Source organism: Bubalus bubalis, chromosome 24 (genome assembly GCF_019923935.1).
Source record: "Bubalus bubalis isolate 160015118507 breed Murrah chromosome 24, NDDB_SH_1, whole genome shotgun sequence".
In the NCBI taxonomy this organism is placed as follows: Eukaryota; Metazoa; Chordata; class Mammalia; order Artiodactyla; family Bovidae; genus Bubalus; species Bubalus bubalis.
Genome location: NC_059180.1, coordinates 14,864,861 through 14,979,878, shown reverse-complemented (window position 1 = coordinate 14,979,878; position 115,018 = coordinate 14,864,861). Strand labels below are relative to the sequence as shown.

At 45.1% G+C, this 115,018-nt stretch overlaps 2 protein-coding genes and 1 non-coding gene across 4 annotated transcripts; all 3 read left to right on the top strand.

The window, feature by feature from the left end:
* Positions 1-27,832: 27,832 nt before the first annotated feature.
* On the top strand, positions 27,833-65,043 carry LOC102396526 (integrin alpha-M). The gene is made up of 30 exons (XM_006070383.4): positions 27,833-27,986; positions 30,473-30,578; positions 33,623-33,726; positions 34,238-34,308; positions 34,449-34,566; positions 35,236-35,366; positions 35,787-35,932; positions 36,917-37,070; positions 38,083-38,233; positions 39,666-39,739; positions 41,849-41,978; positions 42,504-42,646; positions 49,760-49,900; positions 49,993-50,202; positions 53,879-54,009; positions 54,092-54,255; positions 56,793-56,947; positions 57,034-57,165; positions 57,393-57,466; positions 57,680-57,821; positions 57,917-58,039; positions 59,450-59,529; positions 60,619-60,702; positions 61,029-61,104; positions 62,130-62,237; positions 62,420-62,503; positions 62,658-62,771; positions 62,860-62,961; positions 63,188-63,298; positions 63,932-65,043. Exons 1-30 carry the CDS (start codon positions 27,959-27,961, stop codon positions 64,001-64,003), a joined length of 3,459 nt encoding a protein of 1,152 aa, XP_006070445.4. The 5' UTR covers positions 27,833-27,958; the 3' UTR covers positions 64,004-65,043.
* On the top strand, positions 55,891-55,962 carry TRNAG-UCC. Its single transcript has one exon. It is a non-coding gene; the product is annotated as a tRNA-Gly (tRNA).
* Positions 65,044-80,567: 15,524 nt separating the features above from the next.
* ITGAX (integrin subunit alpha X) lies at positions 80,568-101,504 on the top strand. 2 transcript variants are annotated; one of them, XM_006070380.4, is made up of 30 exons: positions 80,568-80,813; positions 81,396-81,498; positions 81,996-82,099; positions 82,389-82,459; positions 82,604-82,718; positions 85,079-85,209; positions 85,337-85,482; positions 85,711-85,861; positions 86,166-86,316; positions 86,762-86,835; positions 86,989-87,118; positions 87,244-87,386; positions 87,544-87,684; positions 87,777-87,986; positions 91,194-91,324; positions 91,439-91,596; positions 91,740-91,894; positions 92,602-92,733; positions 92,823-92,896; positions 93,113-93,254; positions 95,735-95,851; positions 95,941-96,020; positions 96,111-96,194; positions 97,486-97,564; positions 97,674-97,781; positions 98,130-98,213; positions 98,418-98,531; positions 98,682-98,783; positions 99,056-99,166; positions 99,912-101,504. In XM_006070380.4, the coding sequence occupies exons 1-30, from the start codon at positions 80,753-80,755 to the stop codon at positions 100,008-100,010; spliced, it is 3,501 nt and encodes a 1,166-aa protein (XP_006070442.3). In that variant the 5' UTR covers positions 80,568-80,752; the 3' UTR covers positions 100,011-101,504. The 2 variants fall into 2 exon arrangements, with proteins under 2 accessions (XP_006070442.3, XP_044792216.2); XM_044936281.2 differs by lacking the exon at positions 87,544-87,684.
* The last annotated feature ends 13,514 nt before the right edge of the window (positions 101,505-115,018 follow it).

The window sequence follows — 115,018 nt, the reverse complement described above, 5'->3', positions numbered from 1 at the left end:
CCAGGATGACTGGGTTTCTGGGAGGAGAAGAGAGACTGAGGGGCAGATGCTGGGTGTGGGGACATGGGGAACAGGCTTGTCACTGGTGATCCAAGAGTGAGGACGCAGGAAAGAGTGGAGGCCAGACCCAGGGTCCTAGAAAGAGGGTGGGTGGGAATCAGGAGGTGGGACCCTGGGGGAGGGTGTTATAGGAGGAGGTTTTTCCACTACTGGGGGGCACTGGAAACTTATTGCTGGAGACACCTGTTGTACTTTTGCTTCTCTGTCCAGTATTCAGTCTCTGTTTTTTTCTTTCATTCTTTTTTTTTTTTGGCTGCAGAGCATGTGGGATCTTAGTTCCCCGACCAGGGATCAAACCTGCAGTCCTTTAAGTTGGAAGTACAGTCTTAACCACTGGACTGCCAGGGAAGTCCCAACTTTCCTTCCTTAACAGGCACTTCAGGAATGATTCGGCCAAATTGCTAATTTTATGGGTGAGGAAATTGAGTCAGCTCCCAGGAATTAGCCACAGGAATTAGAAGAACAAATGAACAAAAAAGACTGGGAAATCTTTTTCCCAATTCCCACTTCAGAAATCTTTTTGAGATATCACTTATACTTTTGCAGGTATAAGATCTCCAGCACAGAAACCATATATTTAATTAAATTATTTATTTTGGACACACATTTTATACATAGTAGTTTATATTTCTTAATCCTATACCCCTATCTTGCTTCTTTGCCCTTCCCTCTCCCTGTTGGTAACCTCTAGTTTGGTCTCTGTATTTGTGAGTCCCATATACTGTTTTTAAACCTCAGGTGCACAAAATTGGATTATGCACAATACTTTACTAGTCCACTATCATCAAATGGTATATGTATACCCCTCTTGTCTCATGTTACATACTTATTAAAAAATCTGAGCACTGGAACTTTCCTGGTGGCCCAGTGGTTGAGAGGCTATCTGCCAATGCAGGTTCGATCCCTGGTCTGGGAAGATCTCACATGCCCAGGGGCAGCTAAGCCACAAGTACTGAAGCTGGTGCCTAGACCTGTGCTCTGCAACCAGAGAAGCAACTGTGATGAGAAATCCTTCAGTTCAGTCAGTTCAGTTCAGTCACACAGTCGTGTCTTACTCTTTGCAACCCCATGGACAGCAGCACGCCAGGCCTCCCTGTCCATCACCAACTCCTCAAACTCATGTCCATTGAGTTGATGATGCCATCCAACCATCTTATTCTCTGTTGTCCCCATCTCCTCCTGCCCTCAATTTTTCCCAGAATCAGGGCCTTTTCAAATGAGTCAGCTCACTGAATCAGGTGGCCAAAGTATTGGAGTTTCAGCTTCAGCATCAGTCCTTCCAATGAATATTCAGGACTGATCTCCTTTAGGATGGACTGGTTGGATCTCCTTGCAGTCCAAGGGACTCTCAAGAGTCTTCTCCAACACCACAGTTCAAAAGCATCAATTCTTCAGTGCTCAGCTTTCTTTATAGTCCCACTCTCACATCCATACATGACTACTGGAAAAATCATACCTTTGACTAGACGGACCTTTGTTGGCAAAGTAATGTCTCTGCTTTTTAATATGCTGTCTAGGTTGGTCATAACTTTTCTTCCAAGGAGCAAGCGTCTTTTAATTTCATGGCTGCAGTCACCATCTGCAGTGATTTTGGAGCGCAAAAAAAAAAAAAAAAAAAAGTCTGTCATTGTTTCCACTGTTTCCCCATCTATTTGCCATGAAGTGATGGGACCAGATGCCATGACATTCATTTTTCTGAATGTTGAATTTTAACCCAACTTTTTCACTCTCCTCTTTCACTTTCATCAAGGGGCTCTTTAGTTCTTCTTTGCTTTCTGCCATAAGGGTGGTGTCATCTGTGTATCTGAGATTATTGATATTTCTCCCAGCAATCTTGATTCCAGCTTGTGCTTCCTCCAGCCCAGCGTTTCTCATGATGTACTCTGCATATACGTTAAATAAGCAGGGTGACAATATACAGCCTTGATGTACTTCTTTCCCTATTTGGAACCAGTCTGTTGTTCCATGTTCAGTTCTAACTGTTGCTTCTTGACTTGCATACAGATTTCTCAAGAGGCAGGTCAGGTGGTCTGGTATTCCCATCTCTTTCAGAATTTTCCACAGTTGATTGTGAGCCACACAGTTAAAGGCTTTGGCATAGTCAATAAAGCAGAAATAGATGTTTTTTCTGGAACTCTCTTGCTTTTTCTGTGATCCAGTGGATGTTGGCAATTTGATCTCTGGTTCCTCTGCCTTTTCTAAATCCAGCTTGAGCTTTAAATTCATGGTTCACATACTATTGGAGCCTGGCTTGGAGAATTTTGAGCATTACTTAACATGTGTGAGATGAGTGCAATTGCACGGTAGTTTGAGCATTCTTTGGCATTGCCTTTCTTTGGGATTGAAATGAAAACTTACGTTTTCCAGTCCTGTGGCCACTGCTGAATTTTTCAAATTTGCTGGCATATTGAGTGCAGTACTTTCACAGCATCATCTTTTAGGATTTGAAATAGCTCAACTGGAATTCCATCACCTCCACTAGCTTTGTTCGTAGTGATGCTTTCTAAGTCTCACTTGACTTCACATTCCAGGATGTCTGTCTCTAGGTGAGTGATCACACCATTGTGGTTATCTGGGTCATGAAGATCTTTTCTGTTTAGTTCTTCTGTGTATTCTTGCCACCTCTTCTTAATACTGTTGGCTTCTCATAGGTCCATACCATTTCTGTCCTTTATTGTGCCCATCTTTGCATGAAATATTCCCTTGGTATCTCTAATTTTCTTGAAGAGATATCTAGTCTTTTCCATTCTCTTGTTTTCCTATATTTCTTTGCATTGATCCCTGAGGAAGGCTTTCTTATCTCTCCTTGCTATTCTTTGGAGCTCTGCATTCAAATGAGTATATCTTTCCTTTTCTCATTTGCTTTTGGCTTCTCTTCTTTTCACAGCTATTTATTTGTAAGGCCTCCTCAGACAGCCATTTTGCTTTTTTGCATTTCTTTTTCTTGGGGATAGTCTTGATCCCTGCCTCCTGTACAATGTCATGAACCTCCAGCCATAGTTCATCAGGCACTTTGTCTATCAGATCTAATCCCTTGAATCTATTTCTCACTTCTACTGTATAATTGTAAAGGATTTGATTTAGGTCACACCTGAATGGTCTAGTGGTTTTCCCTACTTTCTTCAATTTAAGTCTGAATTTGGCAATAAGGAGTTCTTGATCTGAGCCGCACTCAGCTCCCGGTCTTGTTTTTACTGACTGTAAAGAGCTTTTCCATCTTTGGCTCCAAAGAATATAATCAATCTGATTTCAGTATTGACCATCTGGTGATGTCCATGTGTAGAGTCTTCTCTTGTGTTGTTGGAAGAGGGTGTTTGCTATGACCAGTGCATTCTCTTGGCAAAACTCAATTAGCCTTTGCCCTGCCTCATTCTGTACTCCAAGGCCAAATTTGCCTGTTACTCCAGGTATCTCTTGACTTCCTACTTTTGCTTTCCAGTCCCCTATAATGAAAAGGACATCTTTTTTGGGTGTTAGTTCTAGAAGGTCTTGTAGGTCTTCGTAGAACCATTCAGCTTCTTCAGCATTACTGTTCAGGGCATAGACTTGAAGTACTGTGATACTGAATGGTTTGCCTTTGAAACAAACAGAGATCATTCTGTCGTTTTTGAGACTGTATCCAAGTACTGCATTTCGGACTCTTTTGTTGACTATGATGTCCTTGCACCACGGCAAAGAGCAGCCCCGCTTGCTGCAACTAGAGAAAGTCCACACGCAGCAGCAAAGACCCAGTCAGCCAAAAATAAATAAATTAAACATTTTTTAAAAGTTGAGCACCTGTGAAACTGGCGTCTAACCCAACAGAGCTTATTTCTAAGAACTTCCTCACAGAGGCTTCTCCCCTGTCCTAGCCCCTGTCTGCCTCTCAGAGGGGACCATTAGCCTGGATTTGTGTTTTCATTTTCCTTGCTCTTTTTTTCTTTTAATGATCACAGATGTCTTTGGTTTCATTTTCCTGGGCTTCTGAAATGTATAAAAGAAGCATGAAAATATTTTGTTTTCTGAGAGTGGCTTGTTTATTAAAAATTTCATTGTTACAGAAATTTCAAACCCACAAAACAGAGTGAAGTAAAATAACACGGATCTCTATGTACCCATCAACCACCTTCAGCCATTAACAAGATTCTGCCACAGTTGCTTCATCTATCATGCTTTTCTTTCTCTTTTCCTGTGAATCTTAGTCATCTTATCATTTCATCAAAGCCCTTCCTACTGCTGATATAAATTTGCAGAGCATGTGTTAAAGAGCCGCCTTGTCATATTAGGAGACATAAATTTGTAAATGTAACTCGAATAAAGACTACAATTCAGATGTCAAAAAATTTTACATTTAATTACTTGTACATACTTTAATACTCATTTCTAAAAGCTGTTGAGATTTCCTGCTGCTGCAGCTACGTCGCTTCAGTCGTGTCCGACTCTGTGCGACCCCATGGACTGCAGCCTACCAGGCTCCTCCGTCCGTGGGATTTTCCAGGCAAGAGTACTGGAGTGGGCTGCCGTTGCCTTCTCCTGACATTTCCTAGCGTAACCATATTACCATTATCACACCTAACAAAATCAACAAGCATTCCTTAGCACCATGTAATACCAGTGACCTGCTAATCCGACTTAACATTTTTTACTAGGATTCATCTAGGGCGTTGCACTGATTGTGAAATGTTCTGTTTACCCGTTCTCCTATTGTTGGGCATTGGCTCACTTCCAGTTTTCAGTCCTTATGAACAGAATGGATGTGAATATTTTAGCATGTGTCTCTTGGCACAAATGTGCTAAATGTGTTTTGCCAAATACCTAAAAGTGAAATTGCTGGGGAAGTTATGCTGTGTTTAAAACCTGGGTTCTCCGGTTTTCATGCTAACCAGTAGTATATTAGAGATTCCATGGATCTACAACCTCTCTAGTACCTGAGTGTCTGTACTGGGTTGTACAGTAAAATTCGTTTTTTTTTTTTTACTGTGGTGACATTCAGAAAAGTTTGAAGAACTTTGGGCTAAAGAGTCAAACAGGTATATTTTGTTACAAAAAACCTGTCATTCCTCATTTTCCTCCCCTTCCCCTGGCTTGCATTCGCTTCTATTAATCTTGGTACTTATCTTCATAACTCTAAGTAATATGCTTATAATGCCACTTCTTAATTTTTGTGTGCTTAGTCACTCAGTCGTGTCTGACTCTTTGTGACCCCATGGACTGTAACCCATCAGGCTCCTCTGTCCATGGGGAGTCTCCACAAGAACACTGGAGTGGGTTGCCATGCCCTCCTCCAGGAGATCTTCCCAACCCGGGGATCAAACCCAGGTCTCTCACATTGCAGGCAGATTCTTTACCCTCTGAGCCATTAGGGAAGCCCATGAATACTGGAGTGGGTAGCCTATCCCTTCCCAGGGGATCTTCCAGACCCCGGAATCAAACTGGGGTCTCCTGAATTGCAGACAGATTCTTAATTTTTAGGCAATATTTATTAGGTCTTTCTGGGGCTTCCCTGATGGCTCAGATGGTAAAGAACCTGCCTGCAATGCAGGAGACGTGGGTACAATCCCTGAGTTGGGAAGATCCCCTGGAGAAGGGCATGGCAACCCATTCCAGTATTCTTGCCTGGAGAATCCCATGGACAGAGGAGCCTGGTGGGCTACAGTCCATGGGGTTGCAAAGAGTCGTACATGACTGAGCAACTCACACTTTAACTTTCATTAGGTCTATTCTACAGTGGGAGATGATTTTTTCATCACTTTCTCTTTCTTACATCTTCATGATACATGTGTACTCAGTCACTCAGTTTTGTCCGCTGCCAGGCTCCTCCGTCCATGAAATTCTCCAGGCAAGAATACTGGAGTGGGTAGCTATTCCTTTCTCCAGAGGATCTTCCTGACCCAGGGATAGAACCCGAGTCTCCTGTATCATAGGTGGATTCTTTACCTCTGTGCCACCTGGGAAACCTTCCCAATATAGTTAAATCTTTATTTTTAAAATTTTGTTTATCTATTTGGTTGCCCTGTGCTGGCATGTGGGATCTTAGTTCCGCAACCTGGGATGAAACCTGGGCCTGCTGCATTGGGAGAAACCACTGGACCACCAGGGAAATCCCATTAAGTCTTTAGTTTTTGATTAAATCAATATTCTGGCTTTATATTATGATGACTATGTATATGCTATTCATGGCCGAGTTATCTAATGTATTTTGGTTTCTTTTTCTCTCTTGTATAGCTTTTTGTTTTCTCGATAATAAATACTTTTCTTTTTTTTGGTTCTCTTAGAGGTTATCCCTAATCCAATCACCAGCCTCTGCCAGGTGTCTAAAAATCTCCTCTAGGTACATACAGACACTCTAGGGGTTCCAACCAGTGTGTATCTGTCCATCTTATCTCCTATCATTCTGTCTTCTGTGGCCCCACTTCCCAAGGCCATCACCCCGCCCTCTCCCTGGTGTGGCAACCACACCAATTTCTTTGTTTTTCAGTTTTGAGCTTACTCTTCAAGCTGCAGCAGTTTGGTTCTCACACGCCCCATGCCTCTGCGATGGCCTTCTCATCTTTGTGTTGCTACATCCAATGGACATACTTCTGTTTCCATCACTATGTCTCAGCAGCAATTCACGTGGTGGACAGCTGGCTTCCCTGAAGCAGTTTCCTCATTCTTGCTTAACAGCTGCCTCTCCCGTGGCTTTTGTTCTCCCTGAAGCAGATCCTGAGACAAGGACTTCAAATATAAGGAGGGAGGTACAGGGATCACTGATAGAAGGGTGGGGAGGAAAGGTGGCCAATAAAGAGTGTATTCAAAATTTTAATTTAATTTTACCTTACTTTTAATTTTATTTTTAATTTCTATTTTTGTTTTGTTCACACTCTGAGCAGAATCTTAGTTCCCCAACCTGGGATGGAACCCTGGCCCCCTTCAGTGAAAGTATGGAGTTCTAACCAGTGGACCACCAGAGAATTTCCATTTTATTTTGATTAACTTCATTTTCTTTATTGATGTACATTTGATTTACAATATTTTATTCATTTCAGACGTACAACATAGAGATTCAACATTTTTATAGATTATACTCCATTTATAGTCATTATAAAATATTATTTTATTGGCTATTTTCCCTGTGCTGTACAATATGTCCTTGTAGTTTTTTTACTTTATACATAGTAGTTTATATAATTTATACTGCTTTCTGCCCTATCCCCTACTTTGCCCCTTCCCCCTTTCCTCTCCCCAGTGGTAACCACTAGTTTATTCTCCATATCTGTTCTTGTAGAATCTGGAGTTGCAAAACACTCCTTAGAGGACACTCAAGACAGTGGAGCTAGCAGGTCCAAGGGGAATTGGTTCCCAGCAGGACCCTGATGATTTTGGAGGCCTTGGTTTTTTATACCCTCTGCCACATGACTGGTTACATGTTGGTAATTAGTTTTACAACATGCAGGTGTGGAAGAATTAACGATTACAACATTCAGGTGCAGGCGATATCGTTAGTCTAACTGACTGAGACAACCTGACCTGTACTTCCAATCTTTGTATGCCATCTGTGAGGAGGGGGGTTTCCTGGTTTTTTCTTTAATGATGGTTAACAGGGTTCAGGCGGAGTTCACATTCTTTGTTAAAGGGTTCATGATGGAACCCCTCTTGCCTTCCTCCCAGAGGCTCCAACACTGTGAGTCTGTTTCTATTTTTTTCCATGATTTTGTTTTATTTTTTAGATTCCAGAAAGGGTGTGTTTTTTTCATTTACCCCCAGTTTTATTGAGGTATAATTGATAAATAAAAATTGTATATGTTTATATGTATATGTGATATTTTGATATATGTATACACTTGATGAAAGTGAAAGAGGAGAGTGAAAAAGTTGGCTTAAAGCTCAATATTCAGAAAATGAAGATCATGGCATCCGGTCCCATCACTTCATGGGAAATAGATGGGGAAACAGTGGAAACAGTGTCAGACTTTATTTTTGGGGGCTCCAAAATCACTGCAGATGGTGACTGCAGCCATGAAATTAAAAGACGCTTACTTTTTGGAAGAAAAGTTATGACCAACCTAGACAGCATATTCAAAAGCAGAGACATTACTTTGCCAACAAAGGTCCGTCTAGTCAAGGCTATGGTTTTTCCTGTGGTCATGTATGGATGTGAGAGTTGGACTGTGAAGAAAGCTGAGCGCCAAAGAATTGATGGGTAGGGGGAGAATGGTCACGCATATTTGTATGGCTGAGCCCCTTCGCTGTTCACCTGAAACTATCACAACACTGTTAATCGTCTGTACCCCAACACAAAATGCTTTTGATGTTAAAAAATATTTTTTCTTTTTATTTTAATTGGAGGCTAATTACTTTACAATATTGTAGTGGTTTTTGCCATACATAAAAAAGATTTTTTTTTAAAGTAAAAAAAAAAAAAGAAATGACACAAAATCGCTGGATCCTTAATAATGCCACTAAGCTGCTGCATACCTGGCTTTGGAGACCCCCTCTGCTCTTGTTCTGTGTGGCAACTCACTCCAGTATTCTTGCCTGAAAAATATCCTTTGGAGAGAGGAGACTGGTGGGCTGCAGTTCACGGGGTCTCAAAGAGTTGGACACAACTGAGTGACTGTGCTGAATACGTTGACTATTGCTTGAGTTAGAATCTCTCTTAATTTGTACCCCAAAGCATTCTAACGGATATAAGCTCTGCTGTAAAAACTTGGTACCTAACTTCTGGGTGTCTCAGTTTCTTCATCTGCAGGATGGGGATAATAATATCTTCTTCATAGGATTTCTATTAAGACTGGATAGTTAACACATCCAAAGTACTTAAAACTGTGCCTGGCACAGAGTAAATACTCACATGATGTCAATTGCTGTTACTTATTATTATTACTTTAAAATATAATATGTTATTATATTGTGTGTTTACTATCTGTTCTAAGTTTTTCCATTTTTCAGTTTTCAAAATTAGGCATTTTTTAGTTATTTTTAAAAATATTTTCTACTTTTTACCTTGATGTAGCATGATCAGAGAATATGGTGGTATTTCACTTCTGCCTTTTATTTTTTTGCCATGCTGCACAGCTTGTAGGATCTTAGTTCTCTAACTAGGGATTGAAGCTAGGCTGGGGCAATAAAAACACTGAGTCTTAACCATTGACTGGATCACCAGGGAATTCCCCATTTCTGCCCTTGTGTGGCATAAAATTGGAATGGTTTTTTTCAAAATGTGCTTTAGTGCTTAATAAAACTATATCCTATTTCTGAAAGTTAATCCTCCACATACATCTATTATTGCTACCTTATTAGTTGTCTTGTTTCATATTAATCACTTAAATCTTATATTTAGACCTCAATCTGAGTTTGTTTTCCATTTCTACTTTCTAAATGTTGTCAAGATCCGCCTTTCCATCCTATGTTCTAACTGGACATGATTCCAACATTTTCTCAAATTCCAGTTTGCTTCTAGACTCAGTGTTTTACTTCTGAGATGTTTCTACCTCCCAAATAGCTTCATTATCCAAGATTCTGGAAAAAGACCCCCAGCCCCTGGCTTTTCTATCCCCACTGGTGGGCCCCTCTTCTAATCCCACTTCCTCTTGCTCTGTCTGTGAGCAGGAAGTGTCTGAAACCAGATGTTCCTCTTTTGTAGATGCTATCAAGATCCAGCCTCCTTCCCTCCTGTGACCATGGCCCGGACACTCAACTTTTGACCATGCGATTGCTCCAGTTTTCTGTTGCAATGGTTCTTACACTATTCTATCTGCAGAGTAATTATTTAAGAATAAAAACCACTATGGAACCACCTGCTATAGTTTATCCAGGCTTCTTTGGCACATTTATGACCAGGAAAAGCAGTTTGCAGTGTGAACTAAGGTGCTAGGAGCTAGACCCATCCTGCAATAATATCTTCGGTTCGTCTCTCCACTATTTCCTTCTTTCTACCCCTTTGTTACCCCAGACCAGTGGAAGTCTTGCCCGGAGCTGAAGTTTCTGTTACTTAGTTATTCTATCTGATTTGCTAAACTCTTTTAATGTGGCACATACCATGCTCAGTCCTGGAAATATACATTTGTATAATTCAAGATTGTTGCCTTCACAGGTTCATAGATCTAGGGGACAAACCAGTGGTTACTGGTGGGAGGAGGAGAGGGGCAATATAGGGGTAGGAGAGTGCGAGGTGCAAAGTACTGTGTGTAAGATAGGCTACAGAGATGGATTGTACAACATGGTGAATCAAGCCAATATTTTATTATGGCTGTAAATGGAGTGTAACCTTTAAAATTTTTATAAAAAATAAAAAGTTAAAAAAATGCCTTCAATAAACAATAGTGGGAGAAATAACGTCTTAAACACTTAATGAGATCCCAGAGTGAGAACTTTTTTTTTTTTTTAATTTCTGGATGTCTATATTCTTTTTAAAAAAATTATTTATGTATTCATGGCTGCACTGGGTCTTCCGTGCTGTGTGCAGGCTTTCTCTAGTTGCAGCGAGTAGCGGTTACTCCCTGGATACAGTGCTCAGGCTTCTTACTGCGGTGGCTTCTCACGTCGCAGAGCCTCTAGGGCCCGTGGGCTCAGTAGTTGTGGCACACTGGCTTAGCTTCCCATGGCATGTGAAATCTTCCTGGACCAGGGAGCGAACCTGTGTCCCCTGCACTGGCAGGTGGGTTCTGAACCACTGGACCACCAGGGAAGCCTGAGAACTGTTAACAGAGCTGTGTAAGAGAGTCTGGGTCTGAGTGAAAAATCAGGGTGGGCTTCTCAGAAGCAGTGACAGCTCCAGTTGGCTCTTGGAGAGCAAATAGGAGTTCCTAAGGATGACAAAAAGCAGAAGAAAGGCATTCTAGACATGTTCAGGGGTAGGTTGAACTAGTTATATAAAGCAGCATAACAAATGACCCTAGACTCAGTGGCTTAAAATAACAATAATCATTGCTGATGGAAATGCCAAATGGTGCAGTAACTTTTTAAGACAGTTTGGTGATTTCTTACAAAACTAAGCATACTCTTACTGAATGAATCCAGCAATCTTGCTCCTTGGTATTCACCCAAAGGAGTTGAAAACTTATGTCAACAGAAAACCCTGCACATGGATATTTATAGTAGTTTTATTCATAATTGCCAAAATCTGGATGCAACCAAGATATTTTTCAGGAGATGGATGGATAAACTGTACATCCAGACAATGGGATATTATTCAGGGCTGAAAGAAACGAGTTATCAAATCGTGAAAATACATGAAGAAGCCTTGAATTCATATGTCTCAGGGAAAGAAATCAATCTGAAAGGACTACATACATATGATTCCAACTTTATGACTTTTTGGAAGAGGTAAAACTATAGAGACAGTAAAAATATCACTGGTAGAGCTGGTTGATGATGGGGGAGGCTTTGCAAACATAGGGCTAGGAGATGTATGGGAAATCTTCATATCTTTCTCTGAATTTTGCTGTAAACTTAAAACTGCTCTAAAAAAATAAAAGACTTGGAAATTCCCTGGCAGTCCAGTACTTATGACTCAGAGCTTTCACCATGGTGGCCCAGGTAAATCCCTGATAGGGGAACTAAGGTCCTGCAAGCTATGTGGTGTGACCAAAATAAAAAAAAACAAAACATCCAAACTTTATTAACCTCCACTCCCCCCACCGCCTGCAAACCAACACTAATTATTCCTTATCTCCCCTGATTTCTGTGGATCAGGAAATTAGGGATGGCGTGAGCAGTTCCGACTCAGTCTCTCTCATGAGGTTTCGGTCTGATGATGTCAACCAGGGCTGTAGTCCTTTGAAGGCTTGACTGGTGTTGGAGGACCTGCTTCCAAAGTCACTCACTCACTCTGAGGGTGAGTCAGTCCTGGCTGTTGATGGATGGCCCTAGTTTCTCTCCATCAGGGTCTCTCTACAGTATAATCTGAGTGTCCTCACAGCCTGGTGGATGGCTTCCTCCAGCCTCCACAGAGACAGTCATTCAAGGGAGCAAGAATGAAGCTGAAATGCCTTGAGGATCACATACATTCAGTTCCGCTGTATTCTGTTGGTCACCCAGGTCAGCCATGATTCTACACGGAAGGAGGACTACTAAAGGGTATGAGTATTAGGATAGAAAGATTGTTAGCAGCCATCTTGCGTGTTGGCTACCATATAGGGCACACTAAGAGTAATGGATATATTGTGCTTGGGTTATAAATGATTAGAAATGGATCCGAAAGTTATTTATGGACTATGGGTCTATGACTTTGGCTTTAACTGTTGGTAGGAGGAACTATTGAAAGGTTTTTAAGAAGGCACCAAGAGGGTTGGACTGTCTCTTCTTAGCCATATTGGACTGCAGGAGCTCTCCAATATGCCCAAAAAAGCCCCCTGATGTTCTCTGCTTTTTTGCTTGGGCTGTTTTATACCTCATGTAGATCTACACACACTCTGTCTTTCAGTTTTGTCTTGGACTGCCTTGTAGAAACTGTGTCATATATCTGCTTGGATATGCTTCCACTTTGTAAAACTTAAAAATCTCTGTATCAGTAAGGGTACTTTTGGTTGCAAATGAAAAATTCAACTCAAGGTGACTGAACAAAAAGAGTTCATTGACTCATGCAACTGAAAAGTCCAGAGGTAGAGAGGATTTCAGGTGAGGTTTAATCCAGAGTTTCACATTTTCAAGAGGGATCTGGCTCCAATTCTGTGATGTGTTGATTCATCCCCGGGTGGGTTTTTTTTTTTTAATAATAGTAAAAATGGCTGCAGTGGTTCCAAGTTTTACATTATGCTGGAAAGAACAAAAACACCTTTCTCCTCAGATCCACTTTGATTGATCTGGCTTAGATCACATTCCCATACTTAAGACGATCATTGATGTCAAGGGCCTGGAATACTCAAATTCTTAGTTTAGTTCACATGCTTCGCCTTTGGACGTTGGGATAAAGTCAGTTGTCCCCAAATAACACAGTCCTTCAAACAGGAATTAAAACTTACTGAGAAGAGGGAAATAGGACACCAGGGAGGAAACCACAAGTGTTCAACACAAAATCAAATTGTGATGTCATTCATCCAAACATGATTTACTAAGCCCCAGTCAAAGGTAATACTGGGCCCTGGGACAGAGCCATGAATTGGACACAATCCCAACCATGTGTATCTTCAGAACTTGGCATAGCATTTGGCACATACTAGACATCAAGAGGGGGAGAAGGCAATGACACCCCACTCCAGTACTCTTGCCTGGAAAATCCCATGGACAGAAGAGCCTGGTGGGCTGCAGTCCATGGGGTCGCTCAGAGTCGAACATGACTGAGCGACTTCACTTTCACTTTTCACTTTCATGCATTGGAGAAGGAAATGGCAACCCACTCCAGTGTTCTTGCCTTGAGAATCCCAGGGACGGGGGAGCCTGGTGGGCTGCCATCTCAGGGGTCGCACAGAGTCGGACACAACTGAAGTGACTTAGCAGCAGCAGCAGACATCAAGAGGAGAAGGAGACAACAGAGGATGAGATGGTCGGGTAGCATCACCGACTCAATGGACATGAGTTTGAGCAAGATCTGGGAGTTGGTGATGGACTGCATGCTGCAGTCCATGGGGTTGCAAAGAGTCAGACACGACTGAGTGACTAAACTGAACTGAACTATTTGTTAAATGAATAGTATAGGGGAAAGATAGATGTGTATGTAATTCATCATCTCCTGTAAGGTCTATTTCTTGGTCTAGGGACTTTGAGAGGCTGGGGCTATGATCTATTCTCTTCTTTCTTCTATTTTTCCTTCTTCGGATTGTAGCTCCTCCACGGGGAGAGACTGGGAGGAAGAATTAGAGAGATGTCAGAGGGTTTCTCACGTGCCTGGCTGCTTATTTGTGGTTGGAGGTGCCCCTAATCTCACTCATGTGCAGGATGGGTTCATCTCTTGCTTATGGTCCTCAGGATCTGAGGTTCAAGGTATTCCTGGAGGTGATATTTAGCTTTACCATGGCCCCCTTCTCTGCTGAGGAGCCCCTTGGAGGCAGTAGTGTCTGTCTTGCTTGGCCTCTCCAGGCCTGTTTTCTAACCCTCGTGCTTCATTTGGAACCATGAAGTCCCCATTTCTTCCTGTTTCTTGATCGTATTTAAGCCACACAAAACTTTTCTAGAGGAAAGCTCTTATATTGATACATGCAACCTTTATTCAAACACCAAGGCTTATAAAGTGCTGAATAAGGGGGACCCTGAAGCTGGATGTGACAATAATGATACAGCATCAGGTCAAGGATCAGGCCAGAATTTGACGAACTGGAGATGTTTCATACAGAGGATGCTTAGTGTAATGGTAATGATAGTGTGGGTGACTCCGTGGTAAAGAATCAGTCTGCCCATGCAGGAGATGTGCATTCAACCCCTGGGTCGGGAAGATCCCCTGGAGAAGGAAATGACAACCCACTCCAGTATTCTTGCCTGGAGAACCCGATGGACAGAGGAGCCTGGTGGGCAACAGTCCATGGGGTCGCAAAAGAGTCGGACTTGACTTTGTGACTGACAACAACAGCGATAAAGTGGCAGAGAGAGCTAGTTTTCTCCTAGTATCTGTCTTTCTCTTTTTCCTTTACTAATTCAATTCCAGATTTTAGCCAAGCATGTGGCTAAATCACACAGAATGAAGACTATATTTCCCAATCTTCTTTGTCACTGTATATTGCCATGTGTCTGAGTTTTGGCCAATGAAATGGGAAGGGAAACGTCATGTGCAACTTTTGGGTCATACCCTTAAAGAGTCACACCACATTCCTTATTTTTCCTGCCAGCTGGAGGGAAGACATGGTGGTGGGCCATCTTCCATGGAGTGGATGAGGACAGTGGCTTGGGATAACACAGCAACTTGCTAGATGGAGCCTAAGTCTCCAACACTTTGGGGCCTCTCTATCTCCCTGGACTGTCAGCAGGACAGTCTGACTTAAGTCTCTGAGATTTTGGGTCTAATTACAGCAGTTGAGGGGCTTCCCTGGTGGCTCAGATGGTAAAGAATCAGCCTGCAATGCGGGAGACCTGGGTTTGATCCCTGGGTTGGGAAGATCCCCTGGAAGAGGGCATGGCAACTCACTTCAGTAATCTTGCCTGGCGAATGCCATCAACAGAGGAATCTGGTAGCTACAGTCCATGGGGTTGCAGAGTTGGACATGACTGAGTGACTAGGCACAGCATAGAGCAGTTGAACTTCACCCTCAGCTGATACAGTTACCATATATCAGTCACATCCTACCTGCCACGTACTGTGCGAAGCTTTTCACATACATTATTTAGCTTAATCTTACATTTTTTTTTTTTTTTTGGTTGTTGTTGTTAAGCAGTGCATCAGTTAGGGCATTTGGGGCAAAAATAACAGAAACAGACTTGGCTAACAATCAGAGACTGGAATTTCCTGCAAGGAAATAGAATGGCTTAAAGAATGTAAGAGTGGGCTGAAAGACAGACTTGGAGGACAGAAACCATGACTTTGGAAGTCCTGACAAGAGAGAAAGAAAGCAAATGTTAGTTTTCTACCCTTGCATCATTGTGCTCAGAATTCAAATTAAGAGTAGAGTCCCCTTGATCTAACTTTGGGCAAGAGGCTACCCATTTAGTTAAGGAAGGGTAAGGCACTCTGGGGGCTTCCCAGGTGGTTCTGACAGTAAAGAATCTGTCCACAGTGGGGGAGACCTGGGTTCGATACCTCAGTTGGGAAGATCCCCTGAAGAAGGGAATGGCAACCCATTCCAGTATTCTTGTCTGGAGAATCCCATGGATAGAGGAGCCTGGAGGGCTACAGTCCATGGGGTTGTAAAGAGTTGGACATACCTGAGCAACTAACACTTGGGAAGTTTCCGCAGGCCTAAGCCCATGTGTGAGTGCTCTGAGGCCCGCGAGTCACTACTACTGAGTCCCTAGGCAGCAACTACTGAAGCCCATGTGCCTAGAGCCCATGCTCCGCAACAAGAGAAGCCACTGCAGTGAGAAGCCCATGCATGGCAACTAGAGAGCAGCCCCTGTCTGCTGCAACTAGAGAAAACCGGCACACAGCAACAGAGACCCAATGCAACCAAAAATTTTTAAAAATTAATAAATAATTTTAAAAATGTCCTATAGAGCTTGGAATGAACATACACACAATACTATATGTAAGATAGGTAACCAATAAGGTGCTTCCCTTGTGGCTCAGCTGGTAAAGAATCCGCCTGCAATATGGGAGACCTGGGTTCAATCCCTGGGTTGGGAAGATCCCCTGGAGAAGGGAAAGGCTACCCACTCCAGTATTCTGGCCTGGAGAATTCCATGGCCTGTTTAGTCCATGGGATCGCAAAGAGTTGGACACAACTGAGCCACTTACTTTCACTTTCTTTCAACCAACAAGGACCTACTGTATAGCATAGCGAACTCTACTCTGCTCTGTGATAACCTATATGAGAAAAGAATCTAAAAATAATGAATATATGTACATGCTTACTGAATCACTTTGCTGTACATATGAAACTAACACAGCATTGTAAATCAACTATACTCTACTAAAATTTTAAAAATAAAGTCCTCTAAAGCTACATGAAATATTTGTGCTAAGATGTTATATGACAAAACCACAAAACATAACCAAACCTATCCTATCATGACAAACTTGTAACAGTATCTGTGCAGGAAAGCTGATATATTATGGTGCTGGGACTTTGTGTTTTTTTTCTCATTTTCTTTAATATTGTCACCATACTGTTTTCATAGTTCACACAACTTGGAGATGCAATTATAGTGGCTTCTTAGGTGTTGTTCTTTGGGTTGAGCAGTCAGGTATCTTGGGACATCGCTGATGTGATCATGCTACAGAAAAGACCTGTCCTGGAACTTCCCTTGGTGGTCCAGTGGTGAAGAATCCACCTTGCAATGGAGGGGATGCAAGTTTGATCCCTGGTCTGGGAATTAATATCCCATACGCCAGGGAGTAATTAAGCCAGCACATTGCAACTGAAGTGCCCTCGTGCCACAGCTAAAGATCCTGCATGATGCAAGGAAGATTCTTCTTGCCGCAATTAAGACCTGAGGCAGCCAAATAAATAAATATTAAAAAAAAAAAAAAAAGACCTGTCCTTTGGGGTTGGGGAGGTCTTTGCTCTCTGACATTTGCCTCCACTTCCCTGGAAGCCAAAGAAGCCTCATAAAAGAGTTTCTGGTTCTTCTGCAGTGACTGAAGCACAACTTCCTTTCTGACTGATTCCAAGAACTAGTAGTTTTCACCTCTGTTTGCTCAGGTCAGGTCCTGAGCCACTTCTGCTTTCAAGGATGGAGGGGGTGGAGGAAGAATTTCAGGGACTGTGGCAGTGAACATCTGTCTCTGCCCTGCTATTGACCTCCGGCCAACTATGCTGTCAGTGAGATTTTGGTGGAAATGCTCAAGACTCTCATCAAGCTTATGGTAAGAATTTTTCTCAGAATCTGCCAGACATTTGGCTTCCTGCTTGGACAACTGAGAGAGCAGGTGGAAAAGTCTAGAACTGGGCTTTGAACTGGGCAATAGGCAACTCTCAGGCCAATATACCCTTTATGTGTCATTGGGGCCATGACAGCTATATCATGATAAACCCAAGACCCAGCAGGTAGAATAATTACAGCTCATATTGACTAAATATTCACTAGGTGCACATTGATATCTATTATCGTATTTAATCATCACAACAACCCCTAGGAGTGAGCACCATTATTACCATCATTTTCTAGTTGAGTGAGGACAATGGGGTCCAGAGAAGAACTTGCTCAAGGTCGCAGGCTTATAGACCTAGAATTTAACTCCCCAGACTAGCCCCAGACATCAAAGGCTCAATCAACTTGTTGAAGATGATGTTCAAGTGGAACTTTCCTTGGCAATTCAGTGTAATGAAAAAACAATATTCTTTTTTTTTTTTAAACCTTTTTGTAATTCTCATCTCTCTGAGGTTTCCATCTATTCTTTTTTTAAAAATTTACATTTATTTATTTGGCTGCACTGGGTCTTAGTTGCAGCACACGGGATCTTCAGGTGCAGCATGCAAACTCTAGTTGTGGCATGTGGGATCTAGTTCCCTGACCAGCAATCGGACCTGGGCCCCAGTGGGAGCACAGGCTCTTAGCCGCTGGATGGATCTCCAGGAAAGCCCCCCCACCAAACACAATATTCTGTTGTTGGTTCTTGCCAGAACCTTCTTGGGAGGGTAGATCCTGTGAGGCCAGTTCCTTTGAACGTGGTATGTCAGGTAAATTGGAGGGGTTTTGACAGAGGTAAATTGTCTGAGTAGGTGAGGAGAGAGAGATTTGGAGAGACTAGTCTGAGAAGTTGTGTTGGGAAGGGAAGAGGCATGATCCTGGGTGCTTTGTGAGGCAACGGGAGACGGAGACCCTGCTATCTTCATTCTCTTGGGAGCAAAGCCAGAAAAGCTTGGGAGACAAAACATGGCAAAGAGGATTTGTAAAGTTGAGTATAGAGAGTCATGTGATACCAAACCCACTTGTTTGAAAGAGAATGGAGTGAGTCATGCGGATATCTGGGGGAAAAATTCTCCAATCAGAGGGAACAGCTAGTGTGTGGGTCTTGAGGTGGAAGTGTGTCCGGCGTGCTTGAAGAGCCGCAAGGAGGCTACTGTGGCTGCCGTGGAAGGAGCAAGGGGTCAATGAAAAGGAGAAGAGCTTAGAGTGGTAAGGGGGGATGCTGGGGCGACAGATGACTCAGGGCCGTGTTGGTAATGGGAAGGACTGGCTTGGACTACCAGCAAGGCGAGGAGCCTTTTTAAGCTTATGAGCAGAGGAATAATTTATGCTTTTTATATAATAATAATATATCCTTTTGAAAGGATCTCTCTAGCTTCGATGTTGAAAACTGATTTTGGGGTGTTGGGAGGAAGTAGAGAAGCAGTGGGGCAGAGACAAAGTCTAATGCTACAGTGCAGAGGGGATGGTGGTGGCTTCCACTGTTTTGGTAACAGTGAGCTGGTAAAAAAGGGTCATATTTTTGAACATGTTTGAAGGTAGACCTGTAGGATTTCCTTGTGATTTTCAATCTGAGCAACTGGAAGTGTTACTGAGTAGAGTTCTCAGTCTTCCCCAATCAACTGAAATTGAGAAGAGGCCAGTCAGGAAACTCAGGTGAAGCTTTACTAGGGCTCCTGTGGCCGCAGGAGGGATCGAAAACAAGGGACAGTTTTCCCTGCTCACTCCCTGAGGGAGCAGGTGAGCTGGTTTCTTATATGGGATGAGGGTAGGGGTGTGTCCAGGGATCAGGCCAGAGGGGTCAGGCTTAGGTGTTTTGCCCACCCCTCTGGTGGTGTTGAGTGCGGGGTGCATGCGCAGTACCCTACTTTCTTTTGCTCCCAACACTTCGTTTTTGCTTCTAGCTCTTCAGAAGTGGCAGTTGAGGTTTTTTTTTGTTGTTGTTTTTTTTAGTCTTTTGTTCAGAATTTGCCCCAGCCATGCAAGCAGTTATTTTTAGGCCCGTATAGATTCTTCGTATTTTGTTGCTCGAGGGGATGTTTGCACAGGTGCAAGCGTTGCAGCACTGCAGCAAAGGATGCCAGACCCCATCCTATCTAGAAGGACATTGCTGCTGTCAGTTGCTCCACCATGGTGCCCCAGCCACCTGGTACTACCACATGGGCCACACAGGCAAAGGCTTGAACTACAGCTCATCTGAGTTTCTGCAGGACGTCTGTGATCTTCCTGGAACAGAGGATAAGGAGCTGCTCTGCGGCCACATCTGCCTGCCTTCTTCCCACTCCTGGGCTCTCTCTCAAGCGTCATGACTCATGTCCCAAGTTGTGGCTACGTGTGGGCTTTCTGCCTCACCCACCACCCTCTGCCTGCCAAGAGACACCCAGATTAAAACTGCTTTGTCTGTTAGTCTAGGATATATAGCCTTCCTTGTGTTTGAAGTATCATCCTTTTTGATGTGTGGGACAACAACCATGGAGTGATTGGTTTTGCTGTCTGAAAGTGTTAGTTGCTCAGTCATGTCCGACTCTTTGCAACTTCATGGACTAAAGCCTGCTAGGCTCCTCTGTTCATGAGATTTTCCAGTCAAGAATACTGGAGTGGGTTGCCTTTCCCTTCTCCAGGGGATCTTCCTGACCCAGGATCAAATGCAGGTCTCCCGCACTGCAGGCAGATTCTTTACTGTCAGAGTCACCAGGGAAGCCCTATGTTTGCTGTCTTTGTAAGTAATAAACTGTCTGAATCTAACAGTGGCTCACTGTATCTTTATTGGTGGCCTTGGCCTGGCCTAGACTTGTCTTGTTTGCCGGAGGCTGAGATGGGCCCAGATGCAGAAGCATGATCAAGAGTGATCAGGAGTTCAGGTCTAGATGTACTTGTTTTACCGGACTTGTTAGACAAGGGTCAAGCAGTTGGCCACCTGAGTCTGGAGTTCAGGAGAGGTCTGGGATGGAGACAGAAACATAGGAACATCGGCATATGATGATATTTAGAGCCCTGAGCCCACTTAAGGACAGTGTGTGTTAGTCGCTCAGTGGTGTCTGACTCTTTTGTGACCCCATGGACTGTGGCCCCCAAGGTTCCTCTGTCCATGGGATTTCTCAGGCAAGAATACTGGAGTGGGTTGCCATTTCCATTTCCTCCTTCAGGGGATCTTCCCCACCCAGGGATCGAACCTGTGTCTCTTATGTCTTCTGCATTGGCAGGCAGCGTTTTTACCACTAGTGCCCCCTGGAAAGCCCCAGGGGATTCTTTACTGTCTGCGCCACCAGATGTGGCACTTAAGGACAGACTGTAGGTAAAAAAGAGGCCCAAGGACTGAGCTCTGGAATCCTTCTACAAGGTTGGGGAGAGAAGGAGGGACTGGTCAAAGAACCTGGGGGGAGCGATGGAGGGGCAGGAAGAACAGACAGGGCCCTGGAGGCCAATATGCAAATTAGTTCCTGGAAGGAGTGGTTGTTGTTCAGTCCCTCGACCGTGTCCGACTCTTTGTGACTTCATGGACTGCAGCACACCAGGCCTCCCTGTCCTTCACCATCTCCTAGAGCTTGCTCAAACCCATGTCCATTGAGTCAGTGATGCCAGCCAACCATCTCATCCTCTATCGTCCCCTTCTCTTCCTGCCTTCAGTCTTTCCCAGCATCAGGGTCTTTTCTAATGAGTCAGCTCTTTGCATCAGATGGCCAAAATATTGCAGCTTCAGCTTCAGCATCAATCCTTCCAATGAATATTCAGGACTGATTTCCTTTAGGATGTACTGGTTGGATCTCCTTGCTGTCCAAGGGACTCTAAAGAGTCTTCTCCAACACCCCAGTTCAAAAGCATCAATTCTTTGGCACTCAGCCTTCTTTTATGGTCCAGTTCTCACATTCATGGAGAAGGGAATGGCAAATCACTTCAGCATTCTTGCCTTAAGATCCCCATGAACAGTATGAAAAGGAAGGAGTGGGTGAAGCTCAAAAGCTGCTGTGGAATCCCTTAAGATGAAGATCGCAAACCCACTCCCTGAGTCAATCAGGTATCCTTGGTGTTGAAAACAGTTTTGGTGCAGTGAAAGATGGGGTGGAGCAACCGCTGGATTGGAACTGGTTCAAGGGTGAGTGGGAGGGGCAAACCCAGGCACAGCAAAAAAATACAGATACATGTTTTGGAACCTGTTTTGCAAAAGGGTAGCAAAAAAAAAAAACAAAAAAAAAAAACACTGGGGCAGTGGTTGGTGAGGAAAGTGGGATCATATAAAGTTTGTTTGCTTTTTTGTTGAGAAACACGGTAGCCTGATGGATATCAGATTTCTATATAAACACCCAATATTCATTCCATCAGTCTTACGTATTTTCTTCCAGAACCAACACCTTTAACTTTTGCTTATCTGATTTTAGGGTAGTACTGTGATACGGCATGTTTGGCTATGGAACAGAGTTATGTAAATAGGTTATGCTTCATAATTTTCTAGGCTATTCTTGTCTGTTTTCTCTTTGAGGTGAATTTTATTTATTAAAATTTTTATTTTAAAAAGGAATTTATTTATTTATTTGGCTGCATTGGGTCTTAGTGTTGGCACTCAGGATCTTTGTTGCTTCATGTGGAGTCTTTCATTGTGGCACGTGGACTCTAGTTATGGTGAGCAGGCTTAGTGGTTGTGGCTCGATGGCTTAGTTGCCTGGAGGCATGTGGGACCTAGTTCCCCAACCAGTGATTATACTGGCATCTCCTGCATTGCCAGGTGAATCCTTAGTCACTGGACCACCAGGGAAGTCCCTAGGTGAATTTTAGAATTAGTTCATTAATTGATAATAATTCTGTTGGGTGAGGTTACAGTGAATTGCTGAGTAATCTGATGGAGAACTGATATCTTTATAATGTTAAGCCTTATCACCCAGGGATATGGCATCTCTCTCTTTTCTTCTGTGTCTTTCAGGAAAGACTAACAGCTAAAAAAATACATATATGGTTTCACCTATTTTGCCTTACTCCTTGGAAGAAAAGTTATGACCAACCTAGATAGCATATTCAAAAGCAGAGACATTACTTTGCCAACAAAGGTCCGTCTAGTCAAGGCTATGGTTTTTCCAGTGGTCATGTATGGATGTGAGAGTTGGACTGTGAAGAAAGCTGAGCATCAAAGAATTGATGCTTTTGAACTGTGGTGTTGGAGAAGACTCTTGAGAGTCCCTTGGACTGCAAGGAGATCCAACCAGTCCATTCTAAAGGAGATCAGCCCTGGGATTTCTTTGGAAGGAATGATGCTAAAGCTGAAACTCCGGTACTTTGGCCACCTCATGTGAAGATTGGAAAAGACTCTGATGCTGGGAGGGATTGGGGGCAGGAGGAGTAGGGGACGACAGAGGAGGAGAAGGGGACGACAGAGGATGAGATGGCTGGATGGCATCACTGACTCGATGGATGTGGGTCTGAGTGAACTCCGGGAGTTGGTGATGGACAGGGAGGCCTGGCGTGCTGCAATTCATGGGGTCTCAGAGTCGGACACGACTGAGCGACTGAACTGAACTGATTTTGCCTTAGATTTATGCTTAGGTGTTTTATAGCTTTTTGGTGTTACAAATGGTGTCTTTCCTATTATCTTTTCTAATTAGATAATTAATCAGTCTTAGATGAATAAGAAATAAATAAGACTTTTATATATTGATTTTTCTCAATAAGATTAAGTTCAAATTATCAGTGAATGGTCCTGGGTTTTCATACTTACTGCACATTATGACTTTTTTGCCCATTGACTCTTCTTCCTCTTTAGTAGGAAATAGAATTTTGACTGGATGTTCCTCCTGCCAATCGTTTTTGCTCTTGGAGAGGCAAGAAAAGTTTTTTCTCTTTGAAATGGTTTCCACAGAGTTGGGCTGTGTGTTCTGGATACCTCAATTTACTCAGACTCACAGAGAAAATAATTGCATGGGGTTGATATATAATACTGGAATCTTGCATTATATTCACTTGAATAGAAAATAGATGAGCAGTAAAAGAAAAACTTGCCAAATATAGGAAATTCAGATTTCCTTCTAAAAGCTTATTTTAAGCTCTTTTCAATAAATGGAACTGGAGGGACATCTCTGGTGGTCCAGTGATCAGGAATCCACCTTCCAATGCAAGAGATGCAAATTCGATGGATTGCTGGTTAGGAAACTAAGATCCCACATGCTGTGGGGCAACTAAGCCCACAGGCAGCAATTATTGAGGCATCAAGCCACAACAAAGACCCAGCACCACCAAAAAAAAAAAAAAACCAAAAAAAGGAACTGGAAAATTATTTGTTCATATGGACAAAATGAAATTGGATTTCCTATTTCACCTAAGTAAAAAAAATTCAACTCTACACAAAGTAAGAAATTAAGTAACAGAAGTAAAAGAAGTATTTCAGAAGAATATATAGATTAAAAAAAGGAACTGGGAAATTTTTTGTTCATCTGGACAAAAATGAAATTAGGCTTCCTATTTCACACTGCACACAAAAAATTCAACTCTACATAAAGAGATTAAATGACAGAAGTAAAAGAAGTGTTTAAGAAGAATATATAGATAAAAAAGAGGAAACAAAATTATTACTATGGACAAAACTGAAATGGGTTTTCCTATTTCACACTGTCCACAAAAAATTCAACTCTACACAAAGTAAGAAATTAAATAACAGAAGAAGTATATGAGAAGAATATATTGATGAAAATAAGTTTTTCTAACTCTGGAGATTTCTTAAGCAAGTCACAGAAAAGGCTAATAATAAATTTGGTTGCATCAAACATAAGAATTTCTTCACAAGAGAAATGACAGTTATAATTAATAATAACTCATAGTTTGAATGTGAGTATCAGAAGAGATTATGTCTGTGAAAGTGACCTGTGAATCACCAGGCAAATGGTGGCTGTTTTTATTCTATCCCAACAAGGTGCCTTCTTTTCTCTTTAGATGGATTTGATGTTAGGAACATCCATTCACTCAAATTATTTCTAGTTTTGAAGCTTTGGTAATTAGAATTCCATGATAGGCGTTATCAATGGACAGGTTCTTAACATTCACCTTGGTTCCTAATAGTTGTACACAACCTACTCCTGGGAAGCTTGCAAAGGGCCTGAAGGGTTGTTGGTGAAGGGTTGATGGCTCAGACAGTAAAGAATCTGCCCGCAATGAGGGAGGCCTGGGTTTGATCCCTGGGTGGGAAAGAACCCCTGGAGAAGGGAATGGCAACCCATTCCAGTATTCTTGTCTGGAGAATCCCATGGACAGAGGAGCCTGGTGGACTATAGTCCATGGGTTTGCAAAGGGTTGGACACAACTGGTACAACTACACTTTGGTAGCTGCTACGGTGCTAAGAGCTGAAATACACCGAAGTGAAGCACAGGTCTTGGAATAGACTCTAGAGCTCCTAAATAGTTACATTAGCAAGATTCTGCTGGCACAATTGCTATCTCGATGGGGAGGAAGGATTCTTGGTGCTTCCTACTCTTCCCTCTTCCCAGAATTCTCTCCCTGGTCAAATCAATTTCCTAGGGGGAAGACCTCATACGAACCAGAGTGATTAGCAAGACACACAAGAATCTCTGCTCTCTGGAGCTTTTACATTCTAGCTGGGGAGTCAGAGAGTAGATAAAGTAAATAAATATTTAATTTAATATAATGATGAATGTTAATGAAAAAACATCTGAGTATCTGTAGCAGATGCTGCAATTGCTCCATTCACATCCCATCAGCGCTTATCATTCTCATGCAAGCTGCCCAGGTTTCTAGCTGCCGGCACCTGCCTGCTGACAGGCTCTCTGTGGCTCCTGGAGCCTTCTCTGTCTTGGGGCAGGGCAGGTTGGAGGCACTAGAGAAGTAAGGCTTTCCAAGACAGCAGTTCTCCACTAATAGCTGATGTGGGTTGTGGATAAGAATATGGTCCCCTCTCCTCTTAAAAAAAAAAATTGTCTTTTGGCTACATCTCAGGGCATGTGGGATCTTAGTTCCCCAACCAGGAAGGGAGCCTGAAACCCCTGCATTGAAAGTAAAATCTTAACCTCTGGATCACAAGGGAAGCCCTGCAATCGCCCCCTTCTCTCAAGTGGATAACTCTGAGGCATGTTCTACTCTGGATTTCAGATTTCCTCAGTATATTAAACTCTGATTGTTCACAGAGGGAACTTGTTTTGTCTCACCACTTTTATGAGTTCTTTTCCCATCCCCATTTCTTCACCAGTGTTTCCTAGATCACCTTTCAGATAAATTACTTGCACTCGAATCCTTGTCTCAGGGTCTGTTTACAGTGGAACCAAGCTAAGATTTTGTCAAGAGTAGGACTAGGGGATGGGTGGGAGGGAATGGATAAAAGCCTATGTCTCTAGAAGCCCACCTGTGATCACCTGGTCAGGTGCACATCTAGATGGTTCATTAAGAAAGGCTCTGGAAGTTGGACAATCTTTCTATGATTTTTCCATTGGCCTTTAAAGTGGTCCCTTGGCCACTGTTCTGGGAAAGGAGGGTCTGTGATGGCCGAGCAACTTCCTGTGGTAATCAGAGTATGAAAGCCTTTCACGAAAAATAAACCCAGCTTATTTATTAAACTATGTCCCCACACCCTTGCTGGTATTTTCTCATCCTGAGCGGATGGCCATATTTGTTTTTCCTCAGCTCCCTTTCCTGCTAAAAAGTTCAGGCATGGTGTCATTTATTTATTGGTGTTTTTCTTTCCTTTCTGATTTTAAACATCATTCTTTTTTTGGTATGAAAGTTTTAAGTACAAAAATATGTAGAGAAGAAAATGAAAATCACCCTGTGGCAGATTAAAAGTTGATCACAATTTCTTTAACACATTGAGAGGTGAGATCTGTGCTCCCTCTCTTGGAGGTTGAGGTCCATGACTGCTTGACTAATAGAATATGGTGGAAGTGATTCTGTGACAGTTTCCAGATCAACACCTTAAGAGATTGGAAACTTTCCATTTTTATCTCTTGGAATATTCACCCTTGAAGTCTAACCACTCTGCTGTGAGTAGCCCGAGCCACATAGAGAAGCCACATGGAGGTCCTACAGATGACAGCCCCGACCAAGCTCCGTGCCTGCAGCCAGCATCAACTTCCAGCCATGGGAGTGATCTATTTTGAAAGTCCAGCCCAGCTGAGCCTTCAAGGACTCCAGCCCCACTCACGATCTGACTGCAGCTATCTGAGATTCCCTAGTGGGAAATGCTGGGGCTAGACAATACACAGCCCCATGATACAATGAGGGGATGCTGTTTCAGACTTATGGTTGCCAATGGGGAGGGGGTAGAGGGAAGGAAATGGACTGGGAGCTTTGGGATTAGCAGATGCAAGGTATTCTATGTATGTAAAACTGAGTCACTTTGCTGTCCACCAGAAGCAAATACAACACTGTAAATCAACTATATTTCAATTAAACAAATTTAAAAAAGAGAAGTTGCTGTTTGAAGTTGCTAAGATTTGGAGTAGTTTGTTGTGTGGCAATAGAGAAGAACAGACTCATTGTCCTGTGATCAGGCAACAAATGCCGTTAATGTTTTGGTTTTCCTACACACATGAATCTAAAAATTTTTTTAATGGTTTAATTAATTAATTAATTTTTGGCTATGCTGGGTCTTTGTTGTTGTGTATGGGCTTTCTCTGGGCTTCCCTGATAGCTCAATTGGTAAAGAATCCTCCTGCAATGTGGGAGACCTGGGTTTGATCCCAGGGTTGGGAAGATCCCCTGGAGAAGGAAAAGGCTACCCACTCTAGTATTCTGGCCTGGAGAATTCCATGGACTGTATAGGAGTCCATAGGGTCACAAAAAGTTGGATACAACTGAGCAACTTTCACTTCAGGGGCTTTCTCTAGTTGTAGCACACAACTAGAGATTTATTTATTTGGCTGTGCCGGGTCTTACTTGCAGCACTCATTTCCTTAGTTGAGGCATGTGTGATCTAGTCCCCTTACCAGGGATCAAACCTGGTCCCTCTGCATCATTGGATGTGCAGAGTCATAGCCACTGGACCAGCATGAAAGTCCCAAGATAAATTTTTGGAAGTGAAAATTCCTGGGCAAAAGCGTTTGAGACTTTTTTTTTTAAAGCAAAATAATATTCAAATATCACCAAATGTCCCCGTACCTGAGTTGTCCTTATTGATGGCCACACCTGGAGACAGCTCCTTGGGCGGGAAGGAGGGACATTTTGCAAACTGTGCTTCAGGGAGACACGTTCTGGGAGGCAGGTCCTCAGTCTATTCTTTGTTTTTCATAATGTTTTGGCCAACTCTAGAAGCAGGTGGGCAAACAAAGATAACTTTGGGATATTGACCTTGATGGTTTGAGCCAGGGAGCTGGGTAGGGAAGCAGCCCAAGCTGTGTGAACACAGCCTGGAGAGGAAGGTCAGGCGGGACTGAGTGTTCACTGAGCCTCCACCCTCTTCCTTTGAGTCTGACAGACTTCTGCCTCCTACTTCTCTTTTTCTGTCCTTCCTAGCTTTGGTAGCTTCCTTGAAGTGGCTCAGTGGTGCTTGCAGCCTCACGGTTCCTGCTGCCTCCAGCTATGAATCACAGAATCCTTCTACTAACAGGTGTGCCTGGAGCCGGGGGTCCTCCAGGGAGGTGGAGGGGAGTTTTTGAGTTTGTGAGTGGAGACAAAGGGTCCAGAATACTTAGGAGTGAGACTAGGGAAAGCCAAAGGGGATTGGAGGAAGGTGAAGGGATTCACGAAGTAGAGCTAGAATGAAATGGGATAACCATAGAAGCTTGGATAAATGACTCAGTTCATAGAGTATGCCCTGGATTTGGTTGGTCCCGTCTTCATGGATGAGGAGACTGAGGTGTAGAGAGGTGAAAAGACATATTGAAGAGTACACAGTAGATCTTGGCTTCTCTTCTCAGAGTGATTTTTTTCTTGGATTCTACCTCACCTCCTATTTGTCTCCTCTTTTCCAAGGACCCAGATATAAATGTTTGTTGAATGACTGACTGACTGAAATGATTCAAGTTCGTTTTCCTTTCTTGTCTGTGTTTTGTGGCATGTGAGTCAAAGAGGGGAAAGAAATGCTTGTGAGTTGCACAGGGAGGAAATTACCTAATGGAGTCTTTAGGAATGTACTGTTGGGCAAATCAGTGGAGTGGGAACCTAGGGTGGGGCTCAGAGAGGGGCTGAATGTACCTGTTGATGGAAATAATCAATAAACAAGAAAAGAGTGTTTTTTTTTGGTTTGTTTTTTGAGTCAAACTGAGAACTATAGCCCAGGAGACAGCTTCCTGAGAACTTGGAGGAACTGTTCCAGAGAAGCAGGGTTTGGGGCATAGTTTTATATCTTGTCAGAAGAAACCACATCAGACAAGTCAGAGATGCATTCTTTCGAGGTTTCAAAAGACATGAAAGCCAAACAGATCATCAGGTACACAGAAAGCTGGTATGGCCTTGGCACCTGGGAAGGAAGTCTTACCATCAAAGCAGGAACAGCATTGGCGTCCCAGGAAAGGAGGCATTTCATCTTTGTTTTTTTATTTTAAAATTTTTTAGTTTTGGCTTTGCTGGGTCTTCACTGCTGCATGCAGACTTTCTCTAGTTGTGGCAAGCAGGGGCTACTCTTTAGTTGTGGTCCGAGAGCTTCTCATTGTGGTGGTTTCTCTTGAGGCAGAGAACTGGCTCTAGGCTTCTGTGGTTGCTTCTGTGGTTGCAGCACATGGGCTTAGTTGCCCTGCAGCATGTGGGATCTTTCTGGACCAGGGGTCAAATCTGTGTCTCCTGGATCGAACCTCCTACTGGAAGATCTCCTGGAGGAGGACATAGCAACCTACTCCAGTATCCTTGCGAGAATCCCATGGACATAGGAGCCCAGTGGGCTACAGTTCATGGGATCACAAAGAGTCCGACACGACTCAAGTGACTTTGCATGCACAGAAGCCAGAATGACTTCCCATAGCTCAAGATATCAAAATTTCTTCCGTTATACCTGATATTGGTGTTCTAAGGCCAGGAGTCAGCAAACCGTAGTCTGGGGCGTAATGTGAGGACTCATCATGTGTTTTTGTACATGGGTCCCAGATGACTGTTTGGAGCCATGAGATCTAGATGAATATTTATAACTGATGACAAGGAACACTAACTTTAAATCTTGCAAAATTCCATCTGTCTCATCAGCAAAATTGTATTAAAAGAACTTTTACTCAATTATTCTATTTTGAATTTCCTTCATGAAAAATGCATTTTTTCTTTTCTTGAAAGTGAAAGTGTAGTTGCTCAGTTGTGTCCAGCTCTTTGTGACCCCTTGGACTGTAGCCAGCCAGGCTCCTCTGTCCATGGAATTTTCCAAGCAAAAATACTGGAGTGGGTTGCCATTCCCTTCTCCAGGGGATCTTCCTGACCCAGGGATCAAACCAGGGTCTCCCACATTGTGGACAGATTCTTTACTGTCTGAGACACCAGGGAAGCCCCTTCTTTTCTTATATAAATATATGCATAATTAGATTCCATTTGCCTCTTGGTCCACAAAGCCTAAAATATTTACTATTGAGCCCTTTATAGAAGGCTTCCCAAGTGGCGCTAGTGGTAAAGAACTTGTTTGCCAGTACAAGGTCCCTGCTTCAGGAAGATCCCTTGAATAAGAACATGGCAACCCACTCCAGTATTCTAGCCTGGAGAATCCCATGGACAGAGGAGCCTGGTGGGCTATAGTCCATGGGGTTGCAAAGAACTGGACACAACTGAAGGGACTTAGCATGTACCCCTTTATAGAAAGAGTGTGGTGACCTCTGCTCCAGGCTGGGACCTGGGGGGGACCCATCTCCATGTAGGGTTAAGGTGAATCCTGACAGGAATATGCTTGGGGCAAGAGAGCAGGCTGCTTTCTTTTTTTAATCTTTCTTATTTTTAAATTTAATATTCTTTGGCCAAGCTCTGTGGCATGTGGGATCTTAGTTCTTCAACTGGGGATGGAACCTGTGCCCCTGCATTGGAAGCACAGAGTCTTAACCACTGGACCACTAGGGAAGTCCCAGGCTGCTTTCTTAACTGTTTCCATATCACCTCCTGACTTCAACCCCCTTGTTCTCCCTCCAGCCTTGGCCTTATGTCATGGGTTCAACCTGGACACAGAAAAAGCAGTCATCTTCCAAAACAACGCAAGGGGCTTCGGGCAGAGCGTGGTCCAGATTCAGGGATCCCGGTAAGAGCTGCAGGGGCACTCCCTGCCCACACGCTTTCCCTCCAAGATTTAACATACCTAGCTAGGACATGGAAGCAACCTAGATGTCCATTGACTGATGAATGGATAAAGAAGATGTGGTAAATGTATACAATGGAATATTACCTAGAGCCTATTATACAGAGTGAAGTAAGTGAGAGGAACACATATCTTATATTAACACATACATATATGGAATCTAGAGAGACAGTTACTGATGAACTTATTTGCAGGGCAGCAAAGGAGATGAAGACATAAAGAACGGACTTGCGGACACAGCGAGGGAAGGCTAGAGTGGGATGATTAAGAGAGTAATGCTGAAACATGTGCATTACCATATGTAAGATAGACAGTGGGGATTTGTTGTGTGACTCAGGGAACTCAGACGGGGGCTCTGTGACCACCTAGAGTGATGGGATGTGCTGAGAGGTGGCAGGGAGGTTAAAGAGGGAGGGGACATATGTATACCTATGGCGGATTCATGTTGATGTATGGCAGAAACCAACAAAATAATATAAAGTAATTATCCTTCAATTAAAAAAAAGCAACATACCTGAAAAAAATAGAAATTTCCTTGATTTGCTTTTTTTCTTAATTTATCAGAGTCATAAATTCAAAAGATATGAAAGAGTGTGATAGAAAACCTCTTCCTCCCTCTCAACCCCCAGTTCCCTCCCCAGCAGGGTCCCTGGTAAGTGGTTTCTTGTGTGTTCTTTCAGAGGTGTTATACACTGCATAGACCACATTTTTCTAACATTTTATTGACAATCGGCCACTCCACCCCCTACTTGCCATTTATTACTATTACTATTATTGTGATTATTATTTTCTAATACTTAAATTTTCTATTGGAGTATAGCTGATTTGCAATGTTGTGCTGGTTTCAGATGTACAGCAAAGTGGTTTGGTTATACATGTACATATATTCATTATTTTTGAGATTCTTTTCCCATATAGGTTATTACAGAAAATTGAGTAGAGTTCATTGTACTATATACCATAGGTCCCTGTTTTGGTTATCTAATTTATATACAGCAGTGTATGTGTATTAATAGTAAATTCCTAATTTATCTCTCCCGCTTACATTTCCCCTTTGGTAACATAAGTTTGTTTTTGAAATCAGTGAGTCTGTGTCTGTTTTGTAAGTTCATTTTTATACCTTTTTTTTTCTTAACTGGATTCCACATATGAGTGATATTGTATTTTTTTTTTCCTGACTTACTTCACTTAGTAAGACAATCTGTAGTCATTTATTATTTATGGCAGCTCTGGAGCACAGTAGCAGAACAGGGAGGCTGGGATACAGACACTAGAGCCTGCAAAGCCTAAAATATTTACTTTTACAAAAATAATATTTATGGAAATGATGTCATTTTTCGAGAGAAAATTTGCCAGCTTCTGCTCTAAACTGTCTTCTGCAATTTTTTTTTAAAAATTAGCAGAGCTTGCTGATTTTACTGAGTAAGTATATGAAGAGCTTCCTTGTTCTTTTTTATGCTGACATCATATTCTATTTTTATTATTATCTATTATTTGGAAATACTGTACTTTACTCTTTTGTTACCTTTAAATCTCTTCTGAGCAGACATTGGATTGTTTCCAAACTTTTGCTCTATAAACAATGCTGGCATTTTGTACATGAGCAAGTATATTTCGGAAGTAAATTCCTAAAACTAGGATCGCTGGATCCAAGGGTACATGTGCATATGTAATTTTAATAGATTTTTCCAGATTACCTTCTATGATGGTGGCAACACGTTGCACTCACACCAGAAATTTGTGCAAACACTTACTTCCCCACCAATTAGCCAACCCAAAGTGTTAGCAAACTTAACGATCTTTGTAAATCAAATAGGGAAGAAATGATACCTCAATTTAGTTTTAAATTGCATTTCTTCTTTTAAGAGAGATTTATTTCCTTTTCTGTGAACACCTTTTTTCCTCCTTATCTGTGGCCCATTTTTCTCTTTTTTTTTTTCCCTTCTTGATTTGTGGGAGATATAACTACTGAGGAAATAGTCTGGGTGTTCATCTCCGTCCCCCAGTTTATCATTTATTTTTTGACTTTGTTTTTGGTAGTAGATCACATACAGAAATTTATTTTAAATGACTGTTGGGGGGACTTCCCTGGCAGTCCAGTGGTTAGGACCCTGAGCTTCTGTGGCAGGGGACACGGGTTTGACCCTTGGCTGGTGAACTAGGATCTCAAATGCCTTGTGGCATGATCAAAAATAAAAACAAAAAAACTTGTGGGGTTGACTGTATTCATTTAAAAATGACTTCTGGATATATTATGTCCTCCTTAGAGGGACTCTTCTCACTCCAAGATTAAACATTTTCCTATTTAAAAAAATTGGAAAAAAAGTTTTGGCTGTGCCATATTGTAGGCAGAATCTTAGTTCCCTGACCAGGAATTGAAGCCATGCCCTCTACAGTGGAAGTGCAGAATTTTAACCACTGCGCTGCCAGGGAAGTCCCCAGACATTTTCCTGTTTGGGAACTGTACATGGACTAACTCATTTAATCATGATAACTTTGAGGTAGGTACTACTGTTCTCTGTATTTTAGAGGTGAGAACATTGAAGAATAATAAGGTAATTAAATCAGTCCTTCAAGGTCACACAGGAAGTAAGGGTGGGACTAAATTTTTATTTTAGACAGTAAAACTCCAAGGCCTCTATTCCTTTCCACTCTGCAATATTGCATTCTTGCCTGACACAGGAAGAGGGAAATGCTTTCAAGTTAGGAAAGTAGACTGTCTACCTTCACAATTTAGAAATTCTTGAACTTACTGAAGTGACCCTTGGGACCATAAATTCAAATGACTGGATTACGAGAATATTCACAATAAACAAACAATGGGTAAAAAATAAATTCCTCATTTTTTCTTTGCTGAGTCTTCTTCCTGTTGGGGAGAGGTGGGGAATCCCTGTGAGGGTGGCTCCCCACTTATCCTGAGTGGCAGAACTTCCATCATTGGTCTCCTCCCCAGTTGTCATTGTGTCCTCTTATCTGTTTCCCTCCAGGCTGGTGGTTGGAGCCCCCCAGGAGGTAAAGGCTGCTAATCAAACAGGCGGCCTCTACCAGTGTGACTACAGCACGGGCAGGTGTGAGGCCATCCCCCTGCAGGGTGAGTCATCGCTGCCCCGGCCCGGCCCAGGGCTAGGACTCCACCTCTGCACACACCTGGACTTGTCAGGCCTTTGTCCTGGGGTCTGTGGCGGGGGGCTCAGGGGGGCAGCTCCTCGGCCTCTGAGCTGTATGCAATCACTCTCAGGCTCCCCTCTCCTTGTCCCTTTCTATGACCTACGTACCTCTTTGGATCTGTCAGACCTCCAAATCTCCCAGGTTGAGGTGACCCCTGTCCAACTCTTGTTTAGTCGCTAAGTCATGTCCAACTCTGGAGACCCCATGGACTGTAGCCTGCCAGGCTCCTCTGTCCATGGAATTTCCCAAGCAGGCATACTGGAGTGTGTTGCCATTTAGTCCTCCAGGGGATCTTCCTGATCCAGGGATCAAACCCCGGTCTCCAGCATTGGCAGGCAGACTCTTTACCACTGAGCCGCCAGGAAAGCCCAAGCAGCTCTTACAGAGCCCCTTCCATCCCCCAAGGCTGACCATGTGTATATCTGTCCTCTCAGTTCCCCCAGAGGCTGTGAACATGTCCCTGGGCTTGTCTCTTGCATTTGCTGCCAACCCTTTCCGGCTGCTGGTGAGTTGCCTTGGGTCATGGGAGTGTTCTGAGGGAAGGAGTTGAGGGCCCAAGGCTGCTGAGCCTGGGGTCTTGATGGGTGGAGAGGCTGGGTTGAAAGGACAGGGAGCAGAGACAGCCCCTGTTTCCCTGCCCCCTAGGCCTGTGGCCCCACAATGCACCAAATTTGCAAGGAGAACACCTATGCAAATGGCTTTTGCTTCTTGTTTGGATCCAATCTACTCCAGCAACCCAGGAGGATCCCAGAGGCCCTCAGAGGTGGGTACAGAGAAGCAGTATGAGACTGGAGGGCCCTGGGCAGGACTGGGCTGAGGGACTCATAGTCTGGGGGATTATTTACAAATCTTGGTGCAGAAGGGTGAGGAAACTGGGTTCCAGTGTTTCTCTTCAATTTTCACTCTTAAATATTCCAGAAGAAAATTATTTATTTTTGGCTGTGCTGGGTCTTCATTGCTGGTCGGGGGGTTTTTCCTAGCTGCAGTGAGTGAGGGCTAGTCTCTAGTTGTGGGGCTCAGGCTTCTCATTCTAGCAGCTTCTCTGTTTCGGAGTATGGGCTCTAGCACACGTGGGCTTAGTAGTCGTGGCGTATGGGCTTGCTTGCCCCGCGGCATGTGGAAACTTCCTGCCCCAGGGTTCGAACCCATGTCCCACTGGGAGGTCGGATTCTTAACCACTGGACCACCAGGGAAGACTGCAAATTATTTCTTATTCTTCTATGAGGTAGCTGTGATAACTCTACTTTCCCTGCCTTGAGCAGAATGAACTAAAGTTTCCCACGCCACTTTGTCCCATGTTTTTCTTTAGCTAGGCGCATGGTTTTCATCTTGTCTACCTTTCATTCTCATTGCTCAGCAGACAGCTGATTTAAAAAAAAAAAAAATGAACCCGAGTCTCTTGTGCTTACAGTTTCTTTTCCTTTTCCCCCAGGGTGCCCTGAGCAAGACAGTGACATTGCCTTTTTGATTGACGGCTCTGGTAGCATCGACCCAATAGACTTTGAGCGGATGAAGAGGTTTGTCTCAACTGTGATGAGTCAATTCCAAAAGTCCAAAACCTTGGTGAGTGCAAATGGGTAGGTTAGGGAACAGCCTTGCCTATGGCGGGTCCTGTCCTACTTCCTGTCCAGATGGTGCCAAATTGCCAGTTGATCAGCATTTTCTTTCATGATTTGCTGTCTTGCTCTGACTGGATGCAGCTTCAGCCTTCTTCCAGCCCTCTGTAAAGTAGGCACAGTAATTGATAGGGGTTGGCGTGGGACATGAAACCCATATGTCATCTCTGGCTAAGTTCTAGTGCTGAGAAGTGGGAGCTGATGGCCAATCACTGTCCTCCTGGTGAGGCAGAAGGGCTGGGATGGGGCAGAATTTGGAGGAATTTGGAGCCTGGAGTATTTCAGGATTTATGGAGAGCTTTCTGGGAGATAGCTAAGTGGGAGGAGGGGTGCCTGCTCCAGTCTAACACCAGGTGCCTGTTCCCAGTTCTCTCTGATGCAGTACTCGGACGACTTCCAGACTCACTTCACCTTCAATGATTTCAAGAGAAACCCTGTCCCGGAATTACTGGTGAGGCCAATAAGACAGCTGTTTGGGAGGACGCACACGGCCACGGGGATCCGCAAAGTAGTGTAAGCTCTTCCCTCTTTGCTTAGGATGAAAGGAGGAGTTTTTTTTTGGTTTTTTTTTTTTGGCTGAGCTTTGCAGGATAAAGGGGTATTGTTCAGAAAGGGCTGGGGTAGAGGGTATTTCCAGTGGATGGGGCGGTTTGAGTTAGGTGTGGAGAAGGGACTGTGCCTGGTATGTTCATGACATACAAATTGTGAGTAAAGGTGAGAGTAAGGGCTTCTCTGGTGGCTCAGTGGTAAAGAACCCGCCTGCCAATGCAGGAGGCATGGGTTCCATCCCTGGGTCAGGAAGATCTCCTAGAGAAGGAAATGGCAACCCAGTCCAGTGTTCTTGCCTAGGAAATCCCTGGACAGAGGAGCCTGGAGGGCTATAGTCCATGGGGTTGCAAAGAGCTGGACACGACTGAGCGACTAAGCAACAACAACAAAGCAGGGGTTAGGGGGAGAGAGGGCAAGGCTGGAGGGAGTGTAGAAAGATCAGATGAGGCCAGGTTAGCAAGGCAACTGAAAAGCCAATGGATCCATTGACGTTTTCAGCAGTGGGGAGATGTACCCATATCTTGTTTTGGAAAGTTCCCTCTGATCTGTATATATGTGTGTGTGTGTGTGTGTGTGTGTTTAGAGGCAAGGGTAGGGGTTGAGACAAAAGTGCAGGAAGATGAGCTGGAGAGCCAGCAGGAGAGGTGTGATGAAGGCATAAATAAGCTATGAACTTTTTAATTTAGAAGGAATAATACTCAATTTAAAAAATCAGCCTATGCCAAAGAATATAAAAGCAATGAAGGCTTCTTTTCCTTCCACTTTCCTGTTCTTCTGCTGCCCTTCCAGATCTTGGGGCATCTACAGCTCAGGGTTTGTCCCAGGGGAGCCCAAGCACCTTCTAGACAGAGTCCAGTTGCATCTGTAACTGCTGATGTTCCTTCCCTGGTATTAGGCGCATCTCTCTGTCTGCTCAAATTTGACTTTTCTCTCCTTTACCCTGGATAGAAGAGAACTGTTTCACAGCAGCAGTGGAGCCCGGAATCATGCCATTAAGATCATGATTGTCATCACAGATGGGGAAAAATATCTCGATCCTTTGGAGTATAGTGATGTCATCCCTGAAGCTGATAGAAAAAAGATCATTCGCTACGTCATTGGGGTAGGAAATGTGGCTCTCTGACTTGATACTTGTGTGGGTTTCTACTCAAACACATCCTCCGTTGAACTTGGAAGCATCAATAAAGTCAAAATGAGGCCAGGGTAATCTCTGCTAGCACAGATGCACCTGTCTCAGCGAACTGCTGTTACAATGATGCTGTATAACAAATGATCCCAACATTCAGTGGCTTAAAACTGTAAGTGAGTCTGTCAGTCAGGCTGGGCAGTTTTTCTGGTCCCAGCTGGACTCACTCACGGGTCTGTAGTCAGCGGCAGGCTGGTTGGTGGCTCTGCTGATCTTGACTGGGCTCTCTCCATGTCTGAGGGTTGCCATGTGTGTCTCCTGGGGCTGGGGTAACTTGATGCTTCTGTTGCATGTGTCTCTTCCTCCAGTGGGCTAGCCTGGGCATGTTCTCACGGTGAAAGCAGAGGGAAAAAAGAGCAAGTAGGAATGTTGCAAGCATTTTTTCAAGCTTCTGTTTGTATCACATGGGATAACATCCAAGAGCTAAAGCAATACAAGTGGCAGAGCCCAGAGACGATGAATGGAGCAGAATACTCTTTCAGGAGGAGGAGGGCACAGCAAAGCTTTGAGGAAAGGGCTTGGATACAGGAAGGGGTAAAGGGCTGGGAGCATCAGTGTCATCAAACTACTACAGTATCTTGTATGACATAGAAAGATGTATTATCTGGGGTCCCTGGCTTGGCAAGTGGGAAACAACTTCATATGAAGGAGAAAGCTCCCTGCCCTCTAAAGAGAGGTCAGTTCCATGCCAGGAGGCATGGCACAGCAAATGGGCCAAAGGCTGAATTTCAGCCCCAATTTCCCCCTTGACAGAATGTACAGTGTACAACCTGCTCCACCGTACCTGGCAGCCCTGTCCCGGGGGCCTTCTGGTACATTCCTTCCTTGGACAGATATTTTCAAATTCTTTTCCTGTAGAATTTTCTTTGCTGGTGGAGAGTGCTACTTCCAGAAATTGTCTGATTCGACCTCTGTTTTTTGGTAACAGGTGGGAGATGCTTTTAGGAGTAGGAAATCTCTAAAGGAGCTCGATACTATTGCATCTAAGCCCCCTGCTGACCACGTGTTCCAGGTGAATAACTTCGAAGCTCTGAAGACCATTCAGAACCAGCTTCAGGAAAAGATCTTTGCGATTGAGGGTAAGCTAAGGTTTTGTAGTCCTAGAGCAGCCCCAAAGGCAGCCCCTTACCCCCAAACACGTATTTCCCTCTAGAAACAAGGACCTCCTAGCCCTTGGCATTCTGACCCTCATCATCAACTCTCTTCTTCCTCCAGTTCTCAACAACTCTGGCCTCTCGCTCCATTTCTTTGAAAGATCTAATTTTGCAAGTCTTGCCTACAGGCTGCAAAATTAGAGGGTGGGGGAGACAAATCCCATATGGTATTTTCCCCAACTTTGGATGTGTTGCCAACATTTGTCTGTTTGGTTCACTGCTGTATCTCCAGTGCTTAGAATAATGTCTGGTGCATAAAGCATGTTCAATAAATGTTTGTTGAAGGAAAGAATTTAAAAATTGGGGGAATGTTCACATACAGTCCGAATTTATGGTTTCTCTTGAAAATTTGGAAGATTAGACACCTTGAACACTGTATACCCACTGGACAAAAAATAGTTGGAACCAAATAGCCACCATCCCTTTAAAAGGGGCATATGCGGCCTTCCTTGGTGGTCTAGTGGTTAAGACTCCATGTTCCCAATCTTGGGAGCCAGGGTTTGATCCCTGGTCAGGGAACTGGATCCTGCATCCATATCTAAGACCCAGTGCAGCTGAATAAATAAAAATAAATATTAAAAAGGGGCCACATGCCAACAACGGTCCATATAGTCAAAGCTATGGTTTTTCTAGTAATCGTGTGAGAGTTGGATCATAAAGAAGGCTGACCACCAAAGAATTGATGCTTTTGAATTGTGGTGCTAGAGAAGACTCTTGGGAGTCCCTTAGACAGCAAGGAGATCACACCAGTCAATCCTAGAGGGAATCAACTCTGAAAATTCACTGAAGGATTGATACTGAAGCTGAAACTCTAATACTTTGACCACCTGATGCGAAGAGCTGACTCATTGGAAAGACCCTGATGCTGGGGAAGATTGAGGGCAGGAGAAAGGAGTGACAGAGGATAAGATGGTTGGAGGGCATCACAGACTCAACGGACATGAATTTGAGCAAACTCCAGGAGATAGTGAAGGACAGGGAAACCATAAATTGTGGTGCAATTTATGGGGGTGCAAAGATTTGGACACAACTTAGTGACTGAACAACAGCAATATGGCTAGATAAGCAACAAAGATATAAATTATAGCTATTATCTTGTAATAACCTATAAAGGAGTATAATCCACGAAAATACTGAATCACTATGCTGTTCACCTGAAACTGACATTAATATTGTAGATTAACTGTAACTTAAATGAAAAACAAAAGCATAACAGAGGAAATGTAAAAATAAGGGGAGTGGGTTGTATGGCTCTCATCTGAGGCTCCTTTTGTCTGGTTGCTATAGCATTTGAGTTTCCAGCCCCTGTTCTCGGTTCTTCTGCTTTCTTTAATGTAGAGTGTTCTTTTCCTCACAGGCACGCAGACAGGAAGCACCAGTTCCTTTGAGCATGAGATGTCTCAGGAAGGTTTCAGTGCTGCCTTCACCTCCGTAAGTGGCCTTTTGTTTAATTGGAGTTGAGGGCTGAGACAAAGCAGAAGTGGTGCAAAGGTTTGGGGGCTATTCTCTGTGATGGGTACCTGTTGGGAGGTACATCTTTTTTTCTTTTTTTAAAATTGAAGTATGGTTAATTTACAGTGTTGTAGTAATTTCTGGTCTACCGCAAAGTGATTCAGTTCGCTCTCTCATATATATATATATATATATATATATATATTTATATTTATATTCTTTTTCATATTCTTTCCCATTATAGGCTATAATAAGATATTGAATACAGTTCCCTGTGCTATACAGTAGGACCTTGTTGTTCATCTGTTTTATATATAGTAGTGTGTATCTGTAAATCCCAATTTCCTAATTTATCCCTTCTCCCTCTTTCCTCTTTGGTAATCATAAATTTGTTTTCTATGTCTGTGAGTCTGTTTCTGCTTTGGAAACAAGTTCAGTGGCATCAGTTAAAAGCTAATTTCTTTATGTTTGATTGTGCTGGGTCTTCATTGCTGCACAAGGGCTTTCTCTACTTGTGGTGAGCGGGGGCTACTCTGAGAGCAGGGGCTACTCTCTAGTTGCAGCGCACAGGCTTCTCATGGCAGTGGCTTCTCTCGTTGCAGAGCATGGGCTCTAGGCGCATGGGCTTCAGTACTTGCGGTGCACGGGCTTAGTTGCTCTACAGTATGAGGGACTTTTCCAGACCAGGGATTGAACTTGTGTCCCCTACATTGGCAGGAGGATTCTTAACCACTGAACCACCAGGGAAGTCCCAGATACCTTTTCAAGTTAGTATTTTCATTTCTTTTGGATATTTACCCAGAAGTATGATAGCTGGGATCATAGTAGTTTTAACTTAAAAATTTTGAGGAGCCTCCTTACTCTTTTCCGTAGTGGCTGTACCAATTACTTTTCCACCAACTGTGTATAAGTTTTCCTTTTTCTTCACACCCTCAGCAACACGTATTTCTTCTGTTTGTGATGACAGCCATCCCAGCAGGTGTGAAGTGATAGCTCATTGTGATTTTGGTTTGCATTTCCTTGATGATTAGTGATGTTGAGCATTTTTTTTCATGTACGTCTTAGCCATCTGTATGTCTTCCTTGGAAAAATGTCTTTTCAGATCTTCTGCTCATTTTAAAGTCAAGTTTTAAAACAAACTTTTGAGTTGTATGAGTTCTTTATATATTTCGGTATTAACCCAAATATGGATATATGATATATGATTTGAAAATATTTTCTCCTGCTCTATAGGTTACCTTTTAATTTTGTTGTTGGTTTCCTTTGCTATGCAGAAGCTTTTTAGTTAATATAGTCTCACTGCTTATTTTGTTTTTGGTGTTAAGTTCAAACAATCATCACCAAGACTGATGTCAAGGAGATTACTACCTATGTTTTCTTCTTGGCGTTTTATGATTTCTGACCTTATGTTCAAGTCTTTTATCCATTTTGAATTGATCTTTATGAATAGTGTAAAATAGTGGTCCAGGTTCATTCTTTTGCATGTGGCTGTCTAATTTTCCCAAAACCATTTATTGAAGAGACTATCCTTTTCCCTCTGTATATTATTCTCTCCTTTGTTGTAAATTCACTAAGTCATGCCCAACTCTTTTGTGACCCCATGGACTTTAGCCTACCAGGCTCCTCTGTCCATGAGATTTCCCATATAAGAATACTGGAGTGGATTCCCATTTCCTTCTCTAGAGGATCTTCCCAACTCAGGGATTGAACCCATGTCTCCTGCACTGCAGGCAGACTCTTTACCACTGAGCTGTCAGGGAAGCCCACAATACATAAGAACAACATATGTATGGGTTTATATACATACATATATAAACGGCTCTCTATTCTGTTCCATTGACTTATGTGTCTATTTTTATGACAATATTATACTGTTTTGATTACTATAGCTTTGCAATATAGTTTGAATCCAGAAAGTGTGATGCCTCTAACTTGTTCTTTTTCTCAAAATGCTTTGGTTATTTGGGATCTTTTGTGATTCCATACAAATTTTAGGATTGTTTGTTCTATTTCTGTGAAAAATGCCATTAGGATTTTGATGGCACTGAACCTCTAGATTTCTTAATCTTATTCTACCTTCTTTCCCAGGATGGTCCCTTGCTGGGTGCTGTGGGGAGCTTTGACTGGGCTGGTGGAGCCTTTCTGCATACATCAAAGGATAAAATCACTTTCATCAATACAACCAGGATAGATTCAGACATGAATGATGCTTATTTGGGTAAGTAGAGAGGGCAGAGTTATTTTAAGAAGGGGTCAGGATATGGCATAATTCAACCAGTGTAGATGTCCTTGGATCTTTCACAGGCTCTTGGGATAGGTTTAAAGACAGAAATATCAAAACCTCATTTTTAATTATGCTAACGAAGAGGAATGGGCTTCCCTGGTGACTTAGAGGTAAAGAATCTGCCAATGCAGGAGATTCGGGTCCAATCCCTGGGTTGGGAAGATCCCCTGGAGAAGGAAATGGCAACCCACTCCAGTATTCTTGCTTGGAGAATCCCATGGACAGAGGAGCCTGGTGGACTACAGTTCATGGAGTCAAAAACAGCTGGATATGACTTAGTGACTAAACAATAACACCACTACCAACAACAGCAAATGAAGAGGAATAGAATGCCGGGTTCAGTTACCCCAATCTCACAACCACGGGCAGCCCCATTGCCCCTACTCACGGGACAGTCCTGTTGGTGGGGGCAGGGTCTCTGAGGGAAAGCACTTTCTCCTCTTAATTCATCATCTTCAGGTTATGCTGTCGAAGTCACCTCGCGGAACCGGGTGCAAAACCTGTTTCTGGGAGCACCTCGATATCAGCACATTGGCCTGGTGGTGATATTCAGACAGAATGCAGGTGTTTGGCAGAAAAGCACTGAAATCAAGGGAAGCCAGGTGAGTGCTGAGTGTGTGGGGCACAGATGTACCAACAGAAGTACCCTGGGGACTGAGGGCTTCCAGGATGGGCATCACCAGGTGCCAATGGGGCAGAGTTTTGTTTTTTTTTTAAAAAACTTTTTATTTTGTATTGGAGTATAGCTGATTATCAATATTGTGATAGTTTCAGGTGGACAGCAAAGGGACTCAGCCATACATATAAGGTGTGGCAGAAGTTTGTAAAGCAGATTCCAGAGGACTTTAAGCTAGAGAGCAGTGGGACCAACTTTGGGACAAACTTGCATTTGAGAATATCGTGTCCTCACTTTTCTGATAATAGTAAATACCAACACTTGACCTGTCCAGAGCTCTCTACAAGTCTATCTGTACACAAAACTGGCATTTGACCAGTCCATAACCAGGATGAGCTTCCTTGATGGTTCAGATGGTAAAGAATCTGCCTGTAATGCAGGAGACCCAAGTTCGATCCTTGGGGTCGCAAAGAGTGGGACATGACTGATTAACACTTTCACTTTTTCTAACAAGTAAACCATATTAGTTATTAAAATATTGAAATAATTCTATATCTGTCAATAAATAGCTGCTTCATTGAGACGTCCTCCCCCTTCTCTCTCCCCACCCCCACCATGCACTCTGGTACCCTCACCCTGTACTCTTTGAACTTCGCCATAATCTAGCAACTATGACGTCAGATACGACCTGATTCAGAAGACTTCTAGGACCCACTTCAGCTAAGCCTGTGGTTGCTGCCTGAGCAGTCCTAGGAATTCAATATTTTGAATATCACCCCTGCAAAAACTGTTTTTAAGAAAGTGTTAGCAACTTGAATTCAGCAATCTATAAAAAGAATAATACATCATGACCAAGTGTGGTTTATCCCAGGAACACAGGGCTTGTTCAACAATGTTGCAGAAATGGGCCAACTGATTCTAAAGTTCATATGAAAATGCAAGAGACTCACAGTAGCCAAAATAATCTTGAAAAAGAAGAATTAAGTTGGAGGAGTCACAGTTTCCAATTTGAGGCTTACTTTAAAGTTACAGTAATCAAGACAGGATGGTACAGCTAAGGACAGACCTATAGATCAATGGAATAGAACTGAGAGTTGAGAAATAAGCCCATATAACTATGGCCAGTTGATTTTCAACAAAGGTATCAAGTTCATTCACTAAGGAAAAAAAGATTTTCAACAAAGATGGTGGGTTAACTGGATATCCACATGCAAATGGATAAATTTGGATCCTTACCTTACAATATACAAAAACTTAAAATGGATCAAAAACCTAAACTAATACAATTATGTAAAGTTTAAAAATAAAATAAAATTAAAAAAAAATAAAATAAAGAGAAAAAAAAAACCTAAATGTAAGAATAAAAGCTATAAACCTCTTAGAGGGATTCTTAGGTGAATTTCTGTAACCTTAGATTTGGCAATGAGTTTTTGAATATTCCACCATAAACACAAGCAAATATAAAATAGGTAAGCTGGACTTCATTAAATTAAAAACCTTTGAGCATCAAATTGCACTGTAAAGAAAATGAAAAGAATGGGAGAAACTATTTATAAGTCATATATCTGATAAAGATCTGGTATTTAGAATATATAAAGAACTTTTACAATTCAACAATAAAAAGACAACCTCATTTAAAAATGGGCAAAGGATTCAGATAGATATTTCTTCAGATAAGATATACAAATGGCCAATAAAAACATGAAAAGATGCTTGACATTACTAGTCATTGGGGAAATGAAAGTCAAAACCACAATAGAGACAGCACTAGAAAGGCTATTTAAAAGAAAAAAAAAAACATGAAAAATAACATATGTTGGTGAGAATGTGGAGAGATTGAAACCTTCGTACTTTGCTGCTGGGAATGTAAAATAATACAGCTGCTATGGAACACAGTTTGGCAGTTTAAGTTAACTATAGATTTATCATTGCTGTTGTTTAGTTGCTCAGTCATGCCTGACTCTTTTGCGACCCCATGGACTGTAGCCTGCCAGGTTTCTCTGTCCATGGGATTTCCCAGGCAAGAACACTGGAGTGGGTTACCATCTCCTTCAGAGGTTCCTCTCAACACAGGGATTGAATCCCCATCTCCTGCATTGGCAGGTGGATTCTTTACCACCGAGCCACTGGGGAAGCCCCTAGATTTACAATATGACTCAGAAATTTTGCTCCTAGGTGTATACCCTTTCCCAGGATGAAAACAGTTGTTCAAACTAAAGCTTATACATGAATGTTCATAGCAGCATTATTCATAATAGTTAAAATGTGGAAGGAACCTAGATGTTCATCAACTCATGAATAGATAAACAAAATGGGGTGTATCACGTAGTGGAATACTATTTAGCCATAAAAAGTATGAAGTGTTGATACATGCTACAACATGGATAAACTTTGAAAATGTTATGCTAAATTTAAAAACCCAGCCACAAAAGACCACATATTGTATGATTTAATTCACCTGAAATGTCCAGAGTAGATAAATTCATTGAGCCAGAAAGTAGATTAGTGGTTGCCTGGATATAGAGGGAGGCGGGGCAGATTGGGAGTGACTTTTAACAGGTATAGGGCTTCTTCCTAGGGTGATGAAAATGTTTTGGAATTCATGGCAATGGTTACATAACATTGTGAATATACTAGAACCCACCAAATTTTATACTTTAAAATGATGAATTTTGTAATGTAAATTTTATCTCAATTTAAAAGAGCCATTCTGGAAAAAAAAATCAATGTAATTCACCATAACAACAGACTAGAGAAGAAAAATGTAATAATCTTAACAGATATGGAAAAGAATTTGACAAAATACATGCTTTCATGATGTTCCCAGCAAATTAGGAATTAAAAGGAACTTCCTTAACCTGAGAAAGAGCATTTAAAACAACAACAACAATAACAACCTACAGCTCGCATCATACTTAAAAGTAAAAGAGAATTTTTTTCCTAATTGGAAACAAGGCAAGAATATCCACTTTCAGCACTCCTATTCGATATCATACTGGAAGACACAGCAGTGCAACAAGGCAAGAAAAGAAAAGAAAAAAGGGCACGCAGAATGGAAGGGAAAAAATAAAGCTGTCTCTATTTACCAATGACGTGACTGTTTGCCTGGGAAGTCCCAAAAGATCTATTAAAAAAATTATGTAACTAATAAGTTATTTCAGTAATTTCTCAGGATACAAGATCAACATGTAAAAATCAGCTGTGTTTCTAGGCCTGCAATGAATATTTGGAAATTTAAATTAAAAAAACGGTATCATTTACAGTAGCACCAAAGACCATGAAATGCGTGCGTGCGTGCATGCTAAGTTGCTTCAGTCATGTCTAACTCTTTGCGACCCTATGGACTGTAGCCCACCAGGCTCCTCTGTCCATGGGATTCTCCAGGCAAGAATACTGGAGTGGGTTGCCATTTCCTTCTCCGCAGGATCTTCCCAACCCAGGGATTGAAACTGTGTCTCCTGAATCTCCTGCACTGGCAGGTGGGTTCTTTATTATTAGCACCACCTGGGAAGCCCAGACCATGAAATACTTAGGTATAAATCTAATAAAATGTGTACAATATCTTTATCCTGAAATGTACAAAACACTGATGAGAGAAATCAAAGACCTAAGTAAATGGAAAGATAAACTGTGTTCATGGATTGGAAGACTCAATATTGATAAGATGTTACTTCTCAAATTGATCTATAGATGCAACACAATGCCAATCAAAATTCTAATTTATTTGTAGAATTAATGAGCTGGTTCTAAGATTTATATGGAAAAATCAAAGAAAGTAAATATTCAAAACAGGTTTGAAAAAGATCTTAGGTAAATACTATTAGGTATTTAGTGGAAGATTCATAGACTACCTGAATTTTAAGACTTCCTGTAAAAGTTGCAGTAAGCAGAACAGTGTGGCAGGAATATCAGAGAAACAGAATAGGCCTCAAGTAAACTGATACATATATAGTCAATTGCTTGTCAATAAAGACACAAAGATAATTCAATGGAGAGTTCAATGGTGCTGAAACAATTGAACACCCATAGTAAGAAAACAAAGCAAAACCTTCTACACATGTCTTGTCAACTGATCCATGTTAAGATTAATTCAAAATAGATTATAGAGCTAAATGTAAAATCTGAAACTATTATACTTGTGAAAGAAAACATTAGGAGAAAATTTTTGTGACCTTGCATTAGTCGAAGAATTCTTAGATATAACACTGGAAACATGGCCCATAACTTAAAAAAAACGATAACTAAGAAAAGTTTTGCTCTGTTTATTAAGAGAATGAGCAGATAAACTACAGACTGGAAGAAAATATTTGCAAATTTTCCTTCCTTTTTAAAAATGACCTATTTGAAATAAAATAAAATTACATATCTGACAAAAGACTTATATCCAGAATACATAAAGGAGTCTCAAAACTCAACAAGAAGTCAAATAATTCAATTAAAAAATAAGCAGAATATTTGAGCAGACACTTAACCAAAGAAGATATATGAATGGCAAATAAGCACATGAAAGAATGTCCCATATCATTAAATCATCACAGAAATGCAAATTAAAACCATAGTGAGATACAATTGCACACCTATTAATATGATTAACATAAAAAAGAAATAAATTTGCAATATCAAGTACTGGCAAGGATGTGTGGCAACTAAAACACCCACACATTGCTGTCAGAATGGAAAAATGACTACTTTGGAAAAGTTCATCAGTATCTTATAAAGTTCAATATAACTCTTAGGTATTTATCCAGGAGAAATAAAAATAGACATTCACATGAAAACCTGTATTTAAATGTTTTTAGTGGCTTTATTCTGGAGAAGGCAATGGCACCCCACTCCAGTACTCTTGCCTGGAAAATCCCATGTATGGAAGAGCCTGGAAGGCTGCAGTCCATGGGGTCCCTGAGGGTCAGAGACAACTAAGTGACTTCACTTTCACTTTTCACTTTCATGCATTGGAGGAGGAAATGGCAACCCACTCCAGTGTTCTTGCCTGGAGAATCCCAGTGACGGGGGAGCCTGGTGGGCTGCTGTCTATGGGGTCGCACGGACACGATTGAAGTGACTTAGCAGCAGCAGCAGCAGGGGCTTTATTTATAAATGCCCCAAATTGGAATCAACCTGAATATCCCTCAACTGGGGAATGGATAAACAAACTGTGGTACATCTGCACAATGGAATACTTGTCAGAAATAAATCAGAACAAATTAATGATACATGCAACAACATAGATGAATCCCAAATGCTTACTCTAGTTGAAAGAAGCCAGATCTGAAAAGCTACCTACTGTGTAATTCCCTTTATATAACATTCTGGAAAAGGCAAAACTACAGGGACAGAAAACAGATCAGTGGTTGCCAGGGGCTGATGACTGAGGAAAGAGGTTGATTACGGCAAAAGGGAATATTTTGGGGGTGAGGAAACTGTCCTGAATCTTGACCATCGTGGTAATTACATGACTTTATGTGTTTGTCAAAACTCATAGAAACTAGTAAAAAGCTTGAATTTTATTATGTGGAAATTATACCCAATAAACTTGACCTAAAAGCAAAAAAAAATCCTATTGACTTTATGATGAAGCTTAAATGCCTTTATTGAACTATGGGGGAGGAGACGGGGGCGGGGGGCGGGGTGGGGGGGCTTCCCCGATGGCTCAGCAGTAAAGAATCCTCCTGCAGTGCAAGAAACACAGGAGACATGGGTTCGATCCCTGAGTGGAGAAGATCCCCTGGAGGAGGGCCTGGCAACCCACTCCAGTATTCTTGCCTGAGAAATCCAGGCAAGAATCTATTAAGATCTCCTGGGGAATTCAGGCAAGAGTCTCCTCTGTATGGAGAAAGGAGCGTGGCGAGCTGCAATCCATAGAGTCGCAAAGAGTCGGACACAATTGAAGCGACTTAGCACTCCAGTGTTCTTGCCTGGAGAATCCCAGGGACGGGGAAGCCTGGTGGGCTGCCGTCTATGGGGTTGCACAGAGTCGGACACGACTGAAGTGACTTAGCAGCAGCAGCATGCACATGTACAGAACGGACTATCAGGAGGCTTCCCTCAGAGGCGTGTGGGGCAGAAATCAGACAGTAGTGAGTCACTGTCTTGATGCCATCTGCACTTTTCCTTCCTTGAACTTGCCCCACAAATTAGAAATTTCCATATACATCTCCCTTTTATCTGGTACTGTTCTCCCTTCCAACCTCCTGAACTGAAAGCCTTGAAGGCACGGTCTCTACTACCCAGCCTCACACTCAGCAAAGAGCGACCCTTTGTTTGTTGAATGAATGAATGAATGACTAAAGGGGTGATTTCTATGGATGAAGTCTACCCATTTACAGAGAACATATCTTGATATTTTTTGAACATATTTTAAAATTCTTTTAAAACATAAACATTATTTCTCAATATCATGCCAAAAAATTCCTGTAACAATAGTTATTTTTCATCCAAGCCAGTTGATTCCTTATTAGCCAGACTGCCAACTTTGATTTACCCCCTAAAGACTTCCAACATATTGAAAGGATATCCCGTGTAGTCTTCCAGGCTTTTCTCTCGATATTTTTTTTCTTTTTAATTAAAAAAATTTTTTATTTTATTTTTGGCTGCTCTGGGGCTTAGTTGCAGTGCGTGGAATATTTCATAGCCGCTCGAGGACTCTTTGTCGCGGGTGCAGGCTTCTCTCTAGTTGTGGTGTGCAGTACTTATGGTACTCAGTAGTTATGGTACTCAGGCTCAGTTGTCCCGCAGCATGTGGGACCTTGGTTCCCCAGCTGAGGATGGAACCTGCTTTCTCTGCATTGGTAGGTGGATTCTTAACCACTGGACCACCAGGGAAGCCCCTGTCTGTATTTTCAAATCCAGCTTCTTTGCTACCTTAATCATCTCCCTGGAACACGGTTTAGGGTGAATCCTCACCACCGCCCATCAACTCTATAACAGGCTCTTCAGCTGGCAGTACATTCAAACAAGGATTGATCATGAAACAGGGAGAGGATCTCATCCACTCCAAAGGGCCTTCCTCAGCAGGTGTGATTTTACATCCCAGGGAGAAAACCCCCATGCCCTGTTTTAGGTGGGAAGAGGTATGTGATCTTGGCCTTATCTCTTTCAGATTGGCTCCTACTTTGGGGCCTCCCTCTGCTCCGTGGATGTCAACAGAGATGGCAGCTCCGACCTGGTCCTCATTGGGGCCCCCCATTTTTATGAGCAGATGCGAGGGGGCCAGGTGTCCCTGTGCCCCTTTCCCCGGGGGGTGAGTAGTGATGAGACCCAGGCTGGGTGGGGTCTGGCTGTGGGATGGAAGGGTCGCCTGGGGTGGGACCTGACACTGTTTTTGTTCTGCAGAGAGCTAAGTGGCAGTGTGATGCTGTCCTGCGAGGGGAGCCGGGCCACCCCTGGGGCCGCTTTGGGGCAGCCCTGACAGCGCTGGGGGATGTGAATGGGGACAGGCTGGTGGATGTGGCCATTGGGGCCCCGGGAGAGCAGGAGAACCAGGGTGCTGTCTACCTGTTCCATGGAACCTCAGAACTGGGCATCAGCCCCTCTCACAGCCAGGTGAGGCCGGATCATCTGTCCCTTTCTAAACCAACGTTCCCTCAGCTGCCAGGTCAGTTCTCCCAGAAGCCCTTTTCAGAACCTTCAAAAATAATACACACTTCACAGAAAAGATTCATTCTGACCACAACTAGAGGAGGTGCACAGGGCCAACATCACTGCTGCCACTTTACAGGAGGGAAGATGAAGGCTCAGAGGTAATGAATGGTGAGCCGGAAGTGTTAGGACGTAGACGTTCTTCTCCTCTGAATCTCAGTCTTCATAGGATGACCAATAGACCTGGTTTGCCCCACATCTGTCCTGGTTTGGGGCTTCCCTGTTGGCTCAAATGGTAAAGAATTTGTCTGCAATGCAGGAGACCCGACTTGGGAAGAGCCCCTGGAGGAGGAAATGGCAATCCACTCCAGTATTCTTGCTTAGAGAATTCCATGGACAGAGGAGCCTGGTGGGCTACAGTCCGTGGGGTTGCAAAGAGTCAGACACGACTGAAGCATGTATGGACAGAGCCCCAGGCATCAGTATAAAAATTTCCACTTTATTAAGAAAAAATTCAGTATATAGTGAACATCCATGTATTTATAAGCTAACATCTACTATGAATATTTTATTAGATTTACTTTTTCACATCTCCATCCTTGTATTCATTCTTTTCTACCTGTTCATCAGTTCATCACATTTTAAAATGCGTTTCAAAATAATTTGCAACACCAGTCCAACTTCACCCCTAAATGCCTCACCATGTATATCATTAACTAGAATTTAATATTTGCTTACCATTATTTTTAAAATAAAATGTATAGACAGGAAATGCACAGATCTTTGGCCAGTCGATGAATTTTGAAAAATATAACCCACAATCCTGGGAATTCTCTGGTGGTCCAGCAGTTATGACTCAGTGCTTTCACTGCCATGGCCTGGGTTCAATCCCTGATTGGGGAACTAAGACCCTGAAAGCTGTGTGGTGACCAGACAAACAAAAACCAAACAAACAACCCCCAATAATTCTATGAAGGTACATGCCTGTAAAATTCCATGGACAGAGGAGCCTGGCAGGCTACAGTCCATGGGGTTGCAAACAGTCAGACCCAACTGAGCAATTTCACTTACCGTACCGAACATCATGATCACTTTAGAAAGTTCCCACCTGTCCCCTCCCAGTCAATTTCTGACCCCACTCCATCCTAGAGGAAGCTACTGTTCCAATTATTTTCCACCATGGATCAATTTTGCCCGTTCTAGGGTATGGACTATGATGCTATGTCGGCCCTAGTATTTTTCACATACTCCTTTTAAAAAAATAATTCTACTTATTTATCTATGGCTGCACTGAATCTTCCTTGCTTTTCCGGTTTTTCTCTAGTTGTGGCCAGCAGGGGTTATTCTCTAGTTGCGATGCGTGGGCTTCTCACTGCAGTGGCTTCTCTTGTTGCAGAATACAGGCTTCTAGGGCTCGAGGTCTTCAGTAGTCACACGTTCTTTAGTTACAGCCCAGCACTCCTCACATTCTTCCCTCTGTGTCACGGAACCTCTTTCCACAATTTTGTGATTATAGTTAAGCCTTTTTCTCATTGGCATCTGTTGTTTCTTTGTGTAAATGGGATTTGAAGGCTCTGGTTTTACTCTATTTTTATTACAACACTTTACATGCTTGTATAAGTTAAAAGATCTAAAGTAAACAGCAAAAGCCCTAGCTCCTTCTGCCCTTTTATCTTTACCAGAACTTGCCCTGGAAAGGAAAACAAGGGTAAAGGGAGGGTCCACACATTCACCCACCCTCACCCACACCCCTGTACACCCATCCCCACCCATCCCCACACCCACTCACACCCACACTCAGACCCACCCATAGCCCCCATACACCCACATCCACTCACACCCATACACACACTCCCACTCCGCTCACATTCTCCTCTCCCACACCACAGACTTTGGAATTAAAAATAAATGCAAAAAGGATCATGCAAGCTTATTGTTTTACTGTTTGTAATTTTTACTTGTTCTTTTTCTATGACTGGAACTGTGGTGGTCAGTATTTCAACAAGCAAGTGTCCTATGGATTTCCCAACTACCATATTATATAATTTCAAAACAAAGCTTCCTCCCAATAGGATAAAATAATTTTTTCTCAAAAAAATTTGCAGTATAATATATGTTCAGTAAACACACAAATCTTAAGTGCTGAATTTTCACATCTGTGAACCCAAGTAAGCACCACCCAGATGAAGATATAGCACATTTCCAGTGTCCTGCACTTCCTCATTCTTCTTTCCAGTTGACAACTTCACTTAAAAAATGGCAGTAAAATATACATGACCTAAAACTCACCCCCTTAACCATTTTTAAGTGTACACAATTCAGTGGCATTAAGTATGTGACAAAGTCACTTTTAAAATTTCTTAATATATTTGGCTGTTATCCTTTCAGTTAGACTATTTTTGGGGGGGGGGCTCCAAAATCACTGCAGATGGTGACTGCAGCCATGGAATTAAAAGATGCTTGCTGCTTGAAAGAAAACCTATGACCAACCTAGACAGCATATTAAAAAGCAGAGACATTACTTCACCAACAAAGGTCTGTATAGCCAAAGCTATGATCTTTCCAGTAGTCACGCATGGATGTGAGAATTGGACTATAAAGAAGGCTGAGCACCAAAGAATTGATGCTTTTGAACTGTGATGTTGGAGAAGACTCTTGAGAGTCCCTTGGACTGGAGATCCAACCAGTCCATCCTAAAGGAAATCAGTCCTGAATATTCACTGGAAGGACTGATGCTGAAGCTGAAACTCCAATACTTTGGCTACCTGATGTGAAGAACTGACTCACTGGAAAAGACCCTGATGCTGAGAAAGATTGAAGGCAGGAGGAGAAGGGGGCAACAGAGGATGAGATAGTTGGATGGCATCACTGACTCTATGGATATGAGTTTGAGTAAGCTTCAGGAGTTGGTGATGGACAGGGGGGCCTGGTGTGTTGCAGTCCATGGGGTTGCAAAGAGTCGGACATGACTGAGTGACTGAACTGAACTGATCCTTTCAGTGTTAATTTTCCACATAGATTGAAGAGTCAAAATTGTTCCTAACAGCTTATTATGAAAAGTAACAATTTTCATACCCACACTGTGATTTCCTCTTTGTTTTTCCTCCTCTTGAGGAAACCACTTTCAGCTCTTTCAATGATTCTCCGTACTTGCCAAGGACACAATTATATTGCTGCTGCTTGATTTTTGTTTTTGCGTTGACTTCCTACTATGGAAGGTGAGGACTGAGCTCTCTTTGAGGCCTCTCTTTTCAGATATTCACATGCTTTGCATCCCACCCCCACATTAAATTTATATGATAAATTTGGTTAGGTCAATACAGAGTGTTTGCATTTTCCTGACCACGTAAGAGAGATCCAGCTGAATCAAGAGATTCAGCTGAGTCAAATAGTATACTGTCTCTTCTTTCCTGTGAAGCTTCTTATTTTCTCTGGAAAACCCAGCAATTATGGAAATTTTTTATATCATCTCAAGGTTGTGGTTTAAAGCTGAATAATTACCCTAATTTTTGAAGAAATTGTGGGAGGCGTGACTTGAGTGGAGCCCAGACAATCTCTCCTTGGGTCACCCTGGGAGACTGAGTGACTCTCTTCTCTGTTCTTTCCCACCTCTTTCTCACCTCCTCTTTTCCACGGTCAGCGGATCACAGGCTCACAGATCTCCCCCAGGCTTCAGTATTTTGGGCAGTCACTGAGCGGGGGCCAGGACCTCACAATGGATGGACTGGTAGACTTGGCTGTCGGGGCTCAGGGGCATGTGCTGCTGCTCAGGTGAGAGCATACCAGGTATCTTCTTTTTAAGGAGTGTGTTTGCTGTACGATGGCCCCTGATGGCCCTCTGGCTTCCCCCCAGGTCACAGCCTGTGCTGAAAGTTGAGGCGACGATGGAGTTCACACCCAAGGAAGTGAAGAGGAACGTGTATGAGTGTCGTGACCCAGTGGTAAAAGGCCAGATTGCTGGGCAGGTCAAAGTCTGCCTCCAAGTTCGCAAGAGCACATGGGACCGACTGGGAGAAGGTGAGGCTGGGTGGGTGAATTTCAAGAGGTTAAATGACTGGGGACATTGATGGGCTCTGATAGCCTTCTTCAAGCTTGGATGGAATAAGCAGATGGTTCCCCTGCTAGGGCATGGGTGGGGAGGCCCAGAAAACACCACCAAAGAAGTAAGTCTCTGGCACTTCTTTACAGTCTCAGTTCTCTATAGAATGAAGGGCCCCACCCTGTGAACTAACCAGATATATTTTTTTAACTGAGAGATGGGCGAGGAGCTTGGCAAGCTCCATAGTCCATGGGGTTGCAAAGAGTTGGACATGACTTAGCAACTAAGCAGCAACAATAATTTGTTCAAAGGGGAGACTGAGTTGATTAAGCTAAACACAAACTCACAAAGCATTCAGACATGTATTTTATCACAACTAACTTGACTCCCTCCCTCATCTCTATTCTGAGTGGCATTGTGCTTGGGGTGAGAAAGAGTAACGGTGGTTCTAGAGAGAAACAAGGGGAGGAGATAAAATTAGTTTTCTAGCAATAATCTTACTGGACTGAGGAGATAGCAGTCAGCGTTCGGGCAAACAACATGGCTAGAAATTGAGAGTGAAGTCTTGGAGAGTAGAGAATTACAGAGAAGATCCCCCAAAATCTACATGGAAATTCCATACAAAGTCATTGGCTGACTTCTAAGTCATGCATTTCCAGGTCAATACTTCCAGAAACTCAGTGGAAGACAGCAACTGGAGAGCTAATGAGTTGAAAAGAAATCCAGCTGCTGGGGAAGCAGAGATTTGAGTGGGACCTTGAAAAACACCTTGGTCCTTCTATTGGGAAAATGTCTATTGAGACCGGCAAGCAAGAGAAACAACAGACAATAGATATAGACCCACAGATGATTCAAATATTAGAATTATCAAATCAGAATTTAAAATATAACTAAAATTAATATCTTCAAGAATAAAGAGGAGAGGATGGAGAACTTCATTAAAAAAATCTGGATTTCCTAAAAGTTCAATGGAAACACTAGCACTGAAAAACAAATAGAATGGAATTGAGAATTCAATACATTTAATAGCAGATTAGGAGCAGAACAAACAGATATACATCACTATATATAAAATAGGTAAACAAGGATTTACTGTATGGCACAGATAATTATATTCAATCAATATCTTGTTTAACCTATAATGGAAAAGGAGCTGAAAAATATGTATATGTATAACTGAATCACTTTGCTGTATACTTGAAACTAAAACAACACTGTTAATCAGCTATACTTCAATATAAAATAGAATTTAAAAAAGAAATGGTGGTAAAGACTTTTCTAAAACTGGTGAAAGACATCAAGATTCTCTACCAAGTCAGAGCAAGATAAATATAAAAGGAACCATAAATTGGTACATTACACCAATGCCCACAACACTAGACACTGTACCATCCCAAGGTACAAACTGCTGAAGAACAAAGACAAAGAGAAAAAAGTGAAAAGCAATATACTTTAAAAATATACTTAATTTTCTAGCTTGTAATAGAATAGGTATTAATTACTGAGCATTTATTATGTGGCAGGCACTATGCTAAATGCCTCATAGGCACAATTTTATTTTCACTGTTGGAAAGAAACAATTATTATCTTCAATTTAAAAATAAGGAGGAACTTCCCTGGTTGTCCAGTGGTTAGGGCACTGCGCTTCCAATGCAGAGGCCAGGGTTCGATCCCTGGTCAGGGAATTAGATCCCGCATGCTGCAAAAAGACCCCATGTTGTTGTTCAGTCACTAAGTTGTATCTGACTCTTTGTGACCCCATGAACTGCAGCATGCCAAGCTTCCCTGTCTCTCACCATCTCCCGTAGTTTGCTTAAATTCATGTCCATTGAGTTGGTGATGCCCTCCGAACATCTTATCCTCTGTTGCCCCATTCTCCTCCTGTCCTCAATCTTTCCCAGCCTCAGGGTCTTTTCCAATGAGTTGGTTCTTTGCATCAGGTGGCCGAAGTGTGGGAGCTTCAGCTTCAGCATCAGTCCTTCCAATGAATATTCAGGGTTGATTTCCTTTTGGAATGACTGGTTTGATCTCCTTGCAGTCCAAGGGACTGTCAAGAGTCTTCTCCAGCACCACAGTTCAAAAGCATCAGTTCTTCAGTGCTCTGCTTTCTTTATGGTCTGAGTCTCACATCCATACATAACTACTGGAAAAATCATAGCTTTGGCTAGATGGACCTTTGTCAGAGAGTGATGTCTCTGCTTTTTAATATGCTTTCTAGGTTTCTTCCAAGGAGCAAGCATCTTTTAATTTCATGGCTGCAGTGATCGTGAAGCCCAGGAAAATAAAATTTGCCACTGTTTCCACAACTAAAAGATCCTGTGTGCTGCAATTAAGACCTGGCTCAGCCAAATCAATACAGAAATAATTTTTTAAAATAAGGAAATGAGAGACACAGGGAGGTCAGCTAATGTGGCCAAAGTTGGACAGTTGGGTAGCAGAGGAACAGGGCCGCCACCTCTTGCCAGTCTGACTCCAAAGCCTAGCTCCTTAACACCATTCTTCCCCACCCCTTCAGGAGATACCCAGAGCACTATCACCTATGACCTGGCTCTGGACCCAGGTCGCCCCCATTCCCTGGCCATCTTTGATGAGACACAGAACAGCACACGCAGACGTGTAGAGACGCTGAGGCTGAGTCAGAAATGCGAGACCCTGAAGCTCCGGTTACTGGTGAGCAGGGGGTGACCATCCTCCAAGCAGGGGGTGGGCTTGTGAAGCTGAGAAGCCTGGACCACCAACCCCTCACTGTCTCTCAGGATTGTGTGGAGGACTCAGTGACCCCCATTGCTCTGCGCCTCAACTTCTCTCTGGTGGGGGAGCCTGCACACAATTATGGGGGCCTCAGGCCAGTGCTGGCTGTGGACGCTCTGAGACTCTTCACAGCCTCGGTGAGTCGGGAAGATCCCCTGAAGCGGGAAAGGGCAACTCACTCCAGTATTCTTGCCTGGAGAATCCCACAGGCAAGAAGAGCCTGGCTGCAGTTCATGGGGTCCCAAAGAGTCCGACACGACTGAGCGACTAACACTTTCACTTTATTTCAAGATTTCACTTTGCTGTTTCATTTTATATCCTGTCCCGATTTCCTTTTGTTTTTCTCATATTCTGTGTTTGGCAGCTTCCCTTTGAGAAGAACTGTGGCAACGACACCGTCTGCCAGGATGACCTCAGCATCACCTTCAATTTTATGGAGTGAGTTCCCTGTCCTCTTTTTTACCCCCAAAACTGCACCATGACCTGGCGCTCTGTTCTCCTCCTGGCCCCCAAGGGAGCCTGGCACAGAGCAGCTGCTGCCGCCTCATCCACTATCTTCTCTCTCCCAGTGTCTGTGCCTCCTTCCCTCCAGAGCACATTCGCTGCAGGGAAGCCCCCAGCCTCTCATGGCCTGGCTTCTTCCTTCCACAGCCTGGACACCCTGGTGGTGGGTGGACCCCGGGACTTGAACGTGACGGTGACTGTGAGAAACGAGGGCGAGGACTCCTACAGAACTCAGGTCACCTTCTTTTACCCGTCTGGCTTGTCCTACCGGAGGGTGTCAAGCAGCCAGGTAGCCAAACCCTTCTCAGGCTCCGTCTGACTTTGCTTGCCCCGCCCCCGTGGCTGCCGGTTGACTTCACCAGCTCTGCCTCCCTTGCCTTCCAGAACCAGCGCTCACAACGATTCTGGCGCCTGAGCTGTGAGTCTGATGTCTCCACCGAAGGGTCTGGAATCTTGAAGAGAACCAGCTGTGGCATAAACCACCCCATTTTCCCAGACAACTCGGAGGTCAGACTGCTGGCTCCTCCTCCCTTTTTCTCCTTTGTTTTCTTCTGAATTTTTCCCTAGTTCTTCTCCTTCTTCCCACACTGCAGGGCTTGTGGGATTTTAGTTCCTGGACCAGGTATTGAACTCAGGCCCTTGGCAATGAAAATGTGAAATCTTAACCACTGGACCATCAGGGAATTCCCTTCTCCTTCTTCTTTTTAAAAGTAGATCTTTCTTTCTCTCTCTTTTTTTTTTTTGAAAAAAAGTTTTGCTGAGATAAAAATCCATCTACCATTACAATACACCCATTGGGCTTCCCTGGCAGCTCAGACAATAAAGAATCTGCTTGCAATGCAGGAGACCTGGGTTTGATTCCTGGGTTGGGAAGATTCCCTGGAGAAGGGAATGGCAACCCACTCCAGTATTCTTGCCTGGAGAATTCCATGGACAGAGGAGCCTAACAGGCTATATAGTCCATGGGGTCACAAAGAGTCAGACATGACTGAATGACTAACACAAACATTCAAAGTATGTGGTCCAGGGACTTCTCTGATGGTCAAGTGGTTGAGAATCTGACTTGGAATGTAGGGGACACGGGCTTGATCCTGGGTTAGGGAACTAAGATCCTATGCCACATGCCACTGGGCAATCTAAGCTCAAGTACCACAATCTAAGCTAGAGAGTCCACACACCCCAAGACCTCATGCAGTCAAAAATGAATAAATAAATAAACTGAGAAAAGTATACAATCCAATGGCTTTTGAAATGTTCACAGAGTTGTGCATTCATCAGTGTGATCAATTTTAGAGTATTATATTTTTAATTTAATGTTTAAAATATTACTTATTTGTTTGGCTGTACTGGGTCTTAGCTGTAGCATGTGGGGTCTTTGCTGCATCATGAAGGATCTTTCAATGCAGCTCATGAACTCTCTAGTTGTGGTCCACAGGCTCAGTAGTTGTAGCGCTTGGGGTTAGTTGCTCCAAGGCATGTGGGATCTTAGTTCCCCGACCAGGTATTGAATTCGAGTCCCCTGCATTGCAAGGCAGATTCTTAACCCCTGGACAGCCTGAGTCCTAGAGTATTTTATAAACCCCCGCCAAAACACCTTGCTCCCCTTGGCCATCAGCCCATGTCTTCCCATCTGTCCCAGTTCTAGGCAACCACTAATCTATTTTCTGTCTTGAGATTCACCTATTCTGGATATTTCATATAAATGGAATCATACAATATGATGGCTTCTTTGAGCATCACGCTTTCAAGGGTTACCCATGTTGCAAGATGTATTAATACTCTGATTCTTTTTATTGCTGAATAACACTCTGTTGTATGGATGTACCACATTTTATTTACCCATTCTTCAGCTGATGAATATCTGGGATGTTTCTTCTCTCTTCCTCTTGTCACTGTCTCTCCTTTCTCCAACTCCAGATCACCTTTAATGTCACATTTGACGTGAATCCTGACACTTACTTTGGAAACAAGCTACTTCTCAAGACCAATGTTACCAGGTGAGCTATGCCTGGCTTCCCACCACATATCAGTTTTGAGGTCCCAGCCCCATGCTGATGGTAGACCATTGCCCTCTCCCCACTGGTTCTCCCTTCAGCTCATTCATTCACTCAAGAAATGCCAACTGAGCACCCACCCCATGCCCGGCATGTTGCCCAGGGCTGATGGGATAGCAACAGACAAGATGGCTGTGGTTCCTGCCTCAAGGAGGTTATAATTTAGTGGCAAGGATGGACAGGAAAGTTGATGATTACCATACAGTATGAAATGAATGATGTCCAGTGTTGTTGAGAGCTTGGTGTTCAGAGAGGAAGATTCATTTGGGCTGTGAGTTAGCCGAAAAAAGTGAAAGAAATTGTTAGTCTTTCAGTCATGTCTGACTGTTTGTGACCCCATGGACTATAGCCCACCAGGCTCCTCTGTCCAGGGAATTCTCCAGCCAAGAATACTGGAGCGGGTAGCCATTCCCTTCTCCAGGGGATCTTCTCAACCCAGGGAACAAACCCGGGTCTCCTGCATTGCAGGCAGATTCTTTACCATTTGAGCCATGAGGGAAGCCCAGCAAAGGCACAAATTGAAGGTGGGCATGAATACAGAGAGAAGGAAGTGTGGACCAAGCCATGCCGGGATACGGCAAATGTCAGGCTAAGTTTGAGCTCAGGAGGCAGAGTTGAAGGACTAGATTAGATATGGCCCATTTCATGTAATGACCGACAGGTGCTATTAGGGAGTTTGCCATTGAACTTGGGAGGGACAGGATGTGATCACCTTTGCATGCTAGAAAGATCTCTCTCCAGGAGGGCAGGGGATTAGGGCAGGAGTGGTTTTGAGTTCAGGGGACCAGTGAGAAAAAGAAGGTGCTCCAGGCATCCATCCAGGTGAGTTGGGATGGGCCTGAACTCCACGGGGCAGCCCTGGGCTTCCCTACAATCTCTATTTCCTCTGTTAGATTTAAAGGACAGTGTTTAAGATGCTGAGAGGACAGGACTCAGTGGTTGGTTGGTGCTAGAGGGTAAAGGAGAAATAGGAGAAGGAAAGGCTGATTCTCAATTCTCAAGAGCTGGTCAGAGCTCTCTGTTTCCCTTCAGTGAGAACAACATGCCGGGGAACAACAAAACTCAATTCCAGCTGGAGCTGCCTGTGAAATATGCTGTGTATATGGTGGTCACCAGGTACTGGCTTCCGCGGCTTTTTGCTCTGCCTTCACCCCTGGGCTGGACATGGCGCATCGAGCATCTGTGCGCGAGTCTGTGCACGTGTGCTTGTGTGTGTCTGAAGTTATGTGTGCACACGTGTGCATTTGTGTGTGTGTGTTGGGGGCCAAACTGGCACACGATGCAGGTCCCCCGACATGGTCCTTGCACACCGTCGTGCTCTCGCTCTCTCAGTTGCGTTTCCTGTGTGCCTTTTTACCCCTTAACACCCTTAGCCCGAGACCCCCTCCCAGGACTCCCCTGATGTTCTGTCACTTCCTGCCCCTTCTTCTTTCTCCCATCAGCCTTGAGGCCTCCACCAAATATCTCAACTTCACAGCCTCAGAGAAGACCATACACGCTATGGAGCATCAGTATCAGGTGGGGAGTGGAGAAGGAGCCTGGGGAGGGAAACCAGGTTGACAGGAAAGAACAATGGGGAGGGACTTCCCTGGGGTCCAGTGGTTAAGACTCCGTGCTTTGACTGCATGGGACACAAGTTTGATCCCTAGTCAAGAAACTAAGGTCCCACATGCCTCAGGGCAAAAAACCCAAACGTAAATCAGAAGCAGTATTTTAACAGATTCAATAAAGACTTTTTAAAAAGTTCCACTCTTCCACTGCAGGGCACACGGGTTCGGTCCTTGTCAGGGAACAAAGATCTCACATGTTGTGTTGTCAAAAAAAAAAAAAAAAAGAATGATGGGAAACATGCATGAGGTGCCTGCTTTGGGCCAGGCTCTCTTCTAAGCTTGCTCTGACTCCTCACACACACACAAGCACGTGCATCACACATGCACACACACACGTATATACATGGAACTTCCTCGGTGGCTCCGCAGTAAAGAATCTGCCTGCAATGGAGGAGACCAGGTTCAATCCCTGGGTCAGAAAGATCTCCTGGAGGAGGGCACGGCAACCCCCTCCAGTATTCTTGCCTGGAGAATCCCCATGGATAGAAGAGCCTGGCAGGATACAGTCGATAGGGTCACAGAGAGACTGAAGTGACTGAGCATGCATGTGTATACACACATGTATGTAATTACTTTTTTCTTCATCTTCCTAATGACTCTGTGATGGAGGCATTGTCGTCTCCCCCAGTTTATAGATGAAGAAACTGGGGCTCAGAGAGGTTAACAGAACACGCCCCCCGGTGTCACCCTTAGTAAGTGGAAGAGCGGCTGCTTACGACAGCCTGTTTGGCTCAGGAGTGGTATTTAACCACTACACTCTCCTACCTCTCAGAAAGCATCAGAAGGCAGGGTGCTTGGGTCTGTGAGGCCTTATTCAGTCCTGGGCCCCTTCCCAGGACTCCCCTGATGTTTGGGAGTGGGAAACCTGATTCTAGTTGCTGGTGGGGGTGGACAAGCCAGAGCCCTGATACCCACCCTTCCCCCACCATGCAGTTCAACAACCTGGGCCGGAAGAAACTGCCCATCAGTGTGGTCTTCTGGATCCCCATCCAGCTGAACAAGGTGACCGTGTGGTCCCAGCCCCAGGTCACCTTCTCCCAGGTAAGCCCAGACGGCTCTGAGGAGTGGGCCCAGCTCCTCCCTCCACAGCCCCCTGGTCTTTCCTAAAATCGTTTCTGCTTCTTCTGTTGGATTGTGGAGCCATTCCTGACCCTCTCCTGACCTGGAGGGTGGACCCAGGAGCCTCACTTCAATCCCTTCCTCACCGTGTCCCTTTTCCTCAGGACGTGTCCAGTGGATGTAACACCACAGAGGTTGCCCCTCGTCACTCTGACTTCCTGGCGGAGCTTAAGAAGAGCCCAGTGCTGGTGAGACTAAGCCCCGGCCTCAGGGCTGCACGCAGACTCTGTGCCACCCCCTCACCGTACCCAGTACCACCTCTCAACTGAGCAGCCTGGGCTCACAGGGCAAGTCCTGCATCCAGCTTTCCTGCTCACCTATCTCTTCTCCTCCCTTCCCCAGAACTGCTCCGTTGCTGTCTGCCAGAGAATCCAGTGTGCCATCCCATCCTTTGGCATCCAGGAGGAGTTCAAGGTCACCCTCAAGAGCAACTTCTCATTTGACTGGTACATCAAGGTCTGTGGGGGCCCGAGGCTTGGCTGGGCATGAGTCATGATCCTTCAGGGCCTAGGGGTCCAGCTCCCATCCTCTCTCTCTCCCACAGACTTCACACAACCACCTTCAAGTTGTGAGCAAAGCGGAGATCTTATTTGATGAGTCAGAGTTCACCCTGCTTCCAGGGCAGGATGCATTTGTGGTGGCCCAGGTATGTGTCTGGGACACAGCGCGACCATTAGAGGCAGGAGAGGAGGCTGGGCTTGTTGGGGAGAAAGAAGAATGGGCAGGAGGAGTGAGCGCTGGGCCTGGAGGGGACAGGGGACAGGGAGGGGTTAGTCATGGCATTCAGGGAGCACACAAGGTCTGACTGGGGAACCCCCAGAAACCCAGAGTCTTTCTCCTCTGATGTACCCCTCCGCCTCTCCCTGCTCCAGACAGAGACCAAGGTGGAGTCCTACGAAGTACATAACCCTGTCCCGCTGATTGTGGGCAGCTCAGTAGGGGGGCTTGTGCTCCTGGCCCTCATCTCTGCTGGTCTGTACAAGGTAACTCCCCCGGGACCCTCTTCCTGCCTGCTCCCCTCCCCCACCCCACTGCTTCTCACTCAGCACTGTCAACTCCCACTTCTGCTGCCAGTTGGGTGACCTGGGGGGGGGTGTCACAGAACCTCAGTTTCTTCAGCTGTACAATGAGACTAAGTGTAAGTGAAAGTCACTGTCTTGTCTGATTCTTTGCCACCCCATGGATTGTAGCCCACCAGGCTTCTCTGTCCATGGAATTCTCCAGGCAAGAATACTGGAGTGGGTGGCCATTTCCTTCTCCTTCCTGACCCAGGGATTGAACCTGGGTCTCCTGTATTGCAGGCAGATTCTTTACCATCTGAGTCACTAGGGAAATACCCATTTTGTGGAGGTCATTGGCTTCATAACTCTAGAGAACTTAGAATGGTCTCTGGTACAATTGCTATATAAGGAGTAGTTCTTCTTATGCTTTCTATTTCTTTCCTTTCCCAGTAGCAATGCCCTTCCTGTTCCACTTTCCCCAGGGCTCTTCTACACCCTGCCGTGTTTTTTCTTTGCATCTCTTGGTCCCCCAGTCTCCCTGCCTGTCCTGCATGGCTTTCACCCACCCCCTTCCCCCAGCCGGGTGCCCTCACTCACTTGCTTCTGCCTCCACAGCTCGGCTTCTTCAAACGACAGTACAAGGACATGATGACTGAACCTGGTCCCGATGTGGATACCCTCCAGTAACAGCTCCTTCCCCACAAGTGGCCTCCCTTGCAGCAGACAGGACGTGATGGGACCAAAGAGCGGGTGCCCAGGCTGCTGGATGGACACCTCTGTTAGGAAATCGGGGCTGTGACGTTTCACTCAGGAGCGACCTGCTTGGGTTGCCATTCTCATCCGTGTGCACAGGCATGTGTGTGTGTATGTGTGTGTGTGTGCACATGCATGAGTGTGAGTTGTGTGTGTGGCTTAGATTGCTCTTGAACCAAGATAAGTGCCTTCAGCACAAGGTCTGGGGCCAAAGGGGGTTGCTTGGGCTTCCTTGTGTGGGGGTGAAGGTGCCACTGGTTCTTCCTTGGGGGCAGAGGTGATGGTAGCTCTTGCGGGTGAACACAGAGGGAAGGCCAACAGATCCTCCCGCGCTTTCCCCTGAAGGAAGTAGGACCTACTTTGGTGGGTGAGCCTGCAGGCTGGCAGGAGCCCAAGCAGCTGGGGCTGAGCCCGCCAGCAGGAGCCTGTCTGACCATTCCACACTAGAGCTGATATGTTCAGTGCACAAAGGTGTACCTCTCTTTGTGTATTCACTTATTTATTATTTTAATGGTACTTTTATTTTTTGAATAGATGAACCTGTCTGTAGTATCAAAGTCAAAAAATGTGTAAAGGTGTATGATGAAAAGGTTCTCCTTTCCACCCTGATCTCCCGGCCATTCAGGTCTCTTGTAAAGGGTAGTCCAGGTTATGTGTTTGGAGGTCTCCTTTGCTAAGATTCTTTTTTTTTTTTTTTAAATCTCTTTTTATACAATGATTCTAGGGATATGCAAACACATACACAAATTTTTTACACAAATGGCAGCATGCATTATTTATACTGTTCTACATCTTGCCTTTTTCATGAATATGGCTCTGACATTGTTTTTTTTATCAAGATGTAAAGTACGTTCTCATTCTTTTATATAGTGGCTCTGTATTCTACTATGTGGGTGGATCCTAAGCCTGGGAGGTACATTGTTTCCAATCTCACAGTGACAAAAATGGTGGATTAATAAATTGAATGTATGTGGTTTTTGCGTATGTGTAAGCTAATTTATAGGATACATTCGCAGAAATTTGAGTTCTCTGAGAGGCAATCCCAAGAGAAGAATTTGAGTGAAAGATGCTTATTTAAGAGAGACCCCAGGGAATACCAGTAGGGAAGGAACGTGAGCTGGGAGGGAAACGCAGGCAGTAAAGGGTGTATTACAGAGGTACCACTACGAGCTTGTCGAGTGTAACTCGGCTGGGGAGGTCTGGGAGATAAAGTAGAACCCCCACCTTGACGCTTCCTACCTGTGCAGAGAAGGTACACAGACAGATACACCATGTTGTTCAGTTGCTAAGTTGTGCCTGATTCTTTGCAACCTCATGGGTTGCAGCACACCAGGATTTTTCTGTCCTTCACTGTCTCCTGGAGTTTGCTCAAATTCATGTCCATTGAGTCAGTGATGCCGTCTAGCCGTCTCATCCTCTGTCATCCCCTTCTCTTCCTGCTTTCAATCTTTCCTGGCATCAGGGTCTTTTTCAATGGATATACCATGCCCCATAGTTATTGGCTGAGAGTTGCTCTTAGTGGAGAAGGAAGTGTTAATTCCCTGACACCTCCAGCCAGACCTGAATGGAGGCAGAGCGGGCTCTGGTGGCCAGAGAAAGGGCTGCAGATGCTGCCGGTTGGAAGTCCACCAAGGGAGCATAGCTGTGCCCTGGCACGGCCTGCAGGGATCGGGGCAGGGCACCAATAGCACTTGCTTTCCCGAGTGTGTACAGGTGAAGTTTTGTTGCCTGTTTCTAGGTAGCCTTCCCTCCTCTGGGGAGTTCTCCCGCTGCCCTTCTCCCAACCTTCACCAATGCAGCACCCACCACTCTGCCCTTAGTACCCGCCCTACTTGTCACACCAGTCCTGCTAAGTGGCCATATCTTGGTATTTACTTTGAATTTCACTTTCGAGGAAGCTGAGGCTTTGCAAGATTATCCTAATTGCTTGAGGTCATACGCTAAGTGGGGCTTCCCTGGTGGCTCAGATGGTAAAGAATCTGCATACCATGTAGAAGACCCAGGTTCAATCCCTGGTTCAGGAAGGTCCCCTGGAGAAGAGAATGGCTACCCACTCCAGCATTCCAGCCTGGAGAATCCCATGGACAGAGGAGCCTGGCAGGTTACAGTCCATGGGGTCACAAAGGGTCAGATGGGATTGAGCAACTAACACTTTCACTTTTCATACAGATAAGGAAGTGGTGGAGGTGGGATTCAAACCTGGCTCAGTCTGATTCCGTAGCTTTTCTCTTTTGCTGTCCTGACGGCGTCAAAGGAATGGCCTGCAGCAGGCATGAGGGAGGTTGATAAAAATGGCAAGTACATGCAGTTCATTGAGAGACAAGGAAGTTATGGCTTAGATGGACATCTGCTCCGGATGATTTAGGACGGAGGGCAGGTGAGGGAAGATTCCTGGGGAAGGCGATCCCTGACTCAAGTAGGGGCAGGAGCCTTCCAGTCAGAGGGCAGCAGAGTCGGGGCTGGAAGAGTGGGTGGGAGCCTGGGCATATGTGCTTTGTGAGCCAGAGTGAGGAGTTTCAGTTTTATTCAAAATGCAATAAGATGTCATCGAAGGGTGACCCATAAGACAATGGCCCTTTGTATCTTTGTTGCTATTCAGTTGTTAAATCATGTCTGACTCTTCGCAACCCCATGGACTATAGCTCTCCAGGCTCCTTTGTCCATAGGATTTCCCAGGCAAAAATACTGGAGTAGGTTGCCATTTCCTTCTTCAGGGAATCTTCCTGACCCAGGGATTGAACGCATGTCTCCTGTATTGACAGGCAAATTCTTCACCACTGAGCTACCAGGGAAGTCCACCTTGAAATGGTTCTACACAATTTCTTTTTCTGACTTTAGAACCCTTAAAATTACTTTCTTCTTCCTTAAATTGAAAGAAAAAGGACCTCAAGATCTCCAGAGTCCTTAACTGACCCAGGAAAGGAGAGGGCCTCTGTACCTCCAGGCAGCAGTCCTTGGACAAGCAATCAAGGCTCAAAGTCCACATAGCCTCTTTGCATTGGAAGCTTGTGTTGAATTTAGCCAGCTAGGAGCTTAATGGTGGGTTAAAAAGTAAATTATTTCTAGTGACAAATTACCCTAGCATGACCCCAAAGTTACTAATAAACAGGGCCATAAATCTCTGGTGAAGAAGCAGATAAACCTGGGAAAGTCTGTCCTTGGTTTTACTTTTGGGGATCCCTTGGTTCAAAATAAATCTCTGCAACCTCCAGCCTTCTTTTCTTACTTAGCTGTTGTTTAGTTGCTAAGTCTGACTTTTTGTGACCCCTGTAGTATGCCAGGAGAAGGCAATGGCACCCTACTCCAGTACTGTTGCTTGGAAAACCCCATGGACAGAGGAGCCTGGTAGGCTGCAGTCCATGGGGTCGCTCAGAGTCGGACGCGACTGAGCGACTTCACTTTCACTTTTCACTTTCATGCATTGGAGAAGGAAATGGCAACCCACTCCAGTGTTCTTGCCTGGAGAATCCCAGGGACGGGGGAGCCTGGTGGGCTGCAGCCTATGGGGTCGCACAGAGTCGGACACGACTGAAGCGACTTAGCAGCAGCAGCAGCAGCAGTAGTATGCCAGGCTCCTCCGTCCTCCAGGATCTCCCGGAGTTTGCTCAAATTCAAGTCCATTGAGTCGGTGATGGTATCTAACCATCTCATCTTTTGTTGCCCCCTTCTCCTCCTGCCCTCAGTCTTTCCCAACATCAAGGTCTTTTCGAACGAGTTGGCTCTCTGAATCAGGTGGCCACAATACGGGAGCTTCAGCTTTAGCATCAGTCCTTCCAAGGAAGGAATATTCAGGGTTGATTTCCTTGAGGATTGACTGATTTATCTCCTTGCAGTCCAAGGGACTCTCAAGAGTCTTCTCCAACACCACACTTCGAAAGCATCAATTCCTTGTTGCTTAGCCTTCTTTATGGTCCACCTCTCACATACATACACGGTTACTGGAAGAAACATAGCTTTGACTATGTGGACCTTTGTCAGCAGAGTGATGCCTCTTCTTTTTAACATGCCATCTAGGTTTGTCATAGCTTTCCTTCCAAGGAGCAAGTGTCTTTTAATTTCATGGCTGTAGTCACTGTCCATGATTTTGTGATTTTGCAGCCCAAGAAAATAAAATCTGTCTCTGCTTCTACATTTTCCCCATCCATTTGCCATGAAGTGATGGGACCAGATACCATGATCTTAGTTTTCTGGATGCTGAGTTTCAAACCAGGTTTTTTACTCTCCTCTTTCACCGTCATCAAAAGGGTATTCATCTTTAGTTCCTCTTCCCTTCCTGCCATTAGAGTAGTATCACCTGCATATCTGAGGTTGTAGATATTTCTCCTGGCAATCTTAATTCTAGCTTGTGATATTAATACTTACAGTTTAGAAAAGAGATTTCTAACTGACAATCCTTGGGGCAAATCCAGCCTTCAGGTTTTATTTAGCACTCCTGGTTTTGTTTACTTGCTTTTGATTAGTTCCTGACCTTTTAAAAGGGAGAGGTTTCTCAGAGAAATTCAGATTTATGGTTTCTCTTGAAAAATGGGAAATGTTTGACAAAACAAGGTGACAGCTTGGCAGAGTCACCCTGTAAGCAGGGCAGCTCACTCCATGGACCACTCGTGCCTCTGAGGCCCAGCCTGTTATATTTAAGGGGACCTCTGAGGCCCTGTGTGCACTGGCCTCTGCTTACCTCTATAGCTCATCTGCTCCTGCCCTCCCCTCTCAACCTCATGTGTCTCAAAGGCATCATAATTAGGCTGACCAACTAGGACCCTTTTGAAAGTGAAGTGTGTTAGTTGCTAAGTTATGTCTGACTCTTTGCAATCCCATGGATTATAGTCCAACAGGCTCCTCTGTCCATGGAATTCTCCAGGCAAGGATACTGGAGTGTGTTGTCATTCCCTTCTCCAGGGGATCTTTCCAAACCAGAGATCGAACTCAGGTCTCCTGCATTGCAGGCAGATTCTTTACTATCTGAGTCACCAGGCAAGACTTGAAAATGAAAGGGAATGTGATTAGTAATTACATTGGGATTGAGGCCTCAACATGATCTATTGGGACGGATCAGCATGTACCTGTGTTCCCCCATACTCTCTCTCAATCCCAGTCTTTGCCCACACGGCGCCAGACTCACTTCCTTAGGACAAGATCTGGAACCTGGAACAATTGCTAAATATATGTGTTAAGTAAATGAATGAATAGGCTTGGATTACCCAGTTTTCTGTTCTCAAGCTCTCTACCAGAAGACAGAGCTCTCAAAAAATCTGTTCCCCAGACTTTCCTGGTGGTCCAGTGGTTAAGTGGCCTGTCAACGCAGGGGACACGGGTTCCACCCCTGCTGCAGGAAGATTCCACATGCTGCAGGGCAACTAAACCTGTGTGCTACAACTGCTGAAGCCTGTGTGCCTTAGAGCTTGTGCTCTGCAACAAGAGAAGCCACAGAAATGAGAAGCCCCCGCACCACAACTAGGGAGTTGCCTCCGCTCACTGTAACCAGAGGAAGCCTGCATGCATCAATGAAGACACAAAGTAAGTAAAAAAGTAAGTAAGCCAAAAGTAAGTAAAACCTGTTTTCCTGCATTCTAATACATTTCTTCAGGCTCGAATAGTATCTAACTATATGTGGGTGCGCTTAGTCGCTCAGTCGTGTCCAACTCTTTGTGACCCAATGGGACTACAGCCCACCAGGCTCCTCTGTCCATGGGAATCTCCAGGCAAGAAAACTGGAGTGGGTTGCCATTCCCTTCTCCAGGTGATCTTCCCCAGCAAGGATCAAACTCAGTTGTCCTGCATTGCAGGCGGATTCTTGACCATCTGAGCCACCAGGGAAACCCTACTATATGTGACCACTTCACATTTGCTAAACAGAGAGACTGAATTCACAAATGGACAGTGGGTAGACACAGAACTCTGACCCCACAATCTGTAGCAACCAGCTCAAAAAACTCACCCATCATCTAGGGGAACCAGTTCAGGAAGCCAGCCTGCTACCTGTCCATCAGACTAGACAGTCATGCCGTCTCACCTCTGTGGGCTGCAGCCATGGCTGGGAACTGAGGGCTGACCGTGGAGCATCTAGATGGGAGTTGGAATGGTCTCTTGAAGAGAAATCCAGGAGATAAGGCTTATCACCAACACTTCAGACCCAACCCCTCTTACTCAAACCACCTCATTTCTGCTCTTTCTTGTTTCCCAGTGACAGGTTTTCTTTTCCCTTTTTTTCCCCACAGAATTTAGCTATAAATGAAATATGAAGATTTTGTTTTCATTCCAGCGAAATCTCTTGTCAGCTGTGAAAGTTTGAGCAAAGACAATCCTTTTGCTTTCTCTGTTTTTTTTTTTTTTTTCCCATGCTCGAGTGCCCAGCTTCTTCCTCTTTCTTCACTCATCCTTATCTTTCTGGCACTTTCCTCCTCCACCAGGTGTGTGTTTGCTGTGTCCCCTAACATCCTTCTATTCCTCCACTTAATTGCTGCAGCCTTAACTCAGCCTAAACATATTGCTGTTTTATCCCAAGTTTGCCCCCAAATTCAAGTTAGTCTGCTTCCTGGAAAGGCTGCTTCTGGCTTGTTCAGAGGCAGCTTTCTGATTTTTTCAATTACTGGGCGGGCCACAGGGGGATCTGGGCTGAGCACTCAGTCCATGAACTTCAAATCTGTGCAGATGCTCCTGGTGTGCACACACCCACCCATCCATCCATGGGCAAATTACCTGCCCTTCCATTACCCATCCATCCACATACCCAACAGTAGGGCCTCCTCCAGTTTTGATGCCCATCCTTGGTGAGACATGGAGAAAGAGCATCTTCTCTTAGTTCCCAGCCAGAGGGCATCACCTTTAATTCTCCACAAAGGAAGACAGACTGGGAACCCCCCTCCCCATCAGCTGATAGCAACTGCAGCATCAGAGGGAGGCAGTGCTATTTTCCTCCCACATGACTGAGCTGCAGCAGAGACTAGGATGAAAGTGAGAGAATGAGAGAAAGTCGCTGAGTCATGTCCGACTCTTTGCGACCCAATAGACTATACGGTCCATGGAATTCTCCAGGCCAGAATACTGGAGTGGGTAGCCTTTTCCTTCTCCAGGGGATCTTCCCAGCCCAGGGATCAAACCCAGGTCCCCTGAATTGCAGGCAGATTCTTTACCAGCTGAGCCACAAGGGAAGCTCAGAATGGGAACCGCTACAAATTATTTTCAAGGGAACACATTCGCTTTCCCTTGAAAGTGCTGAATCAGTACCCAGAATCAGTGCTGCCGTTTCCTCTTTTTAATGATTTTTTGATGTGGACCATTTTTAAAAAGTCTTTATTGAATTTGCTATAATATTGCTTCTGTTTTGGTTTTTTGGCTACCAAGCATGTGGGATCTTAGCCCCCTGGCCAGTGATCAGACCCGCACCCTCTGCACTGCAAGGTGAGGGCTTAATCGCTGGAACGCTGGGCAGGGCCCAGCACTGCCTTCCTTTAACTTCGTGCATGCATCAGATATTGATGGGGTACTTCCTGGAAGAGCACAATCCCTACATTGAAGAGGTCTAAAGTCCCCATTTCAGTCCCTGGCCCATCAAATTATTCCTTTTTTTGTTTGTTTTGGTCTAAGCTTCTTCTTCTGAGACCCACCAAAGCAGAACTAACCACTTTCTCCAGGTCACTCTGAGGTCTAGCAAAACTTCTATTTGAATGCATCAGACTATTGTCTCCCCTGTAGGGTATGATCTCTCTGAAGGCTAGCTCCCTTTCCTGTGTGTTTTGCTTCCCCAGCAGCCGACCTGCAGCCTGAATCACATGAGCAGCTCCTATGTATGGGATGAATGGTTGAGTGAAACAATGCTATCCAGGCTGGAGGTGGGGGAGAGAGAAGGGAAGTGACATTATCAGCAACGTGGGGAAACCTTCAGCATCTTGAAACCTGTCTTCACCTTGTACTAGCTGGGCAAACAGACGCAAATGACTCAGCTTCTCTCTGCCTCACTTCTGCATCTGTGAAATGGAATAATAGCAGCCCCGTTCCCCTAGGACTGCTGTGAAGATTCAATGAACTAATAGATGGAAAGTGCTCAGTGGTATAAATAACCCATTGGAAAACTGCACAGAAGACCTAAATAGACATTTTCCCAAAGAAGATATATAAATGGAATACCGGCATGTGGAAAGATAGTCAACATCACTAATAATCAGAAAATGCAAATCAAACCCACAGTGAGATTTCACTTTCCACTTGTCAGAATGGCTATTACTAAAAAGACAACAATTAAGTGGTGAGGAGGATGTGGAGAAAAGGGAAGCTTCATGCACTGTTTTTGCTGTTATTGTCGGTGGTGGCAATGTATATTGACATATGGAAAACAGTATGGAGGTTCCTCAGAAAAGTAAAAACAGAACCACTAGGTGATCCAGAAATTTCACTTCTGGGTATTTTTCTCAAGAAAACAAAAGCACTAATTAAAAAAAATATATGCATCCCTACGTTCATTGAAGCATTATCTACAATAGCCAAGATACGGAAACAATCTGTGTCCACCAACAGATCTATGGATAAAGAAGTGGCATATATATATAATGCCAATGGACTCCTACTTAGCCACAAAAATAATGAAATATTGTCATTTGTGATAACACCAATGGACCTAGAAGCTATTATGTTAAGTGAAATAAGTCAAAGACAAATACTTTGTGATTTCACTTGTATGTGGAATCTAAAAAACAAATGAACAAACATAACTAAACAGAAACAGAGTCCTAAATATAGAGGACAAACAGGTGGCTGGCAGAGGGGAAAGAAATGGGAAAGAGAGAAAAATAAGTGAGAAAGATTAAGAGATATGAGCTTCCAGTTGCAAACTAAAAGAGTCATGGGTATAAAATGTACAGTGTGGGCAATATAATCAATAACCTTGTAATATCCTCTTATGGTGACAGATGACAACTAGACTTATCATGGTGATTATTTTGATGTATAGAAATATCAAATCATTATGTTGTATACCAGGCAGGATAGTATTATAGGTCAATTACACTTCCAAAAACAAACAGATAAACTCAGAAAAAGAGATCAGATTTGTGGCTACTAGAGGCAGGGAGTAGGGGCTGGGGAATCAGATGAAGGTAGTCAAAAGGTACAAACTTTCACATAAGTATTATGGGATTTTGTTTTATGGTCCTGCGGCAGGGCATATGAGATCTTAGTTCCCCAAGCAGGGATTGAACCTGTGACGCCTGCATTGGAACTGTGGAGTCTTAACCACTGGACCCAGTCTTAGGGATGTAACGTACAATGTGATAAATATAATTAACACTGCTGTACGTTATAAATGAAAATTGTTGAGAGTAAATCTTAAGAGTTCTCATTACAAGGAAAACATTTTTTCTACATCTTTATTGATGTACGTACATGAGATGATAGATATTCATTAAGCCTCTAATAGAAAAAGGAGTATGTCAAGGCTGTATATTTAACTTATATGCAGAGTACATCATGAGAAACGCTGGACTGGAGGAAACACAAGCTGGAATCAAGATTGCCAAGAGAAATATCAATAACCTCAGATATGCAGATGACACCACCCTTATGGCAGAAGGTGAAGAGGAACTCAAAAGCCTCTTGATGAAAGTGAAAGTGGAGAGTGAAAAAGTTAGCTTAAAGCTCAACATTCAGAAAACGAAGATCATGGCATGCGGTCCCATCACTTCATGGGAAATAGATGGGGAAACAGTGGAAACAGTGTCAGACTTTATTTTTTTGGGCTCCAAAATCACTGCAGATGGTGACTGCAGCCATGAAATTAAACGACGCTTACTCCTTGGAAGGAAAGTTATGACCAACCTAGATAGCATATTCAAAAGCAGAGACATTACTTTGCCAACAAAGGTCTGTCTAGTCAAGGCTATGGTTTTTCCTGTGGTCATGTATGGATGTGAGAGTTGGACTATGAAGAAAGCTGAGCGCCAAAGAATTGATGCTTTTGAACTGTGGTGTTGGAGAAGGCTCTTGAGAGTCCCTTGGACTGCAAGGAGATCCAACCAGTCCATTCTGAAGGAGATCAGCCCTGGGATTTCTTTGGAAGGAATGATGCTAAAGCTGAAACTCCAGTACTTTGGCCACCTTATGCGAAGAGTTGACTCATTGGAAAAGACTCTGATGCTGGGAGGGATTGGGGGCAGGAGGAGAAGGGGACGACAGAGGATGAGATGGCTGGATGGCATCACTGACTCGATGGACATGAGTCTGGGTGAACTCCGGGAGTTGGTGATGGACAGGGAGGCCTGGCATGCTGCGATTCATGGGGTCGCAAAGAGTCGGACGCAACTGAGCGACTGAACTGAACTGAAGCCTCTAATAGTCATCATTTCATGAAGTACATTAGTCAAATCATTACACTGTATGTTTTAAACTCACACAGTGCTATAGGTCAATTATATATCAATAAAACTGGAAAAAAAAGTTCACACTGATAAAAATGTTAGGATTATCACAGTTCCTTTGTTCTGCCATCAAGATGTTATTACCTGGGACTTCCCTGGTGGCTCAGTGGTTAAGAATCCATCTGCCAATGCAGGGCACACGGGTTCTATCCCTGGTCTGGGAAGATTCTGCATGCCGTGGAGCAACTAAGCTTGTGCACCACAACTACTGAGTCCACGCTCTAGAGCCTGAGCTCCGCAACAAGAGAAGCCACACAATGAGAAGCCTGTGTGTACCACAAGGAAGAGTAAACCCCATTCACCGCAACTAGAGAAAGCCCAAGCATAGCAACAGAGACCCAGCGCAACCAAGATGTTACTACTCTATGCCTGCTTCTCTCTTCCATGTCCTATGCTTTGCAGGCATTGGGTAAAATCCTCTATCGATCCCAAATCACCCATCACACCAGAACTCCATGCCCAGGAATCCAGGAGTGTAGGGAGAACCAGAGGCTTTTGAAGAGAAGCATCTTCCTGATGGGGCTTCCCAGTTGGTGCTAGTGGTGAATCCGCCTGCCAATGTAGGAGACGTGGGTTTGATCCCTGGGTCGGAAAGTCCCCTAGAGTAGGAAGTGGCAACCCACTCCAGTATTCTTGCATGGAAAATTCCATGGACAGAGGAGCCTGGTGGGCTTATAGTCTATGGGGTCACAAAGAGTTGGACATGGCTGAGTGATTGAGCATATGCACACACAAATACACCTTCCTGAGTACCTACGTGCCCGCGTGTATTTCTACACTACAGAATTCAAATAAGTTCTGTTTTGAGAAAACTCAGAGGTGAGGTAGACAGGTGTTCCTTTGAAGACAGAGAAGTGAGATGGATTGTTTGCAGCAAGAGGAAGGGCTGAAACTATGGAAAATCCGGTAAAGCCCTGTGGGCAAGCAAAGGGTAGAAACACACGAGAAATCTGAGGGTTTCTGCCCACTAAATTTCTGTTCTCTTATTTCCATGGGGAAAAAAAAACTCACATGACAGACTGCAGATTATTCAGTTCCACTTAACTCGGGTAAACCAGACCTGAATTAAAACAGCTTTTGTCCTGGTTTCTCTAACCCACTCCCCACAACCACCTCCATCCCCTGCCCATACATGGTAGACCAAATGCAGCCCCTCCTACCCTACCATCCTTCTGGAATCTTCTTCAGCCCCTCTGAGCTCAGAGACAGAGCAGAAACTTATGGAGTCAGAAATGTCAGCAGTGGGAAGGCTGGCTGTTCTTCAAACCTCCCCAGACCACCCCTCTGCCCTTGACTGCTTGCCCCAAGTTTGACCAGGACTCTGAACACCCTAGGGGTGCCAAATAGACAAAGCTGGATGTGACTGACTGCACTGAGGAGATGAGTAACTGGGATGTCCGCCCCTTCCTTGCCTATATCATCCCCTTTACTGTCATCCTTTTTTTCTGGAAATGTCAAAGTCATGAATCACTGAAATGGGGCTTTGAGTTTTAGACACCCTAAGGTCTTTGCTGGAGCCTCATTGGCCTCATCTGTAAAATGGGTGGGTTGAATTAAGGACACATTCTGTTCTACAGTTTTATGATCCAAGTCTTCCTTACCAAAGGCGAGGTACCTTATCTTGACTTTTCTCTGAAGCATCATGGAAGTATGTGAGCAGAGTGAGAGAGGGGATGGAGTCTTACTGGTCCAGGATTCTTATCTTATCTGTCCTCACCCATCCAGGGTGAAATCCGTGTCTAAGGAAAGAGAGTGACGGTAAGGCCAGGTTCAAGGTTCTTTGAAGGCCGGTGGCCTCTGTCCATAACACTAGCCCCGAGTCTCCCAGACTTCTGGTTTAAGTTATTTCTGGTTGTCTTTTATCATCTTCAGGATCTGGGCCACTTCTCTTTTCTCTTTGCTGGGTTTTTCTGCCACCATTTCCTTCTTGGAATTGAACCCCTGCACCCTTGCTCACTTGCTCTCAAATTTCGTTCATGGCAAAAGATTCCAGAGGGCTTCCCTGGTGGCTCAGTGGTAAAGAATCCATGTGCCAATGCTGGAGACTCAGCTTCAGTCCCTAGGTAGGGAAGACCCCTTGGAGAAGGAAACGGCTACCCTCTCCAGTATTCTTGCCTGGGAAATCCCATGGACAGAGGAGCCTGGTGGGCTACAGTCCATGGGGTTGCAAGAGTCGGACACGACTGAGTGAATAAATGACAACAACCCTCATTCACTCACTCTCAAATTTTCTTCATCACCAAGAATTCCAGGGCCCTTCTCCAGCCATATTTTGTCTGAGGTCTCCTCAGGGCTGCTCCTCTCTCTGGGTGATATTGCTGCCCCAAGTCCCTCTCCCACTGCCCTGGGACCACTCACTCCAGGGTCACCAACAGCCTCTGTATCCAGATTCAGAGACTTCTCATTTCTTACCTCACTTGATGGCAGCCTGTGATGTTGTTCACATTCCTTCTCTCCAGGCTGCCTTTTCACTGTGTCCTTCTCGCTCTTTCTTTTTTTTCTGAAGATTTTGTTAACATGGACCATTTTAAAAGTCTTTGGAATTTAAGTGCATGTTAGTGACTTACAGACCCTTTTTAACAACAACAACAACAACAAAACCCCAAGAACTAATGTAGTAACAGTTCATAAAACAGAACTTACAAAACCACTAATGTACACAGATATTGCATTTTATTCTGATAAAATATCTTTCAACTACAAATTGTCACAGTAAAAGAGAATTTTATTCTTAAACAGGTAAAATGCTTATTTCATTATTTTTTTTACATTTTTCATAACAAACTGATATTTATTTAAAATGCTATACTTTAATCAAAAAATCTTATTCTTTCCCTTGACTTTAAAAAAATTATTTATTTTAATTGGAGGATAATTGCTTTGCAGTGTTGTGATGGTTTTTGTCATATGTGAGTATGAATCGAACATAGGTGTGTGTGTGTCCCCTCCATCCTGAAACCCCCTCTTACATCCCGCCCCACCCTATTCCTCCAGGTAAAAAAAATAAATAAATAAAATAAGAGTCTTCATTGAATTTCCTACAATATTATTTCTGTTTCATTTTGTAAGATTTGTTTATTTATTTATTTATTGGCTGTGCTTGGTCTTCGTTGCTGAGCGGGCTTTTCTCTAGTTGCGGTGCACGCACTTCTCGGGGTGGTGGCTTCTCTCTGGAGCATGTGCGCTCAGTAGCTCAGTAGTTGTGGCACATGGGCTTCAGTAGCTGTGGCCCAAGGGGCTCAGGTGCCCTGTGGCGTGATCTTCCCGGACCAGGGATCGAACCCATTGTCCCCTGCATTGGCAGGAGGATTCTTAAACACTGGACCACCAGAAAAGTCCTATTTCTGTTGTTCACATTCTGATCTTTTGGCTGCAAGGCATGTGGCATCTTAGCTCCCTGACCAGGGATTGAATCTGCACACCCTCCATTAAACACTGGACTTCCGGGGAAGTCCCTCTTCTCCTTTTTGGACACTTTCCTTCCCAACCTTCTTGAGCCCTTTGTGGCCATCATGGGTGTTTTCCTGTGACCCAGGCCAGGCCCATTTTTCTCCTTCATTTTCATACTCCCATCAGGATCTCACCCAGCACTTCTGCCGATGGTTCCAGAATTCGTTTCCAGCCCAGGCTTTTCTCCCAGATCCAGCCCCACACACCCTTCATGATGTGGCAGCTTCTCCACTTGAGAAGCCCACTTTCCTAACACAGTAATCATCATAGCATAGTAAGCTAAGGCTTCCCTGGGGGCGCTAGTGGTAAAGAACCCGCCTGTCAATGCAGGAGACAAAAGAGACGCAGGTTTGATCCCTGGATTGGGAAGATCCCCTGGAGGAGGGCATGGCAACCCACTCCAGTATTCTCACCTGGAGACTCCCCATGGACAGAGGAGCCTGGCAGGCTACAGTCCCTTGGGTTGCAAAGAGTCAGACACAACTGAAGTGACTTATCACTCATGCAACAGTAAGTTAACCATCAATAACAAAAGTTCACAAATACTCTTCTGAGCATTTTCACACTTACTAAGTCACCTGCCCCAACAATAATAGGAAGTGTGTATTTTTATTATCACCTCGTTTTGCAGAGGAGGAAATGGTCAGAGAGGTCAGAAGAGCCTAAACTTTTTTTAACTTTAAAAAATGTTATTTCTTTTAGTTTGTATTTTTATCAAAGTTATTCATAGGCACAGTCAAATTGTTTCACAAGCTTTGCTATGAAAAATAGCTGTCCTTTATCCTTCCCCTCCACACCTTCCTCTCTGGGAGCAGTCATTTTCAATGAAAGAGGCCAAGCTCTTATTTTTAAATTTTAATTTGTTTTTATGATTTTCAAAAATTTATTGGCAGGCGATGGTACCCCACTCCAGTACTCTTGCTTGGAAAATCCCATGGACAGAGGACCCTGGTAGGCTGCAGTCCATGGGGTCACTAAGAGTTGGACACGACTGAGCGACTTCACTTTCACTTTTCACCTTCATGCATTGGAGAAGTAAATGGCAACCCACTCCAGTGTTCTTGCCTGGAGAATCCCAGGGACAGGGGAGCCTGGTGGGCTGCCGTCTGTGGGGTCGCACAGAGTCGGACACGACTGAAGCGACTTAGCAGCAGTTGATTTACAGTGTTGTGTTAGTTTCTGCTGTACAGCAATGTGAATCAGTTATACATGTATCTACTCTTTTAAAAATTCTTTTCCCATATAGGTCATTACAGAGTATTGAGAAGAGTTCCCTGTGCTAAACAGTAGGCCTTATTAGGTATCTATTTTATACATGGCAGTGTGTATATGTCCATCCTAGACTCCCAGTTTATCCCTCCCCACCCCACCCCCTTTACCCTTGGTAACCCTGTTTGTTTTCTCCATCTGAGACTCTATTTCTGTTTTGCAATTAAGTTCCTTTGTACCATTTTTTTTTAGATTCCGCATTTGAGTGATAGCACATACTTGATTTCCTCTGACTTATTTCATTCAGTCTGACCTTCTCTAGGTCCATTCATGTTGCTGCAAATGACATTATTTCATTCTTTTTTATAAACCCAAACTCTTAGAACAACATATTTTGGTTCCCTTAACACGGAAGTTGGCCGCACCCCCCACCCCTCCCCACTCCTACCCTCCAGCTCGGGGACTGTCATCAGCGTTCATGCCTTAGGGATCAGTCAGCCTTCAGTTCGTCCCCATGGCCACCAGCTCACCCACTCATCACTTCTCTCCTGCCCAACCCGTCTTCAACCAGCTCCCAAGGAATCCATGCCCCACACAGCCCCCTTTTCTAGTTTTCTAAAACTCAAATTTGAAGATCTCAGTCTTTGTAATTTGCTTCTATGCCTCCCTCTGTCCTCAAGATAAAACTGACAGGTCTTAAGGGGGCTTTCCAGGCCTGAGGCCTGCTTCCGCTTCCCCTACCTCACCGACTGACCACATCTTTTGCCACTTCCCACCTCCCACTCTCTGGTTTCTACCACTGATGTCCTAAGAAGCCCTCTTATCTTGTGTCTCTTCTACATTTGGCCACTCCTTCTGAAATATGTTCCCCTTTGATCAGTTGCTTGCAAGACTCAAATCAAGTGTCACCTCTTCCAGGAAGTTTTCCTGAAACTTCACACCCTTCCAATCTTAGTGTGATACCCTCTGACCAGTAAGTATCTTCTCTCATAGCAATGTCTTGCTGTTTACATGTTTGCCTTCTCCACTGACACCAAAGCTGGGGCCTTGTGGTTTGTGTTTTCCTATCCTGCTGAGAGATGGCTTACACAATCAGCCCCAAATTAGATTTGTTGAATAAGTGATAAACAAATGATGAACAAATACCCACTCTGCCTTCCTCCTAGGGTCCAGAGGCTTGAATCTTGGGCCCGGAAGTTTCCAGGTCCAAAGTGGAAGATTCTTCCCAGAGTCTCTCTTAGGGGTCTGAAGACACCCTGGCATCTACCCTTTCCCATCCCCTGGTTCATTGACATTTCAAGGTCAGGGGGAAACTTTCTTCTGTACAATAAGGGAACATGGGAGAGGTGGGGTGGGGCAGGAGATTTGCATTCACCCCAGCCTAGGTTGCAGAGACAAGAGAAGCAAGTCATATCATCTCTGCTTAGAAAGACTCCTGGACACAGTGTTTGTGGGCTGCCTGCCCCTTTCTCTGCTTATTTCACTTGTATTCTCCACCCCCACCTCTGAGTCATGCTGACAACTTCCCTCCCTGCATCTGGCCTCTTGAGCTTCTCTCTGCTCACTGGCTTCCTTGGCATCTTGGTCCAGCTCTTCCCTTTGGGGCTCAAGTGCTCTGATGCCCACATCTGACCTTCTTGTCATGACCGGGACCCAGGTTTTTCTCTTCCTGTTGATGGGTAAGCCGAGGGTCACAGTGGGGAGGAGAGGATGGGGGTCGAGCTAGGGAGAGAGCCAAGAATGACTTTTCGAACTCAGACTTTAGGGGAGGGATCTGGAGTTATACCAGGTTGAGGATCTGGGGTTTGTGGAGGTCGAGAGGATACTGAATCAATTTTAGGGGTGTTCAAGAGAAAATGCTGGAAGAGAGGCCAGTTGCCTGGACAATGCAGAGGTGTCTCAAGTAGGCAGAAGAAGTCAATCGTGTACTGTCTGCCGCATCTGTTCGGCCCCAAGTTTTCCTGAATTCTCCTTCATGGGAGCCCTGAGGGAGGTATGGGGAAAGAGGTCTATTTGGGCGTTGCTCTGTGGCAATGGAGAAATGAAACTTGGTAGCAGACTAGTGGAGGAACAGCTATCTCTGGACCATCTGAAGGAGGCAAACAGGGCTGAGAGAGGCCTGAGGCTGGGGGTCCAGAAGCCCAGGAGATGCTGGGGCATTATGCCTGGAGGGGTAGTAGGGGGAGGCAGTCTGGGAGCAAGGAAGATGGAGGAGGTGGGAGACCCTTCCTCAAAGCTTGTCTCCTTACCTTCCTTCCCAGCCCCGGTGTCCTCTCTCTGCTTCAACTTGGACACGGAGCAACCGACAACCTTCCATGCAGACAGCCCTGGGTTTGGACACAGTGTGGTCCAGTATGCCCAATGGTGAGGACAGTGTGGTGTCTTTGGCTTTCATCAACTCCTTCCCTGCACAAGGCTGGTCTCTCCCGACATCCTTCCCTTATTCACAAACTCTCCTCTGTCTGCATGGAATCTCCCCTAAGGCTATGAAGAACTGGACTGAAGAAGGGCCATCTTGCGATGTCAATGACCACAGCTAACTTCATTTTTTTATTGAGCAATCACTAAGTGCCAGGCACCTTTGGATGGGCACTGATTTCATCCTCACAGCAACCATATAATGTAGGAAGCCACCACTCAACAAATGTTTACTGAGCATCTATTACTGTATGTCTCAGGAGCCAGACATATACTAGAGAATGAAAGAAACCAAAATCTCTCTCATGTGGACTTTAAATTGTTATGAATCTCCACTTTACAGATGAGGAAACTGAGGCTTAGAGAGGGAAAGCAAACTGGCCAAGTGGCAGTCTGGCTCCAGCATCCATGATCTTAGCTGCCGTGCTCTTTTCTCCCCCCAGGCTGGTGGTTGGAGCCCCCCAGGAGGTAAAGGCTGCCAATCAAACAGGCGGCCTCTACTGGTGCGACTACGGCAAGGGGAGGTGTGAGGCCATTCCCCTGCAGGGTGAGTGGCTGCCCGTGGCTGGCACCCAGGTTCAGGCTCCCATGCGCTGTGGGTCTGTGGGGAACACAGGAGACTCACTCCTTGGCTTCAGCTCTGTCTGCAGACCCTGAGCCTCAGACAGGCCTCCTGACCCTCCCACAGTCTCCCCTCCCATCCCACCCCTGCGGCCCCATAGCTCCATCAAGACCGAAAGCTCCCTTCACCTGTCAGACTGCCTCATCTCCTAGAGTTGAGGTGCCCCCTGCCTCCTCTGACCTGAAGGTGACCATGCATACATCTGTGCCCTCAGTGCCTCCAGAGGCTGTGAACATGTCCCTGGGCCTGTCCATGGCAGCCACCACCAACCCCTTTCAGCTGCTGGTGAGTTGCCCTGCGTCACGGGAGCATCCTGAGAGAATGCGTGGGGATCTAGGGCTCTGGTGCTGGGGGTCTCGTGGAGGGTGGGGGTGCTGGGACGGGAGGGTGCGACGGACAACCCTTCCCACCAAGCCCCTCTGTCCCCAGGCCTGTGGCCCCACCGTGCACCATGCATGCCGGGAGAACATGCACTTGACCGGGATCTGCTTCCTGCTGGCCTCCCCGTTCCGGCAGGTCAAGAGGATCCCGGCTGCCCTGCAGGGTGAGTGTTTGGGGCCACTGAGTCCTTTGAGGAATCTACACGCATCTGACAGGGGCTTGCCATGGGGCCAGGAACACTCTTACCAGAGTGGATAAACCAGAGGGATCCAGAAAAAAAAAATTTCGCTGGAGGGCACAGTGATTCCAAACGTGCCTGGAGAGGCCACCACCTGCTTTTACACCTGCCTCGTCACTATGCCAGTGCAGGGCCTTCCTAGGACCTCTCTCTCTCTGAGCTTCAATGCCCTCGTCTGTTTGATGGGAATAATAGCACACCCGACACTGTGAATAACATAGATGGTCCACGGCCAGGGTTCAGCTCAGTGCCTCAGTGGCGAGGGCTCGGTTTATGCCAGCTGCTACAATTTTTAGAGTGAAGGACATTTATTTTCGCCCATTGTACCCTGTGGTATATAACCAATTGATTTGTGCAGCAGGCTGGGAAAGGTGATGAGTATACAGGCAGTCTGAGCAGTGTGCGTGTATGTGTGTGTGTGTTTGCGTGTGTGTGTAAATGTGTACGTGTGTGTATGTATATGTATATGTATGTGTATGAGAGTGATATATATATATATTTATGTGTGTTTGTGTGTATGTTGTGCGTATGTGTGTGTTTGTGTGTATATAATGTATATGTATTTGTGTGTGTTGTATGTATGTTTATTCATCTGTGTGTATGTATATGTATGTGTGTGATGTTTACATGTATTTTGCATGTTGTGTGTATGTTTGCATGTGTGTTTGTGTGTGTATGTGTATGAGTGTGTGTATGTGTGATTGTGCATGTTGTATATGTTTTTGTGTGTTGATATGTATGTGTATGAGTGTGTATGTGTATGAGTGTGTATGTGTATATGTATTTGTGCATGTTGTATGTATGTTTGCATGTGTATGACGTATGTATATATGTGTTTGTGCATGTTGTGTATGTGTGTGTTGATATGTATGTGCATGAGTGTGTATGTGTATTTGTGTATGTTGTATGTATGTTTGTGTGTGGTATATGTGTATACGTACACGTGTGTGTGTGAGTACAGGTTGAGGACCCGGCTTCCCCTGTGCTGATGGGGATGGGGGATGAGGAGGTGAAACAGTAAGCTTCTCAGACCCCACCTGGGGCAGGCCAAGGCCCCTTCCTGGTTCCACATTCACATCCAGGCCCTTGGGGAGACTGACAACCGGGGCTTTGACTGGGGTGCCCCTCCCAGCACCTCCTAGGCCCCTGGGCTTCCACCAGGACACCCCTCTTTCTGCTGGGAAGCCTCAGGGGCAGAAGGGGGAAGCTAGGGGCTAGACAGGAATCTCCATCAGAGAGCAAAGTCAAGCGGGACTCCCTCTTCTTTTTTTAAAAAAAATATTGATTTAGTATTTATGTTATTTTTGTCTGCCCTGGGTCTGCTCAAGAACTTTCTCTAGTTGTGGTGGGCGGGGGCGTGGCAGCGGCGGGGAGGGTGGAGGCGTGGCCGGGGCCCGCGGAGGGTTGTGCTACTCTTTGCTGTAGTGTATAGGCTTTTATGGCACCCAACTCCAGTACTCTTGCCTGGAAAATCCCATGGATGGAGGAGCCTGGTGGGCTGCAGTTCATGGGGTCGCTGAGAGTTGGACACGACTGAGCAACTTCACTTTCACTTTTCACTTTCATGCATTGGGGAAGGAAAGGGCAACCCACTGCAGTGTTCTTGCCTGGAGAATCCCAGGGACGGGGGAGCCTGGTGGGCTGCCGTCTCTGGGGTCGCACAGAGTCGGACACGACTGAAGTGACTTAGCAGCATAGGCTTTTCAGTTTCGGTGGCTTCTCTTGTTGTGGATCACGGGCTCTAGGATGCACCGGCTTCAGTAACTGCGGTGCGCAGGCTTAGTTGCCCCCCAGCATGTGGGATCTTCCAGGTCCAGGGATCTAACCATGTCTCCTGTATTAGCAGGCAGATTCTTAACCACTGGTCCACCAGGGAAGTCCCCGAGCTGTCTCTTCTGAGGATGGATTTTGTTTAAATATTTAACAAAAGTAGTTTGGTGCTGACCCCGAGACAGGGGCTGGAGCAGTGTCCTGTTATTGCTGGACAGTGGGGACGGTGGGAGAGAAGGTGGAGAAAGGCCAGGGGGCGGGGCACGGACAGTCGAGGTAGAAGGAGGGGCCCCAGCCTCTCACCATCTGGACTGGACGAATTGTCACTTTTTAATCAACTAGGTGTGAGCAGCTGAATCACAGATGTGGCCTCTTTAGAGATTTTGGGAGACCGAGGGATCCTGTTCTAGGCAGGAGTCAGGGCAGCTCCTGGGAGGGAAACTCCTCGTCTTGTGCCCAGGAGACCCGGGCTTTGTGAGTGTCCCTCTGGGGACTGGTGCCATCTCCTCCCCTAGAGTGCCCAAGGCAGGATCAGGACATCGTCTTTCTGATCGACGGCTCAGGCAGCATCTTTTCCAGCGATTTTAACAAAATGTTGAACTTCGTGAAGGCCGTGATGAGCCAGTTCCAGCGTCCCAGCTCCCAGGTGTGCCCTCAAGGGCGGGAAGGCCGGGGTGTAGCCCCTCCCCGCCCCGCCCCGGGGGAGGCTTGTGGGAGGAGCCTCGAGGTGGCGTTGCCTCGGCCTGACCCCCAATGCTGCTTGGTTCTCCCAGTTCTCCCTGGTGCAGTTTTCCAGCACGCACAAGGTGCACTTCACTTTCAAAGACTTCGCTACCAGCTCAGACCCACTAAACCTCCTGAATTCCGTCCGGCAGCTGCAAGGGTGGACGTTCACGGCCTCAGCCATCCGATTTGTCACGTGAGTCCTGACTCCTCCCAGGTCCTCCCTTAAAGCATCTGAGTCTTCCTTCACGGCCCCATCTGTCTCGGTGCGGAAGGGAGGTGGGCACTGAAATTCAGGCTGTGGTCTCCTGACCAAGCCAGGGGCCTCCGGGTGGGACAGAGCATCCCCTCGTTCTCACAAAGGCATCAGGGGCCAAGCAGCGGCTCATTTCACTGGCCTCTGGACCTTCATCTTCTCTGACAGAGATCAACTGTTCAGTGCCGCCTATGGGGCCCGAAAAGATGCCTCCAAAATCCTCATCGTCGTCACTGATGGGGAGAAAACAGAAAACCTGGGTTACAAGGATGTCATTCCCCGGGCTGAGGCCGCCGGCATCATCCGATATGCAATTGGGGTAGGATGGGGGGATGCCCTTACTCTACCTCCTCCCCTCAAGTCCTCTTAAGGCACCTTCCCTTTCAAGGACAGAACCCCCCAGCTTTCTTAGTTTCTTCTGCCTTCAGGATGAAAACTTTGTCCAAGCCTGGAGGACCCTCATCTTTTCCTTAAACTCCTCCATACTGTCTGAGCCTCATTTTTCTTGCCTGTTCGCTGGCTGTAATTATATTAACCTTGCAGGGTTACTGGAGGAGCCCAGCATCCAGCAGGCATGTTATAGTTCGGATTATTTTCACTGAGTTGGTCTTTGCTGGGGACAGGTGGGATCAGCATTTCGATACAAAAAGTCCTTGCAAGAATTAATCGACATTGCCTCCACACCCTCTGAAGAGCATGTATTTCAAGTGGAGAACTTTGATGCTTTGCGAGACATTCAGAAACAACTGAAAGAGAAGATATTTGCCATTGAGGGTAAGTCAGAGATGGAACTACTCACTTCAGAAGCCCTCACCTATAAATCCTTTTTCTTCTAGAACATGGACTCCTTTGTCATGGGCCAGTTCCTGCCTTTGGGTATTTAGTCTCCAACATGAGATCCTCTTGGGCTTCCTCAGTGGCTCAGTGGTAAAGAATCCACCTGCAATGCAGGAGCCACAGAAGATGTGGGTTTGATCCCTGGGTCAAGAAGATCCCCTGGAGGAGGGCATGGCAACCCACTCCACTATTTTTATCTGGAGAATCCCATGCACAGAGGAGCCTGGCAGGCTACACTCCGTGGGGTCACGTAGCGTCGGACACAACTGAAGCAATCTAGCACATAGCACACACATGAGATCCTCTTAAAGCTGAGATTCTCCTTGAACCTGGCAAAGCTTGTCTTTCCCCCATAGAACCTAGGTGTCATACCTTTCCCCAGGTACACAGACCATAAGCAGTAGTTCCTTCGAACTGGAGATGTCTCAGGAGGGCTTCAGTGCTGTGTTCATGCCTGTAAGTGGGGCCCCTTTCAGCCCATTGATGTAGGGTTAGGCAGAGATGGAGGAGGGAAGGCAAGAGTGGGTATCTGATGAGTGGGTGGCAGGCATTTCTTCAGAATAGGCTGTCTTTTTCCCACCTGCTCACCCTGGAATCCTTTCCTTCCAGGATGGACCAGTTCTGGGGGCTGTGGGGAGCTTCAGCTGGTCTGGAGGTGCCTTCCTGTACCCCAAAAATAAGAACCCCACCTTCATCAACATGTCCCAGGAGCACGTGGACATGAGGGACTCGTATCTGGGTGAGACAAGGCTGCGGTTAGGGGCTGGGCAGGAGATGGGCTGCCTGGGAAGGACAGGGGCTCCGGGGGTGGGGGATGAGGGGATGGAGGTGGGGAAGCCTCGGTGCTGACCCTGGCCCCTTCAGGTTACTCCACAGAGCTGGCCCTTTGGAGGGGGGCACAGAGCCTGATCCTGGGGGCCCCCCGCCATCAGCACACCGGGAAGGTGGTCCTCTTCACCCAGGTGTCCATGCAATGGAGGCCGCAGGCTGAAGTCACAGGGACCCAGGTTGAGTGTGGAGGGGGTCTCCAGGGGTAGAGAAGGAGGAGAGGAAGGGGTGCAGGGCCTCTGGGGGAGGTGTTGGTGTCTGGGGAGAGGTGGGACTTGGCCCAGGGCATGACCCTGGCAGAGGGCAGACAGGATGACTCCCAACTCTGCCTTCCAGATCGGCTCCTACTTCGGGGCCTCCCTCTGCTCCGTGGATGTGAATGGAGATAGTAGCTCTGACCTGGTCCTCATTGGGGCCCCTCATTTCTACGAGCAGACCCAGGGGGGCCAGGTGTCCGTGTGCTCCTTTCCCCGGGGGGTGAGTAGTGATGAGACCCGGGCTGGGTGGGGTCTGGCTGTGGGATGGAGGGGTCGCCTGGGGTGGGACCTGACACTGTTTTTGTTCTGCAGAGAGCTAAGTGGCAGTGTGATGCTGTCCTGCGAGGGGAGCCGGGCCACCCCTGGGGCCGCTTTGGGGCAGCCCTGACAGTGCTGGGGGATGTGAATGGGGACAGGCTGGTGGATGTGGCCATTGGGGCCCCGGGAGAGCAGGAGAACCAGGGTGCTGTCTACCTGTTCCATGGAACCTCAGAACTGGGCATCAGCCCCTCCCACAGCCAGGTGAGGCTTGGTCACAATCCCTTTTGCCACAAACCTCCACCTGGCAGCTTCCTGTCTTTGACACTGCCACCTGGATAATTCTTCTTTCCCTCATCTTACCTCTTTTGCCTAGAACTGGGCACCTAGTAGGCATCAAGCAAAATCTGTGGAGCTTCCAAAATGGAAACATTGGTAATTCTTTAATTCGTATAGATGGATTCTTGGTGGCTCAGATGGTAAAGAATCTTCCTGCAATGCAAGAGACCTGGGTTTGATCCCTGGGTCGGGAAGATCCCCTGGAGAAGGGAAAGGCAACCCACTCCAGTACTCTTTCCTGGAGAATCCCATGGACAGAGGAGCCTGGTGGGCTACAGTCCACTGGGTCACAAAGAGTTGGACATGACTGAGCGACTAACATTACTTTGTATGGTGACTTGATACTTTCTCCACCCAAGTCTTTCAATCCCCTAGCAGTTTTACCCCATACACAGGCCAGGCATTAGCAAAGACAGTTTAAAGATGAAATCTGGGGCATGGAGAAGAGAAGTGCCGTGACCTGTCCAAGGTTTATAGTGGATCAAGAATCGTGGTGAGGGAGGTTCCAACCTCTTGTCTCTGACCGGGAGCTCCACCTCTATCTGGCTCGCTTTGCCAATCGGTTTAGTTCTGGGAGCCTCAGTCTGCCTGTCCACCTACCCCTTCATCTCCCTGGATGTCATGACTTTATTGTCTCCTGCCATCAGTAATCCTGCTGGATACCCGTAGGCAGGAGCCCTTCATTGGGTGGGGCAGGCTGAGAAGGGAGGGAAAAAGTTAAGGAAGTCTCAATTAAAAAAATAAGCAAAAGATCTGAAAAGACTTTTCTTCAAAGGTGATATACAAAGGATCAATTGGCACGTAAGAAGATGTTCAGCATCATTAGTTGTCAGTCATCAGGAAGTCAAAACCACAATGAGACATCAGTTCAGTTCAGTTCAGTTCAGTCGCTCAGTCGTGTCCAACTTTTTGTGACCCCATGAATCGCAGCATGCCAGGCCTCCCCGTCCATCACCAACTCCCGGAGTTCACCCAGACTCATGTCCATCGAGTCAGTGATGCCATCCAGCCATCTCATCCTCTGTCATCCCCTTCTCCTCCTGCCCCCAACCCCTCCCAGCATCAGAGTCTTTTCCAATGAGTCAGCTCTTCACATGAGGTGGCCAAAGTACTGGAGTTTCAACTCTAGCATCGTTCCCTCCAAAGAAATCCCAGGCTGATCTCCTTCAGAATGGACTGGTTGGATCTCCTTGCAGTCCAAGGGACTCTCAAGAGTCTTCTCCAACACCACAGTTCAAAGGCATCAATTCTTTGGCGCTCAGCCTTCTTCACAGTCCAACTCTCACATCCATACATGACCACAGGAAAAACCATAGCCTTGACTAGACAGACCTTTGTTGGCAAAGTAATGTCTCTGCTTTTGAATATGCTATCGAGGTTGGTCATAACTTTCCTTCCAAGGAGTAAGCATCTTTTAATTTCATGGCTGCAATCACCATCTGCAGTGATTTTGGAGCCCAAAAAATAAAGTCTGACACTGTTTCCACTGTTTCCCCATCTATTTCCCATGAAGTGATGGGACCAGATGCCATGATCTTCATTTTCTGAATGTTGAGCTTTAAGCCAACTTTTTCACTCTCCACTTTCACTTTCATCAAGAGGCTTTTGAGTTCCTCTTCACTTTCTGCCATAAGGGTGGTGTCATCTGCGTATCTGAGGTTATTGATATTTCTCCCAGCAATCTTGATTCCAGCTTGTGTTTCTTCCAGCCCAGCGTTTCTCATGATGTACTCTGCATATAAGTTAAATAAGCAGGGTGACAATATACAGCCTTGACGTACTCCTTTTCCTATTTGGAACCAGTCTGTTGTTCCATGTTCACACCTATTAGGATGGCTAGAATAAGAAAGACAGATGATAATAAGTGTTGATGAGGATGTGAAAGTATGTGGCATACTAAACCACTATAAGTGGGAATGTAGAATGATGCAGCTACTTTGGAAGACAGCTCTTCAAAAGGTTAAACTAGAGTTACTGGGTGACCCGGAAGTTCCACTCAAGAGAATTAAAAACAGGTCCATACACAAAAAAGTTATACATGATTGTTTATATTAGTGTTATATGTAACAACCAAAAGGGGGAAATAATCAAAATGCCCATCCACTCATGAACAGATAAAGAAAATGTGGTATACCCACACAGTGGCATATTATTCAGCCAGGAAAAGAATGAAACACTGACGCATGCTACATGTGTCAACAGAACATGCTACAACATGGATGCTACAACATGCTACCACATGGATGAACCCTGAAAACATTATGCTTAGTGAAAGAAGAAGCTAGATCCATCAAAGGACCACATATTGTGTGATTCTGTTTACATGAAATGCCCAGAATAGGTAAATCCACGAAGTCAGAAAGTGGATTATTGGTTATCAGGGGCAAGGGGTAGAGGAGAATGAGGGACATGGGGGTGACTGCTAAGGGACCCTTCTAGCCCTGATACTCATCATGGTAAGTTACTGAGTAGTGACTGTATGCCAAGTGCTGTTCTAAGAACTCCATGAATTAGTTCATTTAGTGCTCTGAGGTGTTATCATCCTAGATAAGGGATAAGGAAACTGAGGTAGAGAAAGACTGACTCCTGGCTTAAGATCTCATGGCTCATAAGTGAAGGAGCCAGAATAGTAACCTGAGATGAACTAGCCAAGTGAATGAATGAAAGTCAGGTCACCAGCCCAGTCTTTCCAGCTCCACTTCTTCATTTATGTCCTAGAAATCTTTTGTCTCTAGTCACTATTTCTCTACTCCCACTTCCTTTTTTAGGTACTTCTTGGAGTTGTCTTTTTTTTTACGGCTCACCCCTCCATTCTGTCTCCCTCATCCCCTCTTCCCTGTTCCTCTTGTTGCTTCTGTTCAACTTATTTATCTCACCCTCAACCTGACTTGGGTTTCCCTGGTGGCTCAGTGGTGAAGAACTCACCTGCTAATTCAGGAGAGGCGAGCTGGATCCCCGGGTCAGGAAGATCCCCTGGAGAAGGAAATGGCAACCCATTCCACTCTTTTTGCCTGGGAAATCCCATGGACAGAGGAGCCTGGTGGGCTATAGCACCGGGTCACAAAAGAGTCAGACACGACTGAGTGACTAAATAATAACAACAACCTGATTTGCCGCTCCCTCTCTGGCCAGCGGGTCACAGGCTCCCAGCTCTCCCCCAGCCTCCAGTATTTCGGGCAGTCGCTGAGCGGGGGTCAGGACCTCACCCAGGATGGACTGGCAGACTTGGCTGTGGGGGCCCAGGGGCATGCACTGCTGCTCAGGTAAGAACACATACAAGGTCCCAGGTCTTCCAGGACACCAGCCTCTCTAACCACCCTCCCTGGTTGTCCTCCCGGAACCAGAGGCTTGTTCTCAGATCAGTGTTCTGCCCACAGGACCAGACCTGTGCTCAGGATGTGGGCAAACATTCACATCACACCCGCAGAGATCGCTAGGTCTGTGTATGAGTGTCAGCAGCTGGTGACCTTTCCGCATGATCTGGGCAAGGCCACTGTCTGCCTCCAAGTTTCCGAAAGTTCCAAGAACCAGCTGGGTGAGTCGTTTGCCCCCTGACCAAAGATAACGTGACCCTGGGAGTCCCCAAGCCCAGGGCTTCTGTCTCCTCCCTTGCCCTTGCCCACTTGGGGAGTTCCTCTTTCTCTCTCAGCCTTTTCCATCCCCCACTTTCCCCTACAGTTAACCTCCAAAGCATTGTGACCTTTGACCTAACCCTTGACCCCGGCCGCCTGAGTCCTCGTGCCATCTTCCAAGAAACGGGGACTCGGAATCTGACCCGTGTTCGAGAGCTGGGGCTGAAGCAGCACTGTGAGGCTGTGAGGTTGCTCCTTCCGGTGAGGGGTCCTGGGGAGGGAGGCGACTCTAAGGCTTGTGGGGGGTGGTGGCTGGGCAGGCCGCAGGGATGTGTTCTGGTCCTCGCCTTGGCTCCGCCCCCAAACGGCAAGTGGAAAGCAGGAGGGGCTTAACACAGGTTAGCTGAATGACTAAGGGAGTGAAGGATGGATGAGGTTGGCTGCATCAGCTGGAGGCTACACGGCTGGATTTCAGGTAGAAGCCTAAGGTTGCTTCGGAGAGCCATGGGGCATTGGGCTGGGATTCTTTTATCCAGCCACTCCTCTGAGACAGGTCCTGTCCTCGACACCAGGGAGCCAGCATTGGACAAAATGATCGTGACCAGGGGGAGCTATGGGGGAAGATCAGAAGCGAATTAAATTCCTAGATAATAGATGTCGATAATATTCCTAGATAATAGATAATAGTGAAGAAAGAGAGATAAAGCTGGAGAGAGAACAGAGAGGGTTTCAGGGGGCTATGGGGAACAGTCTGGGGAGACCCTGAGTAGAGTGAGGGAGCCTGTGGGAGGCTGAGGGAAGGATACTCAAGATGAAGGACAACCACAGCAGTGGTTCCACATGCAGATCCTAGCGATGAGGGGCTGTGGGTTGGTACCATTGTTACTGCATTTTACAAATGAGGAGACGGGACCCAGCTGGTGGCTGCGAGGGTGCGTTTCTTGCTTCCTCCTATATCCATCCCCCAGGACTGTGTGGAGGACTCGGTGACCCCCATCATCTTGCGTCTCAACTTCTCCCTGGTGGGCAAGCCCATCTCTAGCCTAAGAAACCTTCAGCCTATGCTGGCAGTGGGTGCCCAGAGATACTTCACAACCTCTGTGAGTCCTGGGGTTGGCCTTTTCCAGAGGGGTTGGAGGGGGTGGACTCTAGATCTTGAGGGAAAACCCTGCTTTGCCTTCCCTCTCAGCTCCCCTTTGAGAAGAACTGTGGCGCGGATCACGTCTGCCAGGATGACCTCAGCATCTCCTTTGGGGTCTCAGAGTGAGTGTCCAGCCCCTTAGACTTACCCTAGTTCCCCAGGCCCTCTCCTGGAGCCAGGGCTCCTGTCCCTGGCTCTTCCTAACATCTCTACCCAGGGCTCTGGACCCAGATACACTGTCCCTGTCTCTCCCCCCACTTCCCAACTCGGCATTTCATCCCCACCCCATTTTCAGCCTCGGTCACAGAATCACCTTCTCTCCTCTGCCCCAATGCTAGCTTGAAGACCCTGATCGTCGGGAGTAACCTGGAGCTGAACTTGAAAGTGAGAGTGTGGAATGATGGCGAGGACTCCTATGGAACCGCAATCACCTTCTTCTACCCTCCAGGGTTGTCTTACCGACGTGTGACTGGGGGCCAGGTACTATCCCCTCTGGGAAAGGAAAGGCTGATGGCAGGGGGCCAGCAGAGACTCCTGTGTTGGGTTCAATGCTCAGGCAGGTCTCCTACTGTTTAGCATTCTTGAAAGCCAAGAGGGCTGGACTGATCATGGTTAGATGGATGTGGCTGTGTTTGCTGCGGCATGCCTCAACTCATTCTGTGTTCAGCTCTGAGCTTGGCATTTTAAGAATGACAGTCAGGAATCAGTTCCCAGGAGGATGCTAATGTGAGAAGCGCAGGGACCCTGCCTTCTATTTTCTTTATATTACACATAGTATAACTATTTCTCTTTTAAAGGAGAACATAACTCAGCCTTCAAATATTTTAAAACACTCTTCTGGGGAATTCCCTGGTGGTTCAGTGGTTAGAACCCAGGGTTTTCACTGCCATGGCCCAAGTTCAATCCCTGGTTGAGGAAAACTAAGATTCCAAAAGCCTTGTGATTCAGAAAATAAAATAGAAAAGAAAAAATTAAATAAAATGCTGTCCTGTGGAAGATGAGTTGGATTTATAGGTTAATGTAGATTAGAGCTTGGCATACTTTATCCATAAAGGGCTAGAGAGTAGATATTTCAGTTTTGTGGGCTCCACAATGTCTTCATTCTTGCTGATGTAAAGTGAAAGCAGCCATTGACAATATGTGTATGAATGAGCATGGCTGTGTTCCAATAAAACTTTATTTATACAAATTGGTGCTGGGCTGCCATATGGCAATCCCTGTTCTAGAAGACAAAACCAGGACCACAGGGAGTCAAAGAGAGATTTTTAACAAACATTTTATTATGAAAAACTGTGTTAAACATTTACAAAAGAAGAGAGTGGTTCAACAAACCTCCTCCTAAATTATTGCCCAGATTCAACAATCATCAGCATTTTGCTATATTGTTTCATCTGTTTTTACCCTCTCTTGGTTTAAATATTTTAAAACGAATCCTAGATACCCTGTCATCATACATCTTCCTATTTCACTGTTCTGGACAGTAGAACTGTCTTACATGACCCCATAGTCATGATCACACCCAATGAAATGAATAATTTCTTGGTATTTAGACCATAATCAAATTTCCTTAATTGTCTCAAATATATCCTTTTAAGTGGTTTATTTGAACCAGCATTTAAACTAGGTCCACATTTTATGTTTGGTTGTTCTCCCATGTGTCTCTTAAGCCAGTCTTCCCAATGCAGGCTTACTTTGATCAATGCATGAAGAAATACATGATGAATGTATTTCTAGGAATGTTTGTCTAGGAATGACAAACGCCAGCTGCCCTGTGAGGGTGAACACCCTATCACTGGAGGTACTTCTAGACACACCAACTAGATGCCACGTGTGGACCTTTTTTGGATACAGCTTTTATTTACTTTTTGAAAATATTTATTTACGTGGCTATGCTGGGTCTTATTTGTGGCGTGTGGGATCTCTGCCTTGACGCATGGGAACTCTCAGTAGTGGCATATGGGCTCTACTTCCCTGACCAGAGATTGAATCCAGGCCCTCTGTGTTGGGAGTGTAGAGTCACAATCACTGGACCACCAGGGACGTACCAGATATTGCTTCTAAAAATGATCTATAACATTCACATTTTTGGACACAATTTAGAATGACTTAACATAACTTGGATATCAGCTGATCTTAAGGAGTTATTGTTAATTTTGTTGAGTCTTGTGCTTATGTTAAAAAATACCCTTATCTGTTGGTGGTATTCACTGAAGTCTTTCCAGATCGACAGTGTGTGATATTAGGAATGTGCTTTAAATAATTCAGGGGAGAAAAAGTGGAAAACAGGTGAACAAAACAGAGTAGAAAAATGCTGGTAATTTAATCTGAGTGATGGGGATATGGGGTGGATTTACCTTGTCTTTCTACTTTTGAGTAGATTTGAAATTTTCATAATACAAATCTTTTAAAAAGAACTGTGAATTTAAAAAAGGGGAAATGCTATTAACAATAAATCTGGGATTTCTACCTCAGGAGGAAGTTTGACCATTTAGTGTCTAAGGATTAAAAAAAATTTTTTAAGTCACACCAATTTCTTTATTTTTGGCTGTGCTGGGTCTTCGTTGCTGTGGGAGGGCTTTTCTCTTGTTATGGTGATCGGGGGCTACTCTCTAGTTGAGGTGCTTGGGCTTCTCGTTGCAGTGGCTTCTCTTGTGGAGCATGGGATCTAGGGCCCCAGGGCCCCAGTAGTTGTGGCTCCTGGGCTCCGGAGCACAGACTCAGTATTACATGGGCTTAGTTGCCCCAAGGCATATGGAATCTTCCAGGACCAGGGATCAAACCCGTGTCCCCTGCATTGCAAGGCAGATTCTCAACCACTGGACCACCAGGGAAGCCCAAAAATTTAAAACAAAACAAAACATAACCTTAAGGTAAATTGCAGGTAACTGTCACTTCTGTATAGAGTTTTGTTGGGACACTAACAAGTTCTCACCTGCCTTGGTTCATCTGTGCTTCCCCAGAGCCATCTGCAGTCGCGTTCCCTGCGCCTGACCTGCGACAGCGCCCCCGCTGGGACCCAGGGCACCCGAAGCACCCGCTGTAGCGTCAACCACCTCATCTTCCGTGAGGGTGCCCAGGTCAGCCTCGCTTCTGCCCACACCTCCTCCCCGGCCCTGACGCGGTCCCACTCCTCGGTGACCTCCTCCCATTTCTGCCTCCTCCCCAGGTCACCTTCACGGTCACCTTTCACGTCTCCCCCATGGCCACCCTGGGAGACAAGCTGCTTCTTGCCGCCAATGTGAGCAGGTGAGCTGGGCCAGGCCCAGGGCAGTGCCCCCTCCCTCTCAGTCTCCTCCCCTGGGGAACTTGCCAGCTGGGATCCTCCTCTTCTTCCAGTGAGAATAACAGCCCCAAGACAAGCAAGACCGCCTTCCAGCTGGAGCTCCCTGTGAAGTATGCCGTCTACACCGTGATCAGCAGGTGCCACACCATGACCTCCAAGGGGTCCTCGCCCATCACGCTGTGGGGTGCAGGGAATTCTCTCTCTGTAGGAGCTGAACTTCTGCCGAGTTTAAGTTTGTTTTGTTTTGTTTTGACCATGCTGGGTCTTCATTGCAATGCTCAGGCTTTCTCTAGTTTCAGCTCACGGGCTTAGTGGCCCCATGGCATGTGGGATCTTAGTTCCCTGTGTCTCCTGCATTGGAAGGTGGATTCTTACCCGCCAGGGAAGTCCCTCAAATTTAAGTTTTATCACTACCCTTTCAATAAGTAGACAACACCACTAGCAGCGCTTACTAATCAATCGAGTGCTTTCTGAGGCTATTGATAACAATCATTATGATGTTATTATCGTTATAGCCCACATTTAATAGAGGCCCCAGGACAAGCTGGGGTGTTTTGGAGGGGCCCTTCTTACAGAAGGATGACACTTCAGAGTAGGAGTGGGGGTTCGAAATTCTGTGGTGCAGGTGAAGGGCAGGTATGTAAGGAGTGGAGTGGGGCAGGGGAGGGGGCACGGAAGTGAGAGCAGCCCCCTGGTGAGGGGCCAGGCTGGGGACCGAGGGCAGCCTCGAGGTGTGGTTACAGCGATACCCAGTGGACAGTCCGTGTTGGGCCCACCCCCACCTCCAAACCCCAGGCCCAGAAAAGCTGAGGAGGGAATTCTCTGGTGGTCCTGTGGCTAAGAGTCTGAGGTTTCATAGGTTTGATCCCTGGTCAAGGAACTAAGAGCTCACAAGCAGAAAGGAAGAAAGAGAGAGGCGGGGAGGGAGGGAGAAAGGAAGGAAGAAAGAAAGAAAGAAAAACTGAGGAAACAGGAGAGAAGGGCCCCAGGGAAGACCCCAGGGAGCCAGAAAGGGTGGGTCCAGTAGACATTTGTCAGCAGCATCAGCCTGAATCTCCCTACACCTTCATCCGGTCCCACCTGCCCATCTGGCCTCCTCTGAGTCCACAGAGGCCCAAAAGGAAGACCCAGGCACAGAGAGGGCAGGCCCTGGCCCCCTCCCCCCGGGTCAGACAGAGCTCTCAGCAGTCTCTGTGACCCCACCCCTCTGCCTGGCTGCCCTGGCGGTCTCCTCTCTGCACAGCCTCTGCAGGAAGCCTGCATGTAGCCTGCAGCCCAGCCTGGCTCCCTGAACCATCCCGTTACCCCAAGTCACTCCTGACCAGCCCAGGGGCCCTCTGACCACCCATCCTGTCATGGTCCCACCCCAAGTCTCCTCAGGAGGCCCTAACGGAACTTCTCATCCGCCCCTGACTCCTCTCCCTGCAGCCATGAACAATCCACCAAGTACCTCAACTTCTCGGCCTCACAGGAGGAGGGCAGCGGGGAGGCCCAGCACAGATACCAGGCACGCGTGGTGACTTGGGAACATGGCCTGGGGCGGGGGGCCCAGGAGCCAGAGATCCGAGAGGGCAGGGGGTTCGGCATGATCTTGGCCCTCACCGACCTCCATGCAGGTGAACAACCTGGGGCAGAGGGAGCTGCCTGTCAGCATCGACATCTCAGTGCCCATGGAGCTGAACCAGGTGGCCGTGTGGAAGGACATAGAGGTCCTCAACCCCCAGGTACTCAAAAGGCTCTATGGGTCCTCCATTAATGCCCTCTCCCTGGACTCCCTGTGGTTTTTTGGTTGTTCTTTAATGGCTCAGTTGTGTCCAACTCTTTTGCAACCCCATAGACTGTAGCCCACCAGGCTCCCCTGTCTGTGGGATTTTCCAGGCAAGAATCCTGGAGTGGGTTGCCATTTCCTCCTCCAGGGGATCTTTCCCGATGCAGGGATCGAACCTGCATCTCCCTCATTGGCAGGCAGATCCTTTACCACTGAGCCACCAGGGAAGCCCTACCTGGACTCCTCGGTCTTTGTGAGTCCCTGATGACCCCTCACATGCTTTCTCCCTGTGCCTTTTTCCTAGAACCCCTCCATTCAGTGCTCTTCAGAGAGAACAGCGCCCACAGAGTCTGATTTCCTGACCCACTTTAAGAAGAAGCCTGTCCTGGTGAGAGGGCCCTGGGTGGTCCCCCATTGGAAGCCAGACTTCAGAGGGATTTGATTCAGGAATACATATTATATCAGATGGATGTCTGCTGAACAGCCTGCTTGAGCTCCACTGTGGCAGCTCCTCTCAAATCAGACAGTTGAACACTGCCTTATACCTTCAAACCCATCTTTCCCTGGCCTGATGCCACTTCTCTGTCTCTAGGATTGCTCCATCGCTGTCTGCCTAAGGTTCCGCTGTGACATCCCCTCCTTCGGCGTCCAGGAGGAATTTGACTTCATCCTGAAGGGCAACCTCAGCTTCCGCTGGGTCAGCCAGGTGTGTAATTCTAAGAGCAGAGTCCCTTCCCAGACTCAGGTGGAGCCTGATGTGTCTGTGCCTACCTCAAGCCAGGGCGTTTCTCTATCCCCGAGCCCTCCTGCCCATCCAGCTACAGCTAGTTCCCAGCTCTCCCCTTCTCTTTTGCAGACACAGCAGAAGAAGGTGCTGGTCGTGAGCGTGGCTGAAATCACCTTCAACAGACTTGTGTATTCTCAGCTTCCAGGACAGGAGACATTTTTGAGAGCTCAGGTAGTGACCATGTGGTAGGGAGGGGCCGGGCTGGTCGGACAGTTCCTGATGCTAAAACCGTGATGCTGAGTTGGGGGCTTGCAATCCTGGAGAGAGACAGGATGGATGGAGAGCCCCAGGCAGGACAGTTGTTCTTAAGCCCATGAGTCCTTCTGTATCCCACCCCTTGGAGTGGAGCCTGATGAAGGAGGGGAGGGAGTTCAAGGGGACCTGGGAGGAGTCTGGGACAGCAGGAGTCCTGAGCCTTTCTGATGGGGTCATCTGTACTCCAGACGGAGCTGGTGCTGGAGAAGTATGAGGTCTACAACCCCATCCCCCTCATTGTGGGCAGCTCTCTGGGAGGACTACTGCTCCTGGCCCTCATCACAGCCCTACTGTACAAGGTGAGTGTTTTTATCCCACTCCTGAGACCGCCAGCATTTGATCCCACTCTTTCTATAGTGTAAGAAAAAGCTCACCGTGGAGCCAAGCCTGTGACTCCAATTCTTCCTACAGAGATCCCTTCCCACCTGTGACATCTGTTGTTGTTTAGTCACTAAGTCGTGTTTGACTCTTTTGCGACCCCATGGACTGCAGCTCACCAGGTTCCTCTGTCCATGGGATTTTCCAGGCAAGAATACTGGAGTGGGTTGCCATGTTTTTCTCCCAGGGGATCTTCCCAACCCAGGGATCGAACCCATGTCTCCTGCATTGCTGGTGGATTCTTTACTGCTGAGCCACCAGGGAAGCCACCTGTCCCCAGTGGACTCCATGTCTTTCTGTCTGATTCTCAAGCCTCCTCTAATCTGTCTCCATTTCTTTTCCGCTCTTCTTCACCTCTTTACATGTTTCCCTGGAAGGCAAATTAGAATGTGAAAGCCCTGGATTTGATGTTGATGCCACCACTGATTCTTTCCTTGGCCATTGGCATGTGTTTGGCCCATGATGGGTCTTGGTGTCTCATTCTGAAGGTGGTTCTGCCCAGCTGACAGAACTGTGGCAGAGTCTAAATGACACTGTTTATTTAAAGTTCCTAGTATAGTGTTGGAACATAGGGTTCCAGAAATGGTGATCACTGATCCTCTCCATCCTCTCTTTTCTTCTCATCCACTGGACTTCCTGATTTTTTCTTTCCTTCCTCCCTAACAGGTTGGTTTCTTCAAACGTCAGTACAAGGAAATGATGGAAGGAGCAAACAAACAGAGTGTCCCAGAAAACGAGACAGGAGACCCCCAAGCTGCCCAATAAGATACTGCCTCCCATTGTCCTACTGTCTCATCTGAGAGGTTCCCTGGCCTTCTCACTTTTGCCCGATAAGCAACTACCTCCTGTTCTCCTTTGAACCTGCTCTCCCCTGAACGATTCCCTAACCTGGTTACCCTCACCCCAGTCAGGCCTGATGGGGAAGCATTCCAAGCGAGGGGAGCTGGGATCATCTGCTTTCTGTCCTTGGGAGGATGCAGTGTGTTTGCACAAATCACCTTGCCTGGGAGGAGGCATTGGTCTTGTCAAGGCTCCAACTGGAAATCCCAGGACAGGATCCTTGCTGTGCAACCTGAGGACTTGACTTGGAATTTCTACCTAGAAATCCATGGACAGAAGCCTCAGGCTCCAGTCTCTGTTCCTCCACTAACCACGGATGATCTTCCTAAAATATAGTACTAAACCTGCCACGCATCCTCATCCATCCTCAGTGGTTCCCCCTACTCGCAGTATAACTTCTGAACTCCCCAGCTTGTGAAGCAATACACAGATGCTTCTTACAAACCCTGGGATGTATGGAAGATGACATCGTTTGCATATGGTTGGTGACTGGAGAGCACTTTGAAGTCCTCTCTCAGGCACCTGCTGCCCCTAAATAAGGTCATTCTTATTATACTGCCACCTATCTCAGCATAACGGTCAATGTGGTGCCTTGTGCCGAGCTGGGAGTCAATGCACAGCAGGCCATTCACTGGACAGCTCCTACTGCTGCCTCCAATAAGGTGCATGGGCCACATGGACGTTTTAATTAGAAGAACAGAAGGGGAGGCACTTGACCATGTGATTTGAGGGGAAGCCGTTCCTTCACCTCCACCCCAAATTATCACCCCATCCACCATAGGGTCCCAAACCCTTTTGAATTTGGAAGTTGGGGGATCTCCAGAAGGTCCAGTTATGATGAAATTCATTAAGCTGGGCTCCAATTTAGACCTTATGAGAATTGGGGTTTAAAGTGTTGTTTTTCAAAATGTGCTCCACAAAACTCCAAAGGTTTCCTAAATACTGTTTTAGAGGGGAAAAAAAAAGACAAGAAACAGTTTTAAACCCATGCATCTCACATATTTGATCCCAGTGACTTTCACAGAAATCCTGCCATATCCTTATAATTGTGCTCCTAAAGCTTGTCCCTGGGCTCCAAAGACAGTAGTTTAACATTCAGGCAATGGTGCTATTTTCATATAATTTTCCTGTGTGTGTTATTGTTTCCCTTCATTATATGCTCAATTTTCATGGTTTTCATTGTGTTGTGTTATATGCCCAAATCACAAAAATGGATTGATGGCTCAAAAATTATTCATCGAGGGATAAATATTGTAATTAAAAAATAAAAGAGAATTGGTGCAACTAGAACAATGTCATCAAAGTCAGTACTGAGTGAGATTGCACTTCACATTACTATAGATGTATGAACGCTGGGTTGAGTGATTGTGAGCTGAGAAATTAAAACGTGTCTAGGAAATATACCATCTGAAAATTGGATTTTCTTGGATCAGGTATCTATTTGTTCCTAGGTTGTTGTCCATTATGAAACTTTGTCCAGTCATACCATAATTTTTAAAGGATTTTTTTAAGCAACCATGAATTCGTTTTATTTATTTACTAATTTTATTTTTTGCCTGAGTGGCATGTGGGATCTTAGTTCCCTGACCAGGGATCGAACCTGCACCCCTTGAATCGGAAGCTCCAAGGCTTGACTACTGGACAGCCATCCACCATAGTAGTACCATAATTTTATCAAAGCTGTTGTGTCATTTTCAAACAAAGTATAATGGCCTCTCACATAAAGCCACAGAGATTTCTTAGAATGACTGCAACATATGACTGCCCCATCTAAGATCAATTAATTTCATCTGAAGATAGAGAAGACAGAAAAACCCCAGATGCATAAATCAAAGTTGCTAATGTAGCAAAAGCATGTGCAAGTAACATAATTTCCAAGAAGCTTATAAAACCAACTGTGAAGTTAACATCTGTATCAGAAAGTTGCTTTTGGCTGCAAGTAACAGGAGCCCACAAAGTGCATAAAGGTATATACTGATAAAAGGCCTTCACGTATGAGGTCCAGTAGAGCCCTGGCCACTGAGTCTCAAAATCAATTTGATTTTACATGGGAGGGGCAACAGTGCACCTTTCCAGTGCTCCCCAAGGCTGCCTGCACGGCCTCACTGTATGTCTTTGGTAGCCCAAGATCTGTTCCTGTTCTCCTTCCCTACGTTAGTAAAATGGGCTCATTACATTAATGATCTTTTTATTACTTATTTTTAAAATTTTTGATTGCGCTAGGTCTTCATTGCTGCATACAGCTTTCTCTCGTTGCAGCTCGAGGGCTCAGTAGTTGTGGTGCATGGGCTTAGTTGCCCCAAGGCATGTGGGATCTTCCCAGACTAGGGATCGAACCCATGTCCCCTGCATTGGCAGGCAGATTCTTATCCACTGGACCACCAGGGAAGTCCCAATAATAGAGTATTAACAGAGGAAGACTTGTCTCTGCTCAGGACACTCTGAAGATTCTGCTGGAACATGTTTGAGGGAGAGGATGGGTGGTGAACCCACAGAAAAGTCAAGGCCAGGCATCAACATATAGTTTTGGGGAGTCCTTTGGTCAGGTAAGCTTCCCTTGTGGCTCAGCTGGTAAAGAATACCCCTGCAGTACTGGAGACCTGGGTTCGATCCTTGGGTTGAGAAGATCCCCTGGAGGAGGGAAAGGCTACCCACTTCAGCATTCCAGCCTGGAGAATTCCATGGACTTTATAGTCCACGGGGTGGCAAAGAGTAGGACACAAATGAGTTATTTTCACTTTTACTTTGGTCAGGTAAGGTGCATACTGTCCCAGAAGCTGTGATTGATGGGGAGCAACCCTTTCCAACCCCTAAGAATACAAAGGAGGTGCAAGACTTTGTGGGGGTTTGAGGTTTGGAGGACTTATATTCCCCACCTGGCACAGTGCCTCCATCTCTTATACTGCCTGGTAAAGGAAGGAATGAAGGCAGGAGGAGAAGGGGACAATAGAGGACGAGATGGTTGGATGGCATCACCAACTCAAAGGACATGAATTTGAGCAAGCTCTAGGAGTTGGTGATGGACAGGGAAGCCTGGCGTGCTGCAGTTCACGGGTCACAAAGATTCGGACACAACTGAGCGACTGAACTGAAAGTAAGGGCACGTATGGGGCTGGGGATCAGAGTGACAAGCCACCTTTGAGAAGCCAAGACACTAGTGAAGCAGATTAAAGCTCTGGGCATCCCCCAAGCAGGGCTTCCTGGGAGGTAGATGCCTCTGTGACTCTGGAAGATATGAGGTGGGGACAGTCACAGAGACAGCAAAAGGGAGTACCCCTAGGAATTTGGTCCCGGTTCTGAAAGGAGGCACAAACCCCATAAACCCGCAGAGAGCAGCAGTTCCTAGCACTGCACGCAGCGTTCCTCCAGGTGAAGTCTCTCACGAAGGATCAGCAATCATGGTGAGACCCTCCCTTCCTATTGAGGGCCAGGTTGATAATTATGTGTCACCCACCCACGTCTGCTGTAGCACTAACTCCCACTTTGACTAAGGGGCTTGAGGACCCTGCCCTCCATACTCCCCTGCCCCTAATTCTGCCCCTGTGGCCTGTAGGGAGGGAGTGGGGGAGATTCCCTCCGATGCCTGGTGTACTGGTTGGGGTGACCGGTCTACAGTCACTGTTCAGCTCAACACTGACACCATCTGGAGGGAAACAGGCATGAACCACAGCTACCAGGGGGCTGAACTCAGAGAGCTCGTGACTCTGGCTGTTTGTTAACACTTTGCACTGACAGTTGGACTGTTCTAAAGGAATTCACCCTACGGCTTAGAAAATGGGAAGCTGGGGGGTGGATGATCATGAATAAGCACTGGTGGGGTCAGGATATGTGGAAAGACATCTGGGTTTGCCGGCAAGAGCCTGAGTCAGTTCTCGCTGTCCTCCACTTCCGGGCTCAGAGGATGCTGACACCCCTGGCAATCAGGAAGCTGAGGCTGTAGCCCGGATATGAGCCCTAGCAACGCACACTTCAGTTGTGGTGCCTGCGTGGGATGGTGTGTTGTCAATGATACTGGATTGCCCTTGAAATACACTGACTTGGTTAATGCAGAAACAGCACATCTTGTGTGTTCTAAATAACCAAAGGATTCTGGGGCCATCCACTGGAGGGAGCTCCCAGCTGGTGAGGAATTGACAAATTGATTATATTGGCTCCTCCCTCTGAGTGAGGGCTCTAAACATGCCTTGGTTTGTGTGGACACTGCATCTGGCCTGACCCGAGCTTTTCCCAGTGGCTGAGTAGACCAGCCAGTTAGGGAATTAGAGAGGCTGAGTACCAGGGACAGGTACCCTCACTGAGTAGGCAGAGATGGGGGTCACATTTCAAAGGTCATGAAATGCAAGACTGGCCGAAGGAACATGACACTGAATGAAGGTTCTGTCTCCTTCACAAACTGCAGGCAAAAGTGTTGGTAGAAATGGAAGAATGAAATATTAAAATAGCAGATTAAATTACTAACAGGTACCCTTGGACAGCAAGGAGATCCAACCAGTCCATCCTAAAGGAGATCAGTCCTGGGTGTTCATTGGAAGGACTGATGTTGGGGCTTTGGCCACCTGATGCAAAGAGCTGACTCATTTGAAAAGACCCTGATGCTGGGAAAGATTGAGGGCAGGAGGAGAAGGGGACGACTGAGGATGAGATGGTTGGATGGCATCACCGACTCAATGGACATGGGTTTGGGTGGACTCCAGGAGTTGGTGATGGACAGGGAGGCCTGGCGTGCTGCGGTTCATGGGGTTTCAAAGAATAGGACACGACTGAGCGACTGAAATGAACTGAACCGAACTGAAAACCACCTTGGTCAGGTGATTAAGGGACTGTTCCAGCCTTTAATACTTTGAATAACAACCAGTAGGAACTGTCACCCCATCTGCCAGACTGGGGAACGCTGCTGAGACACCCAACACCTTAAATGTATGGAAGTCATGAGAGATGAACATCACCCCGATTCTCACCATGGATCATGGGGCGCTGCTGGGACCACTAAGCCCCATTGCTCCTGAGAAGGGTGTTATCTACTAGAGTTTGTGATGGGATGCCCCACTGGGATGGGTGGATTGCTTCTCCATTGGAATTCTATCATCCTGCTACAAGCTGGACCAGTTGAAATGCACCCTCCCTGGCATGGAACGTACACCATTGAAAGAGGGGAGAGGGTGGGGTCCTGGTCTGGTATTACCCACCCCAGCCCATCCATCTCCTCACACCTGACGGTGCTGCCTCCTCTAGCAACACATCCAGCTCAAGTTCCTAAAGCTGCAGCCACATTAACACCCCAGGCTCAGGCCACAGGCGTAGTTCTTAGAGAAGAGGAAGGCCTCCCCGTGTCAGTTCCTACTACATTTCTGTCTTGACTTTAGTCTTCTGCTGCTCATGTGGTTTCTGATCATGGGATGGGCACCTGATGGAAATACCTTTCTACCGTGGGCCCTCTGGATGCCTGGCAAAGGAATCAATCTGCTTGGTGGGTATGTGGGCAGCTGCCCCTCTCAGCTTGTCAAGACTGTCATGGTGGGTATCACCACTCCAGGGAGGGGATTGGAAGGCCTGAAAGCAGTACATTAAGGAAGGACAAGCCAAGACTAATACTCTTTTCTTTTCCTTTTTATGGAAGTATATTTGATATACAACATCGTGTTAGCTTCTGATGTACAGCAAAGTGATTCAGTTATTTATGTAGATATATATATATATATTCTTTTCCATATAGTTTATTACAATATATTGAATATAGTTCCTGAGTTGTACAGTAAATCCTTGTTTTTTACCTATTATATATAGTGGTGCTTGCACGCATACTCAGTTGTGTCCAACTCTTTGTGACCCCATGGACTGTAGCCCACCAGTAACTCTGTCCACGGAATTTTCCAAGCAAGGATACTGGAGTGGGTTGCCATTTCCTACTCCAGGGAATCTTCCTGACTCAGGGATTGAACCCAAGTTTCTTGCCTCTCCTGCATTGGCAGGAGGGTTCTTTACCACAGTGAGGTAGCAATGACTAACTCGTGTGTGACCTAGGAACCATATCCCTTTATACTTGGATGAAGTCACTGATGTGGAAAGTCTGAATCAGCCCTGGGCTTTTCTGCAGTGCATTTATGGGGTAGATGTGCTTGCTAAATTTTTATCACTGAAAACCTGAGTAACTGAAAATGAGATTCGGTTGTTTGTAACTAATGTTTATCCTGTTAATTAATGTTTCCTCTGAGTGGCTGGCAAAAGGGTAGGATCACTTCTGATGGAGTGCTGGCCTGAAGAAGTTGGTCTATGTACACTTGGTTGGCAGAGAGTGGCAGGGAGGCCGGGGAGGGGTTGGAGTTAACAAGACACCTTTCAACCTTGATTTGGTGCTGAAGGAAAGAGAATTGTGAATCTGATCAAGTCATAGCCACTGTGTTCATCTTTGCAGTGCTGCGAGGAGAGATGGGTATTTCATATTAAAGTGATGTCAGGGAGAAATATAGTCATTTGAGATTTTATTTTATTTCTGGCTGCCCTGGGTCTTCATTGCTGCAAGTGGACTTGCTCTATTGCAGTGAGCTGGGGCAACTGCCTAGTTGTGGTGCACGGGCTCCTCATTGCTGTGGCTTCTTTTGTTGTGGAGCATGGGCTCTAGGGCACTCAGGCTCCAGGACTTGTGGCACAGGGACTTGGTTGCTCCTCCACCAGTGGAATCTTCCCAGAGCAGGGACTGAACCTGTGTCCCCTACAGTAGCAGACAGACTCGTAACCACTGGACCACCAGGGAAGTCTTATTTTTATTTGAAATTGTGGTAAAATCCACAGAAGGTAAATTTTGCCCTCTGGCTGTTTTGAAGTGTAAAGTTCAGCAGTGCCAAGTGCTCTCTCTTTGCTCTGCAACCGTCACCACCATCCATCTCTAGAACTCTTTTCATCTTGTAAAATCAAACCTCAATACCCATTTAACCACGACTCCTCATAACGCCCCTCTCCCCAGCCCCTGGCAGCCAACATTCTGCCTTCCGTGTCTGTGACTCTGACCACTCCAGGTGTCTCCCCTAAGTGGACTCACAGCAGTGTTTGTCTTTTTGTGACTGGGCTTATTTCACTCAGGATAATGTCCTGGAGCTTCATCCACGGTGTAGCAACTGTCAGAATTTCCTTCTTTTTAAAGGCTGAATAATATTCCATTATATATATCGCATTTTAGGGACGTCCCTAGTGGTCCAGTGGTTAAGACTCTGTGGTCCCAGTGCAGGGGGCCTGGGTTCACTCCCTGATCAGGGAACTAGATCCCACGTGCCCTGATTAAAAGATTCTACATGCCGCGACTAAGACCTGGTACAACCAAATAAATATTAAAAATCAACAACAGCAGTAAAACAGTTGTTCAGTGATAAAACAGAGTCCTTGTCTCTCTTCAAGGAATATTCCTAATGATCTGACACATATCTTTGAGTTGTTCTGCAGAAACTAAGACATCCACTCAGGTAGAGGATGGTGACCACATACTGCTGGGGTCCAGCCCCAGTGGACTCAGGGAATTCGAAGGGGAGACGGCATCGGCGATCAGGAAACAACAGCTTATTTAAATGTTAATTAAAGATATTAAGAGTGGTTAAATAAGGATAGCTCAGTGAGGAAATTCAGTGGAGAAAAGAGGCTGAATAATTCAGCCAGAAGGTGAGAGAAAGAACAACATGGGGAGACCAAGTTTCGGTGAACAAGGCCCGCACTTTATTTTCCAGAGTAGTTTTTATACCTTAAGTTATGCATAGAGGATAATGGGGGAAGGGGTAGAGTCATGCAGTAAGCCAGGCTTTCTTCCTGCAAACTTATCATATGTAAAAGTTTAGGTGATTTTATCATCTTCTGGCCCGGAGGCCTGTTAACATTTTAAGACCCTTTCTTCAGAAAACTTATTTTTCTCTAAAGGTGATTAGTCAGGCACCACCCTCCAAAAGCATTAGGTAAAGTTGCACTCCTACAGGGCAAAGGTGTGGTGGGCTATAATAAGAAAAAGAATTAACTCAAGGGTCCAAGGTTACAAACATTAAAGCTATTACTTACACCAATTATATTAATCAATACACTGCCAGGGACACAGCAGGTAAGGGATATGGAGACTTAGCAGCAAACATTGGCCCAATAAGTGAAAAACCCTTCACCAATACAATTTCTAATCAATCTTTTAACTGCTCAAAGGAATCTGTATTTAGACAGTTTAGAATATCTCATGCCTCTCACAGTTGGGAGGCTCTGAGCAATCACATGTGGCCGGAAAAACGTATTCAGGCAGGCTAGAGGACTTCCAAAGGAGTTTGTAGGTTGAAACACTGTCACACCCAGGAATTATTAACTGGAGCTGTAAGTTAACTCTTTTTTCAGAGAGAGGTGGTGGGGTCAAACCCCCGTAAAGTCAGAGGTGTAGGTGAGAGCACAAAGCAGAAAGTAGGCAGACTCTGGTTTTGGGGGTAGATGCTTGAGAATTTCCAGGGGGACTCCTGAGGCTTGATCCCGCCTTTGCCTATGCCGAGCCTCCTTCCTCATGATCTTTGCCATGGGCAAAGCTCCTCACGCCGGCTCCCAGCATCTCCCCCTTTTTTATTTTTTAAAACAGCCAGATGCAGCTCAGTTGCGAGCCTCTGAATGTTCTGCCCAATAATCCTTCAAAGATGTCACGCATATCCACCGGTAATCAGTGTGGCATGACAGAGCCATTTTCACTTTTAAAGCCTGTAATCAGCCCCAATATGCATTATTGCCTCTTCTAAGGTGTCTACTCTCATCTCTAATTTCCTATCTATAGCTTTCTGTGTTGCTAGAGTTAGAGAAACATTTTTAGACATGGTATCAACATATTGGGCAGTATGCACTTGTTGAGTCAATGATATTGCTGCCACAGTAACAGAAGCAATTGCTGCTATTAAAGCTGCTATTCCCAGGATAGGCAAGCCCACAAACCCTCGCGATCGCATTAAATCTTGTAGTTGTTGTAATACAGCAAGACCAAAATTATCATATCAATAAGTGGTTACATCATAAGATAAGGTGGACGTTGTAACACTACAAAGGAGCAAACATTATACTGAGGGTTTAAACAGGATGAGAGCATGCATTGTTCACAAGTCACTACATTGGGTCCACCAGTGAAAGTCATATGTACATTAAGTTTTCGAGAATCGTTGGTAAAGAGAAAAACATAAGGAGAGGGTTGACAAGCCAAAACAGAATAAGTAGAATTATTTTCTGGTTGGAGTTCACGCTGCAGCAGCCCCATCGGTCTCCCCGGGATCTCGATGTTTATCTTGTCTCCCCTTCCTGTGCACCTCTTTTGTGATGGAAGCAATGGGGGAACCGGATGTCTGGGGGACTGCAACATGGCGAATCAGCCTGTCGCGGATCTAAATTGGAGAATCTGCATCCTGTGGAAAAATACAAGCACATCCTCGACCGCTAGTTAATAATGGGTCAGGACACTTCCATTGTCTTGAGAGGAGGTCCTTTCATTTGACTAATGGTTTTGCATTTAATTGCTCCAGGCACCAATGACGAAGCATTGTAGTAGTTCCTGCCGGATCAGTATTTAGAATATTTATTACGAAAAGAGCAGGTTGCAAGATTTGATGGGGAGAGCTATACTTAAACTTCCCTTCTTTTAGTTTTTGAATTTGGATTTTTAATGTTTGATGCGCTCTTTCAACAATGGCCTGTCCCTGGGGATTATAAGGGATGACAGTATTATGTTTAATTTGAAACTTTATACAAAATTCCTGAAAAGACTTAGAAGTGTAAGCAGGAGCACTGTCAGTTTTCAGAGCTTTTGGCAGGCCCAAATATGAAAAACAAGTAAAGAGATGTTGTATCACATCTTTAACTGCCTCTCCGGTACAAGCAGTTGCAATAATAACATGAGAAAAGGTATCTACAGTTACATGAACAAAGGACAGTTTTCCAAATGAAGAGACATGAGTTACATCCATTTGCCAGAGTACGTTAGGTTTGAGACCGCGAGGATTAACTCCCATAGGTAGACTATTATAAACAGTGGGGCAGTGTAAGCAAGAACGCACAATCTCTGGAGCAGTCTCTCTGGGAATTTGGAATTGCTATCTTAAGGCAGTAGCATTTTGATGATGAAGTGAGTGAGAGGCTCTGGCCTCCTCAATCACAGTAGCCACTGTATTTCTGGTTAACAAGTCAGCCAAATCATTAAAGGCATTTAAAGGGCCGGGCAATCCAGAATGAGCCCGAATGTGTCCAATGAAAAATATTTTATTTTTTTTCCAAATTTGTTGCTGTAATTTAGTTAACAAATGAAATACGGTAGTTTTATTTTCAGGCAAAACCGCAGTTTCAATGTGTGGAAACAGCTTGACTACATATTGAGAATAAGAATAAAGGTTAAATTTCTCATCTGCAAACACAGCAAAAGCCTCTATGACTGCTGTTATTTCAGCCCTTTGAGCTGAAGTTTCCTGTGTTTCTAAAACCTTTTGGTGATTTTTAGTAACTATGGAGGCTTTACCGTTTGCTGACCCGTCAGTAAAGGCTATCTGAGCATTTGGAATAGGAGACTGTTTACATCTGACAGGAAAAATAACTGGATGTCTGGATATAAAATTCAGCAAAACATGTGAAGGTAAATGATGCAAAAATTTGACCAAAATAGTTTCCTATAGCAATCTGCCAATTTTCAAACATTAGAAGAGCATCAAGTTGTTCCTTATTATATGGAATTACAATTTCTGATGGCTCTTTACCAAATAATTCAATGCTCTGCTTTTTCCCTTTAATATCAAAGTAGCTATCAATCCTGGATAAGAAGCCGCTACTTTTTTAGTTTGAGCGGGAAGATGGACCCACTCTAGGGGGCCGTTTTGCCATAAAACCAATTTTTTGTCTGGCCACCCCAATTACACCTATGGGGGTTTTACGGCAAAGGAATTGTCAAGCAGTTGTCAATTTAATTTTTTAAATTTTTAAAATTTACGTTTTAACAACATAAATTTAGGGATATGTTAATTTAGGTCTAATGTTTAGTTTAGGTCTCTGTATAAATTTAAGTAATAAATGTATAACCTCCTTATCTCATTTTGGTATACAGATATACCTAAATGCAAAATGCATTTATATATGTATTTATATATGGCAACAAGTATAAAGTTATTGACATATAATATATATAAATCAATATACTTGAATTAATCTTTATAATTAATATATTAATTAATATATATTACAACAATACAACACGTACACAGCTAATACCAACCAACACAAACCAATGTACTGCAATAATACATGTCACACATATATAATATAATTATATAGTATATACAACATATATCATCACAGCACATCAATCTATACCAATTAATATCAGCCACACACATTATATTACTGCAATATACATTTAATTATATAGTATATATATAATATGTATATATAGTATACATACTAATTTATATACAAATTAAGTATAGATCTATAAATAGAATTAGGCATACCTTTATTATATTTTATTTATACCCATACCTGATTAGGCAAACTGTAATTAGGCAAATATATTTATATTATGTATTTATAACAATATATAAAGTATTGTTAATTGTACTGTCTGTTGATAACTAAGAAATTGAGAAAACCCTTCTCTGAGTATCTCCTATTTGAGACAGCACGTCCCTCCCCCATAGGGTAAAGTAGAGCATGGGAACTACATAGGGTTGGAAAGTTCCACAGGTATCCTCAAACTGCCAATCTAACATTTTTGAACTTTTAACTACTGTGGAGGCTTGAGGGCAAATGAAACAAAATTTGACCCCTGAAATCTATCAGGGCAACTTGCCAATCATTACTATTTTGTAAAAGACTTGCAGTTGATCCTTATTGAATGGAATTACTATATTTGCTACTTCTTTTCTAAAAAGTTCCACACTTCTTTTTTCCTCCTTTTATAAATAATTGTGCCACCAAGCTGAGATAAGATAAAACTATTTTTCTTGGGGTCACTGGTAGATGGAACCAATGGGCCTTTTTGTCACAAGCACCCTGTGGGTGTATGTTTTGTAGCAAGAATAATTTAATCTCATCTTTTGGTAATATTAATCCTAATTAACTGATCATTTAAAGTCTCATCTATTTTAACAAGAGCTGACTCTGTCTCATTAGTAAACTTTCTCTTAGAACTGGAATTAGGATCGCTTTTTAAGTAATCAAACAAAGGCTTTAAATCTGCAGTAGTCAGTTTTAAATGTGGGTGTATCCAATTAATGTCCCCTAATAATTTTTGGAAATCATTTAGAGTTAGTAAACAATCTCTCCGCAGCTTCAAAGGGGCATTATCAGTTTTCAAAACTTTTAGCAGACCTAAATATGAGAAGCAAGTAAAGAGGTGTTGCACAACATCTTTATAAGCTTCTCCAGTTATCGTTTTGTAACCTAAATCTGGTCTATAGCTTTTTAGATGACAAGCAACCATCTAATCTTTGCTTGAATACTTCCAGCAACGGGGAACTCACTACTCTTCAAGGTTTTAAACTCTCCCTCACCTTTTTCTCTACAGCATTCCCACCCCGCATACCACTTTTTCTAATCCCACCAACTCATTTTCAGTAGTATGTGTTGGCCAGGAGCTGGGTCAATCTTTCCCAGAAATGTTAAGAGACGTCTGTTCCTGTGTCTAATAGCCCTGACATTTTAATTTCTTGAATTAAAAGATCTTTTAAAGGCCTTGGAGCTGTAATTTCCTGTACCCAAAAAGCTAGATCACTAGATCCAAATCCTCTGGGACCCTAGCTTGAGAAGTCAAGGTTTTTCTTGTCTGATAGTAAGGTAAAAGCAAAAACTGTGTTATTCTTTGACCTTTATTAATTTGCACAGTTTTAGTAGGCGGTGAGATCAAAACTTTAATTTCTCAATATAATCAGAATCTACTACACCATGCACCACCGAAGTTTTTAGAAAAGAAAGCGAGCTACGCCCTAGCACAAGTCCTTCAATGTCCTCAGGTAGGGGGCCAGCCACTCCCATTGAAATTGGAGTAACCGGCATGGCAGGGGTTAATATTGTTGCTAAATCCCCTTTCCGTTCTGCTTTTCTCTTAGCCTGGGTGAGACTCCCCCTGAGGGGTTTTCTCCAAGGAGCACGCTCTGCATGTTGTGCAGTCAGTCTGTTTTAAAAGCTCCACTGTTCAAAAAACTTTTTATCTTTCTTAGGCTTAGGCAACACTTTGAGAGGCTTTGGGGGCAAAGTGGGGAACTCTTGGGCCCTGGAAGGCGCAAACGGAGGCGCCGGCGATCGCCTTAAATCAGAACGTGGTAGATAAGTTTTTTTAAAGGTTTCCGCAGAGGGGGAGGGAGCTGCCAGGGCGCCTGGTCACAGCGTCCTGTAAGTCCTCTCTTCTCTCTTCTGTTGATTTTTTTTTTTTTCTCTTTAAATCCTTTTCAAGTTTTCTTTCCCTCACTCTATCTTCTTTCCTTCCTCTTCTCTTCTCTTTTACTTTCTATCATTTCCTTCTTGTTTCCCTCTTTCATTCTCCCTTCTTCCTTCTTACTGTCTCTCTCTCTCTTCCTGCCTTTCTCACTTTTCTTTCCCCCTTCCTTTTTCGCTACCCTTTTCTTTCCTTCGTTTCTTTCCCTTTACCCTCTTTCTCTCTAACTTTTTCTTCCCTCCTCCCTCTCTTTGTCTCTGTATCTCTTTCTCTAACTTCCTTTCTTCCTTTCTCTATCTTGCTGCGTTCCCTGATTCTTTCCTTCTCCGTTCCTCTCTCCTTTTCACTCTTTAGCTCTTTCTCTATCTTTAGATCTTTCTGTATTTTCTTTCCTTTTCACGTAGATTCCAGCTGGTTGCAACCAGAAGGTTGATGATTAAGATTCCTGAAACATCACCCTGCTACCTCACAACCAACCAATTGGAGGAAAATGCAGGAGCTGCACCCTTCGCCCCAAGTGTTACCTTTAAAACCCTTCCCTGAAAGTTCAGGTCTTTTGAGCACAAGCTGTCCATTCTCCTTGCTTGGTGCCCTGCAATAAATGCTGTACTTTCCCTCCACCACAACCCAGTGTCAGCAGACTGGCTTTGCTGTGTGGTGGATGAGCAGAGAAAGATTTCTCTGCTCATAGATATCCAGTGGGGACACAACTTTAGCCCCACTCATATTCGTGTTGAATGTGAGTACACACTGGTGAAGGCACGTTAGCTAGCTTTTCGTGCCTTTACCCCCACCCTCCACTTTGTTTTTTGTTGCTCAGTTGCTAAGTTGTGTCTGACCCTCTGCAACCCCATGAACTACAGCATGCCAGGTATCTCCCAGAGTTTCGCTCGTGTCCATTGAGTCAGTGATACCATCCAAACATCTCATCCTCTGTCATCCCCTTCTCCTCCTGCTCTCAGTCTTTCCCAGCATCAGATCTTTTCCAACGAGTCAGTTCTTCACATCAGGTGGTCAAAGTATTGGAGCTTCAGCATCAATCCTTCCAATGAATATTCAGGGTTGATCTCCTTCAGGACTGATTGGTTTTATCTCCTTGCTATCCAAGGGACTCTTAAGAGTCTTCTCCAGCCCACAATTTGAAAGCATCAGTTCTTTGGCACTCAGCCTTCTTTATGATTCAACTGTCACATCCATACATGACTACTGGGAAAAATCATAGCTTTGACTATACAGACCTTCATTGGCAAAGTGATGTCTCTGCTTTTTAATACTGTTTAGGTTTGTCATAGCTTTTCTCCCAAGGAGCAGGTGTCTTTTAATTTCATGGCTGCAGTCATTGTCCACAATGATTTTGGAGCCCAAGAAGAGAAAATCTCACTACTTGCACGTTTCCCCTTCTATTTGCCATGAAGTGATGAGACCAGGTGTTTTTAGACAACCAGCTTTTTTTTAAAGATTTTTTTTTGGATGCGGGCCATTTTAAAAGTCTTTATTGAATTTGTTACAATATTGCTTCTGTTTTATATTTTGGTTT

Excerpts from the sequence above, each read along its gene's own strand:
- ITGAX (XM_006070380.4), top strand. The coding sequence starts at position 80,753 with ATGCCCACATCTGACCTTCTTGTCATGACCGGGACCCAGGTTTTTCTC. Across the intron at positions 96,021-96,110 it reads CTTGCCGCCAATGTGAGCAG|TGAGAATAACAGCCCCAAGA; the intron begins GTGAGCTGGGCC and ends CTCTTCTTCCAG. Across the intron at positions 98,784-99,055 it reads AGACATTTTTGAGAGCTCAG|ACGGAGCTGGTGCTGGAGAA; the intron begins GTAGTGACCATG and ends TCTGTACTCCAG.
- LOC102396526 (XM_006070383.4), top strand. The coding sequence starts at position 27,959 with ATGAATCACAGAATCCTTCTACTAACAG. Across the intron at positions 57,467-57,679 it reads ATCACCTTCAATTTTATGGA|CCTGGACACCCTGGTGGTGG; the intron begins GTGAGTTCCCTG and ends TTCCTTCCACAG. Across the intron at positions 62,504-62,657 it reads TTAAGAAGAGCCCAGTGCTG|AACTGCTCCGTTGCTGTCTG; the intron begins GTGAGACTAAGC and ends TCCCTTCCCCAG.